Source organism: Leptodactylus fuscus, chromosome 4, assembly GCF_031893055.1.
Source record: "Leptodactylus fuscus isolate aLepFus1 chromosome 4, aLepFus1.hap2, whole genome shotgun sequence".
NCBI classification, from domain to species: Eukaryota; Metazoa; Chordata; class Amphibia; order Anura; family Leptodactylidae; genus Leptodactylus; species Leptodactylus fuscus.
In genome coordinates this window covers 213214889-213359067 of record NC_134268.1, presented here as the reverse complement: position 1 = coordinate 213359067, position 144179 = coordinate 213214889, and the positions used below count along the sequence as shown (strand labels likewise).

Sequence of the window (144179 nt, the reverse complement as noted above, 5' to 3'; positions counted from 1 at the left end):
AGGAATCGTAGCTGAACACACTTCCTGCACCGCAGCATGCAAACAGAGGGAGGCACCGAGACCAGAACAGGCAAAGATGTTACAATAAAGCTCCCTTAATAGCCCTTACACAGTATAATGCTCCTTAACAAACCCCCATGTAGTATAATGCTCCCTTAGTAGCCCCCACACACTGTAATAACCCCATGAGCATCCCCACATAGAAATCTTGCCGTAAGAAGAAGGTCCCTCAGGTTTGTCTCTGCATTCTTCAAGTTCAAGAGGTTTCTGGGTCTCCGTTTTGAAAAATGCAATATCACATGTTATGGGGTCTAGGTTTTTGGTGCTGGGATGCACTTTATGTTCTCCAGTCTATAAAACGCATGTACGATAAATATGTAGCATTGTTTAGAATGGTCTGTGTATGTTAATAAAAAGAAAAAACATTGAAATAACTGTTTAGTCACTGTACCAGCAGAATAGTGAGCACAGCTCTGGAGTATAATACAGGATGTAACTCAGGATCACTACAGGATAAGTAATGCCATGTTTTTACGAAGTGACTCAACTTTTTATGTAGAGTCACATCACATATAAAGTTCACTTAAAAAGTTGCAAAAACAATAATTTTAAAGCGTAAAATAGGTCACCACAAACCTGGGACCCATAGGAGACCGCCACACTCATGTACTCTGATTCATGGAAATGCTAAAATTCCTTGATTTTCTCTCTAATGTAACCTAATTATAGAAGGCAGACTCTTTTCCGGTCCTCCAAGGACTTTCCTGCAGTATAATCAGACCATTTAGATTATGCTGCCTGCTAAATCAACTGGATAAATATACCTACTTACGGATGGAACATTAATGAATATTGCTTCTATGATGTTAACTTAAGAGGTTGTTGAATATTTCAACTACCTTCTGATTATGTCATCAAGGATAATTCCATTACAATGAGAAGGCACAATCTCATCATGGTGGATATGACCATACACATTTTCTCGTAAAATTCCATCAGCAGTCATTTTTATCGGAGGTTTCTTAAAGTTGATTTGTAAAGAAAATGTTACTTAATAGTCGAAAACTTTTTTCTAAGACAATCAACCTCTGCAAAAACATTCTCTTAGAGAGCGTTACTTGGTACTCGGCAAATTGTCTTAAATTACTCTTTTATGTTTCGATTTTCTTACAGTACTTTCTAGAAGGGTGCATAAAATTTTAGTTCCTGGGGTTCTTAAATTGTCTTGACTCATCTTTACATTTCTCGAAGGAAGCCAAAAGAAGCTGATGAGAACATAAAGGGGCAAGGCGCTCATTGGGTCTTTGGTCTTGATAACCCAGCTTTCAAAGAAATCTTCAAAGATGTTTCTGTTCCAAGTTGACATCTTCAAAGTTTTCAAAGTCTTAAAACCTCTATAACTTCTCACAATCTAATAAATCCACCAATAGTCAATGACACTGAATTCGAGGATTAACAGTGGTCAATCCAATGGTTGAAGAACACGAGAAGTTTCTTTCATAAGAGTCATTTCTTTCATTGAACCGAATAACCCGAGAAGCCTCTGTGATCAAAAGGATGTATAGATTCTCATTTCTTCCTGCAGTCTGAAAATTCTCTCAACTCAACTAGATCTTTCCGAAAGGAATCCAAAAATAAGAAAGTTGAGGGGCAAAGGTTCCTGGCCTACAACAAACCATAACAGTGTCTTTGCTCCAACCACAAAAACCCAACTAATGAGAACTTATCTTCTGTGATTCTCTACTCCTTATACAGACCTTGAAAGTTTTAAAAGTCTCAATAGCATCTTCATCTCACAATCTAAGAAATTCCCAAAATATTCAATGATTTTGAATTCCAGGATCTACAGTGGTCAGTCCATTGGTTTTGAGAATAACAGGAAGTTTCGTTCATAGAATCGATTCCTAAAGGAGCTGTGAAACTGATGTGAGTAAAAGGATGCACAGATAGTGGTTTCTTCCATGAGTCTGAAAGTTCTCTTGACTCATCTATGTCTTTCCCAAAGGAATCCAAAAATAAAAAAATGATAAGAGACAAAGGTACATGAGCCTCAATAGAAACTCATAACCTTTTCGTTCCGGCCACTACCAACCCAACCAATGCAAACTTATCTTCTATGATATTTCTGCTCCTCGTAGACACCTTTAAAGTTTTACGTCTTAATAGTCGGGGCAATTCCAACTTCTCACTATCTATAAGCCCTAAAATATTCAATGATGTTGAAGTCCATAATGTAGACAGTACATTGATTTGAGAATACGAGGAAGTTTAATTCATAAGAGTAATTTCTTTAATATAGTCATTTATCAAAGGAATCCGAGAAGATGATGTGAGCCATGAGAAGCATAGATTCTGGATTCTTCCTATAGTCTGAAAATTCTTCTGCCTTATCTACAACTTTCCCCAAGGAATCCAAAAACAGCAAATGAAGAGTGACAAAGGTAGACGGAGCTTAGCAGAACCTCAAAGCCTCTTCTTTCCAGCCACTAAAACCCAACCAATGAGAACTTATCTTTTGTAATATTCTGCCCCTTGTAGGCACCTTCAAAGTTTCAAACATCTTTATAGCTACGTGTAGGGTTGAGGGATCGGGAAAGATTGGATTCCAATTGGTGATCGAGCAAATTTCAGGATCGCGAATGGCTGAAAGATGATCGGAAATCGGATTTTAAAAACTATCCTGAAGTCTCAAGATCGGCTCAACCCTAACTACGAGCAACCCCATCGCCTCACTACCCACAATATTCCAAAAATATTAATTGATGTTTAACTCTAGTATCGACAATGGACAGTTCATTGGTTTGAGAACACAATGAGGTCACTTTCAATGGAGTCATTTAGTTCACAGAATAATTTCCTCAAGGATCCTGGTTTCTTTTTGTAGTCTGAAAATTCTCTTGAGTCATCTACATCTTTTCCAAAGGAATCCAAAATACAAATTGATGGGTGACAAAAATACATGGCCCTTACCAGAACCTCCTAATTTCAACCACCAAAATCCAAACATTGAGAAATTTCGTGAGAGTCATTTCCTGAAGGAAGTTGTGAAGCTAATATGAGCCAAAGGATGCACAGATACTATTTTCTTCCTGTAGTGTGAAAACTCTCTCTCGACTCATTTACATCTTTCCCAAAGGATTCCAAAAATAAAATAAAATAAAGAAAGACAAAAGGTACATGGCCCTCAGAAGAACTTCATAGTCGATATCTTCTAGCCACTACAAACCAAGCAATGAGAACTTTCAAAAAAATCTCCTGTGATATTTCTGCTCGACATTTTTAATCCTAAAAACATCAGTTTCTCATTGTCTATTCCTAAAATATTCAGTCCAGGATCTACAGTAGACAGCACTTCGTTTAGACATTTCTGACACAAGAGTCATTTCCCAAAGAAAATGGAGAAGCTGATGTGAGCCAATGAATGCTTCCTCCTCTTGACTCATCTCCATCTTTCCCGAAGGAACCCATAAAAACGATGAGACAAAGGGGACATGGTCATAGTCTTCAAAGCCCAAACACTTGGTGGCCTCTTTAGTTTCTCACAGTCCAAGACATTCCCAAAATATTCAATCATGTTGACGTTCAGGCTCTTGGGTGGCCAGACAATTGTATGGAGAACACCAGGAACTTTTTTTTGGATAAATCTTGACTCTCACGGAAGTGTTTAATGTAACATTATTTTTCTCATTTACATATTTTTTGAGGGGTTATTGCAGCATGTAGAGAAATATATTGGAAGGAATCTTCAATCTATCACAAGATACCAACTATAGATGTTGTTCTACATCCCCAAATTACATACACATGCATAAGTCCATGGAGTTCCGTCTTTGTCTCCCACAGTGTAATGTAAAAACATCCAATAAAGTGGTAAGGCCTTGTTTCTACGTTCTACTTACCTTTCAAACACCCCAACCAGTCCAACACAAATGCTTCCCTGGTCCCTCGACCTTCTCAGCTTTGTTTAGGTCCACATGACCACAGTAAACCAAGTATAGTGGCTGTTGCAGTGAAGTCATCTGAGGGTGACATTTTTTGGAACGCCCAGATTTTGTCTAATTGATAGGAGTTTGATGCTCTCTATATCTTCTAGATATTCCTTTTTGGTATTGATTTTTTACTTCCTTGTAAAGGACCTTCTAAGCAGGGCAATAATGAGGAATGGACGTGCCGGTGAAAGTTACGACACGCAATGATTTTAAGTGCTGCCAAAAAGATTTGATGATAACTCAAGTGGGTCAGCACCATTGCATGGGTCAATTATTGCAAACACTCGTTCCTAGAAACAGGCTTTCTTGATACTTAAAATGAATAAAAGGAATTACTTGGCACTCACCGAGAATAGCGTAAAAAGTTGAAAGTGCAGATATATACCTCTGTATGAGTAGTGCCACCTATACCTACGTGCATCTTTGGAAGTTTTTTCTTGATACTTAGCCCAATAATCTTGCCATCTAACAGTCTTAAAGGGTTATCTAGCTTTAAATATCGAAGGCTTAGAATTAAGACAGGTAATCAATATTAGACCAGCGAGAGTCCGACACCCAGAATCCTTACAGATCTGCTGTCTGGACCCAGCACGGCTTACGGTAATGTTTACATGCTGAGAGTTGCGCTGTACATGTAAGAAAGTTCTACTTATAAATGTAAAAGGGACAACTTTTTGTAAAAATTGCAACTATGCATGCACCCGTCTGTGAGGGTCTAAGCTCCTTTTCGGCCACACAGCGTTTCTATAATGGCCCACCATGGATGGAAGAACTTTCTACAAATTTATTAATCATGACCCAGGAGCTTTAAGGTCCGGCTCTGTATATGAGACCATTGTCCCAAATTAATACTACAAAAAGTCACACATTTATACAGAATCCTCCTGCGTTACAATAAGACGTGTTGTGTTCGGCCGCCTGGGCTCTGCATATTAAACAGTGTTGTAAATGTTCTCTGTTGGTGTGACCTTTACAGGAATGGCGCGCTAGCATTTTAGCTGGTAAACATATCTGTTAAGATAATGAATACACCGTAGTGTCGGGACTCAACAAAAGATACATCATAATGAAAAATGTTTCCAACGGCCGGAGTCTATAGACTTAATATACCCAGGTTTTCCGTCATTGTAAAAAACATTGTATCCTAATTAAGGATTGTAATAAAAATGTAGGCAATAAATAAAAGATAGTAAACCTGAGAGTCCTTGTCTTTACCTGTTTCTTGGGGAAGTATTGTATGATCTTTGCTGCAGGGCACTGACCAAGTTGTCGCCCTCTGGAAAGTCTTTGATCAGCGTTAACTACCCCCATGGGGTTACTAACACATTTGGCTTAGAGCTAATCCTAGGATCAGAGTCTAAAGGGGCTTAAGGTTCTTCACCCCTTCCTTGTATGTCTTGTAGTCTCCATTTGGAAGGACTGGCCATACAGTAGATGGACTGAAGACTCCAAGTCATGGTGCAGGCAATGGGCAGGAATCAGAGCATGGGTCAAGGTTGGCAGAGGTCAGTCATAAGAAGAAGACAGGTAGGGGTAGAGATTAGGGAAGGGTGAACCGCTTTGTCACAAGCCGGGTTTGACCCAACTATCCCAAATTGTATGGTTTGTAACAAAATTAACAATTGGGGATGAACTAATATGGCTGCATTGTTTTGACCCTAAAGTCACCCAAACCCAAAACTAAACAAATCTCGGAAGAGTCGCCCATGTCTATTAAAGATGAATAGCAGACAAGAAGATATGGTTAAGCTCAAATAAGGAACTTCATCTGCTTTTGGATATCCAGTAGCAAGAAAACCCGGTTTATTGGTAAGACAGATATGCTTAGAGGAAGGGAAAAGAGAGACCGTGATGAACACAATGGCAACACCCAAGGAGAAGCCAAAAAAATGAACAGACTATTCTTAAGGAACATTAGTAATGGGGTCAACCAAGAAGCCTTAGAATATTAATAATCATAATACACAACGATATAGTTCTTTATCAGAAGATACATTTCCCCAGTGACAGCAGATACAATGTATCCACATCGAAGGGATCTAGAGGTCCACATTTTGTCTACACACATCCTGACACCTGCGTAGTCAGCAATGTTCCTCCTTTCAAGGTCAAGAATTCATTAAATTTACTGTAAAATGTTCCATTACTAAATGTTGGGCCTTGAACTCAAATCTGCTGAATGAAATGTGTTTCTTTCTAAGCATCAGCCTGAGAAATGTGACTCGGTAAGTGCAAAAACGTGTCACGTAACAGTAAACAAAGAAAAGCATAGCTGCTCGTATGATTTATTGAAAGCCCACTCTTAAAGGAGACGGAGCCTTGGCTTTTCCTAAACCCTCCACCATTCCCTAAATCCTCTTCACTGTGCCGGAGTTGCCACTCAGATATCTTTTAGGGCTCTGAAACTGGGTGCCCCTCTGATCATTGAGAAGGACCTCCAGAAGGTCATTGTTTTTTACAAATTATTGTATTTAGGCTCAAAAGTCCGAGCTAAAGTTGAGATAGGCGACATTTAGGTACAAGTGTGGGGTATAATTCAAGTGGGTCCCTAAAGCGTTCTTACTAACCTGGTCAACACTTTGTAAGGTGGTCTTTCCATCCATAAACGTTGCCAGAACCCACCAATTTTAGTGGGATTTTTCCAAACCTCTAGTCTCTATAGGGGTGTAACTACTGATATCAGATTGGGGAGAGAAGGATCGGCCATGTTGGATTTCCACAAGCCCAATCCTTTGTACTCTTGGGAGAAAAGCCACTGCCAAGGTGCCTGGCAACATCTGCGCTCCCTATTGAGAACACATGCGTCCATGTGTATAGGCAGACAATGGGGTTGGCCTATCAAGAAAAGGCATATGATACCGAAAACCACCTTCTCTATTGGTGTATCCAACAGTACCCCTAGACCCAGAATTTTCGGGATGTAGCAGAAAGTTCAAGAATCCATAGCTGGAAAAATTTCATTACAATTCCCTTGAATGTTGAATACCAAAGTGTTAGTTTTTAGATATTTATAATGGCGGCCACATCGTGTTACCCAAAGCTGTAGTTACTTCATGGAGGTATCAAGACCAATGTATTGTACATTACCCATAGCGATATTATGGGATTATTATTATATACATGCAGATGTATTCATTATGTATGATATAGACACCTCCAGTGCCGGGCTCTATCATTGTGACCTCGCGTCTTCTGTTTATTAACATATTAGGTTACTTGATGTTTTTGTCGCTCGCTGGTAAACAGAGATTATATTACCGCACATGTAGTAAGATGATGAGCAGACATTACATGATGTAGAATATCTCATAGCGCAGAGTTACTGGGGGTTATATAGTGGTTTGCGCATTATTATCTTGTTTTTGTTATTTTTCTATCCCTTTGTCTTTGACATGTTGTACAGCTTATGCATACAGGTGGATAGAATCAACATGAAAAGTTACATTGCTCTTTTAATACATTTAATACGGATGGCTTATCCTTTACAAATATTAGATCGTCGGAGGTCCAATGCCTGGACCCTCGCAGACAGCGCCGCACCTCCCATGAGGCGACCTGAAGAGACCGCTTCAGGCAGCGCTATGCCAGGGCCCCGGGGAGCCCTGACAAGCTGTCCTGGACTGGCTTAGGGTCACCGTCACTGAGCGGTGGATTGGGGAGGCAGCTGGAGCAGCGCTGCTCCAGCGGCCGCCCCTCACGCTCAGGCAGAGAGCAGGTCCTCTTCCTGCCTGCTAAAGATGCTCGCTCCGCGTGGCCCCGCCCTCTCCTCCGGAGGGGGGGGGCTTTCTGACGTCTGCCTCAGGCGGCAGAAACCCATGGTTCACCCCTGCTCGCAGATCACCTGTTCCTGGACAGCATGGCTCCTGGTGACATATACATGCTCTCTCACCATACAAAGTGTAGGTACTTCAGTGCTGCCCCATTGAATATATAGTCTTAGTATAGGCAAGACTGGTTCAGTGTACTATGTGGAGTCTTATCTATTGCATAGTCTAATATCCAGACAGGGGTGAACTTACCCCTTTCGCCGCCCGAGGCGAACGACAGAAAGCTGCCCCCCCCCCCCCCGTGAGGAGGGGGCGGAGAGGAGGGGGCGTGGCGGAGCACAAAGGGGGTGGGGCTTAGCGGCGTTCTCAGGCAGAGAGCAGGCAGGGAGAGGACCTGCTCTCTGCCTGAGCGTGAGGGGAGACTGCTGGAGCAGCGCTGCTTCAGCGGCCTCCCCAATCCACCGCTCAGTGCTCAGTGGAAGTGAAATTCAATCTCAGACCCCAGATTATACTAAGTAAAGGTCTCAGTGCCTAGGGTCACTGCTGAGACCATGTGACCACTGGGACCAAATCACAGGCATCACTGGTAACCCCGTGTGCATGATGTCACCAGGAGAGCGGTCATTTTCGTTAGTCTGAGACGAATCCCCAATTATTTAATTTTATAAAAAAAAACAATTTGAAATATTCAGGTCAAGCCCGGCTCGGTCCAAGTCGGTTTGCCCATCTCTATTCAAGGGCAGGACTGGTTCTGTACACTATGTAGAGTCTTATCTATTGCATTATCAATGGACTCAAGCACACGATCGGGCATCTTAGTTGGGGGCTGAATTTATCATGGAATAAACCACATTTGGCCAGCAGGCCAAACTACCACATACAAGACAGAATAGTTATAAAAATATATAAATTTTATTTAGAAAAGTACATAAATAATAATAATGGATTAGAGGTAGACAATGCATCAGCTATGGATGCAATGACATACATACAACTAGGCTTTCATAAGGAAATATGCTTTACATTTATAGTCAATACAATATTCAATGAAAAGAGTTCCTCACCCCATAAGAATGGGCATCATTAGCTATATACAGATGGATAAAGATCCAAGTCACTAGCACTTCTTACTAGAGAGCCAATACATTTACATTTGATATTGCAGACAAGAGAGGACATATGTAGCTACTTCCCCCTGACGAAGCCACTTGCGTGGTGAAACGCGCGTCGGGGCGCGTTCTGATGCATGACATACTTACAGGTAAAAGTTCAATGTTGCTCATATGTCTTCTTTTGTCTACAATATCAAATGTAAATGTATTGGCTCTCTAGTAAGAAGTGCTAGTGACTTGGATCTTTATCCATCTGTATATAGCTAATGATGCCCATTCTTATGGGGTGAGGAACTCTTTTCATTGAATATTGTATTGACTATAAATGTAAAGCATATTTCCTTATGAAAGCCTAGTTGTATGTATGTCATTGCATCCATAGCTGATGCATTGTCTACCTCTAATCCATTATTATTATTTATGTACTTTTCTAAATAAAATTTATATATTTTTATAACTATTCTGTCTTGTATGTGGTAGTTTGGCCTGCTGGCCAAATGTGGTTTATTTAATAGTACTACCCAGTATTGCCCTATATTTTTTGTGCAACGTTATTTATCATGGAATGTAGTCGGATGTCTTCTGATTGTCAGCCAATCATCGGTCCATTCCGTGATACATTGACGTCTACGGGGCTTCTGGATCCATTCTGTTCCAATAACAAACAGCAGATTAAGACTTGCTCTATGGTCATCTGTATTATCCGTCATATCCGTGATAAACTCGGACCCAACTTTGACGGGTCCTAATATGGAGAAGTATATGCAGCGCCCACTTATAGTTGGTACCAGATATGGCGGTGGCGGTGCCAATGTCGTCTTTCTTAAATATGGTGGCCCATTGAAGTCATTTTTTTGTAGCTCTTCCAACATGATGGCATGAAGATGCTTTTTCCAAGTTTTTGTAATAATAGTAAGCTTCCTCCACCTACCACTGAATGGCCACCGGATAGATCACCGAAGAATCATCAAAGCCATGAATGATTGCCCGATTTCAATAAAAATGATCTTGTTCTGATGAATAATACGTCACCAGCTTTATGTGACCTTGCCCATGTTTCACCTGGAACGCAATGTACTGTTCTCTAGTTACCTGGAATGGAACTTGTCACAATGTAACGCACAGCAAGATCCTGCAGATTAATCTTTCATAGAACATCTGTCATTTAGATCTGATATACTTCATTTCATGCTCTAGGGAAAACCTATTTCATATATATTGGGAGAAAATGGAAATGATCCAGGTTTTACAATATTTTGTGGTTGTGTTTAGACAAGGAGACCTTGTTCTCAGGACATATTGTATCTCGTAGCTCGGCCAAGACTTATGCCATGAGAAGGTTCCGGTGTTGCAATCCAGATGGAGGGAACCAGAGGATGGGAGTAGTAGTGGTGGATGATGTGCCAACTGCTAGGCCGAGCACTCAAACAAGCCCCCAGCCCCCATCCTGAACTGAACACCACTAAGGGGGGGTCCGGCAGCACTATCTGAATGGTGGTGGTATTAGTTTCCACTGGGATGCTTCCAGTTGGAGAGTGGACCCTCCTCTCTGAGCCGGTGTGATGGTGTTCAGAAGGACCCTCATGATAAAGCAACCACAACTCAGGAAGCCAGTGGTGTAGTTGAACAAGGAACAGGTTTATTACAGCAACTTGAACAGGTACAAACAGCAGCTTCCAAATGTGAGTAGTAGTACCACAATTTCCAATCCCCCACCCTTGGTTATAGGAGGGTGCCCAGGGATGTTACAGGATCTATGGCAAAGTTCTCCAACTACTCGTCTTGTGTCACTCCCAGATTAAGGTGCTGGGATACAAGGAGTCCTGACAGGGATCTGGTTACCTTTTGGTTAAGCCCAAGTGAGCTCCTAATGTCAGTGTCCTCCACTGGCCAGGTTTCCAAATGTCCAGATAGCAGTACTCCCTTTCTCAGGGCTGTCTCTAGATGAGCCTGGGGCAGTTAATCTTCCTGGAGGCTGTATGGGTAGCTGTTGATGCCCAGTCTCGCTGATGTTGCAGGCATGGATCTGCACTCTGTCACAGCTACACACAAACACAGACTGAGGTTCAACGGCCACCCTGGAGACCTAGGTCTCCTACCACCTAGCCAAGTGGACTGAGATTAGCCAGGGCTGAACCAAGAGTAAAAGTTTAAACAAAGAGGATGAAAATAACAAGGGAAAGTTGCAAAACAATGACATAGAACATAAAGGATGGGACATACCAACAACCAGAGGCACGAACGACAAACACTTAAAGTAGCAGCACTCTGGGATGCTGCAGCGGCACCAGCAGGAGGGCATGTGGAAGGTTAGGTGACTCCCTCAGGATATATTTCTTTATAGGGCGAGTCTGATATCTACATAATGGGGGTAGTTTGGGCATGTTAGGAGTTGTATGTGTGACTGTAACGTGAGTTCCTTCTTCTCCCATCTGTGTGAGATTCCCATTGAGAGCGAAGAGTCGCTGGAGTAGTTGGATCACTTACTGGAGTAACTGAAAGTCACAACAAACGTTTTGGCAAGTCATGGTTTGACAAGAGGGGCTGAAAGAAAGACTGATAGTTGTGGTCATATCTGCTCTTGTGGCCACAGAATCCAACCTTCAGACCCTCACCCATTGGTACGTACGACATCTTGTACAGCTGGCCAAACATGAGTTCCTTTGCTTTAGAGTTCCCATACCTTCCACTACTGGAACATTGTTCATTGATAGAATGGACTGTGCAAGATATTTATCTAGAAAATTGAATACATATTATAATAAAATAGTTATCTATCTATCTATCTATCTATCTATCTATCTATCTATCTATCAAACAAATATGAGGCATAAACGGCACCAAAAATAGAACGGCAGAAATGCTAATGTATACACCAGTATAAAGTCCCAAGTATGGAAACAATCTCATATAATAGTTGGACTAGGAGATATATTATCAGCTATATAGGTGACCTAGTAAATCTAATGAATAATCCCCATTAACATCATCCACAAATAGAAAACTGGAAGTGCCCCCCTGATAGCCCAAATACAAGTCACATAAAGGACATATACAAAGCCGTAGCTGCAGCCATATAAGAATAGCCCAGTACCCCGAGGGTCAAAAAAAAGATATAACAGGAACTGCACTTACAAACCCCATAACTTTTTTATCTATTACAGGCTGCACAGAGCAGCCTGCAATAGAAATATACTAAGGACAAACCTGAGAACCTTTACAAGTATCCAGCTGTCATAGTATTGGGATACCAGCCCCAGAGCTTGCATAGGGTGGCGGCAATCTCCACCATAATTTGTAAAATGGTCAAAGTTGACTGAGGCGCTAGAGGGATTGAGGCCCGCGATCAGTGCTGGCACTGATTGTGAGCATTGGCGCCAGCTTTCTGCTGTATAAGGTGAAAGTTCTCCTTTAAATTACTGTATATGCCGGGTTCTCTACCTTGGAAATCATTACTTGTTAAAGGATTCTTTGATGACAAGTATCATAAAGTTTACAGAGATCAGCTGCAATTTGTGGGGAAACTGGGCAATAGGTGTTCAGTTTTCCTGCAGCACCACCACAGGAGAAGTGAAGTATTACACAGTGTCCATTCAAATCAATTGGTTGTCTGTGTAATGCAGGACAGGACGGGTCCTCCAGAGCAAGAGACACTCTTTGTAGCTGTATTCTCCATGGCCAAGAAATAGCTTCCTAACCAGCGAACCCCCCAGTACCACATAGATGCTATAAACATGGTAATAGGTCTTGTAAAATCTTCTATAATATAATAATATGTGAACCCTCGTAGTCGTAGAGGAGCTCGGAACTCCGTAAGTGAATCAGACGGGTAATCCATTTACATAAGATGTGTTCCGGGCCTGGCGGTCTAGCACGCGGCAGCTGTTCGCCTCCGTCACCGTGATTATATATATTTTACATAAGCATTTATTTGCATAGTTTATCTTCTTCCTCTGAAGTTTTGCTCTTCTTCACGAGCAGAGAATTTTTTTGAAGGAACGGAAAAATAATGACTGAAAGAAGTGACAAGAAAATAAAGGATAATGAGACCTCGGGGAAGGGAAATCGAGACATTGTGCTTTAATATTGGGGCATATTAATTGATCTTAATACTGAATGTGTAATATTTTCTTGTCAACTCCAAAAAGACGTACGGCATAAAACATTGGGCTCCTAAGTAGAGATGAGCGAACACCGTTCGAACGAATATATATTGTAATCGAATACCAGGGGGCAAACGCAGTAAAAATTCATATCCCCTCCCACCTTTCCTGGCACGTTTTTTGCACCAATAACTGCGCAGGGGAGGTGGGACAGGAACTACGACAACGTAGGCAGTGAAAAAAAATCGGAAAAAGGAATTGGCGGCCGAAATCAGGTGTCCTCCAATTTATACGAATGGTGGATTAAACATTCGATTAATTTGAGACTGTGAACTATGTGACTGTGAGACAGGGATAGATGTACAGGCAGGGTTAGCTAGGGGTTACCTTTATTTAGGGGGGAATGTTACTCACACAGCTCTTTGGGGTTCTATCTGGTCGGGATCCCTGTCAGCTTGCGATATGCGCGAGCTGCCTTTTTCACATAAGAATACATTGGCCAGCATACAGCATTCGGCCAATCAACGCTGGTTCTGCCGGGGGAGGCGGAGTCTAAAATCCGTCCACAGCAGTTTCCATTGTGGTCCGATCTCAGATGTAGCACACTCAGCTCAACTGCATCTGATGTAGCAGTGCTGAGTGTGCTTTGAACCATGCTGCACACTCAGCTCTGCTCTGCAGCTCTGTGTGTGCTGAGCTCTGCCGCTTCTCCGTGTAGCAGTGCTGTGTTAGCACTGCTACATCTGAGATCGGACCACAATGGTAACTGCTGTGGACGGATCTTAGACTCCACCTCAGCAAAACCAGCGTTGATTGGCCGAATGCTGTACACTGGCCAATCAATGCTGGTCAATGCATTCCTATGACGAGATGTAGCAGAGCTGGGCGCGCGCTCAGCTCGACTACTCCAAAGATGCTACATCGGAATTGAAGCAGTGCTGGCCATGCGCTCAGCTCGGCTACTCCGAAGATGCAGACGAGCTGAGCGCACGGCCAGCACTACTACATCTCCGCAGTGCTAAGTGTGCTTTGAACCATGCTGCACACTCAGCTCTGCTGCATCTCTGTGTGTGCTGACCTCTGCCGTTTCTCCGTGTAGCAGTGCTGTGTCAGCACTGCTACATCTGAGATCGGACCACAATGGAAACTGCTGTGGATGGATCTTAGACTCCGCCTCCTCTGGCAGAACCAGCGTTGATTGGCTGAATGCTGTACACTGGCCAATCAACGCTGGTCAATGCATTCCTATGGGAAAAAGTCATCTCGCACATATCGCAAGCTGACAGGGATCCCGACATAATACAGTGACTTGGGCTTGTTAGATGCCCCCAGACATGCTTCCCCTGCTGTCCCAGTTGCATTGCAGAGGTGTTGGCATCATTTCCTGGGGTGTCATAGTGGACTTGGTGACTCTCCTGAGTCGAATGGTGGGATCCCCTGAAACGAAGCATTTTTCCCCATAGACTATAATGGGGTTCGATATTCGTCCGAATAGTCAAATATTGAGCGGCTATTCGTAACGAATATCGAACATTTTACTGTTCGCTCTTCTCTACTCCTAAGTATATAGCGCCTCCGTGCTAGTGAACTGTATACAGTAATATTACAATCTTGCTGTTGAAAGGTTCTATTAAATTTCCAGGCTTATGAATTTTAGACCAAGAACAATTGTGGGGGTCTGACACCAGTTTTCCCCATTGCGCCAAGTACAGCGCCATATTTGACAGTGGCTGTGCTTGGTATTGCAGCTCACCCCCATTCTCTTGAAAGGGACTGAACTTTGAAAAGGTCACGTGGCCACTGTAAAGGGTCCGACGCTAATCGAACAAATGGATAGATCCATCACTGGCCATTAAGAGGTTAACAGTGCGCCCGTTCCAGTGTCTACATATCTATATATTTCCATACAAAAAACTTGCACAACACAAAGCCGCACCGCTGAGTGCTTCTGTCCCCGCCATCCTGGATACGACCGCGCTGCCTATGCGGCCGCGACAACAGTGAAAAATTACATTCTGCCGAACCCGCAGTAAAGAGCCAGATCAAAGCGGGGAACGACAAAAGGCTTTCATGCAGCCGGCCCATTCCCCACATCCAGAGATCTGAGACGGCAGGACACTTTCCTGCCGTAAACACATTTTATGATAATTTAAACTCCCGGATTCTAAAAAACGTAAATCGCAGCACCGGCGGCGGCAGATGAAAGGAAGCGCAGCCCCTGCCTCTTAATTCCCCGGTACCCCTAACATGAAATTCATTGCATTTGATTTCAAAAGCTCCGGCGTTACAGTATATAAATATTGATACACGACAGGTAACCAGGAGAAGAGGCGCCGCAGCGCCATACGCAGAGAGGAATCCGGCTATAGACAATGTAATTGTGCCGCATTTACCGCTCTGCCTATTAAGCTCGTCCGCCGACGGCGACGTTCGAGTGCCGGAAGAACTTTTTGGAAGTAATCAGTTCAATTACTTTACTAGAAACATCTCTCGCTTTTTCCTGCTCCTTCAGATTGTACTAATTATACGATAATGACGAGAATACAAAGACTTTATAGCGAGCGCGTTCTGAGCGGCGGCGACAATCCTATCAGACGACGAAGCACAACACTTAACTTTACTTAAAGGGGAAGGCTTCCTAAAGTTTTTGGAGTTCCCTTCATAGACGAGACCAACTCTACATTTCATTGGCCGACCACATGACTAATAATCGAGCGCAACGATTGGCTACGAACCTGCTCACGACCAATAGCAGGGACTCCGGGGACAAGGAGTTCAAAAACATGGCGGCTTTCTTTTTCTCTGGAAGTGACATCATGCCCGTTCACAAAGCGCGCCCCTCTAGTCCCTCTAGTAAAGATCAGACGTAGCACAATAATAAGAGTTCATTTTTCGCAAAAAAAAAAACCCAAGCACAGCGCCGCACATTATGTATTGGCTATGACTAGGGTTGAGCCGATCTTGAGATTTCAGGATCGATTTTAAAATCTGTTTTTTGATCATTTTCCATCCGATCCCGATCGTGAAATTTGCTCGATTGCCAATCGGGATCCAATCTTTTCCGATCGCTCAACCCTAGCCAATGCTCCTCTATGGGAAAAGTCACTTTTAGGGTTGAGCCGATCAATGAGATTTCAAAATCCGATTTCCGATCATTTTCCAGCCGATCCCGATCGTGAAATTTGCTCGATTGCCAATCGGCATCCGATCAATTCCAACCCTAACTATGACTGGTATTGCAGCTCAGTCCATGCACTTGACGGGAATAACAGTGACACCCCATGCCTGCGAAGTGTAAGCATAAGGGGTTCAGGGTGTCAGACCTCACCCATCTAATATCAATGCTAAGGATAGGTCAATACTATAGTGATATATAACCCCTGTGACTTATTTTGCACCTCCTTGACTCTTTCTTGCCCTTTGGGGAGGCCTCCTGGCCATGTAACTATTTCCACTAACCTCTTTCTATCAGTATGTCGCAGGTCTCATTATTTCAACTCTAGTCTCACCAGCGACAAAGGACACGTTCAGTAAATGTGCCACCGTCCTCACGCCATCAATAAACACCGCAGCCTGTTATAAAATAACCCGATAAGACGTAATGGGCTTAGCTAAATGTCTTTAAGCCTTTTCCAATATCTTTCACTTTCTTCTTGATTTATCAAAGGTCAGTAACATTTACACAAATCCTCTCTCGTCTCTGCAAGATTTCCCTAACCATCAGAGGAAAAATACTTTTCATATTTGTCAGATCCATCATGGACGCTCTGCAGATGGGGGTCAGCGAGGTAATCTGTATGAAAGTGTACAGTAATAATAGCGCGAAAGCACTCAGCACAAACATGGTAATTATAGCAAGTGAAATGTCAGCCCTGAAAACCGCCAGTCAAATGTAAAACTTCTCTTACCTGAATCTCTATCAGTAATAACATTATCCGAAGAGGTAGTATTATAGCGGTTATATTCTTATACATAGGTGCAGTATTATAGTAGTTATATTCTTGTACATAGGAGCAGTATTATGGTAGTTATATTCTTGTACATAGGAGTAGTATTATAGTATATTCTTGTACATAAGTGTAGTATTATAGTAGTTATATTCTTGTACATAGGAGTAGTATTATAGTAGTTATATTCTTGTACATAGGAGTAGTATTATAGTAGTTATATTCTTGTACATAGGAGTAGTATTATAGTATATTCTTGTACATAAGTGTAGTATTATAGTAGTTATATTCTTGTACATAGGAGCAGTATTATAGTAGTTATATTTTTGTACATAGGAGCAGTATTATAGTAGTTATATTCTTGTACATAGGAGTAGTATTATAGTAGTTATATTCTTGTACATAGGAGCAGTATTATAGTAGTTATATTCTTGTACATAGGAGCAGTATTCTAGTAGTTATATTCTTGTACATAGGAGTAGTATTATAGTAGTTATATTCTTGTACATAGGAGCAGTATTATGGTAGTTATATTCTTGTACATAGGAGTAGTATTATAGTAGTTATATTCTTGTACATAGGAGTAGTATTATAGTAGTTATATTCTTGTACATAAGAGTAGTATTATAGTAGTTATATTCTTGTACATAGGAGCAGTATTATAGTAGTTATATTTTTGTACATAGGAGCAGTATTATAGTAGTTATATTCTTGTACATAGGAGTAGTGTTGTAGTAGTTATATTCTTGTACATAGGTGTAGTATTATAGTAGTTATATTCTTGTACATAAGAGTAGTATTATAGTAGTTATATTCTTATACATAGGAGCAGTATTATAGTAGTTATATTCTTATACATAGGTGCAGTATTATAGTAGTTATATTCTTGTACATAGGAGCAGTATTATAGTAGTTATATTCTTGTACATAGGAGCAGTATTATAGTAGTTATATTTTTGTACATAGAAGCAGTATTATAGTAGTTATATTCTTGTACATAGGAGTAGTGTTATAGTAGTTATATTCTTGTACATAGGTGTAGTATTATAGTAGTTATATTCTTGTACATAGGAGTAGTATTATAGTAGTTATATTCTTGTACATAGGAGTAGTGTTATAGTAGTTATATTCTTGTACATATGGGGCAGTATTATAGTAGTTATATTCTTATACATAGGAGCAGTATTATAGTAGTTATATTCTTGTACATAGGAATAGTATTATAGTAGTTATATTCTTGTACATAGGAGCAATATTATAGTAGTTATATTCTTGCACATAGGAGTAGTATTATAGTAGTTATATTCTTGGACATAGGAGTAGTATTATAGTAGTTATATTCTTGTACATAGGAGCAGTACTATAGTAGTTATATTCTTGTACATAGGAGCAGTATTATAGTATATTCTTGTACATAAGTGTAGTATTATAGTAGTTATATTCTTGTACATAGGAGCAGTATTATAGTAGTTATATTCTTGTACATAGGAGTAGTATTATAGTAGGTATATTCTTGTACATAGGAGCAGTATTATAGTAGTTATATTCTTGTACATAGGAGTAGTATTATAGTATATTCTTGTACATAAGTGTAGTATTATAGTAGTTATATTCTTGTACATAGGAGTAGTATTATAGTATATTCTTGTACATAAATGTAGTATTATAGTAGTTATATTCTTGTACATAGGAGCAGTATTATAGTAGTTATATTCTTGTACATAGGAGTAGTATTATAGTAGGTATATTCTTGTACATAGGAGCAGTATTATAGTAGTTATATTCTTGTACATAGGAGTAGTATTATAGTAGTTATATTCTTGTACATAGGAGGTAGTATTATAGTAGTTATATTCTTGTACATAGGAGCAGTATTATAGTAGGTATATTCTTGTACATAGGAGTAGTATTATAGTAGTTATATTCTTGTACATAGGAGTAGTATTATAGTATATTCTTGTACATAAGTGTAGTATTATAGTAGTTATATTCTTGTACATAGGAGTAGTATTATAGTATATTCTTGTACATAAGTGTAGTATTATAGTAGTTATATTCTTGTACATAGGAGCAGTATTATAGTAGTTATATTCTTGTACATAGGAGTAGTATTATAGTAGGTATATTCTTGTACATAGGAGCAGTATTATAGTAGTTATATTCTTGTACATAGGAGTAGTATTATAGTAGTTATATTCTTGTACATAGGAGTAGTATTATAGTAGTTATATTCTTGTACATAGGAGTAGTATTATAGTAGTTATATTCTTGTACATAGGAGCAGTATTATAGTAGTTATATTCTTGTACATAGAGGGCAGTATTATAGTAGCTGTAGGCAGTAGGACTGTGTAATAATGTATGTTATTTTATTGATCTGTATATTTTTTCATCCAACCAGTGATCTTACAACAGAGAAGATTAGGTATAATCAGCAGCCTCTGTATCTGCTGCTGTCAGTTGTTTGCTGAGCTGGCAGACATTTCTTGTATGTCAAATAGGACTAGGAGAGACTTATTATGGTGATCTGTTAAGTTGCACACTGTGGGTGACAGGGGATGATGGTTGGGTTGGGATGCACTGGTGCTATAGTGGTGCTAGGCTTTCTTTTCCCATATGCATACATTCCTTCCAGGCTCATGAATAGAATGCTAGAATTTAGTACACACTGCCACTAAAGAAAAGCTCCATGTGCATTGCCGGAGGACAGCCACTAGGGGCACTATAATATGTGCCATTTCTAATCAAAATCCCTTTGATTTGACATTTTTGACAAAGAAACTCTGACAATCCGCCAATTGCTTCCAGCACCAAACTGCAATATAATGCAAAACATCACAAAAGTGATAACCCAGCTCTATCCAGAATTCTAGATTCACAGTTGTCAGTAGCGTCAGACTTGCTGTAAGAAAATTACATGAAAAAATGAGTGGGAAGGAAATGTGATTTTTGAGATCTGCTATGTATAGACCTAAAGGGAGTGAAAATGATTAGCGGAGCGCGAGATGTTTTATGAATGCGGACGGCCGGGGACAGGATTATAATCTGGTGATAAATTACTGGGCTCACTTGCCTGCAGTTGTTTTATATATGAAGGATTCATTGATGGATATATATATATATATATATATTTAGACATACATTAATACACTGTATATATACACTCACCGGCCACTTTATTAGGTACACCTGTCCAACTGCTCGGTAACACTTAATTTCTAATCAGCCAATCACATGGCGACAACTCAGTGCATTTAGGCATGTAGACATGGTCAAGACAATCTCCTGCAGTTCAAACCGAGCATCAGTATGGGGAAGAAAGGTGATTTGAGTGCCTTTGAACGTGGCATGGTTGCTGGTGCCAGAAGGGCTGGTCTGAGTATTTCAGAAACTGCTGATCTACTGGGATTTTCACGCACAACCATCTCTAGGGTTTACAGAGAATGGTCCGAAAAAGAAAAAACATCCAGTGAGCGGCAGTTCTGTGGGCGGAAATGCGTTGTTGATGCCAGAGGTCAGAGGAGAATGGCCAGACTGGTTCCAGCTGATAGAAAGGCAACAGTGACTCAAATAGCCACCCGTTACAACCAAGGTAGCCAGAAGAGCATCTCTGAACGCCGCACAGTACGTCGAACTTTGAGGCAGATGGGCTACAGCAGCAGAAGACCACACCGGGTGCCACTCCTTTCAGCTAAGAACAGGAAACTGAGGCTACAATTTGCACAAGCTCATCGAAATTGGACAATTGAAGATTGGAAAAACGTTGCCTGGTCTGATGAGTCTCGATTTCTGCTGCGACATTCGGATGGTAGGCTCAGAATTTGGCGTCAACAACATGAAAGCATGGATCCATCCTGCCTTGTATCAACGGTTCAGGCTGGTGGTGGTGGTGTCATGGTGTGGGGAATATTTTCTTGGCACTCTTTGGGCCCCTTGGTACCAATTGAGCATCGTTGCAACGCCAAAGCCTACCTGAGTATTGTTGCTGACCATGTCCATCCCTTTATGACCACAATGTACCCAACATCTGATGGCTACTTTCAGCAGGATAATGCAATGCCATGTCATAAAGCTGGAATCATCTCAAACTGGTTTCTTGAACATGACAATGAGTTCACTGTACTCCAATGGCCTCCACAGTCACCAGATCTCAATCCAATAGAGGAGCATCTTTGGGATGTGGTGGAACGGGAGATTCGCATCATGGATGTGCAGCCGACAAATCTGCGGCAACTGTGTGATGCCATCATGTCAATATGGACCAAAATCTCTGAGGAATGCTTCCAGCACCTTGTTGAATCTATGCCACGAAGAATTGAGGCAGTTCTGAAGGCAAAAGGGGGTCCAACCCGTTACTAGCATGGTGTACCTAATAAAGTGGCCGGTGAGTGTACACACACTACATGGACATTACACTTACAGGAACTTTTATGACCCCATTTAAAATCCATAATCACAAATATGGTGTTGCCCCAATCCAATCAGCCAATAAATGAGCGTCTCTCTGTTATCGGCTGGTTGGCGCCCTTTTTACTCCGGCCAATAGTTGGGAGCAAGCGCTGATATAAACGCTCACTTGCCCGATTACTGGCCCCTGTAATCGGGTCTTCAGTATTGAGCTCCTACCAGTTCACGCTCAATAATCTCTAGTAAAGGCGACTTTACCTCCAACAAGACATTCCCTATTTGTCTCCACAGCCTCTTACTGCCCAGAGGGAAGGGCCGTCCGGCAGCCATGGTTCCCCAGAGGTTTCCTCTCCTGAGCGCTGCCGGATGACACTCCATGAGTCCGGGGCTCGGATATTTCATAATCTAATAATTGACCTTCTAATTACAATTATTACTAAAAAAATCAGGCTTTGTTGGAAACAATTCTGTGTCTGCTCCATTACTATTATAGTGTGATAAGTCTCATACACCTCCGAAAAGCCCAACACCAATAATACCGCAAACAACCCATAGAGACATTGTGTGGATCGAGAGGAAAGAGACAAAATCTATCCATCTGTTCCCAGTTATCAGCCATACAGGGGTCCGGCAGCCTCATCCGGGAGGAGATTGGGTAGGTGGTCGCACGTGTGCATGAGCAAGCGAGCAACAACCAAGAGAGAATGGCGCTATTATAGTAACTAATAATCTGCACACTTATGGGACATGGTGCGGGGGTGAAATATTTATAGACACGGTCATGGGTTTATTTGGTAGTCGTACAGGTGTAGTATTTGGGTACTCTATCAATAAGCTCATTGGGGCCTCTGATAAGAAATATAGAGTAATTGCTCAGGAACGCCAGGGTGCTGCTTTACTGAAATTCTGCCCACCCAAAGTTCAGATGCAGATACAATCCCAACACTGCTGACCCCGGGATACTGGCCAGGACATCCAGACATCACCAAACATAAGCAGGAGCCACCTGGAAGCCAATACCCCCATCATTGTACTGCAGCCAGGGTGATGAAGGAGTCCAGGGTTGAACTATGAGATAAATTACTTAGAACTCATCTGATCTAAAATTTGTCCACATTTTTGACATAGCATACAATACCTCGGCCTCCCTGTAGGTCCCATCGTAGCTCCTCACTCCTTTCCCCCGTAGTGCATATCCTGCACAAGATTTTGGAGGTGTTTGTGGGAATTTTGCCTATTTATCCAGAAGACCATTTAAGGGTTCAAGGGTTTTTCTGCTAAAGGAACTCATTGAAGTTAATGGGAGGCTTTTATTTTTAGTGCTGAATCTGACACAGATTCCACACCAAATTCAGCGCCATTTCCCCTAAGAGGTCAGACCCTGATATTAGACCGGTTCACTATCTCCAGTCTGATACATCCCCTGGGTGTTGGATGGGGTTGAGGTCAGGGCTCTGTACGACCGCAATGAGGAGAACATAGTAATATGGGGGCAACAATGAAGTGAACATTATTTAATTGGGGAACAATGTACTGTGGGGGCCGCAATGAGAAGGACATTATACTGTGGGGACCACGAGGGGTGTTAGGGCTACTAAAGGGGCATTATACAGTTTAGGGGCACAAACTGGACATAGTTAAGAATGGACAGGGCCAAACGGGCAATGGGTGCAGTTGCCGGCGTGGCTTTGTCATCTATAATTGCCGCAGATTTTGTCCCCTTTTCAGTCTTTGGACAGTTGGGAGGGATCTGATGGCAGAAGTCTCCGCCTCTGGGACTCCTAACACCATAGATCACTATAGCAAAGAGTCCAGGCCTCTGAACCAGGAAAAACTGGCCGGATCCATAGACATAAGCATATCAAAACCTTGTATTTTTGTGAATCATAATAATAATAATAGTTTACAATATCTAGAAGAATCTAATAAAGCAAAATTCTGCATAAAAATAAACTATAAACAGTCAATAGTCATACTCATATGTGATATCCATGCTAAACGACAAGTGAGGTAGTTTGACCCTCCGGCGCGCCGTACACAGCCGGTTTCATTTCGCTGCCTCTGAAGTTCAGTACACGTAATCACTGTGTGTTGGATGTGACAGCCGCGGAGGAGCCGCACAAGCACCAGCATGGACCGGGGAGGGATGAAGCACCGGGACGGACGCCCGGAGATGAGCGGTTACAGCGTGTACGAGGAGGAGAACGAAAAACTCACCGAGAGCCTCCGCGCCAAAGCCAGCGCGCTGAAATCTGTGAGTATAAAAGTGACCCGCCTGGGCCCCCGTACTGCTCAGCAGCTGTGAGCCTGGAGAGGTGTTCCTGGACTACAAATCCCGTCATGCCTCTGTGCTGGCTGTAATGGGCACAGGCGAGAATGTATGATGGGAACTGTAGTTTTAAACAGCTGATAAAGCATAAATGGGGAAACCCACAAAATCTCTTTTTCTTAGGGATTGGGAGTCTAACCCTCAGCGTGTGGTGTCTGTGTGGGCCTGATGGGGGTTCTGTAGCAGCTGGAGGCTGTCTTAAAGGGGCGGTCTACCATTGTTAAGAGCCTGGAATTGGGATGTAGCAAAACCTTTAATTTCGCCTTTTGACCCAGTTATGGGCGCTGCTTACGTCATGTCTGTGACCTATTCTATTGCACCAGCACCTCCATGTTTACTAGTGCTGAGTAACCGCAAGAACATATGGGAGCGTAAAACACCTGCACCCTCAGACGTGACCGTTTGGGTATAGCGGAGAGATTCACCTCTGCCCACTCCACTCCCTAAATGTCATGCATATATTGGGGCGACCTCCTAAATGGGAAGGCATATAGGAGTCCATTCAGACTGAACAGTCAACCATGTGATACCGCGATACCCAGGCTGGTGGGTCCTCAAGCCACAGGACCCCTTATAGGTTGTCCATTTGCCCCATTCAGGTGTATGGATTGAGGCTGTTCGGATGTGGAGGACCCCTTTGCTTCTGAGTGCTCTGTTATAGGGGTGTGGTCCTTATTGATGGGTGGGGCTTATATATACCACCGTGTCCTCAGTATGGAGTATCGGGGTTATCATTGCACTGGTTTGGCCTGTCTCGGTCCCCTCGGTATCCCATGATACCCTATGACACCCGTCCCGTCATTCATCATACCTCCTAAGGCCCCATTCACACACCCGTAATCTTTTCTGTGTGTTGTCCTCAGTATATATAATATATACCTCCCCGTATATTGCTCCATTTAGGGACCCACACAGTATACTGTTCCCCTTGTGACCTATAGACTTCAAAGCCCCCACACACACAGTATAATGTCCACTTGTGACCTCCCCATCCTCTCGTTGGCCTCCTCACTGTATATACTTCCCCTTCTGGCCTCCTCACTGTATATACTTCCCCTTCTGGCCTCTACACAGTTCATTTTTTGACCCATAGACGTTCCCTCGTGATCCCCCCCCACAGTATAACACAGTCTCAGTGGCCCCCATGCATTGTGATCCCGGTAAATTATAATGATGCCTGCACGATATAACGTCCTCTCAGTGGTTCTCCTGCAGTATAATGTTCCCTTTTTAACACCCCCACATACTATATTGCCCCCACAAAGTAAAAATAATGGTTGGACACCGATCAATCCCAGTTGCGGCCAAGTTCGTCTCTAAAGGACTGTGGACTAAGATGGAGGACAGTGACGTGTGGTCAGAGGAACATCTGGTACAAGTAGTGAGATGTAACGTAGTTGGGAAACCGCGGGTCAGTAGATGTAGGTGAACCAGATGTGGGGTGTCGTGGCACTCATCGAAACGAGCTTGGCATGGGTGCACCGTATCTCTTTGGCATCACCATCTTCCTTTGGTGATATGTGTATCTCCAAGCCAAGACGAGGATCCTTCCATTGTCCTATATGGGACTGCGATGCCCTTTTACCTTCTCCTTTGGAGAAGGGGCCCAGACCCTAACCCAAAGATCCTCATTGATCCTACCAATAACATCTAAAATCTCCGGGACGTCTCTGTAGATGTTAAAGGACATTTACCACTACTAAAGTCTAATCTGAACATCAAGTGGTGACCAAATAAGCAACCAAGACCCCCCCACCCCCCATCCAGGTCCGCCAAATAGTTAATTTCAGATGTCAATAACCACTAGCTATGTCACTAACCATCCCTACAACTACATATAGGAGGGTTAGAAGATATTTTGGTGGCTGTAGACTTCCTCTAGAGGTGATGTGTGAAGCTGAGAAGGTCTACACAGACTTGTTATCCTGTTCCCTCAGCTCATTACGTGGCGGTATACAGCTCAGGTCATAGTCCCGTCTCATGTGTACAGAGCTCAGGTCCTAAATCAATATTAGTAATGATCTGGTTCTTGCTCCTCTGTTTCCTCCACTTATGACTGTCCCCAGCTGATATTGTGAGTCAATGCCGGAGACATCTCAGGTGGCCTCATGTCACTGCCCTGAAGGTTTGCACATCTTACCTACAATAAAACTTACTGCAAACCACCAGCCGTGTCAGAGTGTCTCCTGAATTGCTCAAAGTGGTTCCTTTGCTGTACTGTCTGTGCTATATCACTGGCAGCCTTGACCATTGGCATCTTTCCTCCCGTCGAGCCTGAGCACAGCCGCCAATATGGCTTCCTCCTGCCTCGCCTGAGCTTCTCTGCTAATTGGTCCCCAGTTAATGTCGTGTGTTGTCAGGCTATATATGGCTGCTTCTCTCATAGGAGAGTGCCTGAGTAATATAGTTTCTTAGAATGCTAGTTCCTGCATCAGTGACTCTCTTCCTATGTCTTGTAGTTAACCTGTCTGTTGTTTGACTCCTATCCAACGCTGCCTACCCTGACCTCTGCCATATTGATTCTGTGCCACCTGCCCTGACTACTTCATGGTTTACCATACTCTTTCTGTGCCCTGACCTCTTGCTTGACTTCCCATACTGATTGTGTGCCACCTTCCCTGACCTCTGCTTACCTTACCGTTAGGCACAAACTCTGTCTGCCCTGACCTTGGCCTGTACCTGTGCTCTTGCCTGTTCGCTGAATGCCTTGCAGTGATGTCCCTCAAACTGCCAGGGTCAGCTGGAACCTACACTGGAACTACGTCTAAAGGATGAAAACCAGGAGACCACTTAGATAACGCCTTCAGCAGTAGACCATAGTCAAACTGGTAAAACAGGGGGTCCACACCTGCTGTGCATCACAAGTATATATAGTATTAACTTTTATATAGTGAATCTAGGATCCTCTTCACCAAAGTGGAGAGCAGTTATAAAGGAAATTTCTGTTTTAGAGGATCTGTTTTGTCCTGTCTCTCTCTGGAGGAGCTGTCCTGTCCGGTCTGTCTGTGGAGGGCCTGTCCTGTCCTATCTCTCTCTAGAGGACCTGTCCTGTCCTCTCTTTCTATGGAGGACCTGCCCTGTCCTTTCTCTCTGGAGGACCTGTCCTATCTCTCTCTGGAGGACCTGTCCTGTCCTCTCTTTCTATGGAGACCCTGTCCTGTCCTCTCTTTCTATGGAGACCCTGTCCTGTCCTCTCTTTCTATGGAGACCCTGTCCTGTCCTCTCTTTCTGTGGAGGACCTGTCCTGTCCTCTCTTTCTGTGGAGGACCTGTCCTGTCCTCTCTTTCTGTGGAGGACCTGTCCTGTCCTTTCTCTCTGGAGGACCTGTCCTGTGCTCTCTTTCTCTGGAGGACCTGTCCTGTCCTCTCTTTCTATGGAGGACCTGTCCTGTCCTGTCCTCTCTTTTTATGGAGGACCTGTCCTGTCCACTCTTTTTTTATGGAGGACCTGTCCTGTCCACTCTTTTTTATGGAGGACCTGTCCTGTCCTCTCTTTCTATGGAGGACCTGTCCTGTCCTCTCTTTTTATGGAGGACCTGTCCTGTCCACTCTTTTTATGGAGGACCTGTCCTGTCCTCTCTTTCTATGGAGGACCTGTCCTGTCCACTCTTTTTATGGAGGACCTGTCCTGTCCTCTCTTTCTATGGAGGACCTGTCCTGTCCACTCTTTTTATGGAGGACCTGTCCTGTCCTCTCTTTCTATGGAGGACCTGTCCTGTCCACTCTTTTTATGGAGGACCTGTCCTGTCCACTCTTTTTATGGAGGACCTGTCCTGTCCTCTCTTTCTATGGAGGACCTGTCCTGTCCACTCTTTTTATGGAGGACCTGTCCTGTCCTCTCTTTCTATGGAGGACCTGTCCTGTCCTCTCTTTCTATGGAGGACCTGTCCTGTCCTCTCTTTCTATGGAGGACCTATCCTGCCCCTTATCTCTCTCTAGGACCTGTCTTCTCTCTCTGGAGGACCTGTCCTGTCCTCTCTCTCTCTCTCTGGAGGACCTGTCCTGTCCTCTCTTTCTGTGGAGGATCTGTCCTGTCCTCTCTTTCTGTGGAGGACCTGTCCTGTCCTCTCTTTCTGTGGAGGACCTGTCCTGTCCTCTCTTTCTGTGGAGGACCTGTCCTGTCCTCTCTTTCTGTGGAGGACCTGTCCTGTCCTCTCTTTCTGTGGAGGATCTGTCCTGTCCTCTCTTTCTGTGGAGGGCCTGTCCTGTCCTCTCTTTCTGTGGAGGGCCTGTCCTGTCCTCTCTTTCTGTGGAGGGCCTGTCCTGTCCTCTCTTTCTGTGGAGGGCCTGTCCTGTCCTCTCTTTCTGTGGAGGGCCTGTCCTGTCCTCTCTTTCTGTGGAGGGCCTGTCCTGTCCTCTCTTTCTGTGGAGGGCCTGTCCTGTCCTCTCTTTCTGTGGAGGGCCTGTCCTGTCCTCTCTTTCTGTGGAGGGCCTGTCCTGTCCTCTCTTTCTGTGGAGGGCCTGTCCTGTCCTCTCTTTCTGTGGAGGGCCTGTCCTGTCCTCTCTTTCTGTGGAGGGCCTGTCCTGTCCTCTCTTTCTGTGGAGGACCTGTCCTGTCCTCTCTTTCTGTGGAGGACCTGTCCTGTCCTCTCTTTCTGTGGACGACCTGTCCTGTCCTCTCTTTCTGTGGACGACCTGTCCTGTCCTCTCTTTCTGTGGAGGACCTGTCCTGCCCCTGCTCTCTCTCTCTATGGAGGACCTATCCTGCCCCTTCTCTCTCTCTAGGACCTGTCTTCTCTCTCTGGAGGACCTGTTCTCTCTTGCATTGCATTCACAACCCATTGTTTTGAATGGACACTATGTAATGCTTCATTTCTCCTGTGATGGCGCTGCAGGGAAACTGAACTCTTTCGCTGATTACATCTGATCGCTGCGCTCCGGCTTATTGTCATGAGACGCTTCTAACAAGTAGGGCTTGTAGAAAGCAGAGAGCCCCTTTAATGTGATTGCAGAAGATGGCGATGTGCAAATATCACGACACATCAATCCAATGGAACTTTTTTGATTGACATCTAATTTCGGAAGGATTTGAGTGGGTTATTATGGATTAGGGATGTGGACGGGTAAAGTCCTATCTTATTACATGTGATGGAGAAGATTACAAGTTGTTTCCAGACTTTCAGGCTTTGTCTTCTTAGGCCCCTGTACAGTAAAACCGCAATCCCACCTAAAATTACACCGATATCTCCAGTAAATACTGTGTCGTGGACTCATCTCCTTCTGTCCCCGCCACCTTGGTGATATCTGTTTCTGGGACAGCGTGGTGGCCACTGATACATTTGTCTTTACCGCGCCACTGTGCTGTGATATTGTAACACATTCAAGTGAATACCTGCAGTACCAGACATAACCTAAGAACAAGAGGGGCGCTATTCTGTGGGAAAAAAAATCTTCAAAATACTTTCAAATTGTGTCAAAGTTAGAATTGTTTCTTCCCGAATAATTTTTTTCTTTTCTTTTTTTTTTTTTTTTTAGCTTTCTATTGATATTGGGACAGAAGTGAAATACCACAATAAATTCCTGGGAGAAATGGTGAGTAAGTGTGACCATAAAAAGCCCCGTCCTCAGACCTCTCTGGGGGTGCAGGTTCTGGGGATTGGTGCGAAAACTGCACTATAGGTAATTGTAAGATCATGTAGTAGAGCGATACCTGGTGGGCTACGAAACTCCATAGGTATGTAGGGGAAAAGCTATAAAAATAAAAAGTTCTGCTACTATATAATAGTATATACTATATAATATACTATAGCACCCTATCAAGTCACAATTACATTTTTTTCCTGAGCAGATATAGAAATTAAGTAATTGGTTGCTATGATAACACTTTTATGAATGTGGTAGGCTTAAAATGTGGGGACAAATGTTCTTATAGTATATACCGTATTTTTCGGACTATAAGACGCACCCAGGTTTTAGAGGAGAAAAATAGGGAAAAAAAAATTTTCAGGCAAAAAATGGTAAAATATTTAATATATGGGAGTTGTAGTTTTGGAACAGCTGCAAGGCCACATTGACAGGAGACCCTGCAGCTGTACGGGGATGTATAGGGCGTTTTTTTTTGTGGGGCCAGGTGTACTTTTTAGTTATACCATTTTGGGAAATGTTTATTGCTTAGATCACCTTTTATTTAATTCACAGGCAAAACAGAGAGAAAAACCCGGCGGTTTAGCACTTTTGATTTTGACGTTCACTGTACATAAAAATATTAGTAGACCGGGCATTTTCAGACACAGGGATACCTAATGTGTATGTTTCACAGTAATGTTATACTTTTATATGTATTCTAGGGAAAGGAGGTGAACTTTTATTTTATTTTTTATTATATTTTTTTAAGTGTTTTTTTTTTTTTTTTACTATTTTAATATCCCCCGCCTAGGGGGCTTGAACCTGCAATCATTTGATTGCAAGTCCCATAGACGGCAATACAAGTGCAGGAGCCAGCCTGCATCACTAAAGGTATGGGGCCGGTGGGGACCGGCCCGGGGCTAACTGACTGCCGGGACCTGTGGAGGAGCAGCAGATTTGCAGCATGGCCGCGCTACTGCCACCGCTGGTTTTCTTCAGCGGCAGGAGCGTGACAATCTGCAGGCCCCGGGAGCTAAGACAGTCCCCGGCATCTGCTGTAATAGACCGGCGGATGCCGGGGAGTGTCTTAGCTGCCGGGGCCTGCAGATTGCTACGCTCCTGCCGCTGAAGAAAACCAGCGGTGGCAGTAGCGCGGCCATTCTGTAAATCCACTCCTCCCCCCACATTCGGACTATAAGACACACCCTCATTTTCCTCCGAAATTTGCGTCTTATAGTCCGAAAAATACAGTATATTCTTGTACATAGGAGGTAGTATTATAGTAGTTATATTCTTGTACATAGGAGTAGTATTATAGTAGTTATATTCTTGTACATAGGAGTAGTATTATAGTAGTTATATTCTTGTACATAGGAGGTAGTATTATAGTAGTTATAGTCTTGTACATAGGAGTAGTATTATAGTAGTTATATTCTTGTACATAGGAGTAGTATTATAGTAGTTATATTCTTGTACATAGGAGTAGTATTATAGTAGTTATATTCTTTTACATAGGAGGTAGTATTATAGTAGTTATAGTCTTGTACATAGTAGTATTATAGTAGTTATATTCTTGTACATAGGAGCAGTATTATAGTAGCTATATTCTTGTACATAGGAGCAGTATTATAGTAGTTATATTCTTGTACATAGGAGCAGTATTATAGTAGTTATATTCTTGTACATAGGAGTAGTATTATAGTAGTTATATTCTTGTACATAGGAGTAGTATTATAGTAGCTATATTCTTGTACATAGGAGTAGTATTATAGTAGTTATATTCTTGTACATAGGAGTAGTATTATAGTAGCTATATTCTTGTACATAGGAGCAGTATTATAGTAGTTATATTCTTGTACATAGGAGCAGTATTATAGTAGTTATATTCTTGTACATAGGAGGTAGTATTATAGTAGTTATATTCTTGTACATAGGAGTAGTATTATAGTAGCTATATTCTTGTACATAGGAGCAGTATTATAGTAGTTATATTCTTGTACATAGGAGTAGTATTATAGTAGTTATAGTCTTGTACATAGGAGTAGTATTATAGTAGCTATATTCTTGTACATAGGAGCAGTATTATAGTAGTTATATTCTTGTACATAGGAGCAGTATTATAGTAGTTATATTCTTGTACATAGGAGGTAGTATTATAGTAGTTATATTCTTGTACATAGGAGCAGTATTATAGTAGTTATATTCTTGTACATAGGAGGTAGTATTATAGTAGTTATATTCTTTTACATAGGAGGTAGTATTATAGTAGTTATATTCTTGTACATAGGAGTAGTATTATAGTAGCTATATTCTTGTACATAGGAGCAGTATTATAGTAGTTATAGTCTTGTACATAGGAGTAGTATTATAGTAGTTATATTCTTGTACATAGGAGGTAGTATTATAGTAGTTATATTCTTGTACATAGGGGCAGTATTATATTAGTTATATTCTTGTACATAGGAGTAGTATTATAGTAGTTATATTCTTGTACACAGGAGCAGTATTATAGTAGTTATATTCTTGTACATAGGAGTAGTATTATAGTAGCTATATTCTTGTACATAGGAGTGGTATTATAGTAGCTATATTCTTGTACATAGGAGCAGTATTATAGTAGTTATATTCTTGTACATAGGAGCAGTATTATAGTAGTTATATTCTTGTACATAGGAGTAGTATTATAGTAGCTATATTCTTGTACATAGGAGCAGTATTATAGTAGTTATATTCTTGTACATAGGAGCAGTATTATAGTAGTTATATTCTTGTACATAGGAGGTAGTATTATAGTAGTTATATTCTTGTACATAGGAGTAGTATTATAGTAGCTATATTCTTGTACATAGGAGCAGTATTATAGTAGTTATATTCTTGTACATAGGAGTAGTATTATAGTAGTTATAGTCTTGTACATAGGAGTAGTATTATAGTAGCTATATTCTTGTACATAGGAGCAGTATTATAGTAGTTATATTCTTGTACATAGGAGCAGTATTATAGTAGTTATATTCTTGTACATAGGAGGTAGTATTATAGTAGTTATATTCTTGTACATAGGAGCAGTATTATAGTAGTTATATTCTTGTACATAGGAGGTAGTATTATAGTAGTTATATTCTTTTACATAGGAGGTAGTATTATAGTAGTTATATTCTTGTACATAGGAGTAGTATTATAGTAGCTATATTCTTGTACATAGGAGCAGTATTATAGTAGTTATAGTCTTGTACATAGGAGTAGTATTATAGTAGTTATATTCTTGTACATAGGAGGTAGTATTATAGTAGTTATATTCTTGTACATAGGGGCAGTATTATATTAGTTATATTCTTGTACATAGGAGTAGTATTATAGTAGTTATATTCTTGTACACAGGAGCAGTATTATAGTAGTTATATTCTTGTACATAGGAGTAGTATTATAGTAGCTATATTCTTGTACATAGGAGGTAGTATTATAGTAGTTATATTCTTGTACATAGCAGTATTATAGTAGTTATATTCTTGTACATAGGAGCAGTATTATATTAGTTATATTCTTGTACATAGGAGTAGTATTATAGTAGTTATATTCTTGTACATAGGAGGTAGTATTATAGTAGTTATATTCTTGTACATAGGGGCAGTATTATAGTACTTATATTCTTGTACATGGGAGCAGTATTATAGTAGTTATATTCTTGTACATAGGAGTAGTATTATAGTAGTTATATTCTTGTACATAGGAGTAGTATTATAGTAGTTATATTCTTGTACATAGGAGCAGTATTATAGTAGTTATATTCTTGTACATAGGAGCAGTATTATAGTAGTTATATTCTTGTACATAGGAGCAGTATTATAGTAGTTATATTCTTGTACATAGGAGCAGTATTATATTAGTTATATTCTTGTACATAGGAGTAGTATTATAGTAGTTATATTCTTGTACATAGGAGGTAGTATTATAGTAGTTATATTCTTGTACATAGGGGCAGTATTATAGTAGTTATATTCTTGTACATAGGAGCAGTATTATAGTAGTTATATTCTTGTACATAGGAGTAGTATTATAGTAGTTATATTCTTGTATATAGGAGGTAGTATTATAGTAGTTATATTCTTGTACATAGGAGCAGTATTATAGTAGTTATATTCTTGTACATAGGAGTAGTATTATAGTAGTTATATTCTTGTACATAGGAGCAGTATTATAGTAGTTATATTCTTGTACATAGGAGGTAGTATTATAGTAGTTATATTCTTGTACATAGGAGCAGTATTATATTAGTTATATTCTTGTACATAGGAGTAGTATTATAGTAGTTATATTCTTGTACATAGGAGGTAGTATTATAGTAGTTATATTCTTGTACATAGGGGCAGTATTATAGTAGTTATATTCTTGTACATAGGAGCAGTATTATAGTAGTTATATTCTTGTACATAGGAGTAGGATTATAGTAGTTATATTCTTGTACATAGGAGTAGGATTATAGTAGTTATATTCTTGTATATAGGAGGTAGTATTATAGTAATTATATTCTTGTACATAGGAGCAGTATTATAGTAGTTATATTCTTGTACATAGGAGTAGTATTATAGTAGTTATATTCTTGTACATAGGAGTAGTATTATAGTAGTTATAGTCTTGTACATAGGAGTAGTATTATAGTAGCTATATTCTTGTACATAGGAGCAGTATTATAGTAGTTATATTCTTGTACATTGGAGTAGTATTATAGTAGTTATATTCTTGTACATAGGAGGTAGTATTATAGTAGTTATATTCTTGTACATAGGGGCAGTATTATAGTAGTTATATTCTTGTACATAGGAGGTAGTATTATAGTAGTTATATTCTTTTACATAGGAGGTAGTATTATAGTAGTTATATTCTTGTACATAGGAGGTAGTATTATAGTAGTTATATTCTTGTACATAGGAGTAGTATTATAGTAGTTATATTCTTGTACATAGGGGCAGTATTATAGTAGTTATATTCTTGTACATAGGAGCAGTATTATAGTAGTTATATTCTTGTACATAGGAGTAGTATTATAGTAGTTATATTCTTGTATATAGGAGGTAGTATTATAGTAGTTATATTCTTGTACATAGGAGCAGTATTATAGTAGTTATATTCTTGTACATAGGAGTAGTATTATAGTAGTTATATTCTTGTACATAGGAGCAGTATTATAGTAGTTATATTCTTGTACATAGGAGGTAGTATTATAGTAGTTATATTCTTGTACATAGGAGCAGTATTATATTAGTTATATTCTTGTACATAGGAGTAGTATTATAGTAGTTATATTCTTGTACATAGGAGGTAGTATTATAGTAGTTATATTCTTGTACATAGGAGCAGTATTATAGTAGTTATATTCTTGTACATAGGAGCAGTATTATAGTAGTTATATTCTTGTACATAGGAGTAGGATTATAGTAGTTATATTCTTGTACATAGGAGTAGGATTATAGTAGTTATATTCTTGTATATAGGAGGTAGTATTATAGTAATTATATTCTTGTACATAGGAGCAGTATTATAGTAGTTATATTCTTGTACATAGGAGTAGTATTATAGTAGTTATATTCTTGTACATAGGAGTAGTATTATAGTAGTTATAGTCTTGTACATAGGAGTAGTATTATAGTAGCTATATTCTTGTACATAGGAGCAGTATTATAGTAGTTATATTCTTGTACATTGGAGTAGTATTATAGTAGTTATATTCTTGTACATAGGAGGTAGTATTATAGTAGTTATATTCTTGTACATAGGGGCAGTATTATAGTAGTTATATTCTTGTACATAGGAGGTAGTATTATAGTAGTTATATTCTTTTACATAGGAGGTAGTATTATAGTAGTTATAATCTTGTACATAGGAGGTAGTATTATAGTAGTTATATTCTTGTACATAGGAGTAGTATTATAGTAGTTATATTCTTGTACATAGGAGCAGTATTATAGTAGTTATATTCTTGTACATAGGAGTAGGATTATAGTAGTTATACTCTTGCACATAGGAGTAGTATTATAGTAGTTATATTCTTGTATATAGGAGGTAGTATTATAGTAGTTATATTCTTGTACATAGGAGCAGTATTATAGTAGTTATATTCTTGTACATAGGAGTAGTATTATAGCAGTTATATTCTTGTACATAGGAGCAGTATTATAGTAGTTATATTCTTGTACATAGGAGTAGGATTATAGTAGTTATACTCTTGTACATAGGAGTAGTATTATAGTAGTTATATTCTTGTATATAGGAGGTAGTATTATAGTAGTTATATTCTTGTACATAGGAGCAGTATTATATTAGTTATATTCTTGTACATAGGAGTAGTATTATAGTAGTTATATTCTTGTACATAGGAGGTAGTATTATAGTAGTTATATTCTTGTACATAGGGGCAGTATTATATTAGTTATATTCTTGTACATAGGAGTAGTATTATAGTAGTTATATTCTTGTACACAGGAGCAGTATTATAGTAGTTATATTCTTGTACATAGGAGTAGTATTATAGTAGCTATATTCTTGTACATAGGAGGTAGTATTATAGTAGTTATATTCTTGTACATAGCAGTATTATAGTAGTTATATTCTTGTACATAGGAGCAGTATTATATTAGTTATATTCTTGTACATAGGAGTAGTATTATATTAGTTATATTCTTGTACATAGGAGGTAGTATTATAGTAGTTATATTCTTGTACATAGGGGCAGTATTATAGTACTTATATTCTTGTACATAGGAGCAGTATTATAGTAGTTATGTTCTTGTACATAGGAGTAGTATTATAGTAGTTATATTCTTGTACATAGGAGTAGTATTATAGTAGTTATATTCTTGTACATAGGAGCAGTATTATAGTAGTTATATTCTTGTACATAGGAGCAGTATTATAGTAGTTATATTCTTGTACATAGGAGCAGTATTATAGTAGTTATATTCTTGTACATAGGAGCAGTATTATATTAGTTATATTCTTGTACATAGGAGTAGTATTATAGTAGTTATATTCTTGTACATAGGAGGTAGTATTATAGTAGTTATATTCTTGTACATAGGAGCAGTATTATAGTAGTTATATTCTTGTACATAGGAGTAGTATTATAGTAGTTATATTCTTGTACATAGGAGGTAGTATTATAGTAGTTATATTCTTGTACATAGGAGCAGTATTATATTAGTTATATTCTTGTACATAGGAGTAGTATTATAGTAGTTATATTCTTGTACATAGGAGGTAGTATTATAGTAGTTATATTCTTGTACATAGGGGCAGTATTATAGTAGTTATATTCTTGTACATAGGAGCAGTATTATAGTAGTTATATTCTTGTACATAGGAGTAGGATTATAGTAGTTATATTCTTGTACATAGGAGTAGGATTATAGTAGTTATATTCTTGTATATAGGAGGTAGTATTATAGTAGTTATATTCTTGTACATAGGAGCAGTATTATAGTAGTTATATTCTTGTACATAGGAGTAGTATTATAGTAGTTATATTCTTGTACATAGGAGTAGTATTATAGTAGTTATAGTCTTGTACATAGGAGTAGTATTATAGTAGCTATATTCTTGTACATAGGAGCAGTATTATAGTAGTTATATTCTTGTACATTGGAGTAGTATTATAGTAGTTATATTCTTGTACATAGGAGGTAGTATTATAGTAGTTATATTCTTGTACATAGGGGCAGTATTATAGTAGTTATATTCTTGTACATAGGAGGTAGTATTATAGTAGTTATATTCTTTTACATAGGAGGTAGTATTATAGTAGTTATATTCTTGTACATAGGAGGTAGTATTATAGCAGTTATATTCTTGTACATAGGAGTAGTATTATAGTAGTTATATTCTTGTACATAGGAGCAGTATTATAGTAGTTATATTCTTGTACATAGGAGTAGGATTATAGTAGTTATACTCTTGTACATAGGAGTAGTATTATAGTAGTTATATTCTTGTATATAGGAGGTAGTATTATAGTAGTTATATTCTTGTACATAGGAGCAGTATTATAGTAGTTATATTCTTGTACATAGGAGTAGTATTATAGTAGTTATATTCTTGTACATAGGAGTAGTATTATAGTAGTTATAGTCTTGTACATAGGAGTAGTATTATAGTAGCTATATTCTTGTACATAGGGGCAGTATTATATTAGTTATATTCTTGTACATAGGAGGTAGTATTATAGTAGTTATATTCTTGTACATAGGGGCAGTATTATAGTAGTTATATTCTTTTACATAGGAGTAGTATTATAGTAGTTATATTCTTATACATAGGAGGTAGTATTATAGTAGTTATATTCTTGTGCATAGGAGTAGTATTATAGTAGTTATATTCTTGTACATAGGAGCAGTATTATAGTAGTTATATTCTTGTACATAGGAGCAGTATTATAGTAGTTATAGTCTTGTACATAGGAGCAGTATTATAGTAGTTATATTCTTGTACATAGGGGCAGTATTATAGTAGTTATATTCTTGTACATAGGAGCAGTATTATAGTAGTTATATTCTTGTACATAGGAGTAGTATTATAGTAGTTATATTCTTGTATATAGGAGGTAGTATTATAGTAGTTATTTTCTTGTACATAGGAGCAGTATTATAGTAGTTATATTCTTGTACATAGGAGTAGTATTATAGTAGTTATATTCTTGTACATAGGAGTAGTATTATAGTAGTTATATTCTTGTACATAGGAGTAGTATTATAGTAGTTATATTCTTGTACATAGGAGGTAGTATTATAGTAGTTATATTCTTGTACATAGGAGCAGTATTATAGTAGTTATATTCTTGTACATAGGAGCAGTATTATATTAGTTATATTCTTGTACATAGGAGTAGTATTATAGTAGTTATATTCTTGTACATAGGAGGTAGTATTATAGTAGTTATATTCTTGTACATAGGAGTAGTATTATAGTAGCTATATTCTTGTACATAGGAGCAGTATTATAGTAGTTATATTCTTGTACATAGGAGTAGTATTATAGTAGTTATAGTCTTGTACATAGGAGTAGTATTATAGTAGTTATATTCTTGTACATAGGAGGTAGTATTATAGTAGTTATATTCTTGTACATAGGAGCAGTATTATAGTAGTTATATTCTTGTACATAGGAGCAGTATTATAGTAGTTATATTCTTGTACATAGGAGTAGTATTATAGTAGTTATATTCTTGTACATAGGAGGTAGTATTATAGTAGTTATATTCTTGTACATAGGGGCAGTATTATATTAGTTATATTCTTGTACATAGGAGGTAGTATTATAGTAGTTATATTCTTGTACACAGGAGCAGTATTATAGTAGTTATATTCTTGTACATAGGAGTAGTATTATAGTAGCTATATTCTTGTACATAGGAGGTAGTATTATAGTAGTTATATTCTTGTACATAGGAGCAGTATTATAGTAGTTATATTCTTGTACATAGGAGCAGTATTATATTAGTTATATTCTTGTACATAGGAGTAGTATTATAGTAGTTATATTCTTGTACATAGGAGGTAGTATTATAGTAGTTATATTCTTGTACATAGGGGCAGTATTATAGTACTTATATTCTTGTACATAGGAGCAGTATTATAGTAGTTATATTCTTGTACATAGGAGTAGTATTATAGTAGTTATATTCTTGTACATAGGAGCAGTATTATAGTAGTTATATTCTTGTACATAGGAGTAGTATTATAGTAGTTATATTCTTGTACATAGGAGTAGTATTATAGTAGTTATATTCTTGTACATAGGAGGTAGTATTATAGTAGTTATATTCTTGTACATAGGAGGTAGTATTATAGTAGTTATATTCTTGTACATAGGAGGTAGTATTATAGTAGTTATATTCTTGTACATAGGAGCAGTATTATAGTAGTTATATTCTTGCACATAGGAGTAGTATTATAGTAGTTATAGTCTTGTACATAGGAGTAGTATTATAGTAGTTATATTCTTGTACATAGGAGGTAGTATTATAGTAGTTATATTCTTGTACATAGGAGGTAGTATTATAGTAGTTATATTCTTGTACATAGGAGCAGTATTATATTAGTTATATTCTTGTACATAGGAGTAGTATTATAGTAGTTATATTCTTGTACATAGGAGGTAGTATTATAGTAGTTATATTCTTGTACATAGGGGCAGTATTATATTAGTTATATTCTTGTACATAGGAGTAGTATTATAGTAGTTATATTCTTGTACACAGGAGCAGTATTATAGTAGTTATATTCTTGTACATAGGAGGTAGTATTATAGTAGTTATATTCTTGTACATAGGAGTAGTATTATAGTAGTTATATTCTTGTACACAGGAGCAGTATTATAGTAGTTATATTCTTGTACATAGGAGGTAGTATTATAGTAGTTATATTCTTGTACATAGGAGCAGTATTATATTAGTTATATTCTTGTACATAGGAGTAGTATTATAGTAGTTATATTCTTGTACATAGGAGGTAGTATTATAGTAGTTATATTCTTGTACATAGGGGCAGTATTATATTAGTTATATTCTTGTACATAGGAGTAGTATTATAGTAGTTATATTCTTGTACACAGGAGCAGTATTATAGTAGTTATATTCTTGTACATAGGAGTAGTATTATAGTAGCTATATTCTTGTACATAGGAGGTAGTATTATAGTAGTTATATTCTTGTACATAGCAGTATTATAGTAGTTATATTCTTGTACATAGGAGCAGTATTATATTAGTTATATTCTTGTACATAGGAGCAGTATTATAGTAGTTATATTCTTGTACATAGGAGTAGTATTATAGTAGTTATATTCTTGTATATAGGAGGTAGTATTATAGTAGTTATATTCTTGTACATAGGAGCAGTATTATAGTAGTTATATTCTTGTACATAGGAGTAGTATTATAGTAGTTATATTCTTGTACATAGGAGCAGTATTATAGTAGTTATATTCTTGTACATAGGAGGTAGTATTATAGTAGTTATATTCTTGTACATAGGAGTAGTATTATAGTAGTTATAGTCTTGTACATAGGAGTAGTATTATAGTAGTTATATTCTTGTACATAGGAGGTAGTATTATAGTAGTTATATTCTTGTACATAGGAGTAGTATTATAGTAGCTATATTCTTGTACATAGGAGGTAGTATTATAGTAGTTATATTCTTGTACATAGGAGCAGTATTATAGTAGTTATATTCTTGTACATAGGAGCAGTATTATAGTAGTTATATTCTTGTACATAGGAGCAGTATTATATTAGTTATATTCTTGTACATAGGAGTAGTATTATAGTAGTTATATTCTTGTACATAGGAGTAGTATTATAGTAGTTATATTCTTGTACATAGGAGGTAGTATTATAGTACTTATATTCTTGTACATAGGAGCAGTATTATAGTAGTTATATTCTTGTACATAGGAGTAGGATTATAGTAGTTATATTCTTGTACATAGGAGTAGTATTATAGTAGTTATATTCTTGTACATAGGAGTAGTATTATAGTAGCTATATTCTTGTACATAGGAGCAGTATTATAGTAGTTATATTCTTGTACATAGGAGTAGTATTATAGTAGTTATATTCTTGTACATAGGAGCAGTATTATAGTAGTTATATTCTTGTACATAGGAGTAGTATTATAGTAGTTATATTCTTGTACGTAGGAGCGGTATTATAGTAGTTATGTTCTTGTACGTAGGAGTGGTATTTTAGTAGTTATATTCTTGTACATAGGAGTGGTATTATAGTAGTTATATTCTTGTACATAGGAGCAGTATTATAGTAGTTATATTCTTGTACATAGGAGTAGTATTATAGTAGTTATATTCTTGTACATAGGAGTAGTATTATAGTAGTTATATTCTTGTACATAGGAGGTAGTATTATAGTAGTTATATTCTTGTACATAGAGGCAGTATTATAGTAGTTATATTCTTGTACATAGGAGCAGTATTATAGTAGTTATATTCTTGTACATAGGAGCAGTATTATAGTAGTTATATTCTTGTACATAGGAGCAGTATTATAGTAGTTATATTCTTGTACATAGGAGCAGTATTATAGTAGTTATATTCTTGTACATAGGAGTAGTATTATAGTAGTTATATTCTTGTACATAGGAGCAGTATTATAGTAGCTGTAGGCTGTAGGACTGTGTAATGATGTATGATATTTTATTGATCTGTACATTGTCAGTTTCTTGTCTTTCCGACACAATTTACATCTTATTTATTCATATTTTAAGGACTCGGACTTTGATTCCACCGGCGGTCTCTTAGGGTCTACGATGGGCAGACTGAAGGTTCTTTCCCGGGGCAGCCAGGCCAAGCTTTTCTTGTACATGATGCTTTTTGCCTGTTTTGTGTTCTTTGTCATTTACTGGTTTATAAAGCTGAGGTGATCGGACTTTTTTTGTTTTTTTTTATGTGCCACATATATCGAGAGTAATTCATTATTTTCTGGATCAGTGGTTTTTTTAGTCTCTCGGGGCATGTTGGGAGTTGTAGTTACACAACCGGTTGGAGATCGCCGTTCTGGAGCATACCTATAACTGCACCGTAGAGCCCCGCTGACTAGAAGCTGGCCATATTCTCCTTTTTGTAACTTGAGACCTGTTACGACCGGCCTGGTTCATGGTAACCCGGATCTTTCATGTTCCCTGACGTTCATTCCAATAAATCTATAGGCGTACGATGATGATGAAAGTGGCGACTCCCAGCAGAAGAGTTAATAATCCGAGAAGCCGTGGAGGGACGCTCTCTGTTAATCATTTTCTAATTATGAGACCGTCACACAGAGGATTCATCCTTATGGAAGGAAGCACACTCTTCAGGCTTGGATCCTTCTAACCCTCCTCCCCCTCCTCCTGGAAATTCCATCCTCAAAAGATAAAACATTCATTGGTAATAAATTAATATTTTGGATGGACATTAAACAGCACTTTAATCTGTGATAATTTCTGTACTGACGTAACATTGTGTATGGCAGGATGTGTGCAACGTAAACCCCCACCCCTAATGTCAGGTGGGTGATCAAGCTGTAAAATATGTGTTCTCAAAGGAAAATACCCATGTAAACCTACAATAAAGCTTCAGGCGGGGGGGTCTGACCCTCCAAGACTATAATCTGATGAGGAGAAGAAATGGAAACCCATTAAAGGAGATTCTCTTTGAAAGGGTTGTCACGTTAAAGACATTTGGGATAGGGGATAACCTGGAGTAAAGCTGTGTGCATGTGGAGACTAAGTGTCTGTGAGCTTCTGTTGGCTGATAAGTGACATGTGACCGTGCGTATGGAAGTTGGAATATGAGTGAAAGACTTGCAGGCTTGTATTGGCTAAAGGAGGTCATTTTTTAGGAATACTGTATCTCAGGAACAGTACGTCCTAGAGAACTGAGACCTGGTCTAAAACCTTCCCGGACACCTGATGTACCTGTGTGCCAAATTTGGTGAGGACCGGTCCAGTCATTTGGTCGCACTTAAAGAACAGACAGACAAACTCATTTTTATATATATGAGATAACTTGCACCCCTTTTCCTATAAGCTACGTCTCCTTTGACAAGCTAGTTATACTTTATGCTATGGACTTCTTAAGAAGCGAATATCCCTTTAAGTGAAAGCTTTTCTAAAAATACCCTTTAAATTTATTTTAAAAAATTGCATTTTCTCTTTAAATTCTGTAAATCTGAGCACTGCAAAAAAAAAAAAAAGAAAAAAGGGATGCCTTTCCTATCCATATAGTATTTTGGCAGTTTTTTGTACGTGAAATCTCGCGGGCCGTCGCTGTTGGCTGAGGATTGAGGGTTTTCAGTAATTAAACAACTACTTTTCATTTACGTGGCTCATCCCTTCCCCCCCGGTATATTAGTCACTGTGGTGCTGGCCAAGGCAGCAGCTGGTATCTCTCCTATCAGTGCTTTTATTTCAGCGGGGACCATAAATAATAAGCATGATACTTGTCGTGTATAATTGGTCTCCATATAATTACAGAGCGTAATATTTCATGCATGGAGAGTCAGCAGCGCGTATAAGCCGAAGTTACAACACGTGCACAAGCTGCTGTAGTTCCTGAGCCCCAGTGCTAGACCCGTAACACGGCGCCCCCACCATCTGTACAGTTATTTTTTTTCCATTTTGTATTTTTTTTTTTTTTTTATAAAGCCCCCATTGGTTTGGTCATGTGACCTTAACTCTTGGTCTAATTAGACCCAGCATATTTTTGAAAACATTTTTCTGATCTGTTAAGTTTTACTGGTTCATAAAAAAAAAAAAAAAAAGTTTAAAATTTTTTTAATTAAACTAAATTTATCAAAAAAATATCCATTGGCCATATTGGGAAAAAATACTACTTTTATTATAGGATTTTTTAGTGTGACTGAAAAAAAATTTTTTTTGCAGACAGAACATTTCCCACAGTAAGCGCTATTTTAGCAAAAATAAAAAATGTAAAACCTTGTCATGAAGGTGCACAAAATTTTAATAATGTACAAAAAAAAAAATCCTGTAGCTTTTTGATCAGTACACAAAAAGAAAAAAAAAAGCACAAAAAAATATGGTTGAAGTTGACCGTATGGAAAAAGTACCCAACGCCCGTTCAGGGATTCTTTGGAGATACCCAGTGAGGACAGTTGCAGCTCTTACCCAGACACCAACCCGCTTGGGTGGTGAAAATCGTGCAATAAAACAAAACAAAAAGACCACGAAAAATACAGAGCGCTACTGTAGAGTAAGCTTAAAGGGATCCTATCATTAAAACGCAATTTTTTATCACTAACACGTAGGAATAGCCTTAAGAAAGGCTATTCTTCTCCTACCTTTAGATGTCTTCTCCGTGCCGCTGTTCGGTACAAATCCCGATTTTCGTTGATATGCAAATGAGTTCTCTTGCAGCACTGGGGGCGAGCCCCAGCGTTCAAACAGCACTGGGGGCGTCCTCAATGCTGCGAGAGAACTCTCCAGCGCGGCCTCCATCTTCTTTAGGATCGGCCTCTTCACGCGTCTTTTTCCGGCACTGAGGGGTCAAACTTCTAGGCCTCGGGTAGAGCCGACTGTGCGGCCACAAGAAAAATGGCTGCTTTTACAGTAAATAAGCAGCCATTTTCTTGTGGCCTGTGGGCATGCGCAGTCGGCTCTGCCCGAGGCCTAGAAATTTGACCCCCCCAGTGCCGGAAGAAGACATGTGAAGAGGCCATTCCAGAAAAATATGGAGGCGGCGCTGGAGAGTTCTCTCGCAGCACTGGGGGCGGGCCCAATGCTGCGAGAGAACACATTTGCATACCGACGAAAACCAGGATTTGTACCAAACGGTACCGTGGAGAAGACATCTAAAGGTAGGAGAAGAATAGCCTTTCTTAAGGCTATTCCTATGTGTTAGTCACACAAAAAATGCGTTTTAATGATAGGATCCCTTTAATACTCTATTTAATAGGTTCCAAAAGGCAGTACAAAAGAGGGCTACGCGTTTCATCACCGGTCAGGTGTCTTCATCAGGCAAAGGAATAATTCAGATTGTCAGGGCATGGGAACCAAAGGTTTGGTTCCCTGGCAGTCTGAATTATTCCTTGGCCTGATGGTTGAAGTTGATGTGAGTGTTAGATAATAATTTTAAAAAAAGTTAAAAAAAATTAGAAATTTAAAATTGAATTATAAAAAAAAATTGCAATTGAAATAGCATGGAAAAAATACCATTTTTATTCTAGAATTTTTTATTATTTTTTTAAAGGGATTATGAAAAGCAAATTAATTTGTGAACGCTGAAACCTCTAATGATTTCCAAAATTAAAGAGCCATTTTGGTAAAAAAAAAAAAAAACCCCTCAAAAATATAAAACCCTAACTGCGATGAGAAAGCGCACATTTAATATCATATAACATACTGAAAAAAATAACTATTTGATCAGTACACATGAAAAAAACAAAAACACAAATTGTTCCAGTCAATAACAGAAAACAAAAACACAAATTGTTCCAGTCAATAACAGAAGTTACTTCTCTGTGTCTCCCGGATCGTCCAGTAAATAAAATTAGACAAACATACTGCGCCATTCATTACAGCGAGATCATTAGGTATGGAAATGGGAAACTACTCTGGGAAGATTGCCCAGACTCCCGCAGCCCGCCTGGCAGCGCTGCCATTGTGTCCCTAAATAGTACAATAAACAACCAGGCCTGGATTTTCTTCTGTATTCGTTTCCAGAGGTTGGAGCAGGAAGCTTCCTCTTAAAGGGATACGCTCATTAGGACAACACCTCTCCATATGCTAGTTGGATATTCAGGATATCTGACTGTAAGGCCAAGGATTAAAGGGATTCTATCATTAAAATGGTATTTTTACTCAGGAAAGGCTTTTCTTCTCCTACCTTTAGATGTCTTCTCCGCGCCGCTGTTCAGTAGAAATCCCAGTTTTATTCAGTATGCAAATGAGTTCTCTCGCAGCACTGGGGGCAGTCCTCAGCGCTCAAACAGCACTGGGGGCGTCCGCAATGCTGCGAGGGAAATCTCCAGCGCTGCCTCCATCTTCATTTGGAACGGCCTCTCTGCACATCTTCCGGCGCTGGGGTCAAACTTCTACGCATGCGCAGTCGGCCCTGCCATCGGGCAGAGCCGACTGCACGTGCCTGCAGCCATTTTTTTGTGGCCACTTACATGAGCGTACTTCACATGAACAGTACGCTCCTGTAGTTCAGCGGAGTACAGAGCGTAAGCAGCCACAAAAAAAATGGCCATGGGCATGTGCAGTTGGCTCTGCCCAAGGCCCGATGGCAGAGCCAGACTATGCATGTGTAGAAGTTTGACCCCAGCGCCAGAAGAAGATGCAGGGAGAGGCCGTTCCAGACGAAGATGGAGGCTGCGTTGGAGAGTTCTCTCACAGCATTGGGACGCCCCCAGTGCTGCGAGAGAACTCATTTGCATACTGAAGAAAACTGGGATCTCTACCGAACGGCGTCGCGGAGAAGACATCTAAAAGTAGGAAAAGAATAGCCTTTCTAAAGGCTATTCCTACGTGTTAGTGAGAAAAAATAGTATTTTAATGATAGAATCCCTTTAAAGCTCAGGTGTACTTGGGACATCAGTGGCAGACATACAAGGGAGGAGTGCAAATGGTAGAACATTTTTGTGAAAATTCAGATACAGCTGCCATTGTTGGGGATTGCCTATGTTAAGGTGAAATCCAAGTGTGTGGGGGTCTTGAGACCATTCTCAATTGGCCAAATTGGAAGACCACCATAAAGAGGTCCCAACTTCTCCAGGTGGCATGTGTGTGTTATTTATCTTGAGGACTTGTGAACCACTTACCCCATCATAACAGCTGATTATAGGATGCCCAAGCCTTTAGTAGTCGTAGTCAGATTGTCTCCAAACATCGTTACTTACTACAAACCTAAGAGGGCAATATGGTGGTGAAAAGATCAGATCCGTGGAGTTGTTGGAAAGGGCTCACGTACTCTAGAACTTCTTTAGCTTAGGTTTTTTTTTTCCAGAATATAGAGAACAAGAGTTTCCTTCTGAGTACAGTAGCCCAAGCTTTCCCCCGATCATACCCTGTTCTTATCCCAGTTACAACCTTTTATCTGTTATAAGAGCAGGTGGTGATGTCGGGAAAGTTTAATAAACAAAGCACTTCAGGCGCAGAGCGGGACATGCGGTAAGCCGTGCGGGACCTCAGAACAGGAGTTTAAAATCGGGAATGTCCCATGGAATTTGGGACGGTTGGGAGCTTTGCTATTAGGCCCTGAGACAAGCAGAGCCTGACAGGCATCCTATTATAATGGCTGATACAGTGTAGCAATCTAGCAGATAATTTTGTTCAGCTGCTGAAGTGTTGCGCTCACTGATCATTGTCTAAACGAGCAGGACTAGCTATGTACAGGGTTACTGACTGGGAATGGAGATAAGAGTCTTCTCAGTCACTGACAGCAAGCTGAGATCTATTTGCATTCCGCATGTGAACAGTTCCATGCGACTAGCCGTGCAGTGCATCGGCATCCAGTCGCGGCATTCCGCTCCGAAGAATGGGCCTAATCGGGAGGGAGCCTCGCGCCGCGGAATCCGCAGCAAGATAAGGTATGTCACTTCTTTTTTCCAGTACTAGTTAGCAGATAAAAGTAGCGAGTGGCTCTCAATGAAGTTAATGGGAGCTGTTTTTGGAGCTGGATTTTTGAGGTGGATTCCGCATCAAAATCCGCTCCAAAAAAACTCCTTGTGAACATATCTTTAGAAAGTTTTCTTTTATGCAATGAATAAAGTGGTTGTCCTGGATTTGAAGCAACCTCAGGGGTGAACGGGATGGGTATAAGACAAAACTCCTGGGTCTGACCCTGGTCCCCTTTCTGCTGAGACTTGATGGACCGGAAACGGAGATCCTACGTGACTGCGGAAATCAATCAGTGGCCTAAGCGATCGCCGGTTCTGTACCATCGACTGAAGACTCTGAACGGTCTCATCGGTCAAGTGAACCTCTCTACAGGCATCCTGGCCAACCCTGAGTTTGCTCCAAATCCTGAACAACCCCTTTAAGCTTTATTACGTATAGCTGGAGATCCCCTTTAACCTCTTCCTGCACCATGCTGTAAACATATAAGGTAACATACAGCGCTGGACATATTTAACCCCTTGATTATTATGTTCAGAAGTAACTGTGGTATGACGTATGGGGCATTAGCAGACTTTTTGGTGAAGTCTGGGGGTCCAGCACTGCCCCCTATAAAGGACCCCAGTGCAATATATCCAGACAGTCTGCGGAGTCCTTCCCTTGCTGGTCTCGCAGGCTCTCTACATTCTGGACTCGCTCACTTCTCAGCCGCGGCGGCTTTACTAGACTATTTTTCGGTTACACATCTTCGGCTTCCTGCAGGGCCATTACCAGCTGATTGAATGTCACAGTAAGGAGACCCCAGTGGATACTACTGAAAAGCCTTTCACGCCATAACTCTGATTGAGCGGTCTCCCCCGCCCAGCCCAGCTTCCTACAACTATGAAGTCCATTTATTTCAGACAATTTTCTCCTTTCTGTTGTGTAAATACAGCCGGAGATTGATCTCAAGGTAAAACCTTTGTGTCGTGGCGGTGAATTGTTCTGTTACTGCTTTAAGGGGGTCAGACGTCTGTGACACGTACAAGATCATGAAAAAGTAGAAGAGAATATGCTCCATACCGCAGGACGGTACCGCGGGCGTTTATGGATATACATAGACCCCCCCCTAAGGGTAATGATGGGTGCAGGAGGGATTATGCACAAGGTAGGCATGGAATATGGGGCACAACAGTGACAGGCACAGAATTCAGGTATACTCAAGTTAGTAGGCGCGGTAGAGACCACAACAGAGAGGTACAAAAATGGGGGTACCCAAGATAGGCACGATAGGGACCACAACAGGGACAGGAATAGATAGGAGGTATACCAATATAAGCACAGAGAGCGCACAATGGGAAAAACATATAGGGGGTATACACAATGTAGGTAGATAGCGTAGGCACAGAAACATTGTATACCAAGGATAGGCACAGAAGGGGGAACTCTAAGGGAAGGGATAGACTGAAGGTAAGCAATGAAGATGGCACAGTGGGACAGCCATAGCAAGCAACAGCTACAATGTCTCCCCCCTGTAGAATAATCGATGAACTACTGGAAAAGCCCACTGATTTTAATTTTAACTGTGCAATACTTCATTTCTCCTGCGGAGGCAGAACTCCTGCTGCTGGATTCCCCAACATACCACACCTGTATTCAGCTTATGTTTGGTGAACCATAAAGAGATTTCCAAAATGGAGAACCCCTTTAAAAGGTCACCTTTCATCACCTCCACTTACTCTGACTCTTTGTATACATCAAAAAGTGCTGCTCCACATATACCACTGCAGTTGGAATTTTTTCTATAGCCCCTACTGTTCCCGAGCAGTCAGTGCAGTTATTTTAGTAACCAGTATGTTCTCTGCTATCAGGTGGGCGGTCCTGAGTGGCAGCAGGTAGTCTGGGACCGCCCTGATAGTAGACAGCTTAATTAGCATACTGGGTGCTGAAACTTTCAACACTGGTTGTTTGGGAATGGTGGGGGCTAGAGAAAAAATTCCAACTGCGCCAGAATCAGTGGAGCGGCACCTATTGAAGGATGGTGAAAAGTTTTGGAGGAGGTGGTGAAAGGTCCTCTCTAAAGATGGACTCTTAGCTTCTATGGAAAATGTATAAAGATACTAGCAGGAGGACCCGGCTTCGCACGGGTATATCACATTTTATGTTTGTGTAGTGGCCCCATAAGAATTGTCCAATTTTGCACTGATGTATTTTGTACGTGCTTTGTGTGTATGTCCATAAGCGTCATGTGATTATGTGTATCTCATTTTGGATATCAGTGAAAAACCTGTGATCAGTTGTTATGGATACCTGGAGTAAAGCTGTATCTAATCCTTCCCCGTGTAGCACTGTGTTTAGACGCAAGTATCTAATCCTTGTTGGTGTGGTATTGTGTGAAGAGGCACGTATCTAATCCTCCGGCAAGTGAAACTGTGTGCAGACGTGCATATCTAATCTTACGGCATGTGGTACTGTGTGCAGACGCGCGTATCTAATCCTCTGGCGTGTGGTACTGTGTGCAGACGCGTGTATCTAATCCTCTGCGTTTGGTACTGTGTGCAGAAGCGCGTATCTAATACTCTGGCGTGTGGTACTGTGTGCAGACGTGTGTATGTAATCCTCTGGCATGTGGTACTGTGTGCAGACGCGCGTATCTAATCCTCCCCCGTGTGGTACTGTGTGCTGAGATGCGTTCGTAATTCTCTGGCATGTGGTACTGTGTGCAGAGGCATGTATCTAATCCTGCCTCATGTGGTACTGTGAGCAGACGCAGGTATCTAATCCTCATCTATGTGGTATTGTGTGCAGTGGCGTATATCTAATCCTCCAGCATGTGGTATTGTGTGGAGAGGCGCGTATCTAATACTCTGGTATGTGGTACTGTGTGCAGATGCACATATCTAATCCTCCCCTTGTGGTATTGTGTGCAGTGGCGTGTATCTAATCCTCCGGTGTGTGGTATTGTGTGAAGACGTGTGTATCTAATCCTCTGGCGTGTGATACTGTGTGCTGATCTGTGTATCTAATCCTCTGATGCGTGTATCTCAGTTTGGATATCAGTGTTGTATTGTGTATGTGGAGTGACCGTGTGTATTGCAGTTGGAATATGAGTGAAAGACTTGCAGGTTTGTATTGGCTAAGGGGGGGCATTGTGTTTGGAATGCTGTATCTCAGCAACGGTACGTCCGAGCGAGTTGGAGTCTCGTCTTAAACCTTCCCGGATACCTGAAGTATCTCTGTACCAAATTTGGTGAAGATCGGTCCAGTCGTTTGGTTTGCATTAGAGAACAGACAGATAGACAAGAATTTATTTTTATAATATAGAGAGATAGTTCTAAGGCTTTAGCTGTGATGATATAATCTACAACCCACACACATCGTCGCCTTCCATCATGTTATCAGAATCCAGATATTTTTGGATGTGGACGGCAAACATGTCAGATTTCTTCCGTGACAAATGCAGGTAGTCCAAATCCTTCCAGAATTTTCTGAATCAGTTTATTGTTATTTTTACCAAAATCCTTAATATTATGAGGAATAAAACCCCAACTATATTACAAATATCCGCCCCTCCTGCTGATATCATCCGTATATTACATTAGCCTCATTCTGGCCAAGTTTTTGTAATTCTGTCATTTATTTTTTCCAGAAGGAAAATGGTTAATAATATTAGATGGATCTACTTTTTACTTGGAAAAATTCCCATATATTTGCATATAATTGCAAGCATGACTTCATCCGCTCCGGCTCCAATGGAGAGCAGCCTGGAGTCTCTGTGGAAAAGAAGAAATATATGCTTATTAAAGGGGATGTTCATATTTTCAGGTGTATCATTTTTATAATGTTTCAGGTGTGCCAAAACATTTGTCTCCATTGCCCGGACACCAAAATTCTGTCTCAGCTGAATCCTCAACTAAGCTCACACCATTTTAAACTTGGTCGTTTTTGCACAAGAAAATCTGCACCATATACTTTTTGGACCCATAACTGTGTCAAAGTTAGACACTCCTAAACCCCGCCCATTCTGGGGCACATTTTTAGAAAGAGTCGTCATTTTCTGTTCTTTCGGGAGCACACTGACAGAAAAGTGACATTTGTACTGATAAACATGCCCCAATATTTCTTATTTGGTTCTTTTTTGGGTAAGGTGCAATCTTTTTGACCTTCAAGTTGCCTGAAGACTTCACTGCAGTTCTAAAGAAGTAAAAACACATAGGAGGAAGAAGAACAAAGGAGAAGAAGGAGAGAAGAGAAGAAGAAGATGAGAAGAAATGAAAGGAGAGGAGCTGTATGAGAGGAGAGGAGCTTTATGAGAGGAGAGGAGCTTTATGAGAGGAGAGGAGGAGAGGAGCTTTATGAAAGAGGAGAGGAGCTTTATGAGAGGAGAGGAGTTTTATGAGAGGAGAGGAGCTTTATGAAAGAGGAGGAGAGGAGCTTTATGAGAGGTGAGGAGGAGAGGAGCTTTATGAGAGGGGAGGAGAAGACCTTTATGAAAGAGGAAGAGAGGAGCTTTATGAGAGGTGAGGAACTCCTGTCTTTACTTCTTATCTGAGTGATTCCAGTCTATACTCCGTACACAAGTGGTGTCAGTCTACAATGAAGTCAACAGAGAGAGGAGGGGAGAGGAAGAATTGATGAGAGACGGGGACATGAGGCCATCTACAGAAGTCTGTCTGCTCTGAGGAACTCTCCTCTTTCTCTCTCTCTCCCCTCTCCATAGACTTCTATTGAACAGATTTGATCAGTGGCAGAAGGAGGCAAATGTGTGAGAATGAGGGAATGGTTCTTTACTAAAGTATTACAAAGCAAGTTATCAATTGCACTATGGATGTATGAAATGGATATTTACACTTTATGATCCTGAAGACCCATCCTGAAAAACCTCTGCTCATATAGGAACATGGCATATCACAGGATCCCTCCACCTGTGGCAGCAGGACTAAGCCAAGACAGGTGAAGCCACTGAATTTCTCCATTCACTAACAGCACAAGATGTCTTAAAAATAGTGAGAAATTAAAGGGGTTTCCTAGGCTAAAAATATTGACGGCTGATCCTAAAGATAGACCCCGTCAGATCTGATAACTAGTGGCTTGGCAGCCCCACTGATCAGCTGTTTTTAGCAGTTGATGCACAGAGAATGGATCAGGAAGAAGACAGCGCTGTTGTCTGGATAGTGGTGGAACTGAGTTACTGCAGCTTCAAATGAATGGAAGCTGATCTGCAGTACCAGGTCTGGCCACTACACAGAGCTTTCTACTTCCTGATCCATTGTCTGTGCATCAGATGCTGATCAGTGGGGGTGCCAGGTGTCAGACCCCCCCACTATTCTGATATTGCTGACCTATCCTCTGGATATTTTTAGCCCAGAAAACCCCTTTAATATATAAAACATATGGATTCAGTAGAACACTACTAAAGTGTAAGGATTGGGGGCGCTGTAAACTCGATCCACCGGCTCATGACCTCAGATGGGGTGGATACAAGTCGTGTCCTATTGCGACACCAGGTACAGATGCTAAATCAGCATATAAGCAGGGTCTGGCCGAGGTCACTTCCGGAAATGTACAAAATGTGAACAGATCATTAAATTATTGGAAAAGGAGCCGCTCAGAATCTCCTGACCTCCCCCGCGTGTCCTGTGAAGGTCACCATCCCGCACCCTAGACCTGTAATATCCAATGCCGAGGTCGCAACAGGCAGCGAAAACTACCAGGTTTCATAAAACAGTTTCCTAATGTGTCCTAGTAATAATGAAGGGGGGGGAATCGAATCATTTACAGTCAACGGATAGAAAAATATTTGTGAACTGAAGCAAAAAGGACAAGTGGGTGACGGCATCGAATTGGGGGGAGGGGGGGGCCGTGCCAGGCACTACCTATAGGCGGCCGTGCTGGAATGTATCACGAGATGAGATACCGACCTGGAAATCCCGACCGCTATCATAACTCGTGAGGTTGTGAAACTGCATCTGATGCTGGAATTTTCCCTTCAGTGTGTAGAAGTGTGAACAGTGATGTAATATTTATTATACCGTCCCCTCCCCGGGCTGCAAAAATATCCGAGTTGCAACATGGACGTCGGCTTTATCACTGTATTACAAGGGTCAGACCGCTTTGTAATGAGACGATTTTTTGGCGGTCTTCCAAAAATGAATCTGCCCAAAACGGCCCTTAAAGGAAAAGTCTGGGCATAACGTATACCATGGGTCTAACCGAAAGACACGACAACCAATCACAACGCAGCTTTTATGTTTCCAAAGCACTATGGGAAATGAAAGCTGCTCTGTGATTGGTTGCTATGGGTAATGAAGGCTACATTCACATCTTACAGGTGGATTGCTAAAATAGCGGATACATGTGGGGCCCAACAGACCCCGCTGACTATAATGGAGTCCGTTGGGTGTCCGATGCGTTTAGACTGAAAGCAGACGATGACAATGTTGTGCTGTAGGAGACTCAGGCATAGGTGTGAATGTAGGCCAAGATGGTTTTCTTTTAGGCTTCGTTTACATCTGCTTTGGAGTCTCCATCGCAGATTCCGCCGAAAATCGGCGCAGATAAAAGTCCTGCACGGAGGACAATCGTTGGACCCCAGTATAGTCGATTTTAAGCACCCAATACACCAATTAGACTCTATATTGTCAAGTGGGCGGTCTTGACTACATCGTTTGGTTCCCATGGCAGATACGAATGAACCTAGCCTTAGACAGTTGTCACAATACTGGACCAATGTGTTATAGCTAGTGAGGGGGCGGAGCATGCTATAGGGAGTGAGAGGGCGGAGCATGCTATAGGGAGTGAGAGGGCGGAGCATGATATAGGGAGTGACGGGGCGGAGCATGATATAGGGAGTGACGGGGCGGAGCATGATATAGGGAGTGACGGGGCGGAGCATGATATAGGGAGTGACGGGGCGGAGCATGATATAGGGAGTGAGAGGGCGGAGCATGATATAGGGAGTGACGGGGCGGAGCATGATATAGGGAGTGACGGGGCGGAGCATGATATAGGGAGTGAGAGGGCAGAGCATGATATAGGGAGTGACGGGGCGGAGCATGATATAGGGAGTGACGGGGCGGAGCATGATATAGGGAGTGAGAGGGCAGAGCATGATATAGGGAGTGACGGGGCGGAGCATGATATAGGGAGTGACGGGGCGGAGCATGATATAGGGAGTGAGAGGGCGGAGCATGATATAGGGAGTGACGGGGCGGAGCATGATATAGGGAGTGACGGGGCGGAGCATGATATAGGGAGTGAGAGGGCGGAGCATGATATAGGGAGTGAGAGGGCGGAGCATGATATAGTGAGTGACGGGGCGGAGCATGATATAGGGAGTGATGGGGCGGAGCATGATATAGGGAGTGAGAGGGCGGAGCATGATATAGGGAGTGAGAGGGCGGAGCATGATATAGGGAGTGACGGGGCGGAGCATGATATAGGGAGTGACGGGGCGGAGCATGATATAGGGAGTGACGGGGCGGAGCATGATATAGGGAGTGACGGGGCGGAGCATGATATAGGGAGTGAGAGGGCGGAGCATGATATAGGGAGTGAGAGGGCGGAGCATGATATAGGGAGTGACGGGGCGGAGCATGATATAGGGAGTGACGGGGCGGAGCATGATATAGGGAGTGAGAGGGCGGAGCATGATATAGGGAGTGAGAGGGCGGAGCATGATATAGGGAGTGAGAGGGCGGAGTATGATATAGGGAGTGACGGGGCGGAGCATGATATAGGGAGTGAGAGGGCGGAGCATGATATAGGGAGTGACGGGGCGGAGCATGATATAGGGAGTGACGGGGCGGAGCATGATATAGGGAGTGACGGGGCGGAGCATGATATAGGGCGTGACGGGGCGGAGCATGATATAGGGAGTGAGAGGGCGGAGCATGATATAGGGAGTGACGGGGCGGAGCATGATATAGGGAGTGACGGGGCGGAGCATGATATAGGGAGTGAGAGGGCGGAGCATGATATAGGGAGTGACGGGGCGGAGCATGATATAGGGAGTGACGGGGCGGAGCATGATATAGGGAGTGAGAGGGCGGAGCATGATATAGGGCGTGATGGGGCGGAGCATGATATAGGGAGTGAGAGGGCGGAGCATGATATAGGGAGTGACGGGGCGGAGCATGATATAGGGAGTGAGAGGGCGGAGCATGATATAGGGAGTGACGGGGCGGAGCATGATATAGGGAGTGACGGGGCGGAGCATGATATAGGGAGTGAGAGGGCGGAGCATGATATAGGGCGTGACGGGGCGGAGCATGATATAGGGAGTGAGAGGGCGGAGCATGATATAGGGAGTGACGGGGCGGAGCATGATATAGGGAGTGACGGGGCGGAGCATGATATAGGGAGTGACGGGGCGGAGCATGATATAGGGAGTGACGGGGCGGAACATGATATAGGGAGTGAGAGGGCGGAGCATGATATAGGGAGTGACGGGGCGGAGCATGATATAGGGAGTGACGGGGCGGAGCATGATATAGGGAGTGAGAGGGCGGAGCATGATATAGGGAGTGAGAGGGCGGAGCATGATATAGGGCGTGACGGGGCGGAGCATGATATAGGGAGTGACGGGGCGGAGCATGATATAGGGAGTGAGAGGGCGGAGCATGATATAGGGCGTGATGGGGCGGAGCATGATATAGGGAGTGAGAGGGCGGAGCATGATATAGGGAGTGAGAGGGCGGAGCATGATATAGGGAGTGAGAGGGCGGAGCATGATATAGGGAGTGAGAGGGCGGAGCATGATATAGGGAGTGACGGGGCGGAGCATGATATAGGGAGTGACGGGGCGGAGCATGATATAGGGAGTGAGAGGGCGGAGCATGATATAGGGCGTGACGGGGCGGAGCATGATATAGGGAGTGAGAGGGCGGAGCATGATATAGGGAGTGACGGGGCGGAGCATGATATAGGGAGTGACGGGGCGGAGCATGATATAGGGAGTGACGGGGCGGAGCATGATATAGGGAGTGACGGGGCGGAGCATGATATAGGGAGTGAGAGGGCGGAGCATGATATAGGGAGTGAGAGGGCGGAGCATGATATAGGGAGTGAGAGGGCGGAGCATGATATAGGGAGTGACGGGGCGGAGCATGATATAGGGAGTGACGGGGCGGAGCATGATATAGGGAGTGAGAGGGCGGAGCATGATATAGGGCGTGACGGGGCGGAGCATGATATAGGGAGTGAGAGGGCGGAGCATGATATAGGGAGTGAGAGGGCGGAGCATGATATAGGGAGTGACGGGGCGGAGCATGATATAGGGAGTGAGAGGGCGGAGCATGATATAGGGAGTGAGAGGGCGGAGCATGATATAGGGAGTGAGAGGGCGGAGCATGATATAGGGAGTGACGGGGCGGAGCATGATATAGGGAGTGAGAGGGCGGAGCATGATATAGGGAGTGACGGGGCGGAGCATGATATAGGGAGTGAGAGGGCGGAGCATGATATAGGGAGTGACGGGGCGGAGCATGATATAGGGAGTGACGGGCGGAGCATGATATAGGGAGTGAGAGGGCAGAGCATGATATAGGGAGTGACGGGGCGGAGCATGATATAGGGCGTGACGGGGCGGAGCATGATATAGGGAGTGAGAGGGCGGAGCATGATATAGGGAGTGACGGGGCGGAGCATGATATAGGGAGTGACGGGGCGGAGCATGATATAGGGAGTGAGAGGGCGGAGCATGATATAGGGAGTGAGGGGGCGGAGCATGATATAGGGAGTGAGAGGGCGGAGCATGATATAGGGAGTGACGGGGCGGAGCATGATATAGGGAGTGACGGGCGGAGCATGATATAGGGAGTGAGAGGGCAGAGCATGATATAGGGAGTGACGGGGCGGAGCATGATATAGGGAGTGACGGGGCGGAGCATGATATAGGGAGTGACGGGGCGGAGCATGATATAGGGAGTGAGAGGGCGGAGCATGATATAGGGCGTGACGGGGCGGAGCATGATATAGGGAGTGAGAGGGCGGAGCATGATATAGGGAGTGAGAGGGCGGAGCATGATATAGGGAGTGAGAGGGCGGAGCATGATATAGGGAGTGAGAGGGCGGAGCATGATATAGGGAGTGAGAGGGCGGAGCATGATATAGGGAGTGAGAGGGCGGAGCATGATATAGGGAGTGAGAGGGCGGAGCATGATATAGGGAGTGACGGGGCGGAGCATGATATAGGGAGTGACGGGGCGGAGCATGATATAGGGAGTGACGGGGCGGAGCATGATATAGGGAGTGACGGGGCGGAGCATGATATAGGGAGTGAGAGGGCGGAGCATGATATAGGGAGTGAGAGGGCGGAGCATGATATAGGGAGTGAGAGGGCGGAGCATGATATAGGGAGTGAGAGGGCGGAGCATGATATAGGGAGTGAGAGGGCGGAGCATGATATAGGGAGTGAGAGGGCGGAGCATGATATAGGGAGTGACGGGGCGGAGCATGATATAGGGAGTGAGAGGGCGGAGCATGATATAGGGAGTGACGGGGCGGAGCATGATATAGGGCGTGAGAGGGCGGAGCATGATATAGGGAGTGAGAGGGCGGAGCATGATATAGGGCGTGACGGGGCGGAGCATGATATAGGGAGTGACGGGGCGGAGCATGATATAGGGAGTGAGAGGGCGGAGCATGATATAGGGCGTGACGGGGCGGAGCATGATATAGGGAGTGAGAGGGCGGAGCATGATATAGGGAGTGAGGGGGCGGAGCATGATATAGGGAGTGACGGGGCGGAGCATGATATAGGGAGTGACGGGGCGGAGCATGATATAGGGAGTGAGAGGGCGGAGCATGATATAGGGAGTGAGAGGGCGGAGCATGATATAGGGAGTGAGAGGGCGGAGCATGATATAGGGAGTGAGAGGGCGGAGCATGATATAGGGAGTGACGGGGCGGAGCATGATATAGGGAGTGACGGGGCGGAGCATGATATAGGGAGTGAGAGGGCGGAGCATGATATAGGGCGTGACGGGGCGGAGCATGATATAGGGAGTGAGAGGGCGGAGCATGATATAGGGAGTGACGGGGCGGAGCATGATATAGGGAGTGACGGGGCGGAGCATGATATAGGGAGTGACGGGGCGGAGCATGATATAGGGAGTGAGAGGGCGGAGCATGATATAGGGAGTGACGGGGCGGAGCATGATATAGGGAGTGACGGGCAGAGCATGATATAGGGAGTGAGAGGGCGGAGCATGATATAGGGAGTGACGGGGCGGAGCATGATATAGGGAGTGACGGGGCGGAGCATGATATAGGGAGTGACGGGGCGGAGCATGATATAGGGAGTGAGAGGGCGGAGCATGATATAGGGCGTGACGGGGCGGAGCATGATATAGGGAGTGAGAGGGCGGAGCATGATATAGGGAGTGAGAGGGCGGAGCATGATATAGGGAGTGAGAGGGCGGAGCATGATATAGGGAGTGAGAGGGCGGAGCATGATATAGGGAGTGAGAGGGCGGAGCATGATATAGGGAGTGAGAGGGCGGAGCATGATATAGGGAGTGAGAGGGCGGAGCATGATATAGGGAGTGAGAGGGCGGAGCATGATATAGGGAGTGAGAGGGCGGAGCATGATATAGGGAGTGAGAGGGCGGAGCATGATATAGGGAGTGAGAGGGCGGAGCATGATATAGGGAGTGAGAGGGCGGAGCATGATATAGGGAGTGAGAGGGCGGAGCATGATATAGGGAGTGAGAGGGCGGAGCATGATATAGGGAGTGAGAGGGCGGAGCATGATATAGGGAGTGACGGGGCGGAGCATGATATAGGGAGTGAGAGGGCGGAGCATGATATAGGGAGTGAGAGGGCGGAGCATGATATAGGGAGTGAGAGGGCGGAGCATGATATAGGGAGTGAGAGGGCGGAGCATGATATAGGGAGTGACGGGGCGGAGCATGATATAGGGAGTGAGAGGGCGGAGCATGATATAGGGAGTGAGAGGGCGGAGCATGATATAGGGAGTGAGAGGGCGGAGCATGATATAGGGAGTGACGGGGCGGAGCATGATATAGGGAGTGACGGGGCGGAGCATGATATAGGGAGTGACGGGGCGGAGCATGATATAGGGAGTGACGGGGCGGAGCATGATATAGGGAGTGAGAGGGCGGAGCATGATATAGGGAGTGACGGGGCGGAGCATGATATAGGGAGTGACGGGCAGAGCATGATATAGGGAGTGAGAGGGCGGAGCATGATATAGGGAGTGAGAGGGCGGAGCATGATATAGGGCGTGACGGGGCGGAGCATGATATAGGGAGTGACGGGGCGGAGCATGATATAGGGAGTGAGAGGGCGGAGCATGATATAGGGCGTGACGGGGCGGAGCATGATATAGGGAGTGAGAGGGCGGAGCATGATATAGGGAGTGAGAGGGCGGAGCATGATATAGGGAGTGAGAGGGCGGAGCATGATATAGGGAGTGACGGGGCGGAGCATGATATAGGGAGTGAGAGGGCGGAGCATGATATAGGGAGTGAGAGGGCGGAGCATGATATAGGGAGTGAGAGGGCGGAGCATGATATAGGGAGTGAGAGGGCGGAGCATGATATAGGGAGTGAGAGGGCGGAGCATGATATAGGGAGTGACGGGGCGGAGCATGATATAGGGAGTGAGAGGGCGGAGCATGATATAGGGAGTGACGGGGCGGAGCATGATATAGGGAGTGAGAGGGCGGAGCATGATATAGGGAGTGAGAGGGCGGAGCATGATATAGGGAGTGAGGGGGCGGAGCATGATATAGGGAGTGAGGGGGCGGAGCATGATATAGGGAGTGAGAGGGCGGAGCATGATATAGGGAGTGAGAGGGCGGAGCATGATATAGGGAGTGAGAGGGCGGAGCATGATATAGGGAGTGAGAGGGCGGAGCATGATATAGGGCGTGACGGGGCGGAGCATGATATAGGGAGTGACGGGGCGGAGCATGATATAGGGAGTGAGAGGGCGGAGCATGATATAGGGCGTGACGGGGCGGAGCATGATATAGGGAGTGAGAGGGTGGAGCATGATATAGGGAGTGACGGGGCGGAGCATGATATAGGGAGTGACGGGGCGGAGCATGATATAGGGAGTGACGGGGCGGAGCATGATATAGGGAGTGAGAGGGCGGAGCATGATATAGGGAGTGAGAGGGCGGAGCATGATATAGGGAGTGAGAGGGCGGAGCATGATATAGGGAGTGAGAGGGCGGAGCATGATATAGGGAGTGACGGGGCGGAGCATGATATAGGGAGTGACGGGGCGGAGCATGATATAGGGAGTGAGAGGGCGGAGCATGATATAGGGCGTGACGGGGCGGAGCATGATATAGGGAGTGAGAGGGCGGAGCATGATATAGGGAGTGACGGGGCGGAGCATGATATAGGGAGTGAGAGGGCGGAGCATGATATAGGGAGTGACGGGGCGGAGCATGATATAGGGAGTGACGGGCAGAGCATGATATAGGGAGTGAGAGGGCGGAGCATGATATAGGGAGTGAGAGGGCGGAGCATGATATAGGGAGTGACGGGGCGGAGCATGATATAGGGAGTGACGGGGCGGAGCATGATATAGGGAGTGAGAGGGCGGAGCATGATATAGGGCGTGACGGGGCGGAGCATGATATAGGGAGTGAGAGGGCGGAGCATGATATAGGGAGTGACGGGGCGGAGCATGATATAGGGAGTGAGAGGGCGGAGCATGATATAGGGAGTGACGGGGCGGAGCATGATATAGGGAGTGACGGGCAGAGCATGATATAGGGAGTGAGAGGGCGGAGCATGATATAGGGAGTGACGGGGCGGAGCGTGATATAGGGAGTGACGGGGCGGAGCATGATATAGGGAGTGAGAGGGCGGAGCATGATATAGGGAGTGAGAGGGCGGAGCATGATATAGGGAGTGAGAGGGCGGAGCATGATATAGGGAGTGAGAGGGCGGAGCATGATATAGGGAGTGAGAGGGCGGAGCATGATATAGGGAGTGAGAGGGCGGAGCATGATATAGGGAGTGAGAGGGCGGAGCATGATATAGGGAGTGAGAGGGCGGAGCATGATATAGGGAGTGAGAGGGCGGAGCATGATATAGGGAGTGAGAGGGCGGAGCATGATATAGGGAGTGAGAGGGCGGAGCATGATATAGGGAGTGAGAGGGCGGAGCATGATATAGGGAGTGAGAGGGCGGAGCATGATATAGGGAGTGAGAGGGCGGAGCATGATATAGGGAGTGAGAGGGCGGAGCATGATATAGGGAGTGAGAGGGCGGAGCATGATATAGGGAGTGAGAGGGCGGAGCATGATATAGGGAGTGAGAGGGCGGAGCATGATATAGGGAGTGAGAGGGCGGAGCATGATATAGGGAGTGACGGGGCGGAGCATGATATAGGGAGTGAGAGGGCGGAGCATGATATAGGGAGTGAGAGGGCGGAGCATGATATAGGGAGTGAGAGGGCGGAGCATGATATAGGGAGTGAGAGGGCGGAGCATGATATAGGGAGTGAGAGGGCGGAGCATGATATAGGGAGTGAGAGGGCGGAGCATGATATAGGGAGTGAGAGGGCGGAGCATGATATAGGGAGTGAGAGGGCGGAGCATGATATAGGGAGTGAGAGGGCGGAGCATGATATAGGGAGTGAGAGGGCGGAGCATGATATAGGGAGTGAGAGGGCGGAGCATGATATAGGGAGTGAGAGGGCGGAGCATGATATAGGGAGTGAGAGGGCGGAGCATGATATAGGGAGTGAGAGGGCGGAGCATGATATAGGAAGTGAGAGGGCGGAGCATGATATAGGGAGTGACGGGGCGGAGCATGATATAGGGAGTGAGAGGGCGGAGCATGATATAGGGAGTGAGAGGGCGGAGCATGATATAGGGAGTGAGAGGGCGGAGCATGATATAGGGAGTGACGGGGCGGAGCATGATATAGGGAGTGAGAGGGCGGAGCATGATATAGGGAGTGAGAGGGCGGAGCATGATATAGGGAGTGAGAGGGCGGAGCATGATATAGGGAGTGAGAGGGCGGAGCATGATATAGGGCGTGACGGGGTGGAGCATGATATAGGGAGTGAGAGGGCGGAGCATGATATAGGGAGTGAGAGGGCGGAGCATGATATAGGGAGTGAGAGGGCGGAGCATGATATAGGGAGTGAGGGCGGAGCATGATATAGGGAGTGAGAGGGCGGAGCATGATATAGGGAGTGAGAGGGCGGAGCATGATATAGGGAGTGAGAGGGCGGAGCATGATATAGGGAGTGAGAGGGCGGAGCATGATATAGGGAGTGAGAGGGCGGAGCATGATATAGGGAGTGAGAGGGCGGAGCATGATATAGGGAGTGAGAGGGCGGAGCATGATATAGGGAGTGAGAGGGCGGAGCATGATATAGGGAGTGAGAGGGCGGAGCATGATATAGGGAGTGAGAGGGCGGAGCATGATATAGGGAGTGAGAGGGCGGAGCATGATATAGGGAGTGAGAGGGCGGAGCATGATATAGGGAGTGAGAGGGCGGAGCATGATATAGGGAGTGACGGGGCGGAGCATGATATAGGGAGTGAGAGGGCGGAGCATGATATAGGGAGTGAGAGGGCGGAGCATGATATAGGGAGTGAGAGGGCGGAGCATGATATAGGGAGTGAGAGGGCGGAGCATGATATAGGGAGTGAGAGGGCGGAGCATGATATAGGGAGTGACGGGGCGGAGCATGATATAGGGAGTGAGAGGGCGGAGCATGATATAGGGAGTGAGAGGGCGGAGCATGATATAGGGAGTGAGGGGGCGGAGCATGATATAGGGAGTGAGGGGGCGGAGCATGATATAGGGAGTGAGAGGGCGGAGCATGATATAGGGAGTGAGAGGGCGGAGCATGATATAGGTATGCAAAAAACACTTCTCATGCTCCGCCCCCTCAAGACTGGCCATGACAATTTATGAAACTGTTGCCCATAGTAACCAATCACAGAGCAACTTTAATTCCTTACGGTGTTCTTTACATGTGATTGGTTGCTAGGCAACAGAAGTTTTTTAGTTTCCGACAGTTTCATAAATCTGCCCCAACGAATCAACTTTGCTTGGACTGTTCCTTTAAGGAATTAAAGGACATGATTATATTTTACCAGTAATCCTTAGATGGCTCTACAAGTGCCCGCCGGATGACACCAGGGACCATCGGACTTACCTATAAAACCTGCTGACGAGAACCTCATTGGTGAAGCCCATCCCCCCCCAGAACTGCAGGCAGCTGTCACTCAGCTCTCTCGCCAAACGCCCCGCCTTTAGCTTGGCCATGGAGGCTAACCGGGTGACGTCATTCCCATCAATGTATAATCCTATAAAAAAAATACACATAACAAGAAACAGATCAAATCCGTTGTAGTTAGTGATCAGGGTGCCCCTTAAAGGGGGTCTCCTCCCAGCCTATGAGTACAGCACATCCCGCCACGCCATTGACAGACGAAAGCCCTGCCAGAAACATGTTTTAGGCTGGGGTACCCCTCTAAAGAGGTCTAGCCCTATTAGTACACATGGATGCGCACTTGGGACCCTTCTCTATGAGCCAGAATGGGGAGTCCTGACATACCCGAACCCCCCATGTACTGTATGGACAGTCAGTCATAGGAATGGCCGCCATGTAATAACATATTTCTCCAGTAGTGGCCGCTATAGAGGAAATGCCGTACAACTCATTCTATGCCTCCTGCACCTCAAACACATCCAAATCCTCACTATATGAGTCTCCTCTGCACTGTAGAGTAATACCTGGACATCCCCTTTAAGAGTCACTTTGGGGCAGTCATAGTATATATATACATTGTGTTAATCCCACAAGCAGCAGAGAACTGCAAACCTAGAGCTACAATACTTCATTCATTTCCTGGTACAGATTTAATCTTATACACAAGTCACAGCAAAAGCTGCACCGACAGAGACCCAGCTTAGCTAAGAACATAAGAAAATATACAACACTGCACTCAGATTATTGTGCAATGTCTGCAGTAAACACGACATCTCCCACAATCCACAGAATATACTCTGTACCAGCAGGGGGCTTCCAGGGAGACACAGATCTGCTGGCCCGATGCCTTTACAACAGGACTGGAGTATGAGACCTCGAATATTCCAGCCCACAGGAGGACTCACCGACGGTGCGATGCAGCAGAGACCTCAGAAGCTCCACCTCGGTGCTCAGCTCCGCCAGACGAAAGTGCACGACCTGGTTATCCAACAATGGCTGGTTGAAGATTTTTCTGTCTCTTGTGTAATTGATGGTGTCTTGTATGAGGTTCTCCATGGGAGTCAACACTGAAATAAGAATCTAGGCATTACAATGTTATAGTATATTCTGTATACTACAGGGGGGCCCCGGGGACAGGAGGGCCCGGGTCAGGCTGACGTCATCACATCTGCTAATAGGCAAGGAGAACCGGACAAAATATTTGTCAAATTTTGAGAAATAACAACAAGGAAATTCAAAGAAATTATATATATATATGGAATACAGACCCCAGACAAGACCCCTAAACTAATACAGACCCCAGACCAGACCCCTAAACTAATACAGACCCCAGACCAGACCCCTAAACTAATACAGACCCCAGACCAGACCCCTAAACTAATACAGACCCCAGACCAGACCCCTTAAACTAATACAGACCCCAGACCAGACCCCCTAAACTAATACAGACCCCTGACCAGACCCCTAAACTAATACAGACCACAGACCAGACCCCTAAACTAATACAGACCCCAGACCAGACCCCTAAACTAATACAGACCCCAGACCAGACCCCTAAACTAATACAGACCCCAGACCAGACCCCTAAACTTATACAGACCCCAGACCAGACCCCTAAACTAATTCAGACCCCAGACCAGACCCCCTAAACTAATACAGACCCCAGACCAGACCCCTAAACTAATACAGACCGCAGACCAGACCCCTAAACTAATACAGACCCCAGACCAGACCCCCTAAACTAATACAGACCCCAGACCAGACCCCTAAACTAATACAGACCGCAGACCAGACCCCTAAACTAATACAGACCCCAGACCAGACCCCTAACCTAATACAGACCCCAGACCAGACCCCTAAACTAATTCAGACCCCAGACCGGACCCCTAAACTAATACAGACCCCAGACCAGACCCCTAAACTAATACAGACCCCAGACAAGACCCCTAAACTAATACAGACCCCAGACCAGACCCCTAAACTAATACAGACCCCAGACCAGACCCCTAAACTAATACAGACCCCAGACCAGACCCCTTAAACTAATACAGACCCCAGACCAGACCCCCTAAACTAATACAGACCCCTGACCAGACCCCTAAACTAATACAGACCCCAGACCAGACCCCCTAAACTAATACAGACCCCAGACCAGACCCCTAAACTAATGCAGACCAGACCCCTAAACTAATACAGACCCCAGACCAGACCCCTAACCTAATACAGACCCCAGACCAGACCCCTAAACTAATACAGACCCCAGACCAGACCCCTAAACTAATACAGACCCCAGACCAGACCTCTAAACTAATACAGACCCCAGACCAGACCCCTAAACTAATACAGACCCCAGACCAGGCTCCTATACACATATATGTCCCCAACCAGAAGCCATAAATAAATGCCGACCCTTACACTAACAATAACACAATACAGAACAATAAGAGTTTACATTCTGAAATATCTGAAAAGGGAAAGTTTCCTTGGCAGTGATTTAGTGAATTAGCAGATTCCTTTACTCCACTGAACAGATTGTCTTAGCAGATAAGAGCGCTCCTGATGTCATCGCCGCCTCCTGTATATACATCAGGACCTCAGGAAGTGGCGGCATCACAAAATCCTGACATGTGGAGATTTGTCACAATCACTACACGGGAAACAAGTGGCAAGAAAGTGGAAGGAGTTTTAGGGTCAATTTGACAAAATTCCATTCACTTTCCTTCCACTCAACAGACTACACTGCAGAGTAGATGGAGGAATGCTGAGCAACAATATTGTAGGGGGTCACATTACTAAGACTATACAGGCTGTGATTAAATAAAAAAAAAATAATAAAAAATCACAAAAGTGCAATGCAAATATGTAGAGTAAAAAATGAGTCTGGTTATTAGGTCCTGCCAGAGGCCACCTAGCGGCGCAAAAATAGGAATAATAAGATCAATAAAATCAGATACCCAAATACCGGCTTTCAAATAGGACCTCTCACCATCTCCACCAACTTTATCTCTAGCCCCTACCATTCTTGAGCAATCAGTTTTGGCATTTGATGTGCCAACTAGACTCCCTAATGTCAAGTGGGTGGTATCAGGCTGGAGCAACAAGGGGGCGTGATTCAGAGGTCCAATCAGAAGCAGGAAGTATCAACTATTTCAGTCTAGCCACTTCTCCCTCCTGCCTGACACCACCCACTTGCCATTAGGGAGTCTAGTTACCATAACTAACTGCACTGATTGCTCAGGAATGGTGAGGGCTAGAGGAAAAATTCCAACCATGCAGGAATCAGTGGAGGGGCAGCTGTTTAGGGTGAGAACCCACAAATTCTTACACTTCTACCTTCTACTTCCTGCAAAAAAATAGACCCTCATACAGCTTTGTCAAGAGAAAACCAAAAAGTTACGGGAAAACATATTGTTAAAGATCCAAAACAGACTGGCCCTTAAAGGGTTAAGAAAAATCTGTGTGTCTTGAAATTGTGACAGATACACAAAAATAGAAAAGCTTAAGAAAAGGGTCAAATACTCTCTGGGGGAGGGGGGAGAGGTGTGAAAAGCAGCGTGAAGGGTTAACTCTGAGCTCTGGCTGGGTGTGTCGGGGCTGTCTGCAGTGAAATGAGACAAAAATGAGCAATTCTCATGGTGACGTCCATGTGTCACCTCCAGTCTACGCCGGACATCACGCGCCACATCTGTAGGATACTCAGCCCTGTCTCACAGTGACGCGGTGCCCTTTAAGACGTCGTACCACTTCAGATTTTTCCTACTATCTCAGACAGATATTCCCTGGTCGCTGACAGCTCAGCGGAACGCCGGCCGTGCACGTCATTGCAAGAAAGTCTGAGCTACTATTAATATCCCACCTGGACGAGGAAACGTCTAATCGCCCGGGATTAGGAAATGGAATAATATTCCTGGGTCATAAGAATAACTTGACAAGAGGCCTCGGCCACATCTAGGGTTGAGTTATCGGGTTCGGAAAAGATCGTATCCCGATCGGCGATCGAGCAAATTTCACGATCGGGATCGGCTGGAAAATGATCAGAAATCGGATTTTGAAATCTCAAGATTGGCTTAACCCTAAAAGTGACTTTTCCCATAGAGAAGCATTGACTAGGGTTGAGCGATCAGGATCAAGAAAGATCGGATCCCGATCAGTGATCGAGCAAATTTCACGATCGCGATCGACTGGAAAATGATCGGAAATCGGATTTTAAAATCGATCCTAAAGTCTCAAGATCAGCTCACTCCTAGTCACATCACTTCCCACCTCTCATACTGAAACTACAACTCCCAGCATGCCCTGACAGCCTGCGGTCCGCAGCACTAGAGGTCGGCGACCACTACTTACCGTTAGCTGCGCCCCACATTCTCTCCTCCTGGAACTGCAGCATCTGGTAGATGAACCCCATTCCTTCCTCGCCTATCAGATATTTACTGGGCACCCTGACGTCCTCGAAAAATATCTGCGCTGTGTCCGACGACTTCATTCCCATTTTGTCGATTTTCTTTGTCACGTGGACACCTAGAGAGAGAAAAATAATTACAATTTTTGGATTATTGGATTTTCCCAATGCAAGTCAATGGGATTTTTTTACTACTCGGAGATCAGATTTTAAAAACAATCCTATTCACTATACAGCATGGAATCTAACAATTGAACGCTTTAATTGTTAGAATCCACGCTGTGTAGTGATTTTTTTTAATCCTCTGGCTACTTAGTCCCCCCTGGTGTCCACTTACCTGCAGAGATGGCTGCTCCGGTGCCCGGTGTTCTCATTCTTCTTCGCCTCCCTGCCCCCGCCTCCCAGGTTAGGAGAGTGTGGGCGGGTACTGGAGGGGAGATGTCACGTCTACACGCCCTGTACCCGCCCCCACTCTCCTAAGCCACAAGCCCCGCCTTCTTCCTAGGTCTTTAACACTACCCTGGGAGACGGGGGCAGCGAGGTGAAGAAGAACGAGAACACCGGGCACCGGAGCAGCCATCTCTGCAGGTAAGTAGCTACTAGAGATGTTAGCTAGTCTCCCATTAGAATGAATGGACGCAGCCGGCGCGCAGGGGGTTAATGCTGTGTGCCGGCTGCTTCCATTCGTTCGTATGGAACGGCAGCGGAGCCTTCACACTGAGTATACACTCTGCTCATCTTCAACCACCCTGCAGTCAGGCATTGCAAGGAGCGGGTGGGGATGGTCACGTCCCTTTAAGTCTTAGATATGGCAGCTTAGGGAGGGTATTCCTGGCTCGCCACATGTGATCCAATACATGCCATAAGATAATGTAAAGCTCTGACCCACATACTATAAGTCTATGTAGTACATTCCTGGGCGATGCCTCATCACAGTTGGCAGAATACAGATAAGACGTGAGATCACAAGCAGCAGATAAGCCCCATTCTGGGAATCTATAGGCAGGATCATGTGACCACCGGCACGGTCCCTATATCAATAACCTGTTGTATATGAGTCACCATGAGTCAGGTCATACGTGGTGGTGAGCGGCAGGTGAGACAAGAGATCACAATGCGGCACAGACCTCAGAACAAGGCTCTCCTGTTACCTGCAGTCAATAACCAGGACGCCACTACAGACGTGAGGGGTTAATCATATGTCACTCATCGGACACGGGTGAAATCGCAACAAATTCTACTGAAAACGTGTAAGACATAGATTGAAATTAAAGAGTACCTAACGTTTCCAGGGACTTTTTAGGACAGGATCTTGTGTTTGTGTGCATGAGGACTAGCACTATGTCTGGACATTATATCACAAGTATTCTGCAGTTTTAGCAGTTTTCCCCTCTACAGGCTTTCCTTGGCTTGGTGGGAGGAGTCTGGCTGCTATAATGTCTCCCATACACTTAACAGAGAAGATGAGATCCTGCTCCCTAACTCTCTCTCACTCACTCAGAAGCAATAGCATATAGGACATTATAGAGAAGCACTGAGCAGTGTGGAAGAAATAAAGCACTTGAGGTCAGATAGAAACTTACTAGTAGCTGCAACAGGAAATATCTTATTTCTCACTCCGCCCCTCCTTCCCCCCTTCTGTGCCCCCTCCTCATAGACTTAATGGGAAAAATAACGTTTTAACAGTGCATTGCAAGCTTTATTCCTAATATATAACCAGGCCCCCTAGAGCACTACCACTACGTCTCACGGTCACAAGACAGACTTCACTCTAGCCTATGGACATGCCGCCAAAGTAGCGTGAAATCTGTGATGTCACATACAGCCGGCCCACCACCAGGGAGAGCAGCGGGCACAGACATCCGGCACCCTGTAAAGGTAATAATAGAGGCTGAGGGCACCTGGATATATTAGAATGAAGGTTCATGCAGTGCACGGATTCAAGTTTTCCAAATATCTCGGGTTCAGCCAAGCCTAAAATTTTTGGGGGTCATCACTCGAACCATTAGATCTTAATCTTTAGATGCGCCCCAAATAACCATTGACGTCAAACAGAAGACGACCCAGTTGTTGGACCCCCATTTATTATCCACCTGGCTAAAATATCCCTTTAAGAACTGGGTATTTTCAGTAGACGCCACGGAATATAAGTCGCGTATTTTCTAGAAGGATGCACGTACCGGGAGTCTTCATGGGAAGACATAGGAGGGATTTATTTTTGTGAGCGGGGCCGTCACTTGTGTTTGTAAGGAGACACATCCAGTCGGCCTGGCAGCCATTCGTGATCCACATCTTACTGCCATTGATGATATAGTCGTCGCCTTTTCTCACGGCTTTAGTCTTAATACCTTTAAAGAGGAAAATACAAATTAGAATCAGAATATGAGATAGAGGAGATGTACAATACAATGGAATATACACATATAGTGATGAAACATATATTGGGTCCCGTCTAGACAACGCTCTGTGAGCTCAGCAACATATCTCTCTGCTAGCTCGCTACAATGTGGCCGTCTCTATTTCAAACTATTTATCTCAGGCTAAGTTCACACTAGCGTCAGGTTTCCCTGTTTTGGGTCCACACGGGGACCCCAGACTAGAGACTATAATGGGGTCCGCCGGGTTTCCACAAGTCACAAAACATGCAATTCAATTTCTCTGACGCCTCCTAAGGTGCAAATAGCAATATTGTAAATCTACCACCAGGAAATGTTACCAGGACACTGGAGGTCACTGACATAGATGGCTGGTAAACATTTATATCACAACTTCCAATGTAATTCACCTTCCCAATCTGATATCATTACCTACTTGCCACATCAGATCCTGCTCCGCTCTCACTGACTCCCAGACAGGCAACTACATCCCCGGCTATAGTCGGTGCCAAGAACTCACGCTTCAATTCATCACTGCCGAACCTTACATAAGGAAGCGAAACATACAGAATTAATGAAAATTATTCCCATTTACAGCACTTAGTACAGTACAGGGATAATACACACAGTGATGTCACAGTACAGAGATAATACACACAGTGATGTCACAGTACAGAGATAATACACACAGTGATGTCACAGTACAGAGATAATACACACAGTGATGTCACAGTACAGAGATAATACACACAGTGATGTCACAGTACAGGGATAATACACACAGTGATGTCACAGTACAGGATAATACACACAGTGATGTCACAGTACAGAGATAATACACACAGTGATGTCACAGTACAGGATAATACACACAGTGATGTCACAGTACAGGATAATACACACAGTGATGTCACAGTACAGGATAATACACACAGTGATGTCACAGTACAGGGATAATACACACAGTGATGTCACAGTACAGGGATAATACACACAGTGATGTCACAGTACAGGGATAATACACACAGTGATGTCACAGTACAGGGATAATACACACAGTGATGTCACAGTACAGAGATAATACACACAGTGATGTCACAGTACAGGATAATACACACAGTGATGTCACAGTACAGAGATAATACACACAGTGATGTCACAGTACAGGATAATACACACAGTGATGTCACAGTACAGGATAATACACACAGTGATGTCACAGTACAGAGATAATACACACGGTGATGTCACAGTACAGAGATAATACACACAGTGATGTCACAGTACAGGGATAATACACACAGTGATGTCACAGTACAGGGATAATACACATAGTGATGTCACAGTACAGAATAATACACACAGTGATGTCACAGTACAGGGATAATACACACAGTGATGTCACAGTACAGGATAATACACACAGTGATGTCACAGTACAGAGATAATACACACAGTGATGTCACAGTACAGGATAATACACACAGTGATGTCACAGTACAGAGATAATACACACAGTGATGTCACAGTACAGGATAATACACACAGTGATGTCACAGTACAGGGATAATACACAGTGATGTCACAGTACAGGGATAATACACAGTGATGTCACAGTACAGGGATAATACACACAGTGATGTCACAGTACAGGGATAATACACACAGTGATGTCACAGTGCAGAGATAATACACACAGTGATGTCACAGTACAGAGATAATACACACAGTGATGTCACAGTATAGAGATAATACACACAGTGATGTCACAGTACAGGATAATACACACAGTGATGTCACAGTACAGGGATAATACACACAGTGATGCCACAGTACAGGATAATACACACAGTGATGTCACAGTACAGGATAATACACACAGTGATGTCACAGTACAGGGATAATACACACAGTGATGTCACAGTACAGGATAATACACACAGTTATGTCACAGTACAGGGATAATACACACAGTGATGTCACAGTACAGGATAATACACACAGTGATGTCACAGTACAGGGATAATACACACAGTGATGTCACAGTACAGGGATAATACACACAGTGATGCCACAGTACAGGGATAATACACACAGTGATGTCATAGTACAGGGATAATACACACTGTGATGTCACAGTACAGAGATAATACACACAGTGATGTCACAGTAAAGGATAATACACACAGTGATGTCACAGTACAGGGATAATACACACAGTGATGTCATAGTACAGGGATAATACACACTGTGATGTCACAGTACAGAGATAATACACACAGTGATGTCACAGTAAAGGATAATACACACAGTGATGTCACAGTACAGAGATAATACACACAGTGATGTCACAGTACAGGGATAATACACACAGTGATGTCACAGTACAGGGATAATACACACAGTGATGTCACAGTACAGAGATAATACACACAGTGATGTCACAGTACAGAGATAATACACACAGTGATGTCACAGTACAGGGATAATACACACAGTGATGTCACAGTGCAGGATAATACACACAGTGATGTCACAGTACAGGATAATACACACAGTGATGTCACAGTACAGGATAATACACACAGTGATGTCACAGTACAGAGATAATACACACAGTGATGTCACAGTACAGGGATAATACACACAGTGATGTCACAGTACAGAGATAATACACACAGTGATGTCACAGTACAGCATACCTCCCAACCGTCCCGATTTCTGCGGGACAGTCACGATTTGGGTGACATGTCCCGCGGTCCCGGTTGGAGGGAGGTATGTCCCGATTTCAACTCAGATCTGCGTCCAGTGGACGCAGATCTGAGTTGAACACATATGCAGCTGAAGCAAGGAGCTGACACAGGTCAGCTCCTCGCTTCGCCGCTGCCCGCCTCTCTCCCTGACACATGCGGCTGAAGCGAGGAGCTGACCTGTGTCAGCTCCTTCCTTCAGCCGCATGTGTCAGCGAGAGAGGCGGGCAGAGAGCGGCGAGGGAGCGGAGGAGAAGGTAAGTTTAATGTGGAGGTGGAACGTGAATCTGGGGGCAGATGAAGGAGAGGACGGCATAACACTGGGGGCAGAGATGTGGGGACATGAATCTGGGGGCAGAGATGGAGTGGACATGAAACTGGGGGCAGAGATGGAGGGACATGAATCTGGGGCAGAGATGGGGGACATGAATCTGGGGGCAGAGATGGAGAGGACATGAATCTGGGGCAGAGATGGAGTGGACATGAAACTGGGGGCAGAGATGGAGGGACATGAATCTGGGGGCAGAGATGGAGTGGACATGAAACTGGGGGCAGAGATGGAGGGACATGAATCTGGGGGCAGAGATGTGGGGACATGAATCTGGGGGCAGAGATGGGGGGACATGAATCTGGGGGCAGAGATGGGGGACATGAATCTGGGGCAGAGATGGAGGGACATGAATCTTGGGGCAGAGATGGAGGGACATGAATCTGGGGGCAGAGATGGGGGGCACATGAATCTGGGGGCAGAGATGGGGGACATGAATCTGGGGGCAGAGATGCAGGGACATGAAACTGGGGGCAGAGATGGAGGGACATGAAACTGGGGGCAGAGATGTGGGGACATGAATCTGGGGGCAGAGATGTGGGACATGAATCTGGGGGCAGAGATGGAGAGGACATGAAACTGGGGGCAGAGATAGGGGGACATGAATCTGGGGGCAGAGATGGAGAGGACATGAAACTGGGGGCAGAGATGGAAGAGGGACATGAAACTGGGGTCAGATGAAGGTTGTATATGAAATTGGGGGAGAGATAGAGGGGGGACATATAATTTACAGGTGACTGTAGGAGGATTATACTGTGTGCGGGCACATGAAAAATTAATGAGTGGGCGGAGTCAACACAAAAGTGGACGTGGCTAAATTTGCCACGGCACGCTACGCGCACCGCACATTTTGTCCCTCTTTCAGTTCTTCAAAAGTTGGGAGGTATGGGTTTATAATTAGATATACACTAATGAGCTCGGTCCGTCTCACATTAGCTGCGCCCTTGGATTTATTTATTTTTTGCATAAGTGAAAACAGCAAAAAAAGTCATTTTCACTTACTCGGCAGTGTCATTGGTTTTATGCAAATTACAAGGCAGATCTGACCTTTAAAATAAGTGAAGGGACGGATAACGTCTAAATTAGAGGATCAGACTTGTCAGCTCTTTTCCAGGGCCCTGCGTTGCGGCGATGGAGATGATAGGGGATGTCATTCTATGAACATCTTCAATTTATTTTCACATTTCGAGCTTCTTTGCGGCTCGGGAATTAACTGGTCGTACGGACAAAAGAGCAGAACTATTATCCTTGGAAGTCTATTAACAAGTCTGAAATGTTATTGTCGCCCACAACAATATGCAAGTCGGATCGTGTAATGAAAGCTGTGCAGCGCAAAGGAAGAAAGTTTACTGAGTATATACTTGGTAGGAGGGTGGCTATAGCGACAGGAGATACATTACCTGGTATAAGGACACACAGTCACACTCCTAGTCAGACCGGACTACACGACTACTGCTGTAGGGGGAGGTCCGGACTACACAACTACTGCTGTAGGGGGAGGTCCGGACTACACAACTACTGCTGTAGGGGGAGGTCCGGACTACACAACTACTGCTGTAGGGGGAGGTCCGGACTACACAACTACTGCTGTAGGGGGAGGTCCGGACTACACAACTACTGCTGTAGGGGGAGGTCCGGACTACACAACTACTGCTGTAGGGGGAGGTCCGGACTACACAACTACTGTTGTAGGGGGAGGTCCGGACTACACAACTACTGCTGTAGGGGGAGGTCCAGACTACACAACTACTGCTGTAGGGGGAGGTCCAGACTACACAACTACTGCTGTAGGGGGAGGTCCAGACTACACAATTACTGCTGTATGGGGAGGTCCAGACTACACAACTACTGTTGTAGGGGGAGGTTCAGACTACACAACTACTGCTGTAGGGGGAGGTCCAGACTACACAATTACTGCTGTATGGGGAGGTCCAGACTACACAACTACTGTTGTAGGGGGAGGTTCAGACTACACAACTACTGCTGTAGGGGGAGGTCCAGACTACACAACTACTACTGTAGGGGGAGGTCCAGACTACACAACTACTGCTATTGTAGGGGGAGGTCCAGACTACACAACTACTGCTATTGTAGGGGGATATCCAGACTACACAACTACTGCTGTTGTAGGGGGATATCCAGACTACACAACTACTGCTGTTGTAGGGGGAGGTCCAGACTACACAACTACTGCTGTCCTTGGGGGAGGGTCAGACTACACAACTACTGCTGTAGGGGGAGGTCCGGACTATACAACTACTGCTGTAGGGGGAGGTCTGGACTACACAACTACTGTTGTAGGGGGAGGTCCAGAATACACAACTACTGCTGTAGGGGGAGGTCCAGACTACACAACTACTGCTGTAGGGGGAGGTCCAGACTACACAACTACTGCTGTAGGGGGAGGTCTAGACTACACAATTACTGTTGTAGGGGGAGGTCCAGACTACACAACTACTGTTGTAGGGGGAGGTCTAGACTACACAATTACTGTTGTAGGGGGAGGTCCAGACTACACAACTACTGCTGTAGGGGGAGGTCCAGACTACACAATTACTGCTGTATGGGGAGGTCCAGACTACACAACTACTGTTGTAGGGGGAGGTTCAGACTACACAACTACTGCTGTAGGGGGAGGTCTAGACTACACAATTACTGCTGTATGGGGAGGTCCAGACTACACAACTACTGTTGTAGGGGGAGGTTCAGACTACACAACTACTGCTGTAGGGGGAGGTCCAGACTACACAACTACTACTGTAGGGGGAGGTCCAGACTACACAACTACTGCTATTGTAGGGGGAGGTCCAGACTACACAACTACTGCTATTGTAGGGGGATATCCAGACTACACAACTACTGCTGTTGTAGGGGGATATCCAGACTACACAACTACTGCTGTTGTAGGGGGAGGTCCAGACTACACAACTACTGCTGTCCTTGGGGGAGGGTCAGACTACACAACTACTGCTGTAGGGGGAGGTCCGGACTATACAACTACTGCTGTAGGGGGAGGTCTGGACTACACAACTACTGTTGTAGGGGGAGGTCCAGAATACACAACTACTGCTGTAGGGGGAGGTCCAGACTACACAACTACTGCTGTAGGGGGAGGTCCAGACTACACAACTACTGCTGTAGGGGGAGGTCTAGACTACACAATTACTGTTGTAGGGGGAGGTCCAGACTACACAACTACTGTTGTAGGGGGAGGTCTAGACTACACAATTACTGTTGTAGGGGGAGGTCCAGACTACACAACTACTGCTGTAGGGGGAGGTCCAGACTACACAATTACTGCTGTATGGGGAGGTCCAGACTACACAACTACTGTTGTAGGGGGAGGTTCAGACTACACAACTACTGCTGTAGGGGGAGGTCTAGACTACACAACTACTGCTGTAGGGGGAGGTCCAGACTACACAACTACACATAGAAGTTGCCCATGGCTTCTTAGCCAGGTCTGCACTGCACTTGGTGTTACAATGCCGGGCTATAGTTTTCTATGGGTGCTGTATTTGAGATCAGTATGTCCAGGCCATATACAAGGGACCTGGGTGTCCCCTGAGCTTCCATAATGTATGACACTTTAGTGTCTGGACAGCCTTGATAAACAGCAAAAATGATTAACGAAACATGAACTTCAGCATCGGCGTTGACCAATATATTATGTAGTATGTAATAGTGAAATATTGCAAAAATGTTCGAAAGTATAAGCCAAACTGTGAGGCGTCTCCAAACGCCCTGCAACAGAGGAACGGAGCAATCTCTTTAATGAAGCAAAACAATTTCTTCCCTTCCATCATTACTCAGTTGGCTGTTTAGGCGTCTCCTGTGGGCAGCTTTATAGAATATCATTACTGGTAAGATGGGCATTTTCGGAGACTAGCAGCCTGGCGTAAATCCCAAGCCATAGACTTGATTGATGTCCTTTGGTCCCCAACAGCAAGTTCTGATATATGAGCAGCCACAGCAATGGCTTCAATAATTCAACAAATGAGCCAGATAAGAGTCTTGTCCTGATGAAGGATAGCTCCACTTCTCTACAAAAACGGGACGTCAAAGTCTTACAAGTTGCCACTTGTGAGGAAAGTCATTTGGTCTCAGGTGGTCAGTCATATAACCAGTGCTCCTGGTGGTTACGGGTATCTGGTGGTCAATGATATAAGTGGTGTTCCTGGTAGACAATGATATAATTGATGTTCCCGGTGGCTTGAGGTGCCTGGTGGACCTTATGGTTCATGATATAATCCATGTTCCTGGTGGTTGACAACATACTTAATGTTGTGGTGGTCATGGAGGTCAAGGATATTGTCAGTGTTCCTCAGGATCAGAAGTACCCAGTAGTCAAGAGTATAATTATTGTTCCTGGTGTCCACATGTCCGTGGTCAACAATATAATCAGTGTTCCTGGTGACCAAAGGTACCTCATGGTTGAAGATCTAATCTCTGCTCTTGATGTTGAGACTTATCTGGTGAACAATGACCTGACCACTGTTCTGGTGATCAATGATGATATCAATGCTCCTGGTGGCCAGAAGTACCTTTTGGGTAATGATCTAATCAAGGTTCTGGTGGTCAGGAGTAGACAATAATATAGTCAGTGATCCTGACGGCCAAAAGTACCTGGTGGACAACAATATAATTAATGTTCTGGTGGCTAGAGGTAGGTCATGATCAATGGTATAATCTGTGTTTGTGGTGACCACAGTATGTGGTGGTCAATACTATAGTCTATGTTTCTGGTGGCTATAAGTGCTTGGTGGACAATGATATCATCAATGTTCCCAGTGGCCAGTAGTATTTGCTGGTTATTGATATAATTATTGGTCTAGTAGGGATACCTGAAGGATACCTGAAGTAGAAAATAAATAATCTGACTGCGCTCCTATCTCCTATCCAAAAGTGAAGACATCCGCACTCACCAAAAATTGTAATGGAGAAGATCCAAAGAACAACGTGTTTTGGGGTCTAGCCCCTTTATCAAGTGAAAAAAAATGGGAATTCATCAAGTTGTTGAGCGCGGGTGTCTTCACTTTCGTATGGGGGATAGCTTGGTTTGATTACTTCTTCTCTAGAGGTACCTGGTGGTCCATGATGTCATCATTGGGTTTCAGGTGGCCAAAGTTATCCAGAGGGTCATCGACCCTTGTAATCCAATAGCTGATGACCCAGGGTGGTCCACAAAGAGCCTCCTATCTTACGCCCCCATTTCCATCTGGCAACACACTGAGGATACACTGCATTATACTGTATAGGACTATTCAACCCACCAGGACACTTAAAAATGTTGGCTTACCTTCATGGTTCCTTGACATAGGCTTGATTCTTCTGAACAGAGTAGTGAATAATAAAAAAAACTTTTTGTAAACTCAAAAATCTACTTCCAATACACTTTTTTGGGGGTAAGGTTACTTTACCTGGCGAGAGCTGGTGTCGCCATGTCAGACTGAACTCCTATGGCCATGGGGATTCCACCACAGTGAATATTCCCAAGTTCTTCTGCAATAGCAATGCTATAGGAGAAGTCCAATCCCATTCCGCCATATTCTAGTGTAAAACAAATATACAAGATATAATAAGTAATGACCATAAAAAAGTTCAAAAACTCAAAAACTAATACAGACATTTTTACATCTTGATCTCCATTGTAAGACAATGTAAAGTTCAACAATCTTGAGGTTTTGTCTTGATGTAGATTGGAGGAAGATGACAATTCCCACTGAACAATGCATGGGAGGAGAGGGAGACACCCAGCCCGCATGAGAAGATTACCCAATTGAACAATGTACCTCTTCATTATCCATGCCTTTAAAGGGTATTCCCATCTTGGCCTTTAAGTCTAGAAGATGTGCCATAAATCTTTAACTAGGTGGGTCCCACCTCTGATATCTACATCTATCCCAAGAACAGGGTCCCTCATTCGTGGCCACAAGTGAATGTAAAGGAGGTGGGTGCAAATCTCCATTCACTTGTGTGGGGGATCCCAAAAATAGTTCAGGCATGATGGCTCTGGAGCAACGAGATAAGAGAACCATCTGTCATCGAGTGTGCGACAACGAAAGACTGGAAGGGAGTTAATCTTCAGAACACGGGTTGACTACTTGGACTTGCATAAATCCAGAGGGGCCACTGTATTCCAATATAGTGACCATAAAAGAACCCAGAGGTGATACCCCTACCATTCAACAAGTTATGGCTAGGGTTGAGCCGATCTTGACTTTTCAGGATCGATTTTGAAATCCGATTTCCAATCATTTTTCATTCGAACCCGATCTCGATCCCAATTCCGATCCCAATGCAAGTCAATGGGATTTTTTTGCTAATCGGAGATCGGATTTTAAAAACAATCCTATTCACTATACAGCATGGAATCTAACAATTGAACGCTTTAATTGTTAGAATCCACGCTGTGTAGTGATTTTTTTTTAACCACTAAGTAGCCAGAGGATTTTTTATTAATTCTGTGGCTACTTAGTCCCCCCCTGGTGTCCACTTACCTGCAGAGATGGCTGGCCCGGTGTTCTCGTTCTTCTTCGCCTCGCTGCCCCCGCCTCCCAGGTTAGGAGAATGTGGGCAGGTACTGGGAGGGGAGAAATCACGTCTCCCCGCCCTGTACCCGCCCACACGCTCCTAAACCACAAGCCCTGCCTTCTTCCTAGCTCTTTAACACTAACCTGGGAGGCGGGGGCAGCGAGGTGAAGAAGAACGAGAACACTGGGCACCGGACCAGTCATCTCTGCAGGTAAGTAGCTACTAGAGATGTTAGCTAGTCTCCCATTAGAATGAATGGATGCAGCCGGCGCGCAGGGGTTTAAGGCTGTGTGCCGGCTGTTTCCATTCATTCCTATGGAACCCCAGCGAAGCCTTCACATTGAGTATACAATACTCAGTGTGAGGGCTAACATTGTTAGCTTTTCCCACATTGCTTGGCCAGAAGCAAAGCATTGTGGGAAATAATCACCGATCTCGATCCCACCTAAAAAGATTGTGTTCGGAATTCTGATCGCGATATTTTCTCAATCGCCGATCGGAATCCGATCTTTTCCAAACACGATCGCTCAACCCTAGTTATGGCATATCCTAGTAAAATGTTATAACTTGTAGGCCATTCTTCTAGGAAGCCCAAATGCTCATTCCCCCCATGTATGTTGTGAGAAGGCGCAAGGCTACTTGCAGACACACCAGGGTACAAATAAAGCTTTAGATTTCCAAACTTGCAGGTTCTGGTTGCAGGCCCACCCCACCAGTAACTCCAATGTTCTACACTATCCCATAACCAAGGGCCATAAAAGTCTCAATGCTAAGTCTGGGGCTCCAAACAGTCTCAGCAAAACTACGGTAATAACAGTCTCTACATCCCGGACTTCCATTGGCCTCAACAAAATACGCCGACTCCTTTAATATATTACACCCTGGCTCCACATTTGTGGGCGACATGGCCACCTAGACCCAACATACCCATACAAGTATGCGAGTCTCGTTGCCATACAGTAGATGGGTTTCATCCTAAAACTGGCAATTGGGTTCAAAAGGGGTTAATCACATTATATCCCCCGTCAGTTATTTCAATTATAGCTCCCCCCCGGTATGTACATAGATTTAACTACGCGTCTCCTGGTAATTTAAGGCGACGTCTCGTCTTTCGAGTGCTTTATTAAAAATTGCTAATTAAATCTCCCGATCCTTCAGGGTCTGTCATCTTCACTCATGTCCGGCGCTCGGGGCAGCAGGTGCATTGCTGATACCAGCAGGAAAGAAAAACGTGCGGCGTCCGGAGCGGCCTGACCCGACCCCAATCTACGAGCGGATGATTAGAAGCCGGAGGAACTCCTGTCTGCTCACTCGGTTTTCCCTTACTCTCGATTTTCTCCAAAAATGTCACAACCTTTCTCTTTCCTTTCACCTACGAAGCAAGTTTTGAGTTTTCGTACTTGAGTATTGCTATTGTTCCGCACCACAAGTAACAGGTTGTCATGTTGTGAGACGTAAATCAGCGCAACGCATTGTTGGAAATATAGTAAACAAGTTATAACGTTAACACCGCAGTCCTGGGCGTCAAGGCTACAATAGGACTTGGACAATTTTGGCCTACGACTCCCATCATGTGGTCAAAGATTTTTGGATCGCCTTGCAACATGTAAGTGAATGGAGTCTTTTGTGTCTTTTTGTTACTTTTTTGTGACATGAAGTCATAGTTGCCGCACAACCGGGATCACAATGGGACCAGTAGGAGTGAAGGATCTTCTACACTGCCATACTTCTGGGGCTGAGGGTGCAGCCTCTTGGACCTTATACAGTCCCCCTATTTCTGGAGCTGAAGGCACGAGGGCAAGAAGTAGATGTCTACAATCGCCCAACTTCTGGGGTTGAAAATGCGTAGGAAAATGTGGACCATCTACACGTTCCTACCTCTTGGTCTGAAGACATGAGGGCAAGAAGAAGACCTTCTATATACCCCAAAACTTCTCGGACTAAAGATGCAGGGTAAGACACAAACCTTCTATACTCCCTTCATTTCTGGGACTGAATGCACAAGGCAAGATGTGGACCTTCTACACTCCACTTTTTTGGGGGCTGAAGGAACAGGGCATGAGGCAAACCTTCTACACACACCCTACTTATTGGCAACGCAGGGTAAGAAATGGGCCCCCAACTTCTGGGGAAGAACATGTAGGCAAGACCAGAACCTTCTACACTCCCATTCTTCTGGGGTAAGGGGATATTGTCACTCCTTAGGGAGAGACCACCATATAGGTGTGTGGAGACTTATTAAGCCTTTAGCACTCCACTTCGCAAGGAACCATGGGAAGAATATGCAAATCTGTCTTCCATGATGTAATTAGGAAGTCAGAAGCTGCCTCATTGTTGCAAACCAATAGAGGGCGCTCACTGGAATGTGCAAGCCTGTCTTCCCTGATGTAGTTAGGATGACAGAATTCCAGTGAAATAACCCAATAAGGGCTGCTCCCTTTAGCATCATGCCCGACCTTCCAAGAGGCCTTTATTTTGCAATGACGCTGAGATTATTACCAGGTATAGTCTCTCAATCGAGGATGGCCGTTTCGATGTACTTGCATCTCATCAGCCCGATGTAGAGAGGACTATAACCTGGTAGAGGTGAGAGGCTTAGACAGGGTTAATGGGATATTGTCACTCCTTAGGGAGAGACCACCATATGTGAGCGCCCACCTATTATCAGTGAGCGCCCTCTATTGGTTTGCAACAATGAGGCAGCTTCTGACTTCCTAATTACAACATGGAAGACAGATTTGCATATTCTTCCCATGATTCTTCTGGGGCTGAGGGTGCAGTCTAAGATGTGGACCTTATACACTCTCTCCATTTCTTGAGCTGAAGACACAAGGGCAAGAAGTAGACATCTACAATCACTCAACTTCTAGGTCTGAAAATGCGGAGTAAAATGTGAACCCTATACACTTTTCTACCTCTGCGTCTGAAGACATGAAGGCAAGAAGCAGACCTTCTATATACCCCAAACTTCTGGGGCTAAAGAAGCATGGTAAGACACAGACCTTCTATACTTCCCTTATTTCTGGGACTGAATGCGCAAGGCAAGATGTGGACCTACGCACACTCTACTTCTTGGGCTCAGGGTAAGAAATGGGCCCCCAACTGAACATGTAGGCAAGACCAGAACCTTCTACACTCCTCTTTCTAGGCTTGAAGATGCTAGGCAAGATGTAGACCTTCAACTTTCCCTCTACTTTTGGATTGAAGGTGTTGGCCAAGTCATGGAACTCATACACTCCCCCTACTTCTGGGGCTGAAGAATTTATAGTCCGGGCATTCAGAACTTACCCCTTCACTTAAGCACTCACTCCACCCAGTTTGCCCATGGCCTCAGCACCAGAAAATCAATTTAGGACTTGAGCTTTTACCATCTTGACTACTCTGGGTCTTGCGGTCAATGATAAAGAATCCCCCTAACTCCACTTTGTGGGTGATGTAGCAGCAAAACTCATCACCCCTCACAAAACTGCACAACCCAGGACTCCAGGTAAGTGACCTGGAGTCCATATGAGTTGGGGGCGTTGAGAAGTTTGCGCTTTTGGGCGACCTACAAAACGCAATGGTTAAAGCAGAGGTTCCCAAACTTTTTTATTCTCGTAGAACACTTACAAAATTTTACAGGTTTCGGTGGACCCCCTGCTGCTACATTTCTAACATATTCCCAAAATTTGTCAAAAAATGTGAAGATGAGATCTAACGATAGAAATTTGTATCGCGTTGTGTCGCCCCTGGGGGGTCCACCTGCACCACTTTGGGAATCACTAGGTTAAAGCAACAACACAAAGGGGTTAAAAAAACAACACGGCACATTGTTTCTGTAAAAATCCCCCCTAGAGCATTTGTGTATCGTAAGGACACGGCGTGATCTATGAGCATGGGAAATACTCTTCTTAATAAAAGTTTTTCTTAAAATACGAGTAAAATAAAAATGTCAGATCCTGAAGTCTCCTCGAGATTGTGCCGGAGATAAAGCAGCTGCTCTGCTCCCGCCGAACGTCTTCCCTCGGCGTCTAATCCCATAGAAATGTATTTTGGCGCTTTGTTAACAGCTGCACAATTGGCAATTCACAAACTTTGGATGAAAATAAGATCATTTTTTCAATCACGTCGCACAAACACAATTCCGGGGATCGGCACAACAACTTTACGAATGTCACCGAGCTTAAACAGAGCGCACCCTCGGAGAAGGGAAAATCTATATCGTATAACCTCACGGGTTCATTTTTTACCGCAGGACGCAGCGTAATTTTCAATTTTGAAGTCCAAAAACTATAACTTTTGGGGTCATGTTTTTTTTTCCGGATTTATTGTGTACTAGCCTCTGCCCGCAACTTCGTCTGTGTGTTGTTGGGGTGGATGATCCGCCTATATTCAGCAAATTGCTGTCATTGATGGTTTGCCTGCTCCGGTGTTTTGGCAGCTCTTAAGCTGTACTGCTGCTGCTGAACTTGTTCCTCGCACCGTGCCTGTGATTGTTGCAGCATCTCAGCATCTCGCTGGGAAGCCATTTAATGAACTTGTTGTTGGCGTAGATGATCCACCAGCTCTGAAGTTGGCCTGGCACCGAAGTTGTTCTTCACATCGTGCCTGTAATTGTTCCGGCATCTCAGCAGCTCTCTGGGATGCCATATAATGCGTATGTTGCCTGCGCCGATGATCCCCGTCAGCTCCACTTGAGGAAAACTCTGTGACTTCTGGCTCCTTCATAGCTCTCGTTGTTTGCGACAAATTAGATTGTCTTTCTCCCGGCATGTTTAAAATTGACAAACTGCCAATTTAGATTAAAGGTGTTTGCATATCCAGTGTGTCAGCACTGCCTGGAGCAGATCAGATAATATGCAAATGCATGTACACAATCCACTGAGGGTTAGCTGAGTGTTTACACAGAAAGATAACAGACCTGGGACCTGAGATAAGCTGCTGCAAGAGCAGTGTAATATAGTATGTGAACATAAATTCATAACACTTGTGAAGCCATGTCATTTACCAGGATAAAAAGTAGCCGATGTGTTAATCAAGGTTACAATCTATCTATGTGCCAAATTTCATTCAAATCCGTTCAGCTGTTTTTGTGTGATTGAGGAACAAACTACCGGCCCTCTAGAATGTGTCTTGTCCAGGTCTCTTTAAGAGGAAACAAAGCGAGACTGGATGGGAATATTCATGAAGAGTTCAGACTGTGAATGGTGGAATCATCTACAGAACGGTGAGAACCTTGCCGCGTCACTCACAGCCTCCTGCAATAATCGTCTGACATGTAAATTACTGACAATTAAGTCATCTGGAAAAGTCATAGAAAACTGCATAAAATCAGGAAACCCTGGCTCTATAAAACATCAAACAATCTGTGCGGCGAATAAACCCACCGTGCCCAGCGCACCCCAGGCCTCCTTTCCTGGATTCAATGACTAGATTCCCTGAGCCCCTGAATAAAAATATGTCCCAAACTTGAATTGAAATCACCCCACAAATTGCCCTTATATATAGAAAAAAATCCTATAGTGTGTCCCATAAAATTGCCCTTGTTTAGCGACTGCACACACTGCTGTAAGTGATTGTTACAATCTGGCAATATGTTACATTGTCTCCTCTCTACTGCAGTAGGTTATGCAGGGACTTGTAGTTCCCCAGGATCCAGTATACCAGGTCGGTGCTGCAATAGCTTATATTGGATCGGCTTCACACTTTGCAGCTTTGCATCTAGGTTTCTGCAGATAACGTGGATGAAAGTAGAAGGGTAGAAGGAGAAGAAGAGTGATGACCAGGATACAAGCGGCGGCTGCCGATATACTGGCCGCTCTCCACCACACTCAGGAGTAAATCACACTAAGCAGGTAATACAAGCGCTACATGAAAGCAAATGGATTTTCCCATCAACACAATAAAGCAAAATCCCAGCTCTGCGAAGTCCATAAAATCAATCTCATATACACAGACAGAAAGGTCTACAAGTAAATAACAAAGATGGACCAAGAAAACGTGGTATGAGGTATAAAAACTGTATATATGTAGTATCACCAGACCCAGCATATCACCCCTGCCGTACAGATAGATAGGTTACTGTCACCAGACCCAGCATATCACCCCAGTCCTGCAGATAGATAGGTTACTGTCACCAGACCCAGCATATCACCCCAGTCCTGCAGATAGATAGGTTACTGTCACCAGACCCAGCATATCACCCCAGCCCTGCAGATAGATAGGTTACTGTCACCAGACCCAGCATATCACCCCAGCCCTGCAGATAGATAGGTTACTGTCACCAGACCCAGCATATCACCCCAGTCCTGCAGATAGATAGGTTACTGTCACCAGACCCAGCATATCACCCCAGCCCTGCAGATAGATAGGTTACTGTCACCGGAACCAGCATATCACCCCAGTCCTGCAGATAGATAGGTTAGTGTCACCAGAACCAGCATATCACCCCAGTCCTGCAGATAGATAGGTTACTGTCACCAGAACCAGCATATCACCCCAGCCCTGCAGATAGATAGGTTACTGTCACCAGAACCAGTATATCCCCCCCCAGTCCTGCAGATAGATAGGTTAGTGTCACCAGACCCAGCATATCACCCCAGCCCTGCAGATAGATAGGTTAGTGTCAGCAGACCCAGCATATCACCCCAGCCCTGCAGATAGATAGGTTACTGTCACCGGAACCAGCATATCACCCCAGCCCTGCAGATAGATAGGTTACTGTCACCAGAACCAGCATATCACCCCAGCCCTGCAGATAGATAGGTTACTGACACCAGACCCAGCATATCACCCCAGCCCTGCAGATAGATAGGTTACTGTCACCATAACCAGCATATCACCCCAGCCCTGCAGATAGATAGGTTAGTGTCACCAGACCCCAGTATATCACCCCAGCCCTGCAGATAAATAGGTTAGTGTCACCAGAACCAGCATATCACCCCAGCCCTGCAGATAGATAGGTTACTGTCACCAGACCCAGCATATCACCCCAGCCCTGCAGATAGATAGGTTAGTGTCACCAGAACCAGCATATCACCCCAGCCCTGCAGATAGATAGGTTACTGTCACCAGACCCAGCATATCACCCCAGCCCTGCAGATAGATAGGTTACTGTCACCAGAACCAGCATATCACCCCAGTCCTGCAGATAAATAGGTTAGTGTCACTAGAACCAGCATATCACCCCAGCCCTGCAGATAGATAGGTTACTGTCACCAGTACCAGCATATCACCCCAGTCCTGCAGATAGATAGGTTACTATCACCAGACCCAGCATATCACCCCAGTCCTGCAGATAGATAGGTTAGTGTCACCAGATCCAGCATATCACCGCAGCCCTGCAGATAGATAGGTTAGTGTCACCAGAACCAGCATATCACCCCAGTCCTGCAGATAGATAGGTTAGTGTTGCCAGACCCAGCATATCACCCCAGCCCTGCAGATAGATAGGTTACTGTCACCAGACCCAGCATATCACCCCAGCCCTGCAGATAGATAGGTTACTGTCACCAGAACCAGCATATCACCCCAGCCCTGCAGATAGATAGGTTACTGTCACCAGAACCAGCATATCACCTCAGCCCTGCAGATAGATAGGTTACTGTCACCAGACCCTGCATATCACCCCAGCCCTGCAGATAGATAGGTTAGTGTCACCAGATCCAGCATATCACCTCAGCCCTGCAGATAGATAGGTTACTGTCACCAGACCCAGCATATCACCCCAGCCCTGCAGATAGATAGGTTACTGTCACTAGACCCAGCATATCACCCCAGCCCTGCAGATAGATAGGTTACTGTCACCAGACCCAGTATATCACCTCAGCCCTGCAGATAGATAGGTTACTGTCACCAGACCCAGCATATCACCCCAGCCCTGCAGATAGATAGGTTACTGTCACCAGAACCAGCATATCACCCCAGCCCTGCAGATAGATAGGTTAGTGTCACCAGACCCAGCATATCACCCCAGCCCTGCAGATAGATAGGTTAGTGTCACCAGACCCAGCATATCACCCCAGCCCTGCAGATAGATAGGTTACTGTCACCAGACCCAGCATATCACCCAGCCCTGCAGATAGATAGGTTACTGTCACCAGTACCAGCATATCACCCCAGCCCTGCAGATAGATAGGTTACTGTCACCAGAACCAGCATATCACCCCAGCCCTGCAGATAGATAGGTTAGTGTCACCAGACCCCAGTATATCACCCCAGCCCTGCAGATAAATAGGTTAGTGTCACCAGAACCAGCATATCACCCCAGTCCTGCAGATAAATAGGTTAGTGTCACCAGAACCAGCATATCACGCCAGCCCTGCAGATAGATAGGTTACTGTCACCAGTACCAGCATATCACCCCAGTCCTGCAGATAGATAGGTTACTATCACCAGACCCAGCATATCACCCCAGTCCTGCAGATAGATAGGTTAGTGTCACCAGATCCAGCATATCACCGCAGCCCTGCAGATAGATAGGTTAGTGTCACCAGAACCAGCATATCACCCCAGTCCTGCAGATAGATAGGTTAGTGTTGCCAGACCCAGCATATCACCCCAGCCCTGCAGATAGATAGGTTACTGTCACCAGACCCAGCATATCACCCCAGCCCTGCAGATAGATAGGTTACTGTCACCAGAACCAGCATATCACCCCAGCCCTGCAGATAGATAGGTTACTGTCACCAGAACCAGCATATCACCTCAGCCCTGCAGATAGATAGGTTAGTGTCACCAGATCCAGCATATCACCTCAGCCCTGCAGATAGATAGGTTACTGTCACCAGACCCAGCATATCACCCCAGCCCTGCAGATAGATAGGTTACTGTCACTAGACCCAGCATATCACCCCAGCCCTGCAGATAGATAGGTTACTGTCACCAGACCCAGTATATCACCTCAGCCCTGCAGATAGATAGGTTACTGTCACCAGACCCAGCATATCACCCCAGCCCTGCAGATAGATAGGTTAGTGTCACCAGACCCAGCATATCACCCCAGCCCTGCAGATAGATAGGTTAGTGTCACCAGACCCAGCATATCACCCCAGCCCTGCAGATAGATAGGTTAGTGTCACCAGACCCAGCATATCACCCCAGCCCTGCAGATAGATAGGTTAGTGTCACCAGACCCAGCATATCACCCAGCCCTGCAGATAGATAGGTTACTGTCACCAGTACCAGCATATCACCCCAGCCCTGCAGATAGATAGGTTACTGTCACCAGACCCAGCATATCACCCCAGCCCTGCAGATAGATAGGTTAGTGTCACCAGACCCAGCATATCACCCCAGTCCTGCAGATAGATAGGTTACTGTCACCAGAACCAGCATATCACCCCAGCCCTGCAGATAGATAGGTTACTATCACCAGACCCAGCATATCACCCCAGCCCTGCAGATAGATAGGTTACTGTCACCAGAACCAGCATATCACCCCAGTCCTGCAGATAGATAGGTTACTGTCACCAGACCCAGTATATCACCCCAGCCCTGCAGATAGATAGGTTACTGTCACCAGAACCAGCATATCACCCCAGCCCTGCAGATAGATAGGTTAGTGTCACCAGACCCAGCATATCACCCCAGCCCTGCAGATAGATAGGTTAGTGTCACCAGAACCAGCATATCACCCCAGCCCTGCAGATAGATAGGTTACTATCACCAGACCCAGCATATCACCCCAGCCCTGCAGATAGATAGAAAGCTTCATTGACATTAACCTATAATAATAATAATACATTTTATTTATATAGCGCCAACATATTCCGCAGCACTGTACAATTTATATCCTATCTGTAGTATCGCTGCAACATTGTTCCCTGGTGCAAATTGTGGTCACACAGTATAATGAACCCTACATGTCCCCCACTCAATATAAAACCCCCCTTAGTTTTCCCCAAACAGAATAATGGCCCCTTAGTTTACCCAAACAGTACGCTACCCCATTAGTATCCCACACATTACGATGCCACTTTACGCCTCCCCAGAATAAACTGCACTTCATTTTCCAGCCTAGCTATTAATTAATAGCAAATAAGTTTCCGATGTGAATCACATTATGGGATTTTCCTGACTCATTTTCTCTCTTATAATTTCTGACCTCTCACATCTCGTTGTAGTGTAGACAGGCTAATGACTACAATCAATATTTACTCTGCGCGCGGGACCACCGAGGTGTTAGCGAGTTAATTTATGAGACAGCCGCGGGGGCCCAAATGCAGACTGGGTGATTTTTTATGATCTTTCTACCTCGCTGTATTTGTGCAGGGTCTGTAATTCATGGACAGACAGAGATCATTAGATTGTGAAGTTACCTGGTCTGCTGTAAGTGTATGAGCGGGGGCACCCTTGTCATCTCAACAGGTCCAAAATGGGGGAATTAGGTAAATATATATATATATATATATATATATATATATATATATATATATTTTTTTTTTTTATAGAAATGACAGGTTTACTTTTACCATACAAAGCTCCAAATCCCCTGCATTCACATAGACTTAAAGGGGTTGTTCAGAGAGTTTAGGGGGTTCTAGGCTGGGTTTAAATTTGGGTCACTAGCACTCAGCTAGTTCCAATGACATGAGCCAGAAAGAGAACAAGTATAACCCGACTCCCTGCACAACCCCTCTATGTTATTTTATTGACTATCTACGTCCACCAGTAGGGGGAGCTCAGACGCTTACTGTATACTGTTACATACTGAACTCACTAACACAATAAGTAAGTCCCTAAGCTCCCTCTAGTGGTGGGTATAGGTAATTAGCATATGGGGGGATATATCAAGATCGGCATTTAGTACGCCGTGCTTATTCCTATGCTGTTGGACAAGACGTCACGTCATACCCCTTGCCAAACCTCCTTTCAGAAAAGAGGCTAAGATGGCGTAAAGGGCAAAAAAGTTGCAATTTTTTTTTCCAGACTTGTGCAAAAATTGCAGCTTTTTCACGCCCTGTATGTACAAGTTCCCTATAAATGTCCGTCTATGCGGGGAGCCTTGCGTTCTGTATCAGTAAAAGTGACCTCGACGGCTATAAAAGCATTTCAGGAAATTATGATCTCACCATAATCTGGAAGACGCAGATCTGAGTTGAATACATACGCGACTAAAGCAAGGAGCTGTCACAGCTCAGCTCCTTGCTTTGCCGCTACACTCCGACTAGTGGCTGTGTAGATGCGATGTGATGACGTCTACACAGCCGCACGCGCGCCGCACATTTTGTCTCTCAGTTCTTCAAAAGTTGGGAGGTATGAAACCACTTGTCGAAAAAAGATCTATTGTGAGGGGGCAGATTTACAGGTGGATTCCGCGCCAAAATCCGCCCCCTCATGCCCTGCATGCCCTTACTGATCTTTACTGCTGCTCTCCCCTACAGACTGCCAGGAGGATGACAAATCACTATTATCATCCAGCACAGCAGGAAAACGACGGTGGTCGCCATCATTTGGAGGGCAGGGGGACTGCAAGGGGTTCGTTTTTAACTGTGTGACCACCCCCTTTAAGAAATAGAGGGAACAGACTAGGATTGTAGGGTCGGCCACAGCGGCGTTGCTGTCAGTATAAATAAGTCTAGTGTGTCCGGCTAGTGACATCATGGCCACTTGTGGAATATTCTTCTTTCCAAGGCTCAGATGAAACCAGACAGAAAAGGAGGAGGATGGGATACTTTGAGAAAGACTATGATACCTTATTAGTGACATCTTTTGAGGCAGCAAGAAAGCTGGATATGTCCAATTCCATCAGAAGACATCTTCCAAGCTCCGTGGATCAAAAAGAACTCTAAGTTTCTGATTCATTTGTTTCTCCTTTTCTTTTTAGGTCTGTTTGCTTGTGTGTCATTAGTTTGTATACCTAGCACTGGACCCTTTGGGTATTAAATTGTTAATTTTAATGGCACTTTGGGATTCCTATTGATCCAGATTCTGAATACAAAAGGTGGTGGCAGCGTGTATTTGGGGGGAAGCTACAGTATATGCAATTTACACTCAATTTGCAGCCAAAGTTTTTAAACCCCATCAGGCCGATCTTCACCTTCTTTCTTTTATGATATTCTCCTGACAGATTGGTTTTGAAAAAGGTCTGATATGTAGGGTTGAGCCGATCTTGAGATTTCAAAATCCGATCATTTTCCAGCCGATCCTGATCACGTAATTTGCTTGATCACCGATCGGGATCCAATCTTTCGCGATCCCGGTCGCTCAACCCTAGTCAATGCTTCTCTATGGGAAAAGTCACTTTTAGGGTTGAGCTGATCTTGAGATTTCAGAATCCGATCCCGATCATTTTCCAGCCGTTCCCGATCGTGAAATTTGCTCAATTGCCGATCGGAATCCGATCTTTTCCGATCCCAATTGCTCAGCACTACTGATAGGACCAAAATGTCACCAGGCTTATGTCATTGATGGCCTTAGAAATAGGTGCCCATATGAACTTGGTTAATTCCCTAATTCCAAGGGTCAAGCAAAGTCGGGCTTCCCCTTTAAAGTTCTACCATGATGAAATCAATTTCAATAAAATAAGCAAAAAAAGTTGCTGTAACACCCAATTATAACTTTTTGTAAATTAATTCCTCATTCAAACCAATACATTTTAGTGAAGTGACTTTTTGTGTCTCCTGTGCCTTTAAGAAGCTGTGTATAGCCCAGAATCCCCCTCCGGAGCCTCCTATAAATCTCCTTTCTCTATTTGCCGTTCAGGGTTGTATACTATTCAGCGAGGGTTGTCATCTCTTATTCCTAAGCCTTGGAGGGCTCGATGAGATGAGCACACCATATTTTTGGCTTGTGTTTCTGACAGCTGGATGGTGATGTAATATTTCACAGCATCACTATAGCCCGACATCGGGAAAGGTCTTTCCTGCTTCCTACCTGTATTTCATTTTTTGTGGGCTGCTTGCTTATAAAGCTCCTATGTTACCATTGTATTTAGTTTTGCTTTTTTTTCAGTGGTTACATTTTTGCTGTAGTTTCTTATTTTTTATTTTGTATTCATTTTATTTTTGCTTATCTTAAAGTTATTTTTTTTTTTTTTTTTTTTTTTACATCTTTAAGCTTTGCTTACAGTTACAGTTTTCTTCACTTGGACCTTTTACCATATTTCACCCCATTTATTTTTTATTTTTTTATTATTTAAATTTTTTAAAGGGATCCTATCTTTCAAACCCTTTTTTTCTAACTAAGGGCTCGTTCACATCAGCGTTGTGCACTCCGTAGTTCAGGTTTCCGTTTCCTGCCTAAAACAGAAGCAGGAGACGGAAACCTGCAGGACTCTTTCATTTGAATGGGTGAGAGAGATGTCCGGCCGTGAGCGGCGCTGAGCGTTTTATGCTCTCTGCCGCGAAACCGGGTTTTATAATCCAGACACATAGTCGGACATGCAGTACTCTGTGTCCGGATTAAAAAATCCGGTTTCACGGCGGAGAGCCTAAAACGCTCACCGCCGCTCACGGCCGGACCCGGTCTGAGCTTTCCAACTTGTGGCATGCAGAAGACGGAAAGCTCAGAACGGAAAGAAGAACGCAGGTGTGAACCTAGCGTAACACATCGGAAGAAAGATCTATTAAGAAAGTCTATTCTTCTCCTATCTTTAGATGTCTTCTCCGCGCTGCCGTTCGCCTGAAATCCTGGTTTTTGTCGGTATGTAAATGAGTTCTCTCACAGCACTGGGGGCGGTCCCCAGTGCTCAAACAGCACTGGGGGTGTTCCCAATGCTGCCAGAGAACTCTCCAGCGCCGCCTCCATCTTCTTCAGGAACGAGTTCTTCACCACGTCACGACTTCTAGGCCTAGGGCAAGCCGACTGCGCATGCCCACAGGCCATGAGAAAATGACTGCTTCCAATACTGTGTAAGCGGCCATTTTTCTTGTGGCCGCGAGCATGTGCAGTTGGCTTGCTTGAGGCCCGAGGCCTAGACGTTAGAAGACACCACCGGAAGAAGAGGCGGGGAAGACCTTGTTCCAGAAGAAGATGGAGGCAGCGCTGGAGAGTTCTCTGGCAGCATTGGGGCCGCCCCCAGTGCTGTTTGAGCGCTGAGGACCGCCCCCAGTGCTGCAAGAGACAAGTGCTTACATACCGACAAGAACCAGGATTCCTATGGAGCGGCAGCGCAGAGAAGACATCTAAAGGTAGGAGAAGAATAGCCTTTCTAAAGGCTATTCCGACGTGTTATCCACAGAAAAAAGTTTTTAATGGTAGAATCCCTTTAATTTTATGTATCTAGATTAATATTGTTCATTTTTGTCATTTTTTCTTTACATTTTGATTTTTGTTAAGTTCAATCTTTTTGTTCCTTTTTTCATTATTTCCCTCCACCCTATTTATTTACCTTACAGTATTTTTATCAGTTTCGTGTTTCTATCTTTAATATTTTTATATTATTATTTTTCTTTAATGTGGATTTTTTTTTTTACATTTGTTTATATTTATGTTTTTTCAATTTTTGTTTATTTTTGTATTATTTTCCCCTTTAGAGGACGGCGGGAGTCCTGCACATTTCTATCTGATGTTCGCAGATGTTTCCTTTGATCAGAAAATGTTCTGACATTGTGTAAAAATATTTGGAGAATAAAGGAAGGTTCATACACAACCAGTCACTGACACTTGACAGGAGAAAATAACAGGCGAGCAGAACAAAAGATGAGCCCGTCCGCCGGCCAAGAAAAACGAAACCGGATAGTTTAGAGCAAAAGCAGGAACAACATATTTCTCTCATTACAGGATGGCTGTGAAATAGATTACAACAATGAAACTGTACACAAGCCAAAGCCACGCTGGCAAATGGTTACAAGTAGAATATGGACCGCCAACATTCGGAAAAATAATAAATTGGTAATACTGTGGTGGGGTCAGAGAGGTCCGGTCAGTCTTTTTTTTTTTTTTTTTTTAACAAAATTTATGAATTTTTACAATTTAGAATTTTGCACACTTCTTTTTTTTCCATACACTTTGTTGTTTTTTTTATATATATTTTTTCTATATGCTGTATTCTACAGAAAGTTTTTCAACTCTTTCAACTTCAGCTGAATAAACTATTTTTTAATAGAAAGGACAAAATGACGCTTTATGATAAGTCCCGCTTCGAACCCTGCCCCATGTCCCTCATTTCCCCTTTGACCCTGTCTATTCCATGTGAGTCTTTTAGTGCCACTATACAGTAATACCGTCCTTTGAGTAGCACACAGTGATGAAACCTAGATGCCACACACAATATAATCCCTCCTTAGTGTCCCCACAGAGTATAATGCCCCCTTAGTGTCCCCACAGATTATAATGCCTCCATAGTGTCCCCACAGAGTATAATGCCTCCATAGTGTCTCTACAGAGTATAATGCCCCCTTAGTGTCCCTACAGAGTATAATGCCTCCATAGTGTCCCCACAAAGTATAATGCCCCCTTAGTGTCTCTACAGAGTATAATGCCCCCTTAGTGTCCCCACAGAGCATAATGCCCCCTTAGTGTCTCTACAGAGTATAATGCCCCCTCAGTGTCCCCACAGAGTATAATGCCCCCTTAGTGTCTCTACAGAGTATAATGCCCCCTCAGTATCCCCACAGAGTACAATGCCCCCTCAGTGTCCCCACAGAGTACAATGCCCCCTCAGTGTCCCCACAGAGTATAATGCCCCCTCAGTGTCCCCACAGAGTATAATGCCTCCTCAGTGTCCCCACACAGTATAATGCCCCCTCAGTGTCCCCACACAGTATAATGCCCCCTTAGTGTCTCTACACAGTATAATACCCCTCAGTGTTCTCATAGAGTATAATGCCCCCTTAGTGTCCCCACAGAGTATAATGCTCCATAGAAGCCCACATTGTATATTGTTCCCCAGAAGGCCAGTCACAGTATAATGCTACTTTGTGACCGCCACACAATATAATGCCCCCTTAGTGTCCTCACATCATCTAATGCCTCTTTATGGCCCCCATACAGTATAATGCCACCTCCTTGCCATAATAAAATGGTTCCATGTGCTCCTGCACGATATATTGCCCCCTTAGTGCCCTCCACATATTATCATTGAGTAACTCCAGCCGGTAACGGCCTATTAAATAAAACAACCACAAAAAAACCCGCAGCGGTAGCAGCTGTTGCTGGGCCCCCTAATGTCCCGGGCCCTGTCCCGGTAGTTACACCCCCGCTTTGGCCTCTACAGTATAATGCAGAAAAAAAAACACAGATACAGTTGACATTGAGACACACTGCTTAGGGCATTGGGACAGTACCCAAAATCCAGGACTGTCCTGCTGAATCTGGGACAGGTCTGTTAATTCATTCCATGCGTGTTAATGCGCAGACCGTGCAAAGCAGAGACTGTAACCAAAGGAATAAACCATCACTATACACAACATAGTGGTTGCCTCTTGCTACAGGAGCTTTCACGTGAAGTCTTGCCGGCCTATGGCATATCCAACATTGTCTAGGTTGTGTCATGGCTCAGTAATAGCACAAGTTTAGGTATCTCGCTATAGCTACGCCGCCACTTATCTGGCAACGTTCACCTCCAATGCACTCAACAATGACTCAACTGTTTAGTTTCCATCATAGTCAATTTGAACAAGTCGCAACAATTCTCTTGTGGTTTTGTTACCCAGCGAGACTTGGCGCTCAAGGTTTATAGCCCGGAGACATATCAAGAAAAATTAAGTTGTTAGTGAACCTTATGCACCCGTTCTGTGTTCTCCGGGGAATACAGCCAAGTAACAGAGGAGGGGCAGAGGTTGTTGTATAAGGTGCTACTACAGAGATGATCTATGACCTCTAGAACCCATCAGTTGGGACAGATCCCCGACAGATCACATGATCGCCAGCCCAGGAGAAAATCGTATCATGGCGGCCCCCATAGCCGAATACATAGAATTACTGTAGTGTCCTATGCCATAAAAAATAAAGCATAAGGAAAATGTTTGTTTTTGTACCGTGTTAGTCAGTGGGTAGGAAATATAAAAAACAAAAAAACTTGGGAGTCTTCAGTAGTTGATACCTTTTTTAGATGGCTAACTAATAATGATGGTAGATTACAACGTTTCGAAGCTCTCGGCTTCTTCTTCAGGTATATCTATAAAACACATAAAGAACTCCATTGTCTACAGCCAGACCATCAGATACCATCGCATATGTTCAGACCCAAACACCTTGGGGGCCTCAAAAACACATTCTGCAGGCAGGGTTACCATCCAAGAACTATTGAAAACCAAATCACCAGGGCCACCAGAATACCAAGATCAGAGTTATTAAAATGCAATACCAAACAGGTGAACAATCGGGTGCCCCTGGTCATCACATATAACCCCCACTTGGAGATGCTGAGAGAAATCACACGCAAACTACATCCACTACTGCAAAAAGACCACCGTCTAAAGTCCATATTTCCAGACCCCCCTCTCCTGTGCTACAGACAGCCACCAAATCTCAGGATTATGGTTACCTCCAACTGTCACCTCCAAATAACACAGGAACATTGTTAGAGAGATCGGTCAGAAGCTAAGAATGTGGATTAATTCACATCGCCATACGATTAGAGAACAAAGAATGGACCTTCCCGTGTCAAAACATTTCAGCAGTGAAGATCATAATATCACCAATGACATGAAAATTTTGGTTTTAGAGGGAATTTTAAATCCAGGAAAGAGAGACGAATTTATGAGTACAAGTTTATGACCTTGTTTAACACTCTCGAGAAAGGGATGAATCTCTCACATGGGTTCATGGCATCCTACAGGAATCACTGAACTGAAACAGCCATAAAAGACATTCTCTGAACTGATAAGAACATTACAGACTGATGAATTGTTTAGTTGTATAACCAATAACCTTCTTCCACCATCCCTCCTAGAATTCTATTCCTATGTGTCCCTCTTGTACATAAATATGCAGCCTTCAGAAATTGTTGTTAGATAGACCTGAAGAAGAAGCCGAGAGCTTCGAAACATTGTAATCTGTTATCATTATTAGTTAGCCATTAAAAAAAGGTATCAACTACTGAAGACTCTCAAGTTTTTTGTTTTTTTCCAATAAAATAGGAGGTTGCTCAATGAATTCCAGTTTACTCTTTGCCACCAGTCTCAAGAACTTAGCCGAACTGGAAGAGACCTAATAGAGGAGACGTCTCTGTAGACATCACATCATGCGATTCTCTATGTCAGCCTGGAAATCCTCCCTGACCTGCAGCTATTGCTGAGAAGTCAACAAAATTAAGAATTAATTGCTGGAATATTCATCAGGTGATATCATAAAGCACCGGCATGTCTCGGAAATTCCAGGAAAAAAGGGAAAACCTCCTAGACACACGGGAAGGTAGACAAATATCTCCCCATGTTCTTATAGTCCTTTTCACTTGGCATGTAAGCACAAAAAACGTCCTGGTAAGGGTCTGGGGTCTGTATTCTTTTTGGGGCGTGACGATGGGAATAATTTCCACTACTAGTTATATAATGGGGTGTCTTAGACAAGTAGGTGTGACAGTAGCCTGTCTACTCATCAGCAGGTACCTGCCATAGGAGTGTGTGTCCAACCTGTGGAAAGCCTCTGAGTTTCATATGCGTATGGAATTTCCATATTGTATAATGATACTTGTATAGAAGGTTGGGTCATGTGATCAGAACCAGCACCCAATTCACTCCGCCTCCTCCCTCCTGTTTCGGGGGCTAGCTTTACTATTACAATGACTCCATAGCATTGGTAAATTCCAGTGGGCACAAGAGAGGACGGAGACGGCAGATAGACTCGGGTGCGGTTTCTGGTCACCTGACCCAGGGTCGGAAACCCAAGGATGGACCTAAATTAACCATTTACTTCTACTGAGTATTAAACAGTCTATGAAGAACCCCTATAAGTAGAGATCTAATAAGACATAAGGAAATCTGGGCAGATGTCAAGTTTAGAAGGGAGCGAACCTCCGAAGATTTGTTTTGCTTTGAGTTCGGACAGTTATGCAAAAAGATTTGATTCTGGTTGGACTTATGTTATACTTTAGGGCAGCGATTCCCAAAGTGCTCCAGGTGGACCCCCAGGGGTCTCAGCCATGATGCCAATTTTCCATCGTTAGATCTAATCTTCAATTTTTTGACGACTTCTGGGACTATAACAGAAATGTAGCAGTAGGGGGTCCACCAAAACCAGTCAAATTTTGAAAGTGGTCTACGACAAAAAAAAAATTTGGGAACCTCTGTCCTCAGACCCAAAATTAAGATCTTAACAGTACAATAATTTCGCTTCCAGTTCATAGGTGACAAACCCTCAAGGTTTTGGGTCCAGGTCGAACCCATAACTTTTGGAAAATTCGTGTCGAATCTGGTTCAACCCAAACCGGCTCGCCAATCTCTACTAAAGAGAAGACACAACCTTTAAGGGTTCTTACGTTACATTTTTTAATGTCCCTTTAAAAGAACTTTATAACAGAATACAAGTTCCTGTATCTAAAACAGTTTATGAGAACACTAACAAATAGGTAAAGAAAACAAAGCAAAAAAAACCAAAAAATTAATTTGGACTAGGTGCAGCCTGTGGGGGTGGACTTACATTAGGAACATCAATCTTCCTGACACTAACTTCCTTAGAAGACACTACAGTTCTTCTACCTTCCGTGAATCGACTTGCAGTATTTATGCAGAACACCTCTAGGCTGATGTGTGGGACGGGTCGGCAGCTACATCCTTCGTCTTTGTGCTAAATTACCGAGTAAGCAAAAAACGAGGACTTTTACGGATCAAAGTTTTTGTTAATTTCCTCAGAATCTAAAGCAGGACGCGGAGTTATTGTTTTCTTGGGATTCATTTGCATATAAGAACATTGGTATGATGATGCAATGAGTGACCAAAGCTGGAACTTCGTGGAGACTTCATTTCATGACGTATCCTTAAGACAAGATCGAAAGAGTCCTGATTCCTACAACACTCTCAATTGGAGTCTCTTATAAGTGAAGGTGATGTCACCAGTGATGGCCACCAGTCACGTGGTCCTTCAGCAGATCGGTCTTATTCAAGTGAAGGCAATGTATAGACTGCCGCCGCCTACTCAATCATCTGATCACGGGGGTACCAGGAGAAGGGCCCTGATCAATAGGAAAGTTGTCAACCCATGTAAACATTTCCTTGTTTTTTGGAAATTGACAAAGACCCATCAAGAAGCTTCAGAAATATTGTGGTCCTATCCATTAGACTAAAGTCTGGTGGAATTTATCAACGTACGTTTTAGCCGACCAATGATAAACCATCATTGGCCAAAAGTTGGTCAAAAGATCTTTCATCCATGAATGTTTTTGAATGTTTTAGCTGAAAGTTGGACTAAAGATTTGTCATCCAATGATGATACTGAAGGAAATTTCTCAGAACTTTCAAGGTCCTTCATCTGGTGTCCTTCATGGGTAGTCTGACCTGGACAATTGCAATGGCCAACCATCCACCTACCTCTATCTAGTGACACTATTGAGTTCCCGGTTCGAGTTCTCCGCTATGTGAAAGAACTCAGAGACACTTCATTCTTGGTTCCTTGTCCATGACATATAGACCATATGGGCAAATGCTTCACTGCGCCAGGCCCTATGGCAGTAGGAGAGCCCATCAACTGTCCCAGATCCAGCGGGACAACCCTGTCCTGCCATTCCAGGTGTCAGGTGTCGAATAAACATTATCTGCATCCTCTGGGCGCAGATACAGTTGAATACAATGGTTATTGCGTTATTAGGTCCCCGCTCACCATTCAGACTGCAACTAGTGAGGTCTGGGGCATGGAAGAGCAATGATTGCCAAGCCAGAGACAGTGCTAAAGCCAAAGGCCGGAGACAAGTGTTACGGTTCTGTGTATATCTATAAAAAAAATTTAAACTACAGAACCTCTTAGCTGTAGAACACTACAGCGAGGTCCACAGGCCCAATGGTGGGCGGCTGTATGTCTGAACTGAAATGTGAACTACTGCAAAGACACTGCAGTGCGGTACTTAATGTGAACAGCTGCAAAGACACTGCAGCCTGAACTCAATGTGAACTACTGCAAAGACACTGCAGCGTGGTACTTAATGTGAACAGTGTATACTGTGCGACACTCCATGTGAACAGGGTGCAACAAAAACCTGACAGTTTAGCTCACTGGCCAGGTGCACCAGCATGAACGGGAATAGGCAAGTATAACTTTTTTTTAAGGCACAACATTTCTATTGGGACCATAAAGGGTTATTATACTGTGTGGATGGAGACTGAGGGGTCATTGTTTTATGTGGGGGGCATTATGGGGTCATTATACTGTAACTAAGTGGGCATTATACTCTGAGGAGACAATAGCAACCCTTATAGTGTGTGGGGTGTTAAGGAGGCATTACAAAGTGTGGGGGTCACTAAGGGGACATTAGTGAGTCATTACAGTGTGTGGGGGCACTAAGGAGGTACAAAAAGATTGTTTGGAGTATTATACTATGTAGGGCTATTAAGGGGGTATTATACTGTGAGGAGTCTCTTAGGGGCATCAGACTGTGTAGGAGATCACTAAAGGGGCATTATACTTTTTGGGGACATAAAGAGACTAGGTGGGATAGAGCAAGGTTAGGGGCATGGCCTAACACAGTCTTGCCTCTATGTGGGGGCCCACCAATGAAATCCTTGCACTGGGCCCACCAATGAGTTACGCTGGCCCTGCTCCTTGTAATACTACACTTCTCCAGCAGTGGTCACTGTAGGGATAACTCTTGGCTGGGCCTGACTTCCCAACCTCATTGTGAAAGGGATTTGGAAAGTTTTTGGTATTTTTTTATCCCACACAATAATCGGTGGCCTAACCTAACATCTATGCAGATTTGTGCAGATGTCTGGTGTATTGCTCTGCAGATATCCACAAGCGGTGACCCCGGTGTTCGCGCCATGTTCTTGGCCCACAGCTGGTGTCCTCCCGCTCACACAGCACGCGCTCACTTCCCATCAGTATTTTATCTCATGTTTATAGACTATTTAGTCCTAAGTGACCTGAGTAATTCCTGGCGTCTGGGCTGATGGAGGATATAACATTGAGCAGATGCAGCCGCAACCGTTCCTGAGAATCCTCCAGCAGACAGACACTTAGCACACGCTATATATACAGTATATATGGTAGTCTGCCCCTCTGTCACACCTGCAGGTCTGAGGACCTGTCCATCTGCTGCACACCGAGGAACGATGCCCCCTGGTGTGCTTCTGGGGTACCATCTGGGGAGTAATGCAAAAGAACCCCACAGTACCACAGACCATCTTTATACTGGTGCCCTCACATGTGGTCAGTGGGAATTTGGGTCCCCTCACAGCCCAGGGCCCGGGTGCAACTGCAACCCTTTAGTGTCCTGCGGTGGATCTAAGTAGATCGGAGATATTTTACTGCAACATTGTGCTAGGAATAAGTCCTGTAATATCACATTACTGGATTATCAAATACTGGATTAATGGGTTGTAATGAGAGATGGATGGATGGATGAATGAATGAATAGATAGATAGATGGATAGATAAGAGATAGATAGATAGATAGATAGGAGATAGATAGATAGATAGATAGATAGATAGATAGATGATAGATAGGAGATAGATAGATAGATAGATAGATAGATGATAGATAGATAGATAGATAGATAGATAGATAGATAGATAGGAGATAGATAGATAGGAGATGGATGGATAGATAGATAGATAGGAGATAGATAGATAGATAGATAGATAGATAGTTAGATAAATAGATAGGAGATAGATAGGAGATAGATAGATAGATAGATAGATAGATAGATAGGAGATAGATAGATAGATAGATAGATAGATAGATAGATAGATAGATAGGAGATAGATAGATAGATAGATAGATAGATAGATATTGGATAGATAGATAGATAGATAGATAGATAGATAGATAGATAGGAGATAGATAGATAGATATTGGATAGATAGATAGATAGATAGATAGATAGATAGATAGATAGATAGGAGATAGATAGATAGATAGATATTGGATAGATAGATAGATAGATAGATAGATAGATAGATAGATAGATATTGGATAGATAGATAGATAGATAGATAGATAGATAGATAGATAGATAGGAGATAGATAGATAGATATTGGATAGATAGATAGATAGATAGATAGATAGATAGATAGATAGATATTGGATAGATAGATAGATAGATAGATAGATAGATAGATAGATAGGAGATAGATAGATAGATAGATATTGGATAGATAGATAGATAGATAGATAGATAGATAGATAGGAGATAGATAGATAGATAGATAGATAGATAGATAGGAGATAGATAGATAGATAGATAGATAGATAGATAGATAGATAGATAGATAGATAGATAGATATGTAGACAGACAAGCTCTGGGTGATGACTAGGTCCTGATGATACTGTGCCCGCTATAATCCTCTTCTCCTGTAATCTCCGCACTCTTTGCTGTGTCAGCAGTTTCCCGCCATGTAATACACGATGGAGGATTTGTGGCTTGGATATATCTGCGGTTACTGCGGTGCAGGAGACTCATCTCACAATTACTTGTAAAATAGCGGAATAAACACATTTCTCTCCATCTGCAGGATAATTTGCATTGCACATAACCTTCTGTCACATATGGTTCATATCATAGAAAATCCAGATCATCTCTGTAGAAAATCACTTTCCACAGTTCACTGCTTGTGGAGTGTAAATGATAACCGGCGGGTGCACGGCGGACATTCCCATCGGTGAGGTGTGCAAGTGGGCCGCTGGTTCGCCCATACGGAATGTTCTTATACATTTATGAAAATTACAAGGCCTGGCTCAGCTCCAATAGTGTGAGATAGTCTGCATCATAATAGGCAAAGTATGGTATATGGGGAACGGAAAAACAGAACATTTTGCAGAGATAGATAGATAGATAGGAGATAGATAGATAGATAGATAGATAGATAGATAGATAGATAGATAGATAGATAGATAGGAGATAGATAGATAGATAGATAGATAGATAGATAGATAGATAGATAGGAGATAGATATATACTGGATAGATAGATAGATAGATAGATAGATAGAAAGATAGATAGATATTGGATAGATGGATAGATAGATAGATAAATAGATAGATAGGAGATAGATAGATAGATAGATAGATGATAGATAGATAGATAGATAGATAGATAGATAGATAGATAGATAGATAGGAGATAGATATATACTGGATAGATAGATAGATAGATAGATAGATAGATAGATAGATAGATAGATATTGGATAGATGGATAGATAGATAGGAGATAGATAGATAGATAGATAGATAGATAGGAGATAGATAGATAGATAGATAGATAGATAGGAGATAGATAGATAGATAGATAGATAGATAGATAGATAGGAGATAGATAGATAGATAGATAGATAGATAGATAGATAGATAGGTAGATAGGAGATAGATAGATAGATAGATATTGGATAGATAGATAGATAGATAGATAGATAGATAGATATTGGATAGATAGATAGATAGATAGATATTGGATAGATAGATAGATAGATAGATAGATAGATAGATAGATAGATAGATTTTACCACCACAATAACCTTTCCTACAAAGTCTTACCTGGTGGCTTGTTCACTCCAAATATCCCGGCCTGTCCAAGGATCTTAAACACATGATGTGCCGGAAACTGTTCTTCTTTTTCCCACTGATCTACATAAGGGTTAATTTCAGTGTCTATTATCTGTCGGTAGAGAAATAAGAAGGAATTAGACTAATATTCTCTTCATACTGAATAGGTTCCAGTACATACTACTACATACTACCGAACGCAGCGCCACTCTTGTCAAAAGGTTTTGTCTGGAATTGCAGCTCAGGAATATTGGAGGTTCATAGTCATAATGAAACATCTTTAATCTCTATAAAATAGATAGATATGAGAGAGATAGATAGATAGATAGATAGATAGATAGATAGATAGGAGATAGATAGATAGATAGATAGATAGGAGATAGATAGATAGGAGGTAGATAGATAGATAGATAGGAGATAGATAGGAGATAGATAGATAGATAGATAGATAGATAGATAGATAGATAGATAGATAGGAGATAGATAGATAAGAGATAGATAGATAGATAAATAGATAGATAGATAAGAGATAGATAGATAGATAGATAAGAGATAGATAGATAGATAGATAGATAGATAGATAGATAGGAGGGAGATAGATAGATAGATAGATAGATAGATAGGAGATAGATAGATAGATAGATAGATAGATAGATAAGAGATAGATAGATAGATAAGAGATAGATAGATAGATAGATAGATAGGAGGGAGATAGATAGATAGATAGATAGATAGATAGATAGATAGATAGGAGATAGATAGATAGATAGATAGATAGATAGATAGATAGATAGATTAGATTAGAATAGAATAGAACACAGAGATCTTAAATATCAAAATTGGGTTCTGCCCACAATGGAGACCACAAGGTGGCCCAAAAGAGGCGACCACCTATTATAACAGATCTTGGCCATCTCTAGTGATGAACAAACGTTTTTGGATTCTGGATTTTTTTGGACAGATCATGTAATATTCCGGGGTTCCTCCATCCTCTGGATACCAGACGATGGGACTCTCCATATTCCCGCCACCACCAGGGTCTTACATAAAGTATCTTGTAGACGTTGCATTATTCGCAAGTTGGAGCTCAGATTTATGGAAGGATATTTTAAGCTTTACGGCCAGATGCGGTTGAGCGGCGCCAGGCTCCAGAGATCCCATGCAGATGGTATAATATTAATTTTGCATAATTTTCCATGTTTTCCCTGGATGGTTTTCACCTTGTCTCCTTTGACAAGTCACCTTCCCCTCGGTGAGCATCTGCCACATATTCCACTCACTATTTATAGGCAGGAGGAAATCGAGAGTGAATGTTGTCAGGAGGGAGCGCGGATGTAGTGCCGCAAGTTCCTCCTGAGACACCGTGGAGGAAAAACATGGAAATATGGTAAATTACCAATTAGTAAAGAGATATAGATAGTATACAGCTTCCTGTAAGAGAGACAATGCATGGGTCCGGGAAAAAAGAGCGAACCAAGGGCGACTGATTGGACTCCATGGAGGGATGCAGACATTCATTTAATTCTCTGCCCTAGGCCACCAGGACTACAGGGCTAGAATCAATACTGTAATTATCTGCCTACCACCAGGGATACAGACATCAGCTTCATTCACTGTCCATGATCACCACATGGCATACAGAAAAGTAACCGATTCAGTGTCCTAGACCACCAGGGATTCAGATATTGTCTGCATTCTTTAACTTAGGCAGCCAGAGATATGAAAATGTACTTCATTTTCTACTGTATAACACCATGGAAACATTTATTAAACTAAACATTTATCCGATTCACTGCCCTAGACCACCAGGGATATCAATATTAATCTTCTTCATTACCCTTGACCACCAGGAATATCAATATTAACCTTATTCACTGTCCTAGACAACCAAGGATATCAATATTAACCCTCCACATAGCCCTAGACCACCAAGGATATCAATATTAACCCTCCACATAGCCCTAGACCACCAAGGATATCAATATTAACATTCTTCACTGCCCTAAATCACCAGGGATATTAATATTAACCTTCTTCAATGCGCTAGACCACCAGCGATATCAATATTAACCTTCCACATAGCCCTAGACCACCAGGGATATCATTAGTAATCTGCTTCACTGTCCTAGACCACCAGGGATATAATATTAACCTTCTACACTGCCCTAGACAACCAAGGATATCAATATTAACCTTCCACATAGCCCTAGACCACCAAGGATATCATTATTAACATTCTTCACTGCCCTAGACCACTAGGGATATGAATATTAATTTTCTACACTTCCCTAGACCACCAGGGTTATCAATATTAACATTCTTCACTGCCCTAAACCACCAGGGATATGAATATTAACCTTCTTCACTGCGCTAGACCACCAGCGATATCAATATTAACCTTCCACATAGCCCTAGACCACCAGGGATATCATTAGTAATCTTCTTCACTGCCCTAGACCACCAGGGATATCAATACTACCTTTTTACACTGCCCTAGACCACCAGGGATCTAGACAACAACTCCAAATCATTGCCCCAAAGCAATAGACTAGAAATAGACAATAACTCTTCTACTGCAATAGGCCACCAGTTAGACATTAAAGGGGTTTTCCAATAACACGCATCTAGTATCTATCCATTATTTCAATTTTCTTAGATTTTTGGGCATCCATCTGCCCTGGAACCTTACTAATCACTAGAATGCCCTGGACAACCAGAGGTGCCAACAATATACTTCTATCTGAACATTAGACTTCCAAATCTGTGGAAATTAACCCCTTTTCTGCCCTAGATCACCAGGGATGCTAACATTGAACATTAAAAAGGTTAATGTCTGTATCCTTGGTGGTCTTGGACAGTAATGGGGTCACAAACATGAATCACCTCCCTGCTGGATCTTTATTATTTGCTATGATGGGGGATTGTTTCCATCTAGATCATCAGGGGTCCTGAATTGAACCCCATCACTTCCTTAGACGCCTGAGGATGGTGACCATAACCCCTTCACTGCCACAGACCACCAGGAACGCAGACTTCATTTTTCCTGTCCTAGACCACCAGGGATGCTGATGTTAACTTAAGTAAGGCTGTACAGTAGATCACCAGGGTTGCTGAAATAAACTCATTCACTGCCCTAAACCTCCAAGGAGACCTACATTAACCCCTTCACTGACCTAAATCACCAGGAATGCCAACCCTAACCAAAAAGAGATCCCTACATGAAAGGAGTCGTATCCACAGGATAAGGGATCACTTACTGCCCCCCTATCTGAATGGAGTGGCAGGTATGGGCTTCATTGTATATGGGATTGCGGGAGTCCAATTATACTGTTTTGGATGACCTGGCTCAGTGGTTACGATGCCCCGGTCACAACTACCTCACTACCTAATACCAAAGTCTTAGCGGGAACATTCCCGATCATGGTTGGCACATCCCTAACAATAAGGCCCATCCATTTACTATATTGACAGAGCTAGTAGCATTGCAGGGCAGAGTATTTCAGGTGCAGCGGAGTTGGGTTTGTCACAAGCAGAACTCCACTCCAGTCTTTTTCGAGGACTCCATTGTTGTCTTTTGTACAAGGCAGGAAATTCCTCCAGGATTTCGGGCGCTCCTTCTCCCTCCTGACTCACATCCTTTATACACAGCAGATATATCCGAGCCCTCTCTGTGTATTTGCTCGGCCATTAATCCGTCCATCTCATTGAGGACATCAGCGATGAGTAACCCTACAAGGATCTGCACATACTACAACCTGTCATCCTTGTGCAGAGTCTACTGAAATATCACCAGGAGATCGTATAATAAGATGTCGGGGAAAGAGTGGAATGAAAAGATGAAAACCAATGTGGGATTTTATTATTGACTGATTTACATGAGGTTCTCTATGAGGAACAGTCTACACTGCGGGGTCAGGACGTTCTGTAGATGTGGAGGAGAGTCTGGGGTGGTTCACATCCTTGTAAAGCCCAATGACATCCTCATCAGATCGGCGCTGTCACCCTGAGCATTTTCATGTTGTGTTTAAACAAATCTATTCGGCTATTCCACAGATATAAGCCCTTGTAGTGTTGATGCCTATTAGGGTCTACTAGCCAAATGGGTGGTAACAATGCATGGCATATAGCACAGTGAGACCCCACCCTCAGAGAAACCCCAGTTTTACGTCCCACTTGTCTAATAGACCCTAATCTGCATTATCACTGACATGGCTTATACAGTCCTATGAAAAAGTTTGGGCACCCCTATTAATCTTAATCATTTTTAGTTCTAAATATTTTGGTGTTTGCAGCGGCCATTTCAGTTTGATATATCTAATAACTGATGGACACAGTAATATTTCAGGATTGAAATGAGGTTTATTGTACTAACAGAAAATGTGCAATATGCATTAAACCAAAATTTGACCGGTGCAAAAGTATGGGCACCCTTATCATTTTATTGATTTGAATTCCCCTAACTACTTTTTACTGACTTACTGAAGCACAAAATTGGTTTTGTAACCTCAGTGAGCTTTGAACTTCATAGCCAGATGTATCCAATCATAAGAAAAGGTATTTAAGGTGGCCAATTGCAAGTTGATCTCCTATTTGAATCTCCTCTAAAGAGTGGCATCATGGGCTACTCAAAACAACTCTCAAATGATCTGAAAACAAAGATTGTTCAACATAGTTGTTCAGGGGAAGGACACAAAAAGCTGTCTCAGAGATTTAACCTGTCAGTTTCCACTGTGAGGAACATAGTAAGGAAATGGAAGAGCACAGGGACAGTTCTTGTTAAGCCCAGAAGTGGCAGGCCAAGAAAAATATCAGAAAGGCAGAGAAGAAGAATGGTGAGAACAGTCAAGGACAATCCACAGACCACCTCCAAAGAGCTGCAGCATCATCTTGCTGCAGATGGTGTCACTGTGCATCGGTCAACTATACAGCGCACTTTGCACAAATAGAAGCTGTATGGGAGAGTGATGAGAAAGAAGCCGTTTCTGCACGTACGCCACAAATAGAGTTGCCTGAGGTATGAAAAAGCACATTTGGACAACCCAGCTTCATTTTGGAAACAAAAATTGAGTTGTTTGGTTATAAAAAAAGGCGTTATGCATGGCGTCCAAAAAGAAACAGCATTCCAAGAAAAACACATGCTACCCACTGTAAAATTTGGTGGAGGTTCCATCATGCTTTGGGGCTGTGTGGCCAATGCCGGCATCGGGAATCTTGTTAAAGTTGAGAGTCGCATGGATTCCACTCAGTATCAGCAGATTCTTGAGAATAATGTTCAAGAATCAGTGACGAAGTTGAAGTTACGCCGGGGATGGATATTTCAGCAAGACAATGATCCAAAACACCGCTCCAAATCCTCAGGCATTCATGCAGAGGAACAATTACAATGTTCTGGAATGGCCATCCCAGTCCCCAGACCTGAATATCATTGAACATCTGTGGGATGATTTGAAGCGGGCTGTCCATGCTCGGCGACCATCTAACTTAACTGAACTTGAATTGTTTGTCCAAAATACCTTTATCCAGGATCCAGGAACTGATTAAAAGCTACAGGAAGCGACTAGAGGCTGTTATCTTTGCAAAAGGAGGATCTACTAAATATTAATGTCACTTTTCTGTTGAGGTGCCCATACTTTTGCACCGGTCAAATTTTGGTTTAATGCATATTGCACATTTTCTGTTAGTACAATAAACCTCATTTCAATCCTGAAATATTACTGTGTCCATCAGTTATTAGATATATCAAACTGAAATGGCTGTTGCAAATACCAAAATATTTAGAACTAAAAATGATTAAGATTAATAGGGGTGCCCAAACTTTTTCATAGGACTGTATCTGTGGAATAGCTGAATGGATTTGTTTAAACACAACGCCAAAATGCTCAGGGTGACAGTGCCGATCAGATGAGGGATGACATGGGGCTCTTCAGACCTGTTGTTAAAGAGTCGGACATTGACCTATATTATTGCTACCTTCCAAAAATTTGTGCAAGAGGCACATGTGTGTATGGAATATGCCAGAACTGCTGCTCCAGCTCACAAAGTGGAGTCCTGAGCCATATGGAAAGGCTAGAGAACCCTTTAAAGGGATTATGTAGTGCTCCAAAACATGGCGGCTTTCTTCACTTCAGGAAGTGACATCACTTCCCTTGTTCCATTGGTGACATCACTTCCCTTGTTCCATTGGTGACATCACTTCCCTTGTTCCATTGGTCACATGGCCATCCACCCCATTAAAATGAAAGGGACTGAGCCGCACTTTGGCCATGTGACCAACGGACATGATATCACTCCCCGAGAAGAAGAAAGCAGCCATGTTCTTGGAGACCTGCACCACCCCTTTATAAAGCATGGGACATGACCATGAATCACCTGGTAGCCCTTTTATATTGGAGCCATGTCATACTATAGTGGTCTTGACAAAAGATCCGAGGAGCTGGACCCTACAAATCTGACTTAAAGGGGTTGCTCACCATAACCACCTGTTACCTATCCATAGAATAACATTAAAAAAAAAAAAAACATAATAAAAATCTCCAAAAACCAAAACATTTGTCTGCATATGGCATATTCATCTATTGCTTTCAAGTTTTAAAACAAAGGACCCCATTACAGTCAATAGGTAACCAATATTTCAGCGGTACCCCTGTCCGTTGTTCTGGTCCTCCAATGGATTCCTCTGGTGGTAAGTGATCTCCCCAAAAACAAAAGGATCAGGTAACAGATAGAAGTGCCCAATCTTCATCTCTTCCGACATCTTCCACCATAAGGGTGGGTTCACACCAGCGCCCAGTCTCCGCTTTAGGCAATCCGGCTGGTTTCCGTATTCTGCCCAAGAAACTGGACAGGAGACGGTAACCTGGCAGTCAGTTTTCAAACCCATTCACTTGAATGGATGTGCAAAGTGTCCGCCCGTGAGCGCCTTGTGCCTCTCCATTTTTTGTTAACCGGACAAATTCGGACACTTCCATTTTTTTACAATATGTGGATGGAAATAGTTAGAATCTCATCCACCTTGCAGGTAATGGTCAGACGTTGCATTTTATGCCACAGCAATAACAATGCAATGGGGCTTCAGCCTATTATTCAGGATTAAAAACACGTCTGCCGTCTTCCAAAAACAGCGCCACCACGGTCTATGAGTGTTGTCTGGTATGACATCCTAGTTCCATCAATGTCTTCCTGTTCTGCGCCATAATAGTACGGTGCATTCATGGAAAGCATGACTTACGGGTCTCTGCTGTATTATACAGCGGAGACCCTGGACTAGACGCCGGAGTCAGAACATACAGTCCTATGAAAAAGTTTGGGCACCCCTATTAATCTTAATCATTTTTAGTTCTAAATATTTTGGTGTTTGCAACAGCCATTTCAGTTTGATATATCTAATAACTGATGGACACAGTAATATTTCAGGATTGAAATGAGGTTTATTGTACTAACAGAAAATGCGCAATATGCATTAAACCAAAATTTGACCGGTGCAAAAATATGGGCACCTCAACAGAAAAGTGACATTAATATTTAGTACATCCTCCTTTTGCAAAGATAACAGCCTCTAGTCGCTTCCTGTAGCTTTTAATCAGTTCCTGGATCCTGGATGAAGGTATTTTGGACAAACAATTCAAGTTCAGTTAAGTTTGATGGTCGCCGAACATGGACAGCCCGCTCTCAAATGATCTGAAAACAAAGATTGTTCAACATAGTTGTTCAGGGGAAGGATACAAAACGTTGTCTCAGAGATTTAACCTGTCAGTTTCCACTGTGAGGAACATAGTAAGGAAATGGAAGACCACAGGGACAGTTCTTGTTAAGCCCAGAAGTGGCAGGCCAAGAAAAATATCAGAAAGGCAGAGAAGAAGAATGGTGAGAACAGTCAAGGACAATCCACAGACCACCTCCAAAGAGCTGCAGCATCATCTTGCTGCAGATGGTGTCACTGTGCATCGGTCAACTATACAGCGCACTTTGCACAAATAGAAGCTGTATGGGAGAGTGATGAGAAAGAAGCCGTTTCTGCACGTACGCCACAAATAGAGTTGCCTGAGGTATGAAAAAGCACATTTGGACAAGCCAGCTTCATTTTGGAAACAAAAATTGAGTTGTTTGGTTATAAAAAAAAGGCGTTATGCATGGCGTCCAAAAAGAAACAGCATTCCAAGAAAAACACTTGCTACCCACTGTAAAATTTGGTGGAGGTTCCATCATGCTTTGGGGCTGTGTGGCCAATGCCGGCATCGGGAATCTTGTTAAAGTTGAGGGTCGCATGGATTCCACTCAGTATCAGCAGATTCTTGAGAATAATGTTCAAGAATCAGTGACGAAGTTGAAGTTACGCCGGGGATGGATATTTCAGCAAGACAATGATCCAAAACACCGCTCCAAATCGACTCAGGAATTCATGCAGAGGAACAATTACAATGTTCTGGAATGGCCATCCCAGTCCCCAGACCTGAATATCATTGAACATCTGTGGGATGATTTGAAGCGGGCTGTCCATGCTCGGCGACCATCTAACTTAACTGAACTTGAATTGTTTGTCCAAAATACCTTCATCCAGGATCCAGGAACTGATTAAAAGCTACAGGAAGCGACTAGAGGCTGTTATCTTTGCAAAAGGAGGATGTACTAAATATTAATGTCACTTTTCTGTTGAGGTGCCCATACTTTTGCACCGGTCAAATTTTGGTTTAATGCATATTGCACATTTTCTGTTAGTACAATAAACCTCATTTCAATCCTGAAATATTACTGTGTCCATCAGTTATTAGATATATCAAACTGAAATGGCTGTTGCAAATACCAAAATATTTAGAACTAAAAATGATTAAGATTAATAGGGGTGCCCAAACTTTTTCATAGGACTGTACCTGCCTATAGGGAGCCTATGTGCAATGTACTGCGACACAATGTAATACAGTACATTGCATTGGGATCAGGAGATTCAAGTCCCCTTGTGAGACAGGAAAATGTAGATAAATAGCGTTATTTATCTAGTCCGGGGATTAAAAAATAAAATAAATGAAAAAAATTATGATAGACTTGGATGTTATTTAACATGAACCCCCAAAAAATGTAAATAAAAAAATCAAAACATTATATGCACCCCAACATGGTGTCCAATGAAACAACTCGTGATGCAAAGAATAAGCCCAGTAACAGAAAAATAAAAAAAGTTATAAATTTTGGAATTCAGAGAAGGAAAATATAAAAAAAAAGTCACCGAGCATTAACGTACAAACTACTCTGTGAGCTTAAAGGGTTAAAGTGCATGTCACCGGGCTGTAATACTAGACGTGACCTGCAGACAGGTGTGGCGCTGTGCAGCCCCCTTAAGGTTTACATCTTGTTCTCTTGTTGTACCTTCTTCAGCGAGTCCCTGATGGCCTGGTGCTCCGGGGTGTACAGGGCGCTCACAGTCTGGTTGCCCGCCTGGCTAGCTGGGGCTGTCAGTGACAGGAGCCTGCACACAGATCCAGCTCTGCTCCTGAGAAGCTGCAGGGAGCTCAGTCTGAGAGCCATAACTGCGGCAGTGATCTGGGCTCAGGACTATGACCTGCAAGCAAAGGACACAATGTCACCACATGATGCATGAAGCAATGCTGGAATAGCATATATATATCACACGTGTATAGTGCAGGGTTATATATCAATGCAATGTGTGCAATGTGCATATATCACCTAGTACAGTATATTAGCAGTTTTATTAGATTTCAGCTTGTATGCACTCACTATAGGAAGTAAACAAGGCTCCAGGCTGCTGCTGCGGTGCGGGCCACTTCCTGGATAGTGTTAGGCCCACCCCCTGACTACACTACTGCAAGGACTTGGCTTGAGGCTCATCTGGCAGGAGGAGGGGGAGAGAAGCTTATATGGGGAAAGGGTCAGGAGGAGTACTAGTCTCATAGAAGGGGACGCTGCATTTTACATAGTAAAGGCCGTAACCAGATAGTACAACCAATGCCAGGCAGCTGCCGCCAAGACTAATATAAACACGGCTGCACACCTTGAGATTGATTGCACCCGTCAGGTTTAATAAGGGCACAAAATCCGCAGAGGAAATCTCTACAAAAACTCAATGATACTGTCAACCAGGAGGAGCCTGAGAAGGGTAGAGCGGTGGAAGGATAGGGCCCCTGCGGTTGGCACACACCAGGCAGTTGGGGTGCAGCTTTTTCTAAAGGAGGTGATCGAACAGGATTTGACCCAATTTTTCTAAAACTTTTAGGGTTCCTCCCCTGAACACTATTATATTGTATGGTCTCTTCACAGCCCAGAAGATAAGTAATATAATAAACAGTCATACTCATCTTGACTAACCTCTCCTGGGCACCCGGTAGTCCCTTGGTGCCCTCTTATGGCCTCACATTCCCAAGGGTTATCACTGAGACCTATGATCAGGCACAAGGCATCATCCAGGAAGCTGGAAGAGGATGTTAAGGAACTGCAGGAGACCGTTCAGAGCCCAGGAGAGGTGAGTTTAATAATAACACTTCCAGTTGATGCAAAACAAACCAGACAGCTGAACCTCAGGAACGTTCTTCCAAATGAATCTCGTGAGCTTCGTTCAACTCTATTCCCACCAGTTTTGGAAGACAAGGAGAGATCAAGCCTGACAGCCCAGATGGACCAGAGTGCAGTCCAAGATTCAAGGAGTGTAGAACAGTAACTTGGTTCCCGGTGAGCTTGCCACATGAAGACATGGTCTTTAAGATCACAACATACCCCATGCAAAAGAGAAGGAGGCTCCCTTTGCGCTGGTCAGGTGGCCAAGTAATGTAGTAAGTAGCTTCCATGTTGGTTGTTCTCACGTGTCCAAATTGTACCAAAGTTGACCAATTTTGCTAAGGTACTGTAGGCACCTTGAAAATCCAACTCGATACTCCTGTGTCCTTACATGTTACACTACTATGCCCTTTGGGGATTGTTCCAGGTTTTCCTTCCAATAAAGGGTGCTGACCATGACCGTCCCGTTGTGTCTTTGATCTACTGCTCGTCTTCGTGGTAGGACATATGGCCTTTATTATCGTTCATGAGATCATGTGAATTAAATTTAATAGGAACCTGAAGATCCAGCGGTATGGATCCCACAGTACATGGCTGAATACACATGATAAAAGGATAGCCCAGTCATATTATCCACAGGAAGCCAGAAGGGTCATGGTTTACAGATGAACAGGTCAGCAGGATGAAGATCTCAGTGGTTACTCCCTTGGCCTCCAACTCCAGATGGTACCTCAAAAAAAAGAGCAAAGGATGAGGGTTATAATCCACACTTCCTTAACGCGGCGTCCTGTGAAGTTTCCACTGTATGTTTTTCATTGGGGTGGTATTTTTTCTGCAATGCTCAGTTTTACTAGCCTAGATACACAGTGGTCTTACGATGTCCTCAGTCATACGGTCACATCTGCCAAATCTTGCAAAAATTCATTACGCTAGAGGTTTTATGGTCCCCTCTAAATTTAGTGTCTGCACATGCCGGGGTTTAGAGCAATGTCATGCAATGATCCGTGCAAGGCGGTCAATGAGTCACGTGATGCCATGTTCATTCGATTGGAGTGACACGACTTTCCCCATTGAGTCATGTGCTAATTGGTTGGTATTGGAGAGCAACAATTGTGTAAATTTTGAACGATTTTGTGACATGGGCATGATGAGTCGCCCATATTATCTCACTTATCTCTATGGAGAGGACTTCTAGTGAGCAGATGTGCAAGTGCAGAATAATTTTTGGGGTTCACAACCTGCAAAATACTTATATGCTCAGGGATCTCTTCAGACCCCAAAGTGGAGGGCCCCGGGGAGGTGAATGACCATAACAAGCAGTGTTACTCACCTCCAGCTCCGATTTGTGGGTCCCTGTTCTCTCTGGACCTCTTCCTGAATGACAGCAGGGACTGCTGAGGTCTCAGGACCGACATAACCAATGACATAACCCCACACGACCAATGGCAGTCACATTGGTCATGCCGGCGAAATGAGTAACTTCCAGGCAGAGAGTTTCTCTGATAAGAAGGAAACCTATCTTGGTGGCCCAGTGTCAAAAACATAAGGTCCAAGAAAGTTAACATGGACTTTTCACCACTTACACCAAGTCTTTGCATCCTTCAATAAACACTGCTTCGCTGATTCCGGTACAGTTGGAATTTTTTTCTCTAGCCCCCACCATTCCTGATCAATAGCCAGATGGGCGGTCACAGACTACCTGCTCCAGCTTAGACCCGCCCCTTACAGTAGAGAGCCTAATTAGCATATCAGAAGGTAAAAGTAACATCACCGATTGCTCAGGAATGGTGGGGGCTAGAGAAAAAGTTCCAACTGTGCTGGAATCAGTGTAGTGGAGCCTACTGAAAGCTGTAAAGAGGTGGAATCGGTGGAGGTCCCCTTTAAGGCAAACTATCTTCTGATCTCAGCTCAAGCTTTGACTCAAAGAATTTTGGCTAAGATTTTGGTCCAACCTTCCATATTAAGTTTGAAAAGGTGAAATGTTGCCCTAGACATGAAGGCCAAAACAAAGTCGTCAAGGAGTTAATATACTGTTAGACGTTTCCTTATATCTCAGGGCTTCGTTGCTTCACGACATCCTGTTTCTGCTTTTCCAATAGATGTGTTCGCAGGGCAATGGCAGGAAACGTGAATTCCTGTAAGGTAATTATCTATATAATGGATACATATAGGAGATTCTGTGTACCGCCATACAGTGCTCCATATACTGTAGGACCTCCAATATAACATGCACGGCTTATGTATACAGGAGAAATTTAAAGGAGCTGTCCAAGACCCCATGTATATTGGATATTGATGACCTTTCCACAGTCATCAGTATCTCATTGGTGAGGTCAGACACCTGAACCCCGTGCTGATCAGCTGAGCCATCTGTCGGAATCTATATACAGGGTATACGGCTGCTCCTATTCCCTAGCGCCACTGCCGAAGCGTTCAGCTCCATTTTCCATTTTGCTACTTTTGATACATCTCTGCCATGTTTCAGACTTTATAAAAAGAAGTTTAAGCATTTCACACTTTCCAAAATCTACTCGGACCTCAACTGATTCCGTCTCTCCGGAGACTCCGGCCAAACGTCTTACCAGATATTATTAATAATGGCGTAGCGACTTCTGTTTGATTTAAGATGCAGAAATCACAGACAAAGATACGTTATGTTATAACCTTCACAATTATCAAGGTCAGATGTGGACGGTCTTCTCAGTAGTCTTCTGATTGGTGAAGATTATATTATAATACTTAATGGGACATTATTAGGTAATGGCAGGAGGACTCAGGGCTGTAGGGTTATAGTCACTGATTGTGGAGAAGCGCAGGGTGTCCTGTCCCTGCTGGAAGTCTATAATATTACTTTATAAATCAAAGTTTTTGGTCCTGTTGGCCTTTAATGTAATGAAAAAGAAAAATATCCTCATTAAACTATCACTAACATCAATGACATTGTCCCTATGGGCAAGAATATAACTACTATAATACTACTCCTATGTACAAGAATATAACTACTATAATACTACTCCTATGTACAAGAATATAACTACTATAATACTACTCCTATGTACAAGAATATAACTACTATAATACTGCTCCTATGTACAAGAATATAACTACTATAATACTACTCCTATGTACAAGAATATAACTACTATAATACTACTCCTATGTACAAGCATATAACTACTATAATACTACTCCTATGTACAAGAATATAACTACTATAATACTACTCCTATGTACAAGCATATAACTACTATAATACTACTCCTATGTACAAGAATATAACTACTATAATACTACTCCTATGTACAAGAATATAACTACTATAATACTACTCCTATGTACAAGAATATAACTATTATAATACTGCTCCTATGTACAAGAATATAACTACTATAATACTGCTCCTATGTACAAGAATATAACTACTATAATACTACTCCTATGTACAAGAATATAACTACTATAATACTACTCCTATGTACAAGAATATAACTACTATAATACTACTCCTATGTACAAGAATATAACTACTATAATACTACTCCTATGTACAAGAATATAACTACTATAATACTACTCCTATGTACAAGAATATAACTACTATAATACTGCTCCTATGTACAAGAATATAACTACTATAATACTACTCCTATGTACAAGAATATAACTACTATAATACTACTCCTATGTACAAGAATATAACTACTATAATACTACTCCTATGTACAAGAATATAACTACTATAATACTACTCCTATGTACAAGAATATAACTACTATAATACTACTCCTATGTACAAGAATATAACTACTATAATACTACTCCTATGTACAAGAATATAACTACTATAATACTACTCCTATGTACAAGAATATAACTACTATAATACTACTCCTATGTACAAGCATATAACTACTATAATACTACTCCTATGTACAAGAATATAACTACTATAATACTACTCCTATGTACAAGCATATAACTACTATAATACTACTCCTATGTACAAGAATATAACTACTATAATACTACTCCTATGTACAAGAATATAACTACTATAATACTACTCCTATGTACAAGAATATAACTATTATAATACTGCTCCTATGTACAAGAATATAACTACTATAATACTGCTCCTATGTACAAGAATATAACTACTATAATACTACTCCTATGTACAAGAATATAACTACTATAATACTACTCCTATGTACAAGAATATAACTACTATAATACTACTCCTATGTACAAGAATATAACTACTATAATACTACTCCTATGTACAAGAATATAACTACTATAATACTACTCCTATGTACAAGAATATAACTACTATAATACTGCTCCTATGTACAAGAATATAACTACTATAATACTACTCCTATGTACAAGAATATAACTACTATAATACTACTCCTATGTACAAGAATATAACTACTATAATACTACTCCTATGTACAAGAATATAACTACTATAATACTGCTCCTATGTACAAGAATATAACTACTATAATACTGCTCCTATGTACAAGAATATAACTACTATAATACTACTCCTATGTACAAGAATATAACTATTATAATACTGCTCCTATGTACAAGAATATAACTACTATAATACTACTCCTATGTACAAGAATATAACCACTATAATACTACTCCTATGTACAAGAATATAACTACTATAATACTGCTCCTATGTACAAGAATATAACTACTATAATACTACTCCTATGTACAAGAATATAACTACTATAATACTGCTCCTATGTACAAGAATATAACTACTATAATACTACTCCTATGTACAAGAATATAACTACTATAATACTGCTCCTATGTATAAGAATATAACTACTATAATACTGCTCCTATGTACAAGAATATAACTACTATAATACTACCTCCTATGTACAAGAATATAACTACTATAATACTACTCCTATGTACAAGAATATAACTACTATAATACTGCTCCTATGTATAAGAATATAACTACTATAATACTACTCCTATGTACAAGAATATAACTACTATAATACTACTCCTATGTACAAGAATATAACTACTATAATACTGCTCCTATGTACAAGAATATAACTACTATAATACTGCTCCTATGTATAAGAATATAACTACTATAATACTGCTCCTATGTACAAGAATATAACTACTATAATACTGCTCCTATGTACAAGAATATAACTACTATAATACTACCTCCTATGTATAAGAATATAACTACTATAATACTACTCCTATGTACAAGAATATAACTACTATAATACTACCTCCTATGTACAAGAATATAACTAGTATAATACTGCTCTTATATATTATTAACCTCTAAGCTTCCGGAGTGACCCCAGTTTTCTAACATGAGGACCTCTCCCCACATCTCCTTGTGCCCTTGGGAGTAGAATATGAGGGTTAGTCACACACACCTATTTTTTTTTTTTTAGGTTTTTATAGGAAAGAAGGTAAAGAGTTGAGACATAAATCTCTCAGTCCTTGGACACATAGGAATGACGGATCCAGAATATACAAGCAGACAGCACTTATGATATTGTAGAAGGTCGTGAGAGATGGACTAGACGTTCTGAAGCAGATCTGTGGGAACGGTCATGAGGTCCGAGTCTCAGCACAATCCAAAAAATCCTACCATAGGGTTAAGGGATGTGCACACTGTGGGGTTGTGGTTTGTGTAGTATAAAGGGCAGTTGTACTGGGGGGGTTATATCAACAATGAGTGAAATGTCTCAATATGCGGTAATTTTTACTCATTGAGACTGTAGATAATCCTTGTATGTGTCCTTAAGATCTGCAGATTGGAAAGTCCCAGTATCAATTGTACAAACACAGACTGACTCCTTATACAATTTTTCCAGATTTATGTAAATAAAGTGTAATCTTTGTATTAATGAAAAATTTTGCAACTTTCTAATCTACTTTGCGTTTCAATTTTTAACATTTTAAGATTATTGTATCCACTTCTCCGCTGCAAAACCTATTTATGGGTTTGCAATGATACAGACATATACATATGTAGATCACAAATGATATTACTAATAACCCTTAAATAGATCACCAGGGATCCTATGACTATCCTTCTATTTTTCAGCTGATCTGTGTGGGTTCCAAGTGAAAGACCCCCACTAATGTATCTATGGACAGCTTTTCCTTAGTAACAGGGAGTGAACAGCAAACTGGCTAGAAGGGAGACACCTAGTGGCAGGAACTTTTTGAGCTGAAATGGCTGCTAGCCCCAGTTGTGGAGGAAGGTCCTAAACTGGGGAAGATCTACTATTATCTCACAATGCCTTAAGAAGACTTATAGGAGGGGTTTATCAAGATTACAAGAAGATTGTTTGTTATGTACAGCCACCTTTTGTTAGAAGGTCTCCCATAGATAAATTTATCACAAGGTGTCACTAATGATCGCTGAAGATCACCTGGCAGCCAGTGTTCAGTTCCCCTACAACACCCCCGCAGGAGAGATGAAGTATTACACAATATTACACAGTATAAATCAATGCAGGTCCTCCAGAACAAGAGAGATGTTCCTTTGAGGTCCACTGTCCTGCCCCTAGGGTTGAGCCGATCTTGAGATTTCAGGATCATTTTTAAAATCCGATTTTTGATCATTTGAGAAAGTTGCTCGATCGCCAATCGGGATCTGATCTTTCCCGATCCCGATCGCTCAACCCTAGTTACTTTATGTTTATGGAGTAGGGATGAGCCGATCTTGAGATTTCAGGATCATTTTTAAAATCTGATTTTCTATCATTTTCCAGCCGAACCCGATCGTGAAATTTGCTCGATTGCCGATCGGGATCCGATCTTTCCCGATCCCGATCGCTCAACCCTATCTGCCACCAATCTTTACATGACAAGTCACCAATTCTTCTCCTGCTCTGATACACCAGCGAGAACCATACAACCTTATCAAGTGTTTATTCTAGAATAACAGTAATTTTTGGGGGATTTACAGACGCACATTTTATTAAAACAATCTAGTGCAACCCATATAGCAACATGTTACACTTAGGGTCAAGTTAGACTTTTTGTTTCAAGACATTCTTCTTGAGCCGCAAGCCCAAGGTCGTCGCTAGTTCTCGCGGAGTGCAGTAGGAAATTAAATATAGTCCTTCGTCCAGTTTCCACACAGTGTAGCACTGGGTTGTATACATGTGCCAGGAGAGCCAAGAAAGACATCTACACCATTGCTTGACTGAAGAGAACAGTCCTAAGGGTCTTAGGCAATGACACATCCACCCTTCTCCTTGAATGGGTTCTTGTCCTCTGGGATGCCTTTTACAAGAGGGTCTTCTCCAGAATTGCCCTCAATATAAGTCTTGATTTCTTCGCACATTTTGGAGACCTTAATAGGAAAATAAAGAGATTTGAGGTCAGGTTGGTGGAGTAAAGCCTTACTAAAATTGTGAGTATCACAGTTCTTCTTATCTAAATTAATTTTGGGACCGGGGTTCTGGACTCCGGTTTCCAAGACATATGTGGGTGTCAGAGGTGGGACTCGTAACTCTATGACAGTTATGATATATTCTGTGGAACATTTTTAACTTTCCCATATCCCACTCATTGAGCTTCAAGATGTAAAGATATTTGGAATTGTTCCTCAAGGTGATCTCATGATCAACTGGGGTCACTGGTTCCCTTCATTTTTAATCTAGTGGACCACCAGCACCTTCCAGTCCTCCAGTTGGTAATCTCTGCCTAACAGCTCCCGTATCTCAGCTTCCAGGGCGCTCGTATTTAAGTCCCGACTGATAATGGTACAGGTCTCGCATGACTGACAGTGAACGTTCATGTCTAGATAATATATTCTAGATATCCATAGATACAGCTGGGTGCTTAGTAATAAGAGTAAGAAGAGCAATAACAAGTGATACAATGTATCAGAGAACCCGGCGGAAAGTTCTCCTGAGTGACCTGGTTAATGCATGAAACATATGTCACAAACAGGATAAGGATTGTGTTCTTATAGTAATAGGATTGTAGGTATGGCTGTCATAATCCCCCCTGTATACCATTATATGGCCAATGATATGCCCTGCACATAAGGACTAAAGTATTGTAATTATCTATCTATCTATCTATCTATCTATCTATCTATCTATCTATCTATCTATCTGTCCATATCATATCATATCTTTCTTTCTTTCTTTCTTTCTTTCTTTCTTTCTTTCTTTCTTTCTTTCTTTCTTTCTTTCTTTCTTTCTTTCTATCTCGTGTTTATCTGTCTATCTATTTATCTATCTCATTACTTTCTGTCTATATCCATCTTCCATCTATCTCATATTTATTCATCTCTTCCATCCATCTATTATCTATCTATGTATCTATCCGTCTATCTATCTATCTATCTATCTATGTATCTCCTATCTATCTATCTATCTATCTATCTATCTATCTATCTCCTATCTATCTATCTATCTATCTATCTATCTATCTCCTATCTATCTATCTATCTATCTATCTATCTATCTATCTATCTATCTCCTATCTATCTATCTATCTATCTATCTATCTATCTATCTCATATCTATCTATCTATCTATCTATCTATCTATCTATCTATCTATCTCATATCTATCTATCTATCTATCTATCTCATATCTATCTATCTATCTATCTATCTATCTATCTATCTATCTCCTATCTATCTATCTATCTATCTATCTATCTATCTATCTACTAGAGACTACTATACATTCAGTTCCATACATTTATTCCGCCACTTGTTCCAGCCTCTATTCTTTCCCAGGAAGAGCTGAGCCTGGAGACATTTCCTAGGTGTTGACCTCTACTTGCACCCCCACCCCTAACTTCCCAGGCTCCCACGTCACTTGCTGATACCACCCAAGCCTCCATTTATCTTTCAATACAGGAAAACCATCTGTACATCCCGGGCTGTGCTTATCTATGTACATTGTATAGTCGCCCCGACAGATGTAGCAGAGCTGAGTTTGTCTTTTCGCAATGTCTTATCTTGACTTTTTCCCACCGGAATTCAAGAAACTTTTTTAACTCGAAAAGTTGCAAAAAAAGTTCTAAATTCATCTCTGCTACAAAGTTTACAAAGTTTCCCCTGAGTCTTTGGCTTGTGATCTCGCCACTTACCAGTTGTCTCTCCAGTTTCACTTCTTTCTTGAGTTGTTCAACTTCCATTTTTAATTTATCTTTTTCCGTTAGATCGTCTATATTGATGACCGGCATTTTCTGATGGGGGAAAAAAGGTACAATATAGGCCGATGAAGTTTTTCTGGAACTGGTCATAGCATGCAGAGCTCTCTACATGAGGACTTACTTGTGCTGCAGCGCTCCGCTAGCTGAACTCCCTGAAGTAGCAGCTTCCTCTGCTACAGACTCTTCTGTCTCCTGTACCAAAGCCCCGACAACAATAGCAGCTCGTAATCTGCATAATCCCCGCTAATCTGCTCTAATCGAGGGCCACCCAAAGTATGCGCCCCCTCTACAATAATCCTACACTCATCTCATAGCTAATGTATTAAGATAATGATAATAATAATAATAATAATAATAATTAATAATAATAGTAATAATAATAGTAACAATGTTAAACAGAGACATAATAGTAGTAACAATAATAATAATATTAATAATAATATAATAACAATAGTAATAATGATAATCGTAAAATAATATTAATAGGGATGATGATGATAATAATAATAAAAATAATATAAGGAGATACAAAAGAAATAGTGCAAAATGGCCCCACATTTTAAGGTCCCCCTTCACTTGCCCCAATAGTGTCATGCCCCCACCTAGGTTGCCCCTACAGTGTCATGCCCCCACCCAGGTTGCCCCCACATTTTCAGGTCCCCACCTAGGTTGCACCCCACAGTGTCATGCCCCCACCTTGGTTGCCCCTACATTTTCAGGTCCCCACCTAGGTTGCCCCTACAGTGTCATGCCCCCACCCAGGTTGCCCCCACATTTTAAGGTCCCCCTTCACTTGCCCCAATAGTGTCATGCCCCCACCTAGGTTGCCCCTACAGTGTCATGCCCCCACCTTGGTTGCCCCTACATTTTCAGGTCCCCACCTAGGTTGCCCCTACAGTGTCATGCCCCCACCCAGGTTGCCCCCACATTTTCAGGTCCCCACCTAGATTGCCCCCACAGTGTCATGCCCCCACCCAGGTTGCCCCCACATTTTCAGGTCCCCACCTAGATTGCCCCCACAGTGTCATGCCCCCACCTAGGTTGCCCCCACAGTGTCATGCCCCACCTAGGTTACCCCTATATTGCCATGTCCCCAACCCAGGTTGTCCCCCAGTGTCATGCCCCCACCTAGGCTGCGCCCATATTGTCATGCCCCCGCCTATGTTGCCCCCCACTTTGTCATGCCTCCCTTCAGTTGCTCCCACTGTATATATCAATAATAAAAAAAATAATATACTACTCACCTCTCCTCCCTCCCTGTTCTTTTCTGTGTCTGGTCCTGGGGTCTTCAGGGAACAAGACGCGCAGTATATTCATAGCCAAGAGAATATTACACACAGGTATTAACCTACAGGGGGAGAGTTATCAGTCCCTTTACTCCAGTTTTCTGCCATAGCGGGATTTTATTGTGGTGCACATTTGGCACCACAACCCTGTTCCACACCTTGCTCACCACATTGTGTGACTATGGGCAGAGCTGGGTGGGCCGGGGACGACTCCTCAGCCCAATATATTCATTATAGTAACTGGTGCAGGGTCGTGTCCATGTTTTATTCATACGCTCCAGATAGTTGATGAGATTTTCATGGGTGACTTGGCGGCTGTCACCAATGGAAATCCAGTCGTCTGCCAGGATATCCTCAGATATGGCTTCCTCTGTTTCAGTGATGCATCGTTTCAGGTCGATCAGATCCTTTGTTTGTGGGGAATATACATAGTCCTTGATATAGCCCATCAGAGGGTATTAGGTCCGGTGATCATGGAGGTCGCCATATCATGGTGAATCATTGTTTTGGTGCAGCCGATCCAACGTTGTTGTGGAGTTTCAATAAGAGATCGGTGACCATCCAAATAGAAATATGGAGGTCCCATCCTGTTGGTCTTCTTCTATCTGTCTAGACTCCTGAAGGGGCCCTGGACTGTGCCCCTGCTCCCTGCACAGGACACACGTACTAAAGGCTCATGGTTATTCGGAGCCCCTTGTTCTCCCCTTGTTTGTGTGGATTTCCTCCCATTCTACAATGACATACTGATAGGGAAGACAAATGAATTTCCCATCAGTAGTAATACAATGTAAGATTTGTCTATAAATTTGACAATCTGACAATTTTTCAGTGAGGATAGAGAATACACTGTAGCTATAAATAGATAAGACCAAGATCCATAGAAGGAGAGAACGTCTTCAGCGATACAGAGAGATACAATGTATCACCGCAATATCATGTACAAGGATCTGCTCACTGTTACAATGGTTTTTCTATATATCATGTCCTATATTCAGGTTCTTCATCTGCAGGGGAACTACAAGTCTTATCTAGCTTGCTGAGACAAGGGCTATAGAAGTATCTGTTTCTTAAGTCCCTTCTAAGGAACCTTAAATTAGGTCATATGGGCATCATGGCATAATCCATTTACCAAAGTAGACGGTTTAATCCAGATTAGTGCAAAAACAAATACTGTATAACCTGACGTCTGTAAATCTGCTACAGGGATGCTCTTTATGTGTGTAAGACATAGGCTGCAGATAGATAGATAGATAGATAGATAGATAGATAGATAGCAGATAGATAGATAGATAGATAGATAGATAGATAGATAGGAGATAGATAGATAGATAGATAGATAGATAGCAGATAGATAGATAGATAGATAGATAGGAGATAGATAGATAGATAGATAGATAGATAGATAGATAGATAGATTAGATAGAGAGATAGATAGATAGATAGATAGATAGATAGATAGATAGATAGATAGATAGATAGATAGGAGATAGATGATATATATGAGATAGATAGATAGATAGATAGATAGATTAGATAGATAGAGAGATAGATAGATAGAGAGAGAGATAGATAGATAGATAGATAGATAGATAGATAGATAGATAAGAGATAGATAGATAATAGATAGGAGATAGATAGATAGATAGATAGATAGATAGATAGATAAAGATAGATAGATAGATAGATAGATAGATAGATAGATAGATAGATAGGAGATAGATAGAGAGATAGATAGATAGATAGATAGATAGATAGATATTAGATAGATAGATAGATAGATAGATAGATAAAGATAGATAGATAGATAGATAGATAGATAGGAGATAGATAGATAGATAGATAGATAGATAGATAGATAGATCGATAGATAGATAGATAAAGATAGATAGATAGATAGATAGATACATAGATAGGAGATAGATCTATCTATCTATCTATCTATCATCTATCTATCTATCTCCTATCTATCTATCTATCTATCTATCTATCTATCTATCTAATATCTCTATCTATCTATCTGTCTATCTATCTCCTATCTATCTATCTATCTATCTATCTATCTATCTATCTATCTCCTATCTATCTATCTATCTATCTATCTCCTATCTATCTATCTATCTATCTATCTATCTATCTATCTATCTATCATCTATCTATCTATCTATCTATCTCCTATCTATCTATCTATCTCCTATCCTACAGACAGCTAATCTGCATACTTTTTCCCCGAGAAGCATTGCTGGGCCTATAAATTCTTACAGCTACTTGGCCCATAGGAAATGTGAATTTAGCCTTCTCATCTGTCGTCACTAGGGGGCCCCGTTTTTATCCTTAGACTGGTTTTCTCATCTTATAAATTGATGGCGTATTGTTGGGGTGTGACATCACTTTATGACTGGTGGACTCCCCACCGATCCCGGGAATGACGGGGCTCCAGAGAATATTTACTGCCATGTTGGGGACCATTCATTTCCAGATACAGTGGGGTCTCTGAGGTCAGACCACCCAGACCTTCACCAATCATATAGCGATGGAATATTCTAGAAATATTCCAGAGATACAGAAGCCTGAAATCAGTAACAGAATCTGGGATTACTGGAAGGAGCACATGGCTGGTCAGAAGACACGTGAGTCACTGTCCTGTCACTGTCCACCAGCTCCAGCTGCAATGCTCGGACCCCATGTGTCTGCAGAGCTGTCACTGCCATAGACATGGAGAAATTCGGACGGCTCGACCCTTGGGCTTGACTCACCCTTGTCCGGAAGGAGAAAGTCTTTCAAGAGAAAGGAAAGATTCTGTGCTCCTTGTCTTATTGTTACTCACTGGACGTTTCTTCATGCTTATAATAGTGATGGAAACTGTAGAATATGAAAGTCTCAGAACAAGTGTAAAGTGTCCTGGAGTCACACCCAAGATTATCCGGAAATAAGTCTACATATAATATTCATCAGGGTGGTCCGAAGTATGAAATGATCTATCTATCTATCTATCTATCTATCTATCTATCTATCTATCTATCTACTATCTATCTATCTCCTATCTATCTATCTATCTATCTATCTATCTACTATCTATCTATCTCCTATCTATCTTTCTATCTATCTATCTATCTATCTATCTATCTATCTATCTATCTATCTTCTATCTATCTATCTATCTATCTATCTATCTATCTCCTATCTATCATCTATCTATCTATCTATCTATCTATCTATCTATCTATCTATCTATCTATCTCCTATCTATCTATCTATCTATCTATCTATTCCATATCTATCTATCTATCTATCTATCTATCTCCTATCTATCTATCTATCTATCTCCTATCTATCTATCTATCTATCTATCTATCTATCTATCTATCTCCTATCTATCTATCTATCTATCTATCTATCTATCTATCTATCTCCTATCTATCTATCTCCTATCTATCTATCTATCTATCTATCTATCTATCTATCTATCTATCTATCTATTCCATATCTATCTATCTATCTATCTATCTATCTATTTATTCCATATCTATCTATCTATCTATCTATCTATCTATCTATCTCCTATCTATCTATCTATCTATCTATCTATCTATCTCCTATCTATCTATCTCCTATCTATCTATCTATCTATCTATCTATCTATTCCATATCTATCTATCTATCTATCTATCTATTTATTCCATATCTATCTATCTATCTATCTATCTATCTATCTCCTATCTATCTATCTATCTATCTATCTCCTATCTATCTATCTATCTATCTATCTATCTATCTATCTATTCCATATCTATCTATCTATCTATCTATCTATCTATTCCATATCTATCTATCTATCTATCTATCTATCTATCTATCTATCTCCTATCTATCTATCTATCTATCTATCTATCTATCTATTTTCTGTATTTTGGGGGTAAGTGCTCTTTAAAATAGAATGGCACAATGTCACCTACTCCACCTTCTGATGTCACATGTTGGACTCGCTGTCCTGTGCATGTCCGGTATGGTGCTAGTATGGGGGACACCTTATATTACACTCTATGTCAGTCTGTGTCATTAGTAAGATCCTGACGTGCTATAACCGAAGGCGCCAATTAGTGCACAATGTGTAGCGGTACAATGTGGTCTTCCAGGCGGTAATGACTGACCCTATCCTCAGGACTCTCATTATATGTATGTCAGGGTAGATATAGACATAGAATATAGCAGGTATATCAGGACATGGTAGTCATATAATATTGAACAGGATTTGTGTCTTATAATAAGTTTAAAAAAAAAAAAAAAACGTATTCAAGTGCAATATCAGATACGATGACGGGAAGGGCTCCATCCACCAATGTCATGTTGCACCACAGACTGTCCAGGAGTTGGCAGATGCTTTAGTCCAGGTCTGGGATGAGATCCCTCAGGAGACCATCCGCAACCTCATCCGGAGCATGCCCAGGTGTTGTAGCATGGCTACCACAGCATCTTGCAGCGGCATGCTATTCCATCCGGTTTGCGTTTAGTTGGACCATCATTTATTTTTCAACAGGACAATGACCCCAAACACCTCCAGGCTGTGTAAGGGCTATGTGACCAAGAAGGAGAGTGATGGGGGGCTACGTCAGATGACCTGGCCTCCACAGTCACCAGACCTGAACCCAATCCAGATGGTTTGGGGTGAGCTGGACCGCAGAGTGAAGGCAAAAGGGCCAACAAGATGCTAAACATCTCTCTGAACTCCTTCAAGATTGTTGGAAGACCATTTCAGGTGACTACCTCATGAAACTCATTAAGAGAATGCCAAGCGTGTGCAAAGCAGGAACCAAAGCAAAAGGTGGCTACTTTGAAGAACCGAGAATATAAGACAGATTGTAGCTGTGTTACACTTTTTTGTTAGTATATAATCCCACACGTGTTACTTCTGAGTTTTGATGCCTTCAGTGTGAATCTACAATTGTCATAGTCATGAAAATACAGAAAACTCTTTGTATGAGAAGGTGCGTCCAAACTTCTGAGCTCTGTAGGTTGCTGATATATTGTTTTCTCATAGTATTTTTGATGATATTCTCCTCATCAGACGATATATCTGTAGGACGTACTATTGTATTGTATGTATAGCGGTGTATTATTTGAGCATTATATGGCCTTCGCTTTGAAGTTATTATTTGGCTGCTATGCGGTTCAGTTATTTCTCATGGAAAGTGCTCTGGTTCTTGCACATGAAGGCCTGGTCTCTTATCCAATAATACTCACACAATTTTTGTATCGGCCGTCACATATAAACGGACATATTGTCGGCTTTAGATTTTTGGGGTCTCGGTATTATTCTCCTATTATTCTCTTCTTATCCCATCTGTAAGACTCACTTACAGAACCCCCCCATACTCTACTCTTACTGTATGAGCCCACCCAGCTTTCCCTTGCCGCTTACACAGCTGCCTTCTTGCTGCGTTGTGTTGTTTTATGAGGCAATTGCTCCGTTTCTGTGTCTTAGTCGTCTCTCTGTCATTCTGTCCCGCTGGCTCATTATTTGTGTATTTCAAAAGGAAAAATTCATAAGAAATTTTCTTGCGTAGGGCGAATGAATATTGTGTTGTGAAGATCTGCAGCTAAATCTAGCAGAGCGGTGACCTCAGCGGACTCCACCGCAGCGTTGTCTCAGAGGATGTGGCGTAGGGGTTGGGAGCTTTCCTGACTCGTAACGAAAGATTTCCTTTTCCCTTTTTCTCCACGTATTACAATAAGAGCCAAAATATATCCCCTGAGCATTTACTCCCTGCTGGTCGGAGCGCGGACTCCGGGGACAACGTGGACACAACGTCATCGCTGTGATATCTATAGATATAAAACTCAAATCCTGTAGTATCTGCTCTATACAAATCCACAGTTATCGCCCGATTTGGGTGAAATTTGGCATGCCCCCTCTCCACTCACAGGAGCAGAATACACACACACGCATAAATATACACGGATCACACATGTGCATGCACACACATATACAAGGATGACACACAAATACACGCACACACATGCAAACATATACCCAGACCATACACACGTGCATGCACACACGCATACATACACATGGATCACACATATGCACACACACACAAATACACACACGTACGTGCACACACACGCATACATATACACGGACCACACACGTGCATGCACACACACATACATGGATCACACATGTGCACACACACAAATACACGCACACACATGCATACATATACCCAGACCATACACACGTGCATGCACACACACACATACATACACATGGATCACACATGTGCACACACACAAATACACGCACACACACGCATACATATACACGGACCAAACACGTGCATGCACACACGCATACACACACATGGATCACACACATTTACACGCACGCATGCACTGACAAAATATGTCTGTTATCCTTAGTGCTGCTTGCACACTGCAATATTTTTCACGGGCCTCTGGGCCATGGATTTGGCAGTTCCATAGACTTCTTTGTGCACAAAGCTGTGAATTTTGCAGGCTCCATAGAAGTCTATGGAGATGTAGAATCCACGGCCCGGAGACTGTAGTGTTACTGTAGTGTGCAAGCAGCCTTACTGAGCAGCAATATGGGTCAGGGGAAAACTGCCTCATAGTAAGATTGTCAGTATTGCTGACTATACAGGGGCCGAATCACTGACACCCTACAATAGATAGTTGTGTAACTGGAAACCAAACTTACTCTTGTCCATAAGCTACTTATAGATGGTACTGGAGGGAGGGGGGGAAGGGCTGCACTATGTTGTTAATTGGGTGTAAATCAGTGGCATAACTAGGAATGATGGGGCCCTGTGGCGAACTTTTGACATACGCTCCCCCCCCCCCCCCCGATGCTGCAGACCCCAACCGACCCACCCGCCCGCATTCCTGCGCACACTATTATAACCCGTAATGGCCCCTGAACACAGTATTATCCCCCATAGTGGCCCCTGCACACAGTATTATCCCCCATAGTGGCCCCTGCACACAGTATTATCCCCCATAGTGGCCCCTGCACACAGTATTATCCCCCATAGTGGCCCCTGCACACAGTATTATCCCCCATAGTGGCCCCTGCACACAGCATTATCCCCCATAGTGGCCCCTGCACACAGTATTATCCCAAGTAGTGGCCCCTGCACACAGTATTATACCCCATAGTGGCCCCTGCACACAGTATTATACCCCATAGTGGCCCCTGCACACAGTATTATGCCCCATAGTGACCCCTGCACACAGTATTATGCCCCATAGTGACCCCTGCACACAGTATTATGTCCCATAGTGGTCCTTGCACACAGTATTATGTCCCATAGTGGCCCCTGCACATAGTATTATGCCCCATAGTGGCCCCTGCACACAGTATTATTCCCCATAGTGGCCCCTGCACATAGTATTATACCCCATAGTGGCCCCTGCACACAGTATTATGTCCCATAGTGGTCCTTGCACACAGTATTATGTCCCATAGTGGCCCCTGCACACAGTATTATTCCCCATAGTGGCCCCTGCACATAGTATTATGCCCCATAGTGGCCCCTGCACACAGTATTATCCCCCATAGTGGCCCCTGCACACAGTATTATACCCCATAGTGGCCCCTGCACACAGTATTATCCCCCATAGTGGCCCCTGCACACAGTATTATCCCCCATAGTGGCCCCTGAACACAGTATTATGTCCCATAGTGGCCCCTGCACATAGTATTATGCCCCATAGTGGCCCCTGCACACAGTATTATGCCCCATAGTGGCCCCTGCACACAGTATTATCCCCCATAGTGGCCCCTGCACACAGTATTATACCCCATAGTGGCCCCTGCACACAGTATTATCCCCCATAGTGGCCCCTGCACACAGTATTATCCCCCATAGTGGCCCCTGCACACAGTATTATCCCCCATAGTGGCCCCTGAACACAGTATTATGTCCCATAGTGGCCCCTGCACATAGTATTATCCCCCATAGTGGCCCCTGAACACAGTATTATGCCCCATAGTGGCCCCTGCACACAGTATTATCCCCCATAGTGGCCCCTGCACACAGTATTATCCCCCATAGTGGCCCCTGAACACAGTATTATGCCCCATAGTGGCCCCTGCACACAGTATTATTCCCCATAGTGGCCCCTGCACATAGTATTATGCCCCATAGTGACCCCTGCACACAGACACAGTATTATCCCCCATAGTGGCCCCTGCACACAGTATTATACCCCATAGTGGCCCCTGCACACAGTATTATCCCCCATAGTGGCTCCTGCACACAGTATTATCCCCCATAGTGTCCCCTGCACACAGTATTATGTCCCATAGTGGCCCCTGCACACAGTATTATGTCCCATAGTGGCCCCTGCACACAGTATTATGTCCCATAGTGGCCCCTGCACACAGTATTATCCCCCATAGTGGCCCCTGCACACAGTATTATGTCCCATAGTGGCCCCTGCACATAGTATTATGCCCCATAGTGGCCCCTGCACACAGTATTATACCCCATAGTGGCCCCTGCACACAGTATTATCCCCCATAGTGGCCCCTGCACACAGTATTATCCCCCATAGTGGCCCCTGAACACAGTATTATGTCCCATAGTGGCCCCTGCACATAGTATTATGCCCCATAGTGGCCCCTGCACACAGTATTATTCCCCATAGTGGCCCCTGCACATAGTATTATGCCCCATAGTGGCCCCTGCACACAGACACAGTACTATCCCCCATAGTGGCCCCTGCACACAGTATTATACCCCATAGTGGCCCCTGCACACAGTATTATCCCCCATAGTGGCCCCTGCACACAGTATTATCCCCCATAGTGTCCCCTGCACACAGTATTATGTCCCATAGTGGCCCCTGCACACAGTATTATCCCCCATAGTGTCCCCTGCACACAGTATTATGTCCCATAGTGGCCCCTGCACACAGTATTATGTCCCATAGTGGCCCCTGCCCACAGTATTATGTCCCATAGTGGCCCCTGCACACAGTATTATGTCCCATAGTGGCCCCTGCACACAGTATTATGACCCATAGTGGCCCCTGCACACAGTATTATCCCCCATAGTGGCCCCTGCACACAGTATTATCCCCCATAGTGTCCCCTGCACACAGTATTATGTCCCATAGTGGCCCCTGCACACAGTATTATCCCCCATAGTGTCCCCTGCACACAGTATTATGTCCCATAGTGGCCCCTGCACACAGTATTATCCCCCATAGTGTCCCCTGCACACAGTATTATGTCCCATAGTGGCCCCTGCACACAGTATTATGTCCCATAGTGGCCCCTGCACACAGTATTATGTCCCATAATGGCCCCTGCACACAGTATTATGACCCATAGTGGCCCCTGCACACAGTATTATCCCCCATAGTGGCCCCTGCACACAGTATTATGTCCCATAGTGGCCCCTGCACACAGTATTATCCCCCATAGTGTCCCCTGCACACAGTATTATCCCCCATAGTGGCCCCTGCACACAGTATTATCCCCCATAGTGTCCCCTGCACACAGTATTATCCCCCATAGTGTCCCCTGCACACAGTATTATGTCCCATAGTGTCCCCTGCACACAGTATTATCCCCCATAGTGGCCCCTGCACACAGTATTATCCCCCATAGTGTCCCCTGCACACAGTATTATCCCCCATAGTGTCCCCTGCACACAGTATTATGTCCCATAGTGGCCCCTGCACACAGTATTATCCCCCATAGTGTCCCCTGCACACAGTATTATGTCCCATAGTGGCCCCTGCACACAGTATTATGTCCCATAGTGGCCCCTGCACACAGTATTATGTCCCATAATGGCCCCTGCACACAGTATTATGACCCATAGTGGCCCCTGCACACAGTATTATCCCCCATAGTGGCCCCTGCACACAGTATTATGTCCCATAGTGGCCCCTGCACACAGTATTATCCCCCATAGTGTCCCCTGCACACAGTATTATCCCCCATAGTGGCCCCTGCACACAGTATTATCCCCCATAGTGTCCCCTGCACACAGTATTATCCCCCATAGTGGCCCCTGCACACAGTATTATGTCCCATAGTGGCCCCTGCACACAGTATTATGTCCCATAGTGGCCCCTGCACACAGTATTATACCCCATAGTGGCCCCTGCACACAGTATTATCCCCCATAGTGGCCCCTGCACACAGTATTATCCCCCATAGTGGCCCCTGCACACAGTATTATGTCCCATAGTGGCCCCTGCACACAGTATTATCCCCCATAGTGGCCCCTGCACACAGTATTATCCCCCATAGTGGCCCCTGAACACAGTATTATGTCCCATAGTGGCCCCTGCACATAGTATTATGCCCCATAGTGGCCCCTGCACACAGTATTATTCCCCATAGTGGCCCCTGCACATAGTATTATGCCCCATAGTGGCCCCTGCACACAGACACAGTATTATCCCCCATAGTGGCCCCTGCACACAGTATTATACCCCATAGTGGCCCCTGCACACAGTATTATCCCCCATAGTGGCCCCTGAACACAGTATTATCCCCCATAGTGTTCTCTGCACACAGTATTATGTCCCATAGTGGCCCCTGAACACATTATTATCCCCCATAGTGTCCCCTGCACACAGTATTATGTCCCATAGTGGCCCCTGCACACAGTATTATGTCCCATAGTGGCCCCTGCACACAGTATTATGTCCCATAGTGGCCCCTGCACACAGTATTATGTCCCATAGTGGCCCCTGCACACAGTATTATGACCCATAGTGGCCCCTGCACACAGTATTATCCCCCATAGTGGCCCCTGCACACAGTATTATCCCCCATAGTGTCCCCTGCACACAGTATTATCCCCCATAGTGGCCCCTGCACACAGTATTATGTCCCATAGTGGCCCCTGCACACAGTATTATCCCCCATAGTGGCCCCTGCACACAGTATTATGTCCCATAGTGGCCCCTGCACACAGTATTATGTCCCATAATGGCCCCTGCACACAGTATTATGACCCATAGTGGCCCCTGCACACAGTATTATCCCCCATAGTGGCCCCTGCACACAGTATTATGTCCCATAGTGGCCTCTGCACACAGTATTATCCCCCATAGTGTCCCCTGCACACAGTATTATCCCCCATAGTGGCCCCTGCACACAGTATTATCCCCCATAGTGTCCCCTGCACACAGTAGTATCCCCCATAGTGGCCTCTGCACACAGTATTATGTCCCATAGTGGCCCCTGCACACAGTATTATCCCCCATAGTGGCCCCTGCACACAGTATTATCCCCCATAGTGGCCCCTGAACACAGTATTATGTCCCATAGTGGCCCCTGCACATAGTATTATGCCCCATAGTGGCCCCTGCACACAGTATTATTCCCCATAGTGGCCCCTGCACATAGTATTATGCCCCATAGTGGCCCCTGCACACAGACACAGTATTATCCCCCATAGTGGCCCCTGCACACAGTATTATACCCCATAGTGGCCCCTGCACACAGTATTATCCCCCATAGTGGCCCCTGCACACAGTATTATCCCCCATAGTGTCCCCTGCACACAGTATTATGTCCCATAGTGGCCCCTGCACACAGTATTATCCCCCATAGTGTCCCCTGCACACAGTATTATCCCCCATAGTGGCCCCTGCACACAGTATTATGTCCCATAGTGGCCCCTGCACACAGTATTATGTCCCATAGTGGCCCCTGCACACAGTATTATGTCCCCATAGTGGCCCCTGCACACAGTATTATGACCCATAGTGGCCCCTGCACACAGTATTATCCCCCATAGTGGCCCCTGCACACAGTATTATCCCCCATAGTGGCCCCTGCACACAGTATTATGTCCCATAGTGGCCCCTGCACACAGTATTATGTCCCATAGTGTCCCCTGCACACAGTATTATGTCCCATAGTGGCCCCTGCACACAGTATTATCCCCCATAGTGGCCCCTGAACACAGTATTATGTCCCATAGTGGCCCCTGCACATAGTATTATGCCCCATAGTGGCCCCTGCACACAGTATTATTCCCCATAGTGGCCCCTGCACATAGTATTATGCCCCATAGTGGCCCCTGCACACAGACACAGTATTATCCCCCATAGTGGCCCCTGCACACAGTATTATACCCCATAGTGGCCCCTGCACACAGTATTATCCCCCATAGTGGCCCCTGCACACAGTATTATCCCCCATAGTGTTCTCTGCACACAGTATTATGTCCCATAGTGGCCCCTGAACACATTATTATCCCCCATAGTGTCCCCTGCACACAGTTTTATGTCCCATAGTGCCCCCTGCACACAGTATTATGTCCCATAGTGGCCCCAGCACACAGTATTATGTCCCATAGTGGCCCCTGCACACAGTATTATGACCCATAGTGGCCCCTGCACACAGTATTATCCCCCATAGTGGCCCCTGCACACAGTATTATCCCCCATAGTGTCCCCTGCACACAGTATTATGTCCCATAGTGGCTCCTGCACACAGTATTATCCCCCATAGTGTCCCCTGCACACAGTATTATCCCCCATAGTGGCCCCTGCACACAGTATTATGTCCCATAGTGGCCCCTGCACACAGTATTATCCCCCATAGTGGCCCCTGCACACAGTATTATGTCCCATAGTGGCCCCTGCACACAGTATTATGTCCCATAATGGCCCCTGCACACAGTATTATGACCCATAGTGGCCCCTGCACACAGTATTATGTCCCATAGTGGCCCCTGCACACAGTATTATGTCCCATAGTGGCCCCTGCACACAGTATTATCCCCCATAGTGGCCCCTGCACACAGTATTATCCCCCATAGTGGCCCCTGCACATAGTATTATGCCCCATAGTGGCCCCTGCACACAGACACAGTATTATCCCCCATAGTGGCCCCTGCACACAGTATTATACCCCATAGTGGCCCCTGCACACAGTATTATCCCCCATAGTGGCCCCTGCACACAGTATTATCCCCCATAGTGTTCTCTGCACACAGTATTATGTCCCATAGTGGCCCCTGAACACATTATTATCCCCCATAGTGTCCCCTGCACACAGTATTATGTCCCATAGTGCCCCCTGCACACAGTATTATGTCCCATAGTGGCCCCTGCACACAGTATTATGTCCCATAGTGGCCCCAGCACACAGTATTATGTCCCATAGTGGCCCCTGCACACAGTATTATGACCCATAGTGGCCCCTGCACACAGTATTATCCCCCATAGTGGCCCCTGCACACAGTATTATCCCCCATAGTGTCCCCTGCACACAGTATTATGTCCCATAGTGGCTCCTGCACACAGTATTATCCCCCATAGTGTCCCCTGCACACAGTATTATCCCCCATAGTGGCCCCTGCACACAGTATTATGTCCCATAGTGGCCCCTGCACACAGTATTATCCCCCATAGTGGCCCCTGCACACAGTATTATGTCCCATAGTGGCCCCTGCACACAGTATTATGTCCCATAATGGCCCCTGCACACAGTATTATGACCCATAGTGGCCCCTGCACACATTATTATGTCCCATAGTGGCCCCTGCACACAGTATTATGTCCCATAGTGGCCCCTGCACACAGTATTATCCCCCATAGTGGCCCCTGCACACAGTATTATCCCCCATAGTGGCCCCTGAACACAGTATTATGTCCCATAGTGGCCCCTGCACATAGTATTATGCCCCATAGTGGCCCCTGCACACAGTATTATTCCCCATAGTGGCCCCTGCACATAGTATTATGCCCCATAGTGGCCCCTGCACACAGACACAGTATTATCCCCCATAGTGGCCCCTGCACACAGTATTATACCCCATAGTGGCCCCTGCACACAGTATTATCCCCCATAGTGGCCCCTGCACACAGTATTATCCCCCATAGTGTCCCCTGCACACAGTATTATGTCCCATAGTGGCCCCTGCACACAGTATTATCCCCCATAGTGTCCCCTGCACACAGTATTATCCCCCATAGTGGCCCCTGCACACAGTATTATGTCCCATAGTGGCCCCTGCACACAGTATTATGTCCCATAGTGGCCCCTGCACACAGTATTATGTCCCCTAGTGGCCCCTGCACACAGTATTATGACCCATAGTGGCCCCTGCACACAGTATTATCCCCCATAGTGGCCCCTGCACACAGTATTATCCCCCATAGTGGCCCCTGCACACAGTATTATGTCCCATAGTGGCCCCTGCACACAGTATTATGTCCCATAGTGTCTCCTGCACACAGTATTATCCCCCATAGTGGCCCCTGCACACAATATTATGTCCCATAGTGGCCCCTGCACATAGTATTATCCCCCATAGTGGCCCCTGCACACAGTATTATGTCCCATAGTGGCCCCTGCACACAGTATTATGTCCCATAATGGCCCCTGCACACAGTATTATCCCCCATAGTGTCCCCTGCACACAGTATTATCCCCCATAGTGGCCCCTGCACACAGTATTATGTCCCATAGTGGCTCCTGCACATAGTATTATCCCCCATAGTGGCCCCTGAACACAGTATTATGTCCCATTGTGGCCCCTGCACGTAGTATTATGCCCCATAGTGGCCCCTGCACACAGTATTATTCCCCATAGTGGCACCTGCACATAGTATTATGCCCCATAGTGGCCCCTGCACACAGACACAGTATTATCCCCCATAGTGGCCCCTGCACACAGTATTATACCCCATAGTGGCCCCTGCACACAGTATTATCCCCCATAGTGGCCCCTGCACACAGTATTATCCCCCATAGTGTCCCCTGCACACAGTATTATGTCCCATAGTGGCCTCTGCACACATTATTATCCCCCATAGTGTCCCCTGCACACAGTATTATCCCCCATAGTGGCCCCTGCACACAGTATTATGTCCCATAGTGGCCCCTGCACACAGTATTATGTCCCATAGTGGCCCCTGCACACAGTATTATGTCCCATCGTGGCCCCTGCACACAGTATTATGACCCATAGTGGCCCCTGCACACAGTATTATGTCCCATAATGGCCCCTGCACACAGTATTATCCCCCATAGTGTCCCCTGCACACAGTATTATCCCCCATAGTGGCCCCTGCACACAGTATTATGTCCCATAGTGGCCCCTGCACACAGTATTATGTCCCATAGTGTCCCCTGCACACAGTATTATCCCCCATAGTGGCCCCTGCACACAATATTATGTCCCATAGTGGCCCCTGCACATAGTATTATCCCCCATAGTGGCCCCTGCACACAGTATTATGTCCCATAGTGGCCCCTGCACACAGTATTATGTCCCATAATGGCCCCTGCACACAGTATTATCCCCCATAGTGTCCCCTGCACACAGTATTATCCCCCATAGTGGCCCCTGCACACAGTATTATGTCCCATAGTGGCCCCTGCACATAGTATTATGTCCCATAGTGGCCCCTGCACACAGTATTATGTCCCATAGTGGCCCCTGCACACAGTATTATCCCCCATAGTGGCCCCTACACACAGTATTATGTCCCATAGTGGCTCCTGCACATAGTATTATCCCCCATAGTGGCCCCTGAACACAGTATTATGTCCCATAGTGGCCCCTGCACGTAGTATTATGCCCCATAGTGGCCCCTGCACACAGTATTATTCCACATAGTAGCCCCTGCACATAGTATTATGCCCCATAGTGGCCCCTGCACACAGACACAGTATTATCCCCCATAGTGGCCCCTGCACACAGTATTATACCCATAGTGGCCCCTGCACACAGTATTATCCCCCATAGTGGCCCCTGCACACAGTATTATCCCCCATAGTGTCCCCTGCACACAGTATTATGTCCCATAGTGGCCCCTGCACACATTATTATCCCCCATAGTGTCCCCTGCACACAGTATTATCCCCCATAGTGGCCCCTGCACACAGTATTATGTCCCATAGTGGCCCCTGCACACAGTATTATGTCCCATAGTGGCCCCTGCACACAGTATTATGTCCCATAGTGGCCCCTGCACACAGTATTATGACCCATAGTGGCCCCTGCACACAGTATTATCCCCCATAGTGGCCCCTGCACACAGTATTATCCCCCATAGTGTCCCCTGCACACAGTATTATGTCCCATAGTGGCCCCTGCACACATTATTATCCCCCATAGTGTCCCCTGCACACAGTATTATCCCCCATAGTGGCCCCTGCACACAGTATTATGTCCCATAGTGGCCCCTGCACACAGTATTATGTCCCATAGTGGCCCCTGCACACAGTATTATGTCCCATAGTGGCCCCTGCACACAGTATTATGACCCATAGTGGCCCCTGCACACAGTATTATCCCCCATAGTGGCCCCTGCACACAGTATTATCCCCCATAGTGTCCCCTGCACACAGTATTATGTCCCATAGTGGCCCCTGCACACAGTATTATCCCCCATAGTGTCCCCTGCACACAGTATTATCCCCCATAGTGGCCCCTGAACACAGTATTATGTCCCATAGTGGCCCCTGCACACAGTATTATGTCCCATAATGGCCCCTGCACACAGTATTATGACCCATAGTGGCCCCTGCACACAGTATTATATCCCATAGTGGCCCCTGCACACAGTATTATGACCCATAGTGGCCCCTGCACACAGTATTATCCCCCATAGTGGCCCCTGCACACAGTATTATGCCCCATAGTGGCCCCTGCACACAGTATTATCCCCCATAGTGGCCCCTGCACACAGTATTATCCCCCATAGTGTCCCCTGCACACAGTATTATGTCCCATAGTGGCCCCTGCACACATTATTATCCCCCATAGTGTCCCCTGCACACAGTATTATCCCCCATAGTGGCCCCTGCACACAGTATTATGTCCCATAGTGGCCCCTGCACACAGTATTATGTCCCATAGTGGCCCCTGCACACAGTATTATGTCCCATAGTGGCCCCTGCACACAGTATTATGACCCATAGTGGCCCCTGCACACAGTATTATCCCCCATAGTGGCCCCTGCACACAGTATTATCCCCCATAGTGTCCCCTGCACACAGTATTATGTCCCATAGTGGCCCCTGCACACATTATTATCCCCCATAGTGTCCCCTGCACACAGTATTATCCCCCATAGTGGCCCCTGCACACAGTATTATGTCCCATAGTGGCCCCTGCACACAGTATTATGTCCCATAGTGGCCCCTGCACACAGTATTATGTCCCATAGTGGCCCCTGCACACAGTATTATGACCCATAGTGGCCCCTGCACACAGTATTATCCCCCATAGTGGCCCCTGCACACAGTATTATCCCCCATAGTGTCCCCTGCACACAGTATTATGTCCCATAGTGGCCCCTGCACACAGTATTATCCCCCATAGTGTCCCCTGCACACAGTATTATCCCCCATAGTGGCCCCTGAACACAGTATTATGTCCCATAGTGGCCCCTGCACACAGTATTATGTCCCATAATGGCCCCTGCACACAGTATTATGACCCATAGTGGCCCCTGCACACAGTATTATATCCCATAGTGGCCCCTGCACACAGTATTATGACCCATAGTGGCCCCTGCACACAGTATTATCCCCCATAGTGGCCCCTGCACACAGTATTATGCCCCATAGTGGCCCCTGCACACATTACACCTCATTGTGGCCCCTTCACCCAGCATTATGCTCCACTGTGGACACCCATGAACAATTATTATATTCTGGAGGCTTTTCAGAACCCAGAGCTTAATAATCGCCCCGAGGGGGCCTGATCATGTGAAGTCAAAGACGTTACACAAGTAGGCCCGAAGCCTGCCCGAAGAGGTAGGTAACACAGTTTTTTATGTTCCCTTACCTCTCCTGGGCCTCCAGTCATTATACTCGGGGGTCTTTTCAGCGCTATATTGTGCGCTCTTCAATGAGTCAACCAGACGGGACAATGGTCTCGAACAGATGTTCCTGATGTTGTATGGGGATGAGTGACTTGTTTAACCTTATACAGGCTGCATTAGATGGCAGACCATCACCCTTTTTACACAAGGCTACAATACGTGCAGCCATCTAGTCTATTATGCGACATGATATTGTTCTCACATCTGTACGTGCCAATTGGCGGGAACAATTCGTCCTAAGGACACTCGTTACCACTAATTTATTAGGACCTTAAAGGGAATTTTCTAATCTGTATGTAAATGAGATGTTTGGTGCACCTGGGACGTGGCTGCACCTGCCAAAACTTCCGTTTTTGCTTGTTTTCTATGTACATTGGCAACTGTCAATCTTTCTGTTTGGGGGAGGCGTTGGGTGGGAGCCACAGATGAAAATAGGTGTCCTGGCAAGTCTGGCCACGCGGTGAGCGCACCGAACAGCTCATCTGCATACAGATTGGAAATGGATTATCTCAGCTGCAAAATTGTATATACAAGAAAAATACCGCACCCACGTAGAAATATCGTATTGCTGCAAAACTCATCCTGCACTTATGTCTCAGGCAGATATGTAAAGGATTAGAGGTGTGCACTCACTATATACCAACACATTCAGGCCTGGTTCACATCTCCATTCAGTAATACAATCGGGCAGTCCGCATGGGAACCCCCCCCCCCCAAACAGACTACCAAACGCATTAGCAAGCGGTGTGCATTGAAAGCACACGGACCCCATAGACTATAATGGGGTCCATGTGCTTTCCGTGTGGTGTCCGCAGGGAACATGTGGACAGGAAAGTACTTCATGATCTACTTTCCTGTCCGCATGACTTG

At 43.5% G+C, this 144179-nt stretch overlaps 3 protein-coding genes across 4 annotated transcripts; 1 reads left to right on the top strand and 2 right to left on the bottom strand.

Moving 5' to 3' along the window:
* The first annotated feature begins 23379 nt into the window (after positions 1-23379).
* BET1 (Bet1 golgi vesicular membrane trafficking protein) lies at positions 23380-42196 on the top strand. Its single transcript, XM_075269887.1, has 3 exons — positions 23380-23578; positions 29128-29184; positions 41486-42196. Exons 1-3 carry the CDS (start codon positions 23456-23458, stop codon positions 41639-41641), a joined length of 336 nt encoding a protein of 111 aa, XP_075125988.1. The 5' UTR covers positions 23380-23455; the 3' UTR covers positions 41642-42196.
* Positions 42197-50609: 8413 nt separating this feature from the next.
* On the bottom strand, positions 50610-114277 carry LOC142200987 (putative acyl-CoA dehydrogenase 6). The gene is made up of 10 exons (XM_075271773.1): positions 114202-114277; positions 113833-114025; positions 104464-104584; positions 78802-78931; positions 70740-70846; positions 70109-70276; positions 67874-68047; positions 64435-64596; positions 63473-63623; positions 50610-51084 (listed from the first exon to the last, which is right to left on the bottom strand). Exons 2-10 carry the CDS (start codon positions 113989-113991, stop codon positions 50991-50993), a joined length of 1266 nt encoding a protein of 421 aa, XP_075127874.1. The 5' UTR covers positions 113992-114025; positions 114202-114277; the 3' UTR covers positions 50610-50990.
* A 7639-nt stretch (positions 114278-121916) lies between these two features.
* On the bottom strand, positions 121917-124389 carry LOC142200986 (guanine nucleotide-binding protein G(T) subunit gamma-T1-like). Of its 2 annotated transcripts, XM_075271771.1 has the most exons (3): positions 124304-124389; positions 124117-124215; positions 121917-122356 (listed from the first exon to the last, which is right to left on the bottom strand). In XM_075271771.1, exons 2-3 carry the CDS (start codon positions 124210-124212, stop codon positions 122231-122233), a joined length of 222 nt encoding a protein of 73 aa, XP_075127872.1. In that variant the 5' UTR covers positions 124213-124215; positions 124304-124389; the 3' UTR covers positions 121917-122230. The 2 variants fall into 2 exon arrangements, with proteins under 2 accessions (XP_075127872.1, XP_075127871.1); XM_075271770.1 differs by lacking the exon at positions 124304-124389 and having other exon boundaries at positions 124117-124297.
* Positions 124390-144179: the final 19790 nt, after the last annotated feature.

Bases quoted from the DNA above. Each gene is read 5' to 3' on its own strand.
- BET1 (XM_075269887.1), top strand. From the start codon at position 23,456: ATGGACCGGGGAGGGATGAAGCACCGGGACGGACGCCCGGAGATGAGC. The intron at 23,579-29,127 runs GTGAGTATAAAA...TTTTTTTTTTAG, and splicing joins AAGCCAGCGCGCTGAAATCT to CTTTCTATTGATATTGGGAC. The intron at 29,185-41,485 runs GTGAGTAAGTGT...TCATATTTTAAG, and splicing joins ATAAATTCCTGGGAGAAATG to GACTCGGACTTTGATTCCAC.
- LOC142200987 (XM_075271773.1), bottom strand. From the start codon at position 113,991: ATGGCTCTCAGACTGAGCTCCCTGCAGCTTCTCAGGAGCAGAGCTGGA. The intron at 104,585-113,832 runs GTACAACAAGAG...CTCTACCGACAG, and splicing joins TCAGGGACTCGCTGAAGAAG to ATAATAGACACTGAAATTAA. The intron at 70,277-70,739 runs GTAGGTAATGAT...TCCTCTTTAAAG, and splicing joins AGCAGGATCTGATGTGGCAA to GTATTAAGACTAAAGCCGTG.
- LOC142200986 (XM_075271770.1), bottom strand. From the start codon at position 124,272: ATGACCAGTTCCAGAAAAACTTCATCGGCCTATATTGTACCTTTTTTC. The intron at 122,357-124,116 runs GTAAGTGGCGAG...TTTCCTATTAAG, and splicing joins TGAAACTGGAGAGACAACTG to GTCTCCAAAATGTGCGAAGA.